The 121896-nt window shown below is 40.8% G+C and overlaps 3 protein-coding genes and 1 pseudogene across 3 annotated transcripts; 1 reads left to right on the top strand and 3 right to left on the bottom strand.

Moving 5' to 3' along the window:
• Positions 1-12988: 12988 nt before the first annotated feature.
• On the bottom strand, positions 12989-64959 carry C7BH4orf51 (chromosome 7b C4orf51 homolog). The gene is made up of 6 exons (XM_030815215.1): positions 64727-64959; positions 44611-44684; positions 18657-18715; positions 16517-16577; positions 15793-15866; positions 12989-13320 (listed from the first exon to the last, which is right to left on the bottom strand). The coding sequence occupies exons 1-6, from the start codon at positions 64957-64959 to the stop codon at positions 13213-13215; spliced, it is 609 nt and encodes a 202-aa protein (XP_030671075.1). The 3' UTR covers positions 12989-13212.
• Positions 64960-76208: 11249 nt separating this feature from the next.
• LOC115836030 (ubiquitin-like protein 5) lies at positions 76209-76626 on the bottom strand. The gene has a single exon (XM_030816200.1). It carries the CDS (start codon positions 76554-76556, stop codon positions 76335-76337), a length of 222 nt encoding a protein of 73 aa, XP_030672060.1. The 5' UTR covers positions 76557-76626; the 3' UTR covers positions 76209-76334.
• Positions 76627-90056: 13430 nt separating this feature from the next.
• On the bottom strand, positions 90057-106506 carry MMAA (metabolism of cobalamin associated A). The gene is made up of 6 exons (XM_030816199.1): positions 106007-106506; positions 103116-103238; positions 99471-99641; positions 94446-94531; positions 91443-91592; positions 90057-90404 (listed from the first exon to the last, which is right to left on the bottom strand). The coding sequence occupies exons 1-6, from the start codon at positions 106449-106451 to the stop codon at positions 90117-90119; spliced, it is 1263 nt and encodes a 420-aa protein (XP_030672059.1). The 5' UTR covers positions 106452-106506; the 3' UTR covers positions 90057-90116.
• Positions 106507-119593: 13087 nt separating this feature from the next.
• Positions 119594-121471, top strand: LOC100607419 (annotated as a pseudogene).
• The last annotated feature ends 425 nt before the right edge of the window (positions 121472-121896 follow it).

Genomic DNA, 121896 nt, shown 5'->3' with positions numbered 1-121896 from the left:
ATATTTGTGGGATCTAAAAGTTAAAACAATTGAACTCATGGAGATGGAGAGTAGAAGAATGATTACTAGAGTCTGGGAAGGGTTATAGGGGGTTAGGGGGAAGTGGGAATGGCTACTGGGTGCAAAAAAAAAAGAATGAATGAATAAGACCTAATATTTGATACCAAAACAGTGTGTCTTATAGTCAATGATAATCTAACTGTACATTTTATAATAACTAAAAGAGAATAATTAGATTGTTTGTAACACAAAGGATACATGCTTTGGTGATGGATACCCCATTTACGCTGATGTGATTGTTATGCATTGCATGCTGCATCAAATTATCTCATCTAGCCCGTAAGTATATATACCTACTATGTACCCATCAAAATAAATAATTTTTTAAAGACAATATTTTTCATTTTTTCTTTGTTCTATTTAATATAAAAACAGATTGATGAAAATGTATGAAAAGAAAAACTAAGGGTCAAAGAAATCTTATTAATCAGAATGAATACCTCCTTGCCCACCTTTCCTACAATTAAATAAATGGGCATAGCAATAGATCATCACCATAGATCATCACCATACTATTAGTCAAGGTCGCATCTCTGTTTTTTTTTGTTTTGTTTTTTATTTTCGTTTTTTTGAGACAGAGTTTCTCTCTGTTGCCCAGGCTGGAGTACAGTGACACGATCTCGGCTCACTGCAAGCTCCGCCCACTGGGTTCACACCATTCTCCTGCCTCAGCCTCCCGAGTAGCTGGGAATACAGGTGCCCGCCACTACACCTGGCTAATTTTTTGTATATTTAGTAGAGACGGGGTTTCACCGTGTTAGCCAGGATGGTCTCGATCTCCTGACCTCGTGATGTGCCTGCCTTGGCCTCCCAAAGTGCTGGGATTACAGGCGTGAGCCACGGCGCCCAGCCAAGGTCCCATCTCTTTATGGCATCAGACAATATACATAGTAGCAGCAGTAGTGAAATATTCAAGAGTTGAAGTTACAATTAAATGGGCGGAGTAATAATTTCCTGCTGAAGGACTTTACAATTTGGTTATCTGTCTGTGGATAAGAAGCTAAATGTGTACACGAATGATTTTGTATCACAGGATCCTGTGTTTAAATATAAGCCCTTCACATTACCCATAATCCATTGCCACCCTCATCATTATTCCCTATCCCTTTTCTTCAGAGCCCAAAGTTTCCATCCCAGTTGAACATATTCTAAAGCAAGTCCCAGCCTACCTTACCAACCATTTCTCCCCGCAAGATTCCCCTTCCACGCTAACCAAGATCAATGTTTCCCTCTCCTTTTCATTTATTAATGAGCAACAAATATATGGAAAATCATGTGTTGGCAGCTGATAAGGAATGGAAATAAATAAGATACATTTCCCAGCTTTAAGGAGTTTACCAACCAATAGAAGAAATGCGCGTCTGAGCATATGCATGATAATACAAGGAAAAATACACATAAATTGCTGTGAAAATATTGAATAAAGAATGACAGATTCTAACTGTGGTGGGAGGAGGCTTTATGGAGGATGTAGCATGCAAGCTGCAATCTAAAGAATGAGTGGGATTTCCATACACAGAAAAATTGGGGAGGGCATTCCAGATTGAGAGAACAGCTTGAGCAAAGGCAAGAAGGTGAGAAATTGCTTGGTGGATTCTGTTGTGCTAGAAGATTACAATGAAACCAAACAAAGACAGCTTGTGTAGGGCTTCAAATCCCTGTCAAGGAGACTGAATGCCTAAACTACTCTGTAGTTAGTAAGAGCTAACAAAAAATTTTGAGGCGAATGGCATGAATTAGATCTGCACTTTAGGAAGATAATACTAGCAGCACTAAGAAAGTTCTACGGTTTGAATCTCCCAAAGTTCATGTGTTGAAAACTTAATCCCTAATGTAGCCGTGTTGAGAGATAGTACCTTGAAGAGGTGATTAGCTCATGTGGTGTCTGCCCTCAGAAATGGATTAATGCCATTATCACAGGCATGGCTTTGTTATCTCAGGAGCAAGATCTTCATAAAAAGATGAGTTGAGCCCGCTTCCCCTTCTCTCTCTCATGTGTTCTCTTGCCCTCCCACCTTCTGCCATGGGATGATGCAGCAAGAAAGCCTTCACAAGATGCTGGCCCCTTGATCTTAGACTTTCCCACCTTTAGAATCATGAGCCAAATAAATTTCTGTTTATTATAAATGATATAGTCTTGGGTATTTTGTTACAGCAACACAAAACAGACTAAGACAGAAAGGAAGACTCAAAAGGCAAAAAGGACAGAGATGAGGTATGTTCTGAATGTCCTAAACTGAAGTCATCATCTTCTCCCTTAAATCTAACCCTTACCATGTATTTATTACTCCAGTAAGGGCACACCTATCCTCCAACTTACCTAACCTATAAAACTTGGGGTCAGCTTTGTCCCCTTCTAGCTCCCCTACTTCTTTTTCTTCCTCTTGCTCTTTGGATAGTTAATCCATCAAAGAGCTCTGTTTATTTTATTTGCCAAATATTTTTATGACTCTCTCCTGTCTTTTCCACTCTTAATATCCTTGTGCAGGTTCTTAGCATCCTCACCAGGTGGATCACAATAGTTTCCTATCTAGAAGAAAATGCTCTGGCTGGGCACGGTGGCTCACGCCTATAATTCCAGCACTTTGGGAGGCCGAGGCGGGTGGATCACGAGGTCAGGGGTTCGAGACCAGCCTAACCAACATGGTGAAACCCCGTCTCTACTAAAAATACAAAAAAATTAGCTGGGCGTGGTGGCGGGCGCCTGTAATCTCAGCTACTCAGGAGGCTGAGGCAGGAGAATTGCTTGAACCCGGGAGGTGGAGGTTGCAGTGAGCCAAGATTGCACCACTGCACTCCAGCCTGGGCAACAGAGCAAGACTCTGTCTCAAAAAAAAAAAAAAAAAAAAAGAAAAAGAAAAAGAAAATGCTCTTGTGTAGAAGACTGAAAATGTATTCCAAAGCTCAGAAGAAAGTTCATGATGAGACTTGTTGGAACAAAGATGACATTTGAAGACAGTGGAGAGGGTGGTAACACCATGGAAGCAACAGCAGCAGCAACAACAGCAACAACAAAGGCACCAATGACAGAACCTTAGGAGATGGCTTTAATAGAGAGACTTTAACAGAGGAGAAGAAAGAGGAGGAGTTGTCAACACACGAGAATGAGAAGAAATAGAGAAGTCAGAGACAAGCACAACATTGCTAGAGAACCCAACGGTAGAGAGACTTTTATGTGAAATCGTACAGAAGGATGAGTAGAGTGAGGCTGAATCTCATAGCCTGTATCAATTTGATGGCCACTGGTGATCTTTAAGGATGCAGATTCAATGACAGGTTAGGAGTGGAAGCTAAATTCCAGTAGGTTAAAGAATGAGTAGATGGTGAGATGCTGGCAACAAAGAGAAAAGTCTACCCTTGTATTGAGTTTAGTACTGAAAGAAATAAAGTTAATGCAGCCAGGCGTGGTGGCTCATGTCTGTAATCTCAGCACTTTGGGAGGCCGAGGCAGGCATATCACTTGAAGTCAGGAGTTTGAGACCACCCTGGCCAATATGGTGAAACCCAGTCTCTACTAACAACAACAACAAAAATTAGTTGGGCATGGTGGCAGGCGCCTGTAATCCCAGCTACTCAGGAGGCTAGGCAGGAGAATCACTTGAGCCTGGGAGGCAGAGGTTGCAGGGAGCTGAGATTGAGCCACTGCACGCCAGCCTGGGCGACAGAGTGAGACTTTGTCTTAAAAAAAAAAAAAAAAAGGGCTGGGCGCGTGGCTCACGCTTGTAATCCCAGCACTTGGGAGGCCGAGGCGGGCGGATCACGAGGTCAGCAGATCGAGACCACGGTGAAACCTCGTCTCTACTAAAAATACAAAAAATTAGCCGAGCGTGGTGGCGGACGCCTGTAGTCCCAGCTACTTGGAGAGGCTGAGGCAGGAGAATGGCGTGAACCCGGGAGGCGGAGCTTGCAGTGAGCCGAGATTGCGCCACTGCACTCCAGCCTGGGCGACAGACCAAGACTCCGTCTCAAAAAAAAAAAAAAAAAAAAAAAAAAAGACAATAAAAAAAGAAAGTTAATGCATCTTAGCTCTCGCCAAAAGATCCCAAATCTTTCCTTCTCTCTCAGGGAAATCTAACCTTTTCCCACTCCCTACTTCACATTCCTTTGAAGAAGAGTAAACTAGTGGCATTATAATCTCCAGCCACACTCCAAACTAATTTTCCATATCTTTTTTTATCAAGTCATCCTCTGAAGTGTAGGCCATCCATCTTCATACCATCCCTACTATTGCTGCCCGCCAGGACCAGTTTCTGTTAGCCAAACATCCACAGGAAAAGAGGGCTACACAGATAAAATTTAGTACCTCTTCTCCTAAATACAAAGAGTCCAAAAAAGTTTTAAAATAAAAAAAAGGTCAAAGGATGAAAAGTCACCCTACCCCTCACCCCTCTGCTGTGGCAAGAGTTATAAAATAAGTATTCCAGTCTGGAAAAATGAAGGATTAGAAGGGAATATGATCAGCCTCTAAGAAAACATGATGGATATGGCCAGAGAGCCCCAGACTCAGCCACCAAATTCCAGAATATTATAGCTAAAAGGTAAACCTTGAAGTTTCAAAGAGATTGTTTATGTTGGAGCCCTGGTCTCTGTTACCCTGACAAACTATCCTTTTCGGATGCATTGCAAGCCTGACCTTTGTGAGGAGGAGGGGATCTCAAATTCTAGGCTGGACACAGCTTCAGCCGTGGAGACAGCTGCAGCTCCATAATCCTCCCCGCGCTCACTGCCACCTCACCAATGGGAAAAAAAAATCACCCTCATCAGATAGAATGGGAGGAAAGGTACTGGGTTTTATGAGCTAGAAATGAAATAATCTGTTTTTTATTAACTATCATGAGAAAAGTATTAGTTCATGCCAGAATCACAGATATAAACATTATCATATTGAAAGCATTTACTCTGAAGGAGACCATCTGGCAGAGCCTTGCAGACCACACTTTGAGAGGCAGAGCATGTGTCGCCATTGCGGGCTCTTCCGTTAAAGCGGCCAATCCAGAAGAAGTGAAAATTTAAGGGTTTTGAGGGGAGTACTCTGCGGTAATGACATCTGCTAGATACTTGTCACATGTTCTCTAGAGGTGGACCTGCTTTTACAAATGCTGTTTTATGAAAATCTGTGTTTTCAAAACAAGGGGTGGTTATTATTCAGAATCCCTCTCTTTAAAAATGGGTTTTTCCTTGAGCACTGAATTTCAGAAGGGTGTTTATATAATTTGTAGAGCATTAACTGTTTAACATAAAGGTCGGAGGAAAGATGAAGGGGACTGTAGGAAACTCAATGAGTTAGGAGCCACAATTAATTACAGATTAACCAAAAATGGAAAATATAGCATTTGAAATTATAAAGTAAATGCATAGTTCTTTTTTTGTAAAATGCAGTTTTGAAAACCTCACATTGTCACTTTTTTTTTTTTTTGCAGAAAGGGAGAGATAGCTATAATTTGGAAAGCATTTCACCCTCTCTGGATACAGATAGAGCCCTAGTTACATACAAAGTGAAGGAAACTTTACATTCCAGAAAAGAAGAAATGCTGATGGCAACTCGAAGAAACACCCGACTCCCTTGAAGATCCACGTGAATGGTTTTCACCTGGCTGGCTTCCAATGTCAGCGGACTCTGAATTAACGTTTGTTTGCATCTTCTGCCTTCATTTGCTCAGATATGCTATTGCTGGTTGAATATCAGTCCCACGTTGAGCCTTTCCCAGATCTCCCTCCTCTAGGTCACACTGCATCCCCACTTACTCAGGCAGACACTATGCATATCTCAAAATCTAGTGAGAGTAGCAGCATTTAACAACTAGGAGCTCAATAGTTGTCACGGGTTTTGGGCCGCAACGACTCAATCTCTACCTTTTAGTCAGGAGAGTAATTCAGATTATACAGGCTGCATATGTTTACTGTCTCATCATATCAAACACTTTAGTGTGGATATCAGAAGTAGAGGAAAAAGCTCTCAAGTAATTCAAATCTCCTGGGAGAATTTGGACTCTCAATAATTATTCTATTGTCCTTATACTTTTAAAAGTTTAACAACTGTTTTTAGTGCTTTCTGAAAGGTAATACATGCACATGATAAAATAAAAGCCAATTCAATGATTATGTTTCAAGAAGAAAGTGAAAAGTCATAATATGATTTTGTTTGTATCTCCTGCCTTCATTTGTTCAGAGATGCTATTGTTGGTTGAATATCAGTTTGTGTTTGAGCCTTTCCCAAATCTTGCCCCTCTGTGCCACACATTAACTTCTATGGGTGGACCAAGACAATCTATGGGATGAATTCCTCAGTCTGGAGTAGTAAACTTCTGGGGAGGTAAGCAGAGCTTTGCATTCTGGATCTTAAGCTAAGAGTCCTAAATTGCTATACTTTTGGTCACTGTACAATCTTTTCTGACCGAATCTATACATGACAACTCATCTGATGAGAAATTAGATTACTAAATGAGTGGACAAAGTATTTGTGTATGCTTCTTATAAGCTATTAGCCATAAAAGAAAGTGTTTAGGTAGGTAGATGACAAGTGACTAAGAGAAAGAGAGTTACAGAAAAACAGCAAGACTTCAGAGCATCTAACTCCATCTCATTCTGTAAAAGAATCTTTCATTATTTAAAAAGAAACTGTAGCCTAGACAGTGTGAGGGAAGGGAAGGCACAAGGACAGAATGAAAGAAAGGTATTTTCCTAATCATTAAAAAAATAATAATTGCTGGCCAGGTGCAGTGTGGCTCATGCCAGTAATCCCAGGACTTTGGGAGGCCAAGGCGGACAGATTGCTTGAGCCCAAAAGTTTGAGACCAGCCTGGGCAACATGGTAAAACCCCATCTCTACCAAAAATACAAAAAATTAGTCAGGCGTTGTGGTGCACACCTGTGGTTCCAGCTACTCGGGAGGCTGAGATGGGAGGGTCACTTAAGCCCAGGAGACAAAGGTTGCAGTGAGCTGAGATCATATCACTGCACTCCAGCCTGAGTGACAGAGCAAGACCCTATCTCAAAATAATAATAATAATAATTGATTATGTAATTCATATTAATTTAAAGTAGTCTTATGGTTCAGTCTTGTGGTTTAGTATCAAATCGCAGATACAACAGTCCCACAGAAAAAAAATATAATTAACACCAATTTAAGTCTTAGTTTCTTCATAAAACACCAAAGAAGGGAGTGTGTGTGTGTGTGTATATATATATATATATTATATTATATATATTATATCTATATATATATATTTATTTTATTTATATTTTTTTTTTTTGAGATAGAGTCTTGCTCTGTCACCCAGGCTGGAGTGCAGTGGCGTGATCTCGGCTCACTGCAACTTCCACCTCCCAGGTTCAAGCAATCCTCCTGCCTCAGCCTCCCAAATAGCTGGGATTACAGGTGCCTGCCACCACGCCTGGGTAATTTTTGTGTTTTTAGTAGAGATGGGGTTTCGCCATATTGGTCAGGCTGGTCTTGAACTCCTGACCTCAGGTGATCCACCTGCCTAGGCCTACCAAAGTGCTGGGATTACAGGCGTGAGCCACTGTGCCCTGCTGGGAGTATATTTTTAATATGCACCCAAAGAGCTTAAAAATCTTCTTTACACATTTTTCTCTATCAAGGATGTGCTCCAGTAGGAACCAACTAACAATGAATCTCTCCAAGCCTTACTCTCTCACTCTCTCTATAACCCCTTAAAATTCCTCCTAACACTCAAGCCACACAGTTTCTTTCCTTTCTTCCTCAGCATTTCACCATATAGATGAATTTAACCTGTCTGGTTTCCGCCCCATATCTTAGAACCTGAACACTCAGATTGAAAGAGCCTATCATTATCAAGCAGGATAAACTTTAAAAATAAATTCATACATAGTGATATCAAAACAAAACTCCAGAGCATTGAGGTGAAAAAGGCAATCCTAAAAGGTACAAGAGGATACAGAGGATTACCTACAAAGGAGTGAGAGTCAGATCAAAAGGGTACTACTCATCAACCAAAGCAGTCTCAAGAAAATAGTGGAATAGCTTAGAAATGCTCAGGAAAAATCAATTTGAACTTAGAGTTCTATAACAAGCCAAGCTAACATGTAGAGAGAGAGCGCAAAATACCTTCTCAGACATACAAGCACTTAGAAAAATGTATTACCCACTCTGATGGAGAAGGGAGGAAAAGCAAAAGAAAATCTACCAAAGATGTGCTCCAGCAGGAAGAAAAATGAATCCAAAAGGTAATGATGGGCTATAAGCAGTAAAGAAGAACGTATTCATGTTTTATTTTTGTAATTAGAAAGTAATCATTTTTCGAAGGTTGGGGAGAAAAGATAACGATAATTCTTTATTTATATTCCATTTTACCTTTGCATGATATGTCACTATAGTTTGCAAAATGCTTTCCTATAAATTGTCAGAAGCTAGAATCACAGGACCTACAAAAATATGTTTTAAGAGGGCTATGTTAGGACAAATATTAATTCCAATAAAACTTGGAAATGTGATCCCTGAATCTAGTAAGATATTTCTTGCCGTGTACACTGGCTGGCTTCTACAATCATTATGATGACAATGTCATTGGGTCTAAGAAGGGTTGATGAACATGAAATTTAGCAGACTTTTTTTTTTTTTAACTCTGCCTACCAAGTTGAACCAGATTATGGACTGGTAGATAGGAGATGAATGGAGGTAAGAACTATAATAGTTCAGATCGGCTGATGCATTCAAAAGGGACTCACAAGACGTTCAGGCTCTGAGGTTTATGGACTAGAGAGGACTCTCGCTGCCAGGGTGTGACAGGGAGGCCACTATTCTGCCCAGGAGGCCTTCTAATGACAGATCCTAGGTTCCCCAAAGGCACCTATTGAGAGGCTCATGGTGCTATTGCCTGTGTCATAGGCCATGAATTTAGGGCTTGGAATCTCTCACTTGAACTTTTTTACACCATCCCTGATGTGTGCCAGAAAAAGAGCAGCTGCCAAAAAGCAGACATTTTCCTGTCTCTAAAAATAAGACACTGGCAACGCTTCAGGCTCCTGTGCCAAGACCTGGCCCTTCCCAGGATAAACAATAGATGGCCAAGCCAATCGGAGAGCAAATATTGAGTCCTGAAGCATGTCTAAGTCCAGCCTGAAATGCCTAGGTCAGGGCATGTGCACTCGAAAGCCAGGAAGCCAGAGAAGGCCCTCCCTCCTCCGCAGCTGATGGAGGGCAGCTGTTGCGCCCAGCCACGGACCAGGTGTGGCTGAGAGGAGGCCTCAGGTTACACCCAGACCTTGACCCAGCTGAGGTCACAGAGTCCCTATCAGGTCCTGCCTCTAGAGCCCTGGGGTGCGTGGTGACAGATCTGAGGGCCTGTGAAATCCTGTCCAGAGAGAGCTCCCTGGGAAGGAAGGAGTTTCAAAAGCATCCTTCTGCATTAGTCACTCAGGGCTGTGCTCGTCACCTGTCAAAACTCCTCATGCCTAGCTGAGAGCCCTCACCTGCTAGATACAGGACCAGCAAAACCTCCTGAATACAGGAATGCTATAATAACAGCGTTCCCACTCTAATTGCCTCCCAATTCGTCAAATCCTTCTACAGCACATGTTCAAGCCCCTGTGCCTTGTCATTAGGGTTCAAACCTTCCAGACCATAGCTTGGCTTTTTGCTGGTTTGGGACTTAAGAAGTCTAAGAGGGGGTTAGGGGAGGAGAGGGCCTAAATATAGCAAATATTTGCAGGCATAATCACTCCATAAACATGCTTCAGTGGAACAGAGTGTAGGGCTGACCCAGATGACGGATGTCACTCACCCAAGTGTCACATCATAAATAAAATTGAATGAGCCCATTCTCTCGCAGAACCAGAGTGACGCCTGTTCCCACTATAAATATTTATGAAGTCATCGTCCTTAAAAGACTTTATTTTTCCAGGTAAGTAGACTTTAAGGAACAGGTTAAGCAGAGCTTTGCCCGCAATTATGGAATAGTCACCATAGCTTTTCAATGAGTATTCCATGGAAAGGAAAAGAAAAAGAGAAAGAAGGTAAGGAAAAACAAGTCCCTGTTCCATGGGGCTGCTGCACGAAGACCTCATTTATGCCAGTCAAAGTTCATTCTCATTCAAAAAGTGACAGCCTTCTCTGGGAAGAAGAAACCAGAAGCAGAAACCAGAAGAAGCCCTATCAGTCCCATTCCACTCAGGCCTGTGTATTGAAGGCGGCACAAACAGATCCTTGTCACCCAAATTCCAACCCCTCCCACCACCTCTGCTAGGAGAGACATTCTCCTTTGCATTCTCACTCTCCTAGTCTGTCTCTTAGTAACAGAAAAAATGTACACCTCATCCCATTACTATGCTCATTTGAAAAGAATTCTCAGAATGTGAGGATGTGTGCCTGGGTGGCTCTCTGGGTGTTTATGCAAAGTCTACTACTTTTGCCCATAGTTACTCTTCCTGATTGCATGAGGAATGGCACCTCAGAAACCCTACTGGCATCTGACAATCTTTCTGCACTCAGGAGGAGCAAACACCTCCTCCAGGCTTAGGAGCACTCCAACAGTCCCCTTCTCCAAGGCACTGTGGCAGTCCCCGACCTGGAACTCTCAAGCCATTGTCTCCACTACAATGTATGCTAATTTTCACGTCACGTTGCAAGTTCCATGTTATTCATCTCCTCACTGCACCAAAGCCCTTGCCCAAGTCCATCAAGCCTGTTTCTTTCCCAGGGATGGCCTTGTGCCTGGACTCTCTTCCCCTCCAAACTCCGGGGTGGCCCCTGCTTTTTATCAGACTGAACTGGCTCTAAGGAGAAACGTTGACGATCATCTTGCTCTAGCCTCCAGGAAGTCTTGCTCCACAAAGAACAAGAGTCTCTGGTTTTGTGAAATGAGTCACAGGCTGCCTTGACCATGCCTATCTGGGGAGGCCGGGGCTGCCATGTATGGTCTGTGCTCCGTGCCACCCACCTCTCGCTGTCAGTCCAAGCTCTTTGCCAGGACAGCCTGAGTCATAAAACTCAGCACATTCCTCAGGCGTTGGATAGTCTTTCCTTGTTATTACTTTGCTTTTGTTTTATGCAGCACCTGGTTTCATTTTTAAAACCCAAATAAAAATCACACGGTCAGGGCGGGAGTGGGGAAATAGGAAGAAAAGCAAAGGGCTCTAACTCCGCAAACAGGGAGGCACAGAGCAGGACAGAGATGGGGCTGCGGCTGAGGGACTGGGGAGAGCCAGGATGTGCCACTAATGAATTGGTTTGACCACAATCTTCCTTGCTGTATATGATGAAGCTCTTGATGCCCAGGTCTCTTCCCCGGCCTCCCATCCCCAAATTAGGCCGCAGTACTTACTCATCAGCCATGTGACCTTCCCGAAGCCCCTCCACTTTCTGAGTGTCCTCAATCAATGGACATACATCTCGGATGAATCCTAAGGAACATTCTAGTTACAAGACTCTATGAACCTGCCGGTTCCCTTTTTCTTGGACACAAGCCCTAACCCACGTGAGGGAGTATGTTTCCACAAGCAAACATTTGTTCTTTGCCTTTTGGGGGTTAAGGAATGGTGGACAGACAGGCGAGAAGGTGTAGACCCCACCATACCAGTGTTGCTGGTCAAACTGAACTTCTGTGGCCAGGTTACTGTTGCAACCCATCTGTAAAGCTGTTAGCCTTCATTTTCAGAATTAAAACAGAATTCTAATCAGCTATCCTCTGCGTATAGTAAAAAACAAATGATGAATTAATGATAACCATTACCTTGGAGAACTGTATTTTCTCGGATTAGGAAAAGCCAAGAGATTAGAGATTAAAACCAGGATCATGAGGTACTAGACTCGGAACCTAAACAGAGGCCTTTCTCTCCTGCCTGGGATGTCTACCGGGGCTGGCCAGGGCAAAACTCCGGAAGCTCCTAAGTGGCTACAGCGCTGCCTTTTCAATGCATGCTTTTGGAGAGCTTAATGGAAACCATACGAAGGTTGCCGGGAATCAGACCAGATGGCTCCCGGGGAATGTATTTAACCCAACTTAGGGCTAAGAGACAAAAATAATCGCTAGGAGTTTGTGGGGCGGGAGGCAGGGGTGGTGCTGCGACTTTCAATTTTCTATTCAATTGTATAGAATAGAATTCAATTGGTGTTGTATTTTCTATTCAACAGAAATCCTAAGAGAAGGACGGTCTTGGTAACTAGGAGTAAATGGAAGGGGTGGGGAGCAGAGAGCGGGACTGGGGAGGAAGAGTGGGTAAGAGGCGGCTACTTTAGTAAACCAAACACCGTTCTGCTTTTCCTCAGAAGTCGGCGGCTGCCGGGCCCTTCGCGGGCCTAGACGGCAGCGGGCTCCTTCCCGCGTCCCGGGTCACTGCGCAGCCCCTTGCCGCTCGCGGTCCCTCCCTCCTGCGCGCTCCGCGGGGGCGACGAGGCCGGCGGTGGTGGTGGGGAATCAGCAGGAGGAGGGTCGCGAAGGGAGGAGGAGGGTCGTAGGCGGCCTGTGGACTCTAGGGGAGGAGGATCGTCGGGGAGAGGAGGTGGGACGTGGAGGGAGGAGGAGGCGGCCGCTCGGGCGGGCCGGGAGGAGCGGGAAGAGGCGGACCGGGGAAGGGAGGGGCAGGCGGCGGGTGGGCGGGCCGTGGGCGCGGCTTTGGGGGCGCGGGCAGCCTACCGAGGGGGCCGGGACGGGAGGGCCACGACCCCGCCCCTGAGCTCGCGCGCCCGCCGCGTCTCAGGCCGCCCCCGCCCCTCGACGGTCGGAGCCAATTCGCTTCCCGGCGGCGCCTTGCGCGGAGGAAAACCTGGCGGTGGAAGGCTCCGGCTCTGCTGGGTGACCGCTCTGAATACAAAGAGCCTTTCTCACGCCCCTGCGCCTTCCCCGGGGCTCCCAGATACAAGGGACAGGCTCTGTGACGCCGGAGCCCCCGACCGTTGGGGCCGCATCACCATTTCTGTGGTTCTAGCAGAGAAATGTGGTCCCAAGTATTTATTTAAAAAGGAAAATTTAATAAAGATTATAAAAACTTTTGTCTCTCTGCACCAATTCAAAAGGGAAAAAATTGAGAAATGAAGCCCATGGAATTGTCCCAGAAAGCCAGCCTGCCAGGGTCCAGACGTTCCTGGGCGGGGGTTGTTGGGAGGGCCCCATACCTCAAAGTTGTTTCTTAAGCAAACTCCACGCCTCCAGCATTGTGGCTTCATTTTCCAACTCAGTTAAATGGCGATGAGGGTCTTCCCCAGCCATAATCGGAGTATCGATCAGCTTCTGAATCCTCAGATGAGCCAACCTTGCTTTCAGAATCGCACCGTCCATGAAGCTGGAGAAAAATGGCCTGGTTGTCAACACTCGCTCATCCGCAAAGGTCACTTTTCCACAGAATTGGGAATTAAATGGTCTCTTCCAAACCAGACATCATTCATGAGCAGGAGATGGGATTGATCCTGCATTTTCTTCCATCTCTCTTAACCTTCCTGTTTAATGTATTGTGTCTCTGTTAGGAAGGCCAGATTAATAAAGTGGGAGAGAAAAAGGGCAGGAACTTTTGCAATCCCTAACTGGCCCCCACTGCTTCTCTGGTAAGATTCTTTCCAGGTTTCCCTAATTCCTTTAGTCCCCACATTCCTGGATGTGAATGCTCTACTTTCCAGTTTCCATCAGGAACTTCTTCAAGATAGGACACAGGAATATAAATATTTAGAGAATGATTACCAAAAGCACTACCCAGCAAGCAAATACTTTCGAAACTAAGAATAATGTTAATGATCGTTGAAAATTTCATTCAATCTCTACTTATTGCTTTGATGCAGGAAATTGGGCATTTATATATCTCAGTGCTTGTTCTCCTCCAAACTATATATATTTAAAAATATTAAGATTTGCCTTGTCTTGGCCGGGCATGGTGGCTCACGCCTGTAATCCCAGCAGTTTGGGAGGCCGAGGTGGGCGGATCACCTGAGGTCAGGAGTTCGAGACCAGCCTGGCCAACACAGTGAAACCCTGTCTCTACTAAAAATACAAAAATTAGTTGGGTGTGGTGGCACACACCTGTAATCCCAGTTACTCGGGAGGTTGAGGCAGGAGAATTGCTTGAACCCAGGAGGCAGAGGTTGCAGTGAGCCAAGATCACGCCATTGCACTCCAGCCTGGGCAACAAGAGTGAAACTCTGTCTCAAAAAAAAAAAAAACAGATTTGCCTTGTCTCATAAATAAAAAGTCATGATTTATTTTTTTGGTCAGGAGTCTAGGTCCAAGGTTTTCCAAATATGTGCCCCATATTAATTGTGTGGTGTGTGTGTGTGCACGTGCATGTACTTTTAGTCTGTTATTGCACCACAAAAACAAGAGCAGGATTAATGTCATTTATTTGTTGGGAATGGTTGACTCAAAAGCGGCTACTTTGAGTACAGAGAATTCCCTTTCTGGGAGGGGTTGGGGAAGCACCTTACAGAGAGAAGCAGCTGTTCCCCAGAACAGCTGCAGACACTGATTGGCAATGGAATTGCTTGGCACCAGTACAACTCCATGTAGGCAAGAGGGATTTATTTATTTAACAATAGTTAATGATTCTCCCAAGCAACTCCCAAGAGGCCAGCTTTCAGTAAATGTACTTTCAGGAAATCATCTACCCTTCCTAGAAGCAGGCATCAACCCTACAGTGAAGGGGTGTCCCTGGTTGACCACACAATATAACTTTCAGGGGACCACACGGCTACAAATGCCCCCAAACAACTCCCTCCACAGTCTGCCACCGCACTGGCTTCCCATGTTTGAAAGGCTCCCTGGGAACATTATCAGGTCCTAAGTAGAAAAGTTGAGAAAAACTGCACCGTTTCTGGAAGACCAACATTAAAATAGACTAGTTGCCTGGGAACCAGCGTGGTTCATCCAACCCTCTCCCATTAGCGAAATGTATCATATCTGCTAGTTAATGTCCAAAGACCAGCATTTCCAAGTGAAAGTGAAATGTATGTATAACTGGTGGTTCTTGTGATACTGTTAGGTAGTATTTGTATAACATTTTTTATTTTAATGGTCAGGGTTTTTTTTTTTAACACACATAATGAGCATATCAAACCCATGGTATAATAAACACAATTACTTAGGATGAGTCTGAGTTTTTTTTAAGTTAAAGAGAAATCTTAATAAAGTAATAGAATAGCAAAAATAGTTGTAACTTCTATGCAAAAACCAGTTTTTATATTTTCTTTCAACTTACTCTCTAAGAGTGTCTGCCAGAACTTTAAGACGTAAAAAGAACCCCATTTTAACAATCTGTTTAAAAGCCCTGGGGTTTGAGAAAGTCTAATCAAGAAGGAGAGAATCCCTGGTCTGGAGGGTCATATCGGGGAAGCAGGGACCATAGATGCTGGGTGGCAGGATGGGCACATGAGGAGGGAAACTCCAGCCACTGGGCAACCAGGGTGGATATGCGGCAGGGCGGGACTATCTGAGAGCTCCCTTTTTCACAACAGGCAGAACCCAGCAACTCACCGATGAAAATTTGGACAGTACAATAGAAATTCCAACTGCTGTAAACCTCTTAGGGCCTTGTTTCCAAAACAGCTGCGGAGAGATCCACCCAAGAAACTATTCATGATGCTTTAAGACAGACTTTATCTTATCAGAACAGCTCTGCTTTTTGCCTGATTGTAACTTAGGGAATACTTTTATACCAACTCTAAATATTCACAGGCCGCCACCCCTGCTGCCATGTAGAGACACTCAGAACCCCGCTTCCTGACTGTCCCCCACAGATCCACTGTTGCATGGCAAGTAAAAAGATTCTTACATGCTTTAGGACACCTTTCCCTCGTCGACTGTAGTTTATCAGGGCCTCCTGTGCTGGCTTTTTAGGTCTCATACCTAGGGTGAAGAGATGGCCAATGTGTGAGTGTTTGCGATAGAGTCTACCATAAATGAAATTTCCTGACATTCCCAAACCTTGTTTTAAATCAATAGATGCAAACCTTCACATACACAGCCCCCGCCTCTGCCACCAGCATGAGTGGCAAATGCCTCTTGCATTTCTTCCTCCTGTTATTTCTGCATCCTACCTTTTGTATTGTTAGGAGAGATAAAATGATGTAACAATGTGGGTGCCAGGAGGAAGGAAGCAGAAATGCAAAAGGTATGAAAATATCACATGAAAGGGCCGGGCGCGGTGGCTCACGCCTGTAATCCCAACACTTTGGGAGGCTGAGGCGGGAGGATCACAAGGTCAGAAGATCGAGACCATGCTGGCTAACATGGTGAAACCCTGTCTCTATTAAAAATACAAAAAATTAGCCGGGTGTGGTGGCGGGTTCCTGTAGTCCCAGCTACTCGGGAGGCTGAGGCAGGAGAATGGCGTGAACCTGAGAGGCGGAGCTTGCAGTGAGCCGAGAATGCGCCACTGCACTTCAGCCTGGGTGAGAGTGCGAGACTCCGTCTCAAAAAAAAAAATCACATGAAGACCACGATTAAAATAAAGGCCAGAAAATGGATATAAAGTAGTAGTTTAGGATGGGACTTACAGTATTTTCCATAATTTGGAGGTGTTGGAAAACAATCACCAAAATCCCAAATTTGATGTGCCTATAAAAAGGAAAGATAGAAATAAATACCAACCACTTTCATAATAATAGAAATCTAATAAAATTCATTTTCCCAACGTTGTTCCTCCCCACCCCTGCATTCAGAAAGCACTGATACTGCTGTCAAAAGCCACCACTGTGAGTGCAGTGCAGTCTCAGCCACTCGGGAGGCTGAGGCAGGAGATTGTTTAAGCCCAGGAGTTCAAGGCCTGCCTGGGCAACATAGCAAGACCCTGTCTCAAAAAAAAAAAAAAGCCCCCACTGTTATAACAAACAATAACAGTAAAATATAGACAAAAGAGTACAATCCTAATACGAAAATACCATATACAAATCAATAAGAAAAAGCTAAACACCCTAGTAGGAAAATGGACAAAGGAAATATACTATCATTATCATTCAAATATAATTATTCATGAATCTATATTTGCAAATTCACCTACTTGCTAAAATTTATTTGTAAATTAATTAAGCTCCATTCTGGCATTAGTTATAGTGCTGTTAGCCATGAGTTCATATATTAAATTAAGTGTCTTTAAACAGAAACATACATAAAAACAAAATTATATATTGATCAGTCGACAAAGATGTTATGACTGGAGGCTCCCAGGAATCTAACTTTATATTTTCTTTAGGAACAATGGTTCAGTATTCCTTAATTCAATATTCATGGTGATTTTACAAAATGTAACCGCAAATAATGAGAATCAATTACAATTCATGAAAGAACTATGAATGATGAATAAACATAGGAGAAGATGCTTGACTTCACTAATAATCAAAGAAATGAAATTAAAAGAAAATTGAACTATCTTCATCTATCAAGTTGGAAAACATAAAGATTATATTTTAAAGCTAATGTTAGAGAGGATATAGGAAAACAGGCACTCTCACACACTACTGGGGCACGAGGCCAATTTTCGGGAAGGCAGTTTGGCCGTTTGTAAAATAAGTGTACTTTTGACCCAAGAATTCTTCTTATGGGAACGTACCCTGAAGAGATGATTTTACACCTACAAAAACGTATATTCAAATTGATCACAGCATTGGTTACAGTAGTTATAAATTAGAAAACCTTAAATGCCTCCTTATATGGCGCGCGTGTGTGTGTGTGTGTGTGTGTGTGTGTGTGTGTGTGTATATATATATTTTTTTTTTTTTTTTGTAGGTGGAGTTTCACTCTTGTTGCCCAGGCTGCAGTGCAGTGGCACGATCTCAGCTCACTGCAACATCCACCTCCCGGGTTCAAGCAACTCTCCTGCCTCAGACTCCCAAGCCTCTGGTATTACAGGCACGCACAATCATGCCCGGCTAATTTTGTATTTTTTTTTTTTTAGTAGAGATGGGGTTTCACTATGTTGGTGAGGCTGGTCTCAAACTCCTGACCTCAGGTGATCCACCTGTCTCGGCCTCCCAAAGTGCTGGGATTACAGGCATGAGCCACCGTGCCTGGCCCATGGCATATTTTAAAATTGTAATGGAGTCAGTTAATAAAATATTATGTATCCATTAAAAATGATAACAAATAATTATGTTGCTTAACATTGAAAGATGTCCATGAAAATATTGAGGGATAAAAGCAGGTTACAGAGGACAGTGTCCAGTATGGTCTCATCAATATACTGTGTGTATGCATGTATCCTTATGTATACATAAATATAGAGAGACATTTATAAGGATGTTCACTGAAATGAAAATGGTGATTGTCCCTGGGGGAAGGGAAAGGATTTCAGATAATCTTTACTTTGTTACTCTGTATTATTTGAATGTTTACAGTCAGAAAAGTTAGTTTTAACTGCCAGTATATTATATACAATTTTTCCTCTGCAAGGAAAAGAGGAAAAGTTGGTGATGATAATAAAAATACAGTATCATCAGTTGTTCACAATTTGTAACCTTGGTTATTGTTGTGTTCCTATCACCTAATAGAAAGCCACACACAAAATAAGCACTCAGGAATAAATGGTGAATATTGTTTTTTAAAATTTTAACCCCTTTTGTTTTTTTAATGAATAATATGCAATGTACAGTAATTTAAGCTCTCTACAGGTAAGTGATCACTGAGAAATGTTGGGCTTACCACTCCATGCTTGACATCAAATGACTTTTTAAAGGGCCTGGTTATATCAGGGAATAGTCCTGCATGCACATGAAGAAGGACAATCAGGATTAAATGCAGTGTTAGAATAAAATTCCTTACACTTCCAATTAGGCTATTACCACAAATTGTACACACATCAATTGTTTCCCTTTAGCATCTGACCAAAAATTACAGCTACATAAGAGGAATAAGTTTTATTGTTCTGTAACACTGTAGAGGCAGTACAGTTAACAGTAATTTATGGCCAGACACAGTGGCTCATGGCTGTAATCCCAGCACTTTGGCAGGTCAAGGCAGGAGAATCACTTGAGGCCAGGAGTTTGAGACCAGCATTGGCAACATAGGGAGACCCCCGTCTCTACAAATAATAATTTTTAAAAATGAGCTGGGTGTGATGGTGGCACCTGGGGTTCCAGCTACCAGGGAGGCTAAGGCAGGAGGATTGCCTGAGCCTGGAAAGTGGAGGATGCAGTGAGCCATGATTGCACATTGCACTGTAGGCTGGGCAACAGAGCAAGACCCTGTCTCAAAAAAAAGCCCAATAATTTATTGTGTATTTTCTTTTTTATTTGAAATATCTCTGGAAAATTGCATATTTTCGAATAGCTACAAGAAAGGATTTTGAATGTTCCCAATACAAATAAATCATAAATGTTTGAGGTGATGGATATGCCAGTTACCCTGACTCACTCATTACACATTGTATACATGTGTTAAAATACCACACTGTTCTCCAGAAATATATACAATTATTATGTGTCAATGAAGAATAATATATTTTTAAAAGTAAGCATCAAACAGGTAAGACAAAACTGTAGAAGTTAAATTCATAGTAATTCTTCTGGAGCTTTTGGGACAGGTAAACATTTTTGTGTCTGAAATGTTCTCCTATGATACACAACTTACACTCTTAGAATTAGAGAGAGGAAAGACTGCTGAAATTCCAAGGCTGTAAATTTTTATTAAGGTCTTGAGAAGCTCAGGTGTATTTTTCTAAACAATTTTATTGATATATAACTTATAAACCTTGAAATTGATAAAATTTAAGTACACAGTTCAGTGAATTAAGTAAACTTATCAGGTTTTGCAATCATCACCATAATCTAGTTTTAGAGTATTTTCATCATCCCAATAAGATTCCTTTTGCTCATTTATAGTTAATCCCATTTCTTACCGCCAGCACTGGAAAACCACTCATCTACTTTCTCTATAGATTTGCCTTTACTGGACATTTCATATAAATGGAATCATACACTATGTGATCTTGTATGTCTGACTTCTTTAACTCAATACAATGTTTTGAGGTTCATCCATGTTGTAGCTGTTTTAGTATGTTGTTCTTTTTTTTTAATTGCTGAATAGTATTCCATTGTACGAATATACTAGATTTTGTTACTCATTCACCAGGTAACAGACTTTAGGGTTTCCAATTTTGGCTGCTGTGGATAATGCTGTGATGAGCATTCACATGCAAGTCTGTGTAGACACGTGTTTTCATTTCTAGTGGGTAAAAACCTATATGTAGCATCGCTGGGTTCTGCTATTAATTTTTGTTTAACTTTTAAAGAAACTGCCAAGGTGTTTTCCAGAGTGGCTGTATTCTTTTATATTCCCACCAGCAATGAATGAAGGTACCTATTTCTCTACATCATCTCCAACATTTGTTATTGTCTTTGTGATTATAGCCATTCTAATGGATGTGAAGTAGTAACTCATTACGGTTTTTTTCTTTTAATTTATTTATTTAAACTTCTCTGATTTTTTTATTTCAATAGGTTTTTTGGGAACAGGAGGTGTTTGGTTACATGAGTAAGTTCTTTAGTGGTGATTTCTGAGATTTTGGTGCACCCATCACCCAAGCAGTGTACACTGTACCCAAGTGTAGTCTTTTATTCCTCATCCCCCTCCCACCCTTTCCCCCGAGTCCACAAAGTCTATTGTATTATTCTTATACCTTTGCAATCCTCATAGCTTAGCTCCCACTTACGAGTGAGAACATACGATGTCATTGTGCTTTTTCACTTGCTCTTTTCTTTCTTTTTTTTTTTTTTTTTTTTTTTTTTTTGAAACAGTCTTGCTCTGCCACCCAGGCTGGAGTGCAGTGCATGATCATGGCTCACTGCAACCTCCAACTTCCAGGCTCAAGTGATCCTCCTGCCTCAGCCTCTCAAGTAGCTGGGACTACAGGCACGTGCCACCATACTCAGTTAATTTTTAAACATTTTTCATAGAGATGAGTTCTCACTCTATTACCTAGGCTGGTCTCGAACTCCTGAGCTCAAGGAATCCTCCTACTTCAGCCTCCCGAAGTGCTGGGATTACAGGCATGAGCCATGGTGCCCAGATTGATTTTCTAATGACGAATTATACTGAGTTATCTTTGTGATTTTATTAAAAATCAGGGGAAAATGCTGAAAGGGTGTCTTGCTTGACGTAATATGATGGGACCTGGTCATTAGAAATAAGTCAAGAGAGAGGACTAGCCTGTGGCAAATGTTCATTGCTGTGTGTGCTATTTTATGCTGATAAACTTTTTTTTTAAAACAAGGTATCTTAAACAAGAGTCAAAGAGCTTAACAATTACTTAGCTAAATTCAAGAAAAACCCACTTTTTCATAGCCACAGTGAAAGCAGACGGATAAGAAGTTTATCCTTCACAATTAGTGCTGATTGTTCCATGCTCTGTGAATTCTTAGCCTTTCAAAGCTCTGTAAGACTTTTATAAATCCCACAGGCCTCCCAGAGGCTTAACTAGCTTTTCGTTACCCTTTCTTTCAAGAATTATACTAATCATTAATTAGTAAGTGATATGATTCTATAATATTAAAGTTTTATAGAAAGTAATTTTGAGGGCATTTGGTGCATTATGGGGAAAAAAACCAGACATTAGAATTTGTGCTAGACCGTAGCATTAGGTATTTTTACATTTGTGTTTATCTTTCAGCCAGCTTGGTCATTTTTCTCACTGAACTAGAAATGTCTCTCATTTTCTTTAGCGGTATATGGAGAGGAACCAGTGTTCCTCTTCACCAGTGTTAAGCTCACATATGTTGGAGTACGGTTAGCTAATGACTTTTCTTTGCGAGGTCACAGTTCACAAAATAGAGCCCATGGTAAAGTTTGACCTTGGCAGCTTCAGCTGGCCTTTTAAGGACATTTAATGTTACCCTAATTTGCTAGTATGTATCTACCTTCCTGCTCCCACTTCCCAGTCTTAGAACTGTAACTGAATTGGGCAATTTGCTGATAAAACTAAATATCTTTGTAATTACCAACAAATTCTATCTTTAGGTATTAGGTCCTTAAATGTTGTGCCAACCCTGATGGAAATACCTGTATTTCCCGTAATTCCAGGTTACAGGTATTTAGTTTTTAAAAGCAAATTATCAAGAAAGCAAGTGTAGGCTGGCAGAAGCAGAGAAGCTCAAGTTTGGAAGTATACCTCCAGGTCTTCTAATCATTTAGTCCACCTACTGGGTGTCTGTCATAGTACAACTGTCAGCCTTATCTGTTTCTTTTTTCCTTTAATATGTTGGGGATACTTTGATCTCCCACCTGCCTGTCGTTTGAAATGAAGGTTCATGAACACAAAACATAATGTTGGAAGGTGAAGACAAACCATTCTCCATCCTTTTTGAGTACTGCAGCCTTAAGTTGTATGTACACAAAGGACGAGAATTTAGATTAAATGTGAACACTACAACCTAGAAGCAGCCAAGATGTATGCGTTGTTGGCCAGTATAAGTGTCTTTATGCAGCAGTCCCTAACCTTTTTGGCACCAGGAACCAGTGTCAGGGAAGACAATGGAAACATGGAAACATGGAAGGTGGGTGGGCAGGGGCAGGGGTGATGGTTCAGGATGATTCAAGCGCATTATATTTATTGAGCACTTTATTTCTATTATTCTTACATTGAAATAGATAATAAAATAATTATACAACTCACCATAATGTAGAATCAGTGGGGGCCCTAGCTTGTTTTCCTGTAATTAGATGGTGTCATCTAGGGGGATGGGAGACAGTGACAGATCATCAGGCATTAGATTCTCATAAGGAGCATGCAGCCCAGATCCTTTGCATGCTCAGTTCACAAAAGGGTTTGCACTCCTATGAGAATCTCATGCTACCACTGACCTGACAGGAGGCGGAGCTCAGGAAGTAATGCCAACCATGGGGAGTGGCCATAAATGCAGATGAAGGTTTGCTTGCTCCCCACTGTACACCCCCTGCTGTACGGCCCACTTCCTAACAGGCCACGGACTGGTACAGTCTTTATGGATATTTTTCTGAAGATAGGTCCTAGAGCTTTCATCAGATTTTTCAAAGTGTCTCAAAAATATAATGTATCATTGTCTTAAAGAGAGATGTGTTAACCATTGGGATAGATTAGAGAGCAAACCTCTTTCCTGACAGATTTTTTTTTTTTTTTTTTTTTTTTTTTTTGAGACGGAGTCTTTCTCTGTCCCCCAGGCTGGAGTGCAGTGGCGCGATCTCGGCTCACCGCAACCACCACCTCCTGGGTTCACGCCATTCTCCTGCCTCAGCCTCCCGAGTAGCTGGGACTACAGGCGCCCGCCAATATGCCCGGCTAATTTTTTGTATTTTTAGTAGAGACGGGGTTTCACCATGTTAGCCAGGATGGTCTCGATCTCCTGACCTCGTGATCCGCCTGCCTCGGCCTCCCAAAGTGCTGGTATTACAGGCTTGAGCCACCGCACCCAGCCTGACAGATTTTTAAGAATAAGTCATTCAATGGTCTATGTATTAGATAAAAATTATTCTAGCAATGTTAAATTTCTTTTTTTTCTGATCAGCTGACTTTAAGAAATGTCAGACTTTTTTTGAGCATGATAACAATGTTGTGGTAATGTAAGAGAACATTCTTATCCTTAGGAGACACATGCAGAAGTATTTAGGATATACTGTTATGATATTTTAATTTTACTCTCAACATTCCAGCAAATAAGTATATATAGGTATCAGTATAGAGAGATTTAGATAAAGCAAATGTTAGGAAATGTGGCAAAATATTAACAATTGATGAATCTAGGAGAGGGCAGGTGGGTATTGACTGTGCCATTTTAACTTTCTTGTGGATTTTAGAAATTCTTTAAAAGAATTTTTCATTCTTTTATTCTTTGGGAACAAAAGAATAAGGCAGTTCATTTATCTGTCTTTTTATTTGTGCCCTCCCCCATTTATCTGCCTTAACTTGGTAATTATAAAGAAGGCAGTTCTATTATATTTTGTAAACGGCTAAAACCAAGCACAAAAAAAAAAAAAAGGAAAATCACCAAGGAGCATCCCAAATTACATTTGAGCTATAACCAAGGACAGAACTAAAACTAATGCTTCACCTTTTCCCTATTTTCTCCCCACGTAACTCCCGCCCATCTCATGGGCAGACACATGGTTTGTTCATATAAGTCTACTAAAATCACTATGGTGTCCACCATAGCTGTATCTTTTAAGTTCACATGCAAAATCAATTGCAGCCACCTCCTAGTTGATGTTATGCTTGAACAGTAAAGTGCAAGCAGTAACAGATGGCATCTTGTGACCTTCTTAATAACAGGCTTGGCTGCCAATGTTCCCTTGTGCCCAGTCTCTGCAGGGAATTTGGAAACTGTTGCCTTACACTTGAATATTTTCCGGCAAACACATTTAACTATTTCTTAGTCTGTTTTCTAATTTAAAATAGAGAGAGCAAAACAAAACAAAATTCCCACCACCTGGAAGGGACATTGATATTTTCTGAGTCCACAGGCCCATCCTGGGATTCAATGGGGTGTGCTGGCAGTCACACAGCATAGCTGTCATGTTTAGTGTGGTGAGGCCCTCAATTCCAGGCAAAGTGTTTATCACTCTACCTAGACATATTGGTGGCCAGTGTGATCTTTTTTTTTTTTTTTTTTTTTGAGACAGAGTCTCACTCTGTCACCCAGGCTGGAGTACAGTGGTGTGATCTCAGCTCACTGCAACCTCCACCTCCCAGGTTCAAGCAATTCTCCGGCCTCAGCCTTCTGAGTAGTTGGAACTACAGGCACCCGCCACCACACCTGGCTAATTTTTGTATTTTTAGTAGAGACAGGGTTTCACCATATTGGCCAGGCTGGTTTCGAACTCCTGACCCTGTGATCCACCCATCTCGGCCTCCCAAAGTGCTGGGATTACAGGCGTGAGCCACCACACCTGGACATCTTTTTTTCTTCCTGTAGTTTAAAAGAAATGTATTCACTTCTCACAGCAAGGCATACAAATTAGCCAAAAAACAGTCTAAGTCATGAAGTTAAAAGGTCCCTCTGCCATAACAGCTCACACCGTGGTGAGTGAGGCTTGTTTTCGGTCACCTAGTTCCCTTTGTTGCAAACCTTGGGCAGCTGTGGCTATCAAGGTCCATAGAGAAATGGGGAAGGAGGGTAAGGGCAGTGATTAGGTGAGGGAGCAGCCTGCCTGTCTGACCCCTGACCCCTCCACTGTCCCACAGGGGCATCTTTCCTTTGTTGAAAAAGGAAGGCAAATAAGGGTGACCCTAGGGCAAAACAATGAAGACAATCACACCAAAGCCCTTCGGAGTCCTTTTCTCCCATCAGCAGAATGACCTGTAAGGCCTTGTACCAGGAAGGAAGTTCTAAACATCAGTCTCTGCTAGGCAATCAGTGTGGGGAGATGGGTGGAGGAAGAGCAAGAAGAACACTCCCGGGGAATATGTGGTGGGGTAAAAAGTGCAGCACCTCAGCTAGCAACAGCTCAGCTGACAGGTGGAATATTGTGTGGAGTCACTCACAGAAGGAGAGTCTTAATCACAGTAAGACCTAGGGCTCCTTTGGGGGAGTGTAGGTGGGTGGGTTTCACTCCTGGGTATCTCCCTGTATAGCTGAGGAGAAGTGAGAAGTGAGAGTCTTCCTGTTGGCCCCATTTCTGGACTTCAGAACAAGAGGAGGCCTTGGAGACGGAAGTTTCCTCTGCTGGGAAAAGCTGGCCTGGGTGTGAGGAAGCCTTGGCTGGGGAGCTGTGAGTCTCTCCCAGGAAAGCTGGGCGAGGTGCCCATTGCTCCTTTATGTTCGCATCCCAGAGCCAGCGTAGAGTCCCTTTCTTAGACAGACCAGAAGACCCATGGAAAAAGCCTCCCTCTATTGAGGCATGCCCTAACCCACCTGTTTCCACCTTCATTCTGGGGCCCCAACCTCCAGGATCAATAAGCTTTGGAAATGATCCAACCACAGAACAAGGGAGCACACCTCTGAGGCATGATCAAAACAAAACCAACCAAGCTTGGAAGTCACCAGATACTCACATTGCTAAGAAATGGGAGGTCCTTCCCCAGCCTCAGGCTCCAACTCTCCCACAGCCACCAGCCAGTCACCTGCCCTCTCTCCTCTTTTCCTCTCCCCCCAAATCACATTTGCCATCCCTTATTTATATTCCTTATGCATAAGTTTCAGATTTGGGGTTTGCCTGGCCGTATCTCCTTTAGCGCATCACAGAACCTTGATAGGGGATGGAGAAGTGAATATAACTAAAATCATTTTTGTGTGCAACAGTGCCATGCACTAGTCATTCACTTCATTTTTAAAGTATTGCAATTCTAGGGGCTTCTACATAGGATTCTAAAGGCTGTCATTGGAAACACAGTTTTTCAAATGTTGCTTCTGTACACTACATTTTAATTTTTAAAAGTCATGTATAAGTTTCCTTTTGGAAGACAAATTATAAACAAAGATCTGCCCCTATGAAGAAGTACGTTGTGGGAAGGAAAAAGCCAACCATGGAAGGACCGTAAAAACCATCGTTCAACAAATAATGACAAACAATCTGCTTTGTGTGATGCCCTGTGCCAAGTGCTGGGAATACAAAGACAAGACAGACAAGTTCCTCCCTCATAAAGGTTATGTTCTAGTAGGAGAAAGAGATAATAAGCAAGTAAACAAATACCATAATACACAGAAAGCAAAGCAGGCATCAAGATAGAGATGAAGAGGGTGAGAATGTGAAAAACTTAATTTAAACACGGTAGCCAGGAAAGGCCTCTCTGAAGAGGTGACATTTAAGTTCAGAATTGAAGGACCTGAAGGATACAGCTCAGCAGAACTGGGATAATTGTGTTCCAGCAAAGATTCAGCACATGTAAAGGTCCTGATGTGGGAAATAGCTTAGCAGTTTCAAGTTGCTAAAAGAATACAATATAAGTGGAACAGGATGAGCAAAGGTGGGAGAAGGTGTGAAATGAGACTGGAAAGATAGGCAAGGTCACATTCGTGCAAGACCTTCCAGGCCATGGTAGAAAATTAGGATTTTGTTGTAAGTGCAATAGGAAACAGAAGTGAGATTATTTTGTTTATGCATTAAGATGTCCCTCTGTGGAGAATAGATTGGGTTGGCAAGACATGGGGTGGTCCAGTGAGTTCTTACTGCTTTTTGAAGTTTTTCAAGGCTTGGAAAGGCTTTACAGAAGAATAAAAGTGGGATTGAAAGATTTGGTGAGAAAGGATGTTAAAAATGGACACAAATACTCTTGAAATTACGTTGCAACTCACACGCATTTTGCCCTCATAGAATATTATTTGGTTCTTGTCAATATTCTCCTAGGCACTGCCGTCCTTGTTAAATGTCTTATCCCATAAAAGCATTTCCAGGTAGCTGATTCGGAGACTTGAAGTTTGCTGTCTGTGTTTAGGAAATATCCCAAGGATATCTTACACATTTTCATATCTGGACTTTACTGTGGTCTTAACCACATAACACCTCCTCCTAGTGCATGTTACATCTCCTGGAACAGCAAGAATAAAAGAGACAAGTGCACTCTTTTGCAAGGTTCAGCTGAGCTCTCCCTAGAGCAGTACAGGTGTGGGGCACAGATACGGAGCTTAGGACAGAGAAAGGAAAGGGAAAGCCTGTGAGTGTTGGCCCAGCTGTATCATGGTTTGCATTCTACATGCTCTTCATAAAGCTGCTTCTGCTAGACAGAAGTTTAATAAAACAAAACATATTAGAATCTGTATTAGCATAGTACAATGGAGAGAAAGTTGAATTAAAATTTTGTTGTATTGCAGCTTTATAATACTGGATTTTTATTAGCTATTGCTTTGTTCTACTTTGAATATAAGAGCTGAGCATATGATATAGAAGGGAATCAGGTCAGAAAAGCTGCAACCAAATCAAACCCTTGGAAAGAAAATTAATATTAATGCAAAAGGAAAAGCACTTTAATGTAGGCAGAAATACAACTGAACTCTTTGAAAGGCAGATGTGAAAAGGAATTTGAGAACTTTTCTCCTGTGATGATCATGAATCACACTTAAGAACAGCCCATGCAATTTTTCTATTTATGAATGGATGTTACAAAGGAACAACTAGTCGACCAAACTCCACTAGTGACAAGCAAATTTATATAATTGGCTTGCCCTGACAATTTGATCCTTGGCTTCAAGCAAAATTAATGTTGATAATCCAAAATTTGACATGGAAATGGAAAAGAAGCACAAGGAGAAATTATCATTTGGGTAAATTAAATAGTTCTGCTTTGATGTACTGTTACCTCTTAATGAAGAGAGGCAGCATCAGTTATATGAAAATGACCACTTGCGAAGAATGAAAAAGGCAATATGGGTAAATTGATAAGCAGTCATTATGAGTATATTCACTGATGCCATTTCTACCTTTCATTCTCCCAGTGCTTTACTATAATAACTGGAGAGGAGATAGGAATGCAAAGTAATACCTGCTGTAGAGTAGTAGATTATTGCTTTCACTACTCATGTTTCCACCCCTCAAATGCCCCCACCCACCTAACTTCAGGACTGCTCAGCAGGTCTAGCAGGCCACAGGTGATTAGCAAAGCTAATCAGAATTCTGAAAGGCACAAAAAACAATATGAATGTAATAGAATTGTACTTTGTGCTACTCAGATCAGATGTGCTGTCACCTTAACTTACTATGAATGACGTGTTCAGGCTGTTTAATTTCCCAAACACAGGCTCAGACTTGTCTTCAAGCTACATAGTGTGTTTCAATTTTATGTTCTTTACTGCAAAAGGAAGAAAGAAAGTCTCCTGATTTTAACAATAGCACACATGGTCAGCTGTCCTCTCCTCTTGCCTCAACAAACCACAGAGGAACACATAAAACCCTCCTCAGATGTACTATGCTCATGAAGTCAAATTTTACCAGGAAAGCTAACAGAATAGTGATCATCCAAGGCAACCATCAAAAACCTTTATCTCCATTATTTAAGAAAACCCAGTAAGGCTTCAGGATAACTTTTTCCACCATGCGCAGCCCCTACCACACACATAGACACATCCCACCACAAAAGGGCATTACCTGAATATTTTATAAATTGCTACAAATCCTAATTTGATATTAAAATCATTAGTCTTGTTAAACCTTCAAAGATTCAACCCTGAGAGATGGAAATTATATGGAAAATAATCTATTGTGTTCTCTTCTCAAAATCAGTGTGTGGCAGAATGGCTAGCTGTTCCCTTCCATAGTGTGCAGTTGTTGCTAGGAAGTGGCTTCCCAGCCAAGGAATCCATTTCTGAGCTCTCTGGCATCACATTGGAATGTGAGCATAAGTGATGCAAGTCACTTCCAGGCTGAAGTGGAGAAAGAGCACGTGTGTCTCCCCTCCCCTTCACCCCCACCTGCCAGATGGAGACAAAGGGCTCTAGGGCTTCGGGTATTGGTGGAAGCCCAAGAGAAAGGAAGTCTGTGTCCCAGGTCACCATGAGAAAGGTCTACCTGCAGAACAGCCAACTTTGCCTTTGGATAAAGAAAAAAAAAATTTATTGTGTTAAGCAACTGGAATTTGGAAGTTTATCTATCAACCCCCTAATTAATAGATAATTTTGATAATAGAAAATAGATAATTTGGGGGGGTTATCTATAACAACTAGTGTTAACCTAATTTAACTGAAACAGGGTGGAGGTGGCTATAGATTAGTAAATATAGTTTACAGTTGATAGTTGATAGTTTTGGTTTATCTTCTTAGTTCCTTGGTGTACTCAGTAAAGCTCAGATTATATCACCTAGAGCTCCAAGCTCTGGTGGAAGTTACATTTTGGGACTAATATGAAAGAGAAAAATGCTTGCTTTGGAAGAATCGTCACTTTTAAGAGCAACTGTTCCAGCGTGTAACATGGTCATTTTCCTGCTAAAGACCACCATCCCTTTAGTAGGCAAATGGAAGCCATTGGGGCTACCATCAAGAATCTACAAGTAGAGGAGAGTGATGTCAGTAAAATGGCAGAATAGGAGTTTTCTACCATCATTTCCCCCTGGACGGATTGATTTTGACAACCACCCATGGATGACAGTACTATAGTGGGAGCCTGGGTGGCCAGTGGAGAAATTCCAGCACATTAGTGGGGTAAAAACTCCAAGAATAGATGAATTGAAGAGGGTAAGAAGAACAGTTTCCCTTTACCTGTGACACCTCTCCTGCAAGGTAGCACAACTCGGTGTCAAGAGAGAGCTCCTCAGCCCACGATTCTTCCCACAGGAAGTGAGAGAATAGTGAGTGAGCGCCTGGCTCCTCCAGCTGTGCGAGACACTGCCCAAGAGGCCCACTTCTTTCTCACCCCACAGAAAATACTGAGGTGATTATCACAGCTGAGTGGTGAGGGAGGCTGCAAACAGGGAAGAAAGGCAAAGACTCACAGCCACCAGGGCTCGGAACTCAACAAAAGGCCATGGATCCCAATTACTGCTTCGGGCAGTCCATCAGAAACCCACTCATGAGCTGCTTGGGATGCCTCACCTGCAGACCACCCCAGCTGGCCCATGGGTACACCCAATGCCCCACGTGCATCACTACTCCTTCCCCTGTAGCCTGTTCTCCATATGTGTCCCTGGAGACACCAAGTGCAAGCCTCTGCAGATGGCATGTGCAGACAGCCCACCCAACTCCATGAGACTGGGAGAAAGCACACAAATGTGAGCATTTTAGGGCACTGCTCTAGGGAAGACAAACAAGAGCCTCTCAGTGTCTGGTCTTGCTCTGCAGGATTGACAGAAGCCATACAATCTTAAGAATTCCCTCCAAAGAGGGAGTAAGAGGGGTGGAATGGGCGCATCCATAGAAAAGGCCTGAGAGAGCCATCAAATACCCAGCTGAGCTGACTGGTGAATGTGTTTCTCCCCTGAAGCCGGTCAGTGAAGACTGGAGGATGTGACTATATCTCCAAAGGCAAAGACAGTACCTCAAGACTTTGAGCAATAAGAAAAATCAAGGAAACATGTCACCACCCAAGAAACACTGTATTTTTCCAGTTACCAACCCCCCAAAATGGAGCTCTACAAATTTCCTGACAAATTTAAAATAACTGTTATGAAAAAGCACAGTGAGCCACAAAGAGAACACAGATAACTTAATGAAATCAGGAAAACAGCACATGAACCAAATGAGAAGTTCAACAAACAGAAATAAAAAACAAACAGAATAGGTAGGTCAGAAGATACAAACTGGCAGATACGTAGGAAGAACGAGTCTAGAGATCTAATGAACACGTGAGGATTGTAGGTAATAAAACTGTACTAGATCCTGGATTCATGCTATTAATCAATGAGTAGATTTTAGCTGCTCTTGCCATAAGAAAGGGTAATTATGTGAGATGATGGATATTTAATTTGCTTCATTATGGTAACCTGTTTACTATATATGTACTCTATAGCATCATATTGTATACAAGCGTACTTTAGAGACAGTGTGGGTTCAGTTCCAGTCCATTTCAAGAAAGAAAACATCACAATAAAGTGGGTCACATGAACTTTTTGTTTCCTAGTGCATATAGAAGTTATGTTTACCCTATGCTGTAGTCTATTAAGTGTGCAATAGCATTATGCCTAAAAATAAAATGAGCCAGGTGCAGTAGCTCACACCTGTAATCCCAGCACTTTGGGAGGCCAAGGTGGGCACATTATGTGAGGTCAGGAGTTCAAGACCAGCCTAGCCAACATAGTGAAACTCCGTCTCTACTAAAAATACAAAAATTGGCCAGGCATGGTGGCAGGTGCCTATAATCCCAGCTACTCGGAAGGCTGAGCCAGGAGAATCGTTTGAACCCAGGAGGCGGAGCTTGCAGTGAGCCGAGATTGCACCACTGCACTCCAGCCTGGGCAACAGAGTGAGACTCCATCTCAAAAATAAAAACAATAAAATAAAAAGAAATAAAATGGACATACCTTAATTTAAAAATACTTTCAAAGTTGGAATCAATCATCTTAAACCCTGTTGCTGCGTTATCAATTCAGTTTATTTAATATTGTAAATTCTTTGTTGTCATTAAAATAATGTTCATGGCATCTTCACCAGGAGTAGATTCCATTTCAAGGAATCAGTTTCTTTGCTCATCCATAAGAAGCGACTCCTCATCTATTAAAGTTGTATTATGAGATGGCAGCAATTCAGTTACATCCTTAGGCTCCACCTCTAATTCTAGTTCTCTTGCTACTTCTATCCCATCTTACACATACTTACTCCACTGAAGTCTTAAACCCCTCAGAGTCATCCACAGGGGATGGAATCAACTTCTTCCAAACTCCCGTTAATTTTCATATTCTGACCTCCTTCTATTAATGAAAAATATTCTTAATGGCATCTAGATTGGAGAATCCTTTCCAGAAGATTTTCAATTTACTTTGCTCAGATTCATTAAAGGAATCATTATCTATGGTGGCCATAGCCTTATGAAACATATTTCTTAAATAATAAAACTTGAAAGTCGAAATTTCCTCCTAATCCATAGGCTACAGAATGGATGTTGTGTTAGCAGGCATGGAACCAACATTAAACTCCTTGTACATCTCCATCAGAGTTCTTGAGTGACCAGGTGCATTGTCAGTGGGCAGTAATATTTTGAAAGGAACCTTTTTTCCCAAGTGGTAAGTCTCAAGAGTGGGCTTATATATTCAGGAAGTCATGCCATAAACAGAAGTGCTGTCATTCAGGCTTTGTTGTCCCATTGATACAGCACAGGTAGACTGGATTTAGCATAATTCTTACGGGCCCTAGGACTTTCAAAATAGTAAATAGCTTTGGCTTCAACTTAAAGTCACCAGCTGCATTAGCCCCTAACAAGAGAGTCAGCCTGTCCTTTGAAGTTTTGAAGCCAGGCTTTGATTTCTTCTCTCTAGCTATGAAAGTTCTCGATGGCATCTTCTTCCAACAGAAGACTGTTTTGTCTACATGGAAAATATATTGTTTAGTACAGCCACCTTCATTAATTACCTTAGCTATGTCTTCTGGACAACTTGTTGCAGCTTCTACATCAGCACTTGCTGCTTCACCTTGCACTTTTATGTAATGGAGATTGCTTGTTTCTTTACATGAACCAACAACAACTGCTAGCTTCAAATTTTTCTTCTGCACCTTCTTTGCCTCTCTCATTCTTCCTAGAATGAAGAGAGTTAGGGCCTTTCTCTGGATTAGGCTTTGGCTTAAGAAAATGTTGTGGCTGCTTTGATCTTTTATTCAGACAACTAAAACTTTCCCCATATTAGCAATAAGGCTGTTTTGCTTTCTTATCATTTGTGCGTTCACTGTAGTAGCACCGTTTATTTCCTTCAAGAACTTTTTCTTTGTATTCACAACTTGGCTAAATGTTTGGTGTAAGAGGCTGAGCTTTTCATCTGTCTTGGCTTGCAATATGCCCTCCTTACTAAGCTAAACCGTTTTAGCTTTTAATTTAAAGTGAGAAATATGTGATTCTTCCTTTCACTCAAACAATTAGAGGCCATTGTAGGGTTATTAATTGGCCTAATTTCAATATTGTTGTGTCTTAGGGAAGTGGGAGGCCCAAGGAGAGGAGAGAAATGGGGAAATGGCTGGTTGGCAAAGCAGTCAAAGTTTATCAATTAAGTTTGCTGTCTTATATGAGTGTGGTTTGTGGTGTCTCAAAACAATTACAATAATAATATCAAACATCACTAATTGCAGATTACCATGACAGACACAATAATAATGAAAATTTTAAAATATTGTGAGAATTATCAAAATGTGACACAGAGACAAGAAGTGAATACATGCTGTTGGAAAAATGGCAGCAATAGATTTGCTTGATGCAAGGTTGCCACAAACTTTCAATTTGTGAAGCACAACAGAGCAAAATGTAATAAAACAAAGTGTTCCCGTACCTTAAGCAAGCACAATAAAATTTATTTTAAAAAATTCTGGAGCTGAATAATGCAATAAATGAAATAAAAAATGCAATGGAGAGCATCAGCAGCTAACTTGATCAAGCAAAAGAAAGAATCTATGAACTCAAAGCAGATCATTTGAAACTACCCAGTCAGAGGAGAAAGAAGAAAAAAATGAATGAAAAGAAATGAGGAAGGCCGGGCGCGGTGGCTCACGCTTGTAATCCCAGCACTTTGGGAGGCTGAGGCGGGCAGATCACAAGGTCAGGAGATCGAGACCGTGGTGAAACCTTGTATCTACTAAAAATACAAAAATTTAGCCGGGTGTGGTGGCAGGCGCCTGTAGTCCCAGCTACTCGGAGAGGCTGAGGCAGGATAAGGGCATGAACCCGGGAGGCAGAGATTGCAGTGAGCCGAGATTGCACCACTGCACTCCAGCCTGGGTGACAGAATGAGGCTCCATCTCAAAAAAAAAAAAAAAAAAAGAAAAGAAATGAGGAAAGGCTATGGGATTTGTGGAACACTATCAAGAGAACTAATATACATATACAGACTATGGTAGTACCAGAAGGAAAAGAGAAAGAAAGTACCAGAAGGGAGAAAGAAGTGGAAAACTTATTTAAAGAACAAAAACTCCCCAAATCTGGAGAGAGATATGGACAGCCAGGTACATGAAGATCAAAAATTCCCAAACAGATTCAACCCAAAGGTGAATTTTCCATTGTTGGGCGAGGTGTTAGAGCCCCAGCAATGGAAAGTGATCAGCTTGCAGGTAGCAGGGTAGTAAGAATAATTTACCAACAACAGTATAGGTTTGAAAAGTAGTTTTATTAGAACACTGGAGAAAAGTGCAGTGGGGCACCTCAACAATAGAGGACTGAGTGCATTGTGGTGGATTTTTCCTTAGGGGTATTTATGGACCTTAAAGCAGAAGCTTTAAGGGTAATTTGGACCATATTAGCCATGTAGGTTATGGTAAATGATTACATTTGTAGACATTTTGGTGCCTTGATGTAAGCAAGGGTTGCACAATGAGTTTTGATATGCATCCATTCTGGAGATGTATAAAAATTCTAGTTACTTATAAATTTGGGGGAAAGAAGACTGGTACCACATGCCAGCTTTAGATAATAGGAAAATCTAATTACTTCTAAATTCTTCAGGTAAGTTTTGCCTCTGGATGGTCATCAAGTGATCTTTGCTTTCTTCAGCCATGACACATTAAATCAAACTGTCACAGTAGGTAGCTAATCAGACATGAGCAGAACAGGAGAGGGCTCCCCACCCCTACCCCACACCCCCCACCACACATACACACCAGGAATGTCATGCAACCATCAGAGAGACAGGCTTAACTGTCTTTCTAAAGAAATAATTGGCCACAACCAATGCCAGGGAAAGACAGTCTCTCAACAAACCAAAACACCTGAAACTGGTAATCAGCAGCTTCCTGATAAGATTTCAGGAGATGGGTAAGTGGGCTCAAGTGTGCACATTAAGAGGCAAAATGGCAGAGTTTAACTAGTATATGACCTTCTAGGGACATTTGACTGGTAAGGGAAGGGTGCCTCAAGTGAGCATGTGTACAATCCAGTACACACACTGTGCATGCTCCCCTCCCAAGTGTTAGCAGGCCACTGCACATGCAGACAGCCCACCCCAAGGGAAGAATCAGGAGAGAAGGAACACAATACCCCAGAAGCAGACCAACATATAAAACCCCAAGTCAAAATGTCAAGCTGCACATCTGATCTCTCAAGTCACCTGCTTGGCCCTCTTCCAAGGATACTTTACCTCTTTTCATTCCTGCTCTAAAGTCTTTTACCAAACTTTCACTACTGCTCTAAAACTTGCCTCTGTTTCTCCTTCTGCCTTATACCCCTGAGTTGAATTCTTTCTTTTGAGAAGGCAAGAGCTGAGACTGCTGCAGATCTGTATGGATTCGCTGCTGGTAACATACTTTGGTGCTATGATTCAAATACATTCTGCTGTTAACATACTTTGGTGCTGTGACTCAGCTACGTTCCACTGCTAACATACTTTGGTGCTACATGACTCAGATATGTTCCCTAGTGGTAAGAGACTTCTACACCTTGCCTTCTTCAGCTGGAGGCATTCAACCTCTGTACATGGTTTTCTTCTCCCCTTTTACTCTCTTGCTTACTAACCAACCCCCAGAATGATTCCTCTCAGCTGCAAATGGCTCTGCTCCTCCTGGCTGATCTCTCAGCTCACCCTGGCAGGTGGCTTGTAGGGGTCAGAAAGACCTTGGGGCCCACATCAAGTAGAACTGAGGTACTAATGGCCCTCCTAAACAGGGAGCCCATGAGAATGGTAGGACTAAAGCCTAAACCCATGCAATGCTTGGGGTTTCTTCTGCTTTTTCAACTAAAATTACCTCTTTCCCCAAAAAACTGACACTGCCTATTCTCCTGTTTTCTGAAACGGCCTTGCACACCTGCCAGACTGTCTGCCTCAGGGGCAAGTCCACCTCTTTGTTTTCGCTTTTGCATGCCACGTGACTTCTTAAACACAAACTCCCTGTAATTCATGTTCCTGCAGCTCTTGATGCATTTGCATGGCAACAAAGACATGGGCTTCCTTGCAGGTATCCCCTGAGATTTATACTTGTTTTTACCCTACCAACTTGGATGACTTCCAACCCTTCCCCTGTCTCTTGGCACATTGTGGGGACAGACACTAATTGGAACCCTGGCTCTGCCAGCAACTTATGACTTGCCATATGCTTTTTGTTCCTGTTACGCTCTAGGGGTAAGTTTTTCAGTGGCTTTTGAAGCAGTTTGTCCACCTGCATAGGGCCTCACTCTGTGGCCCTTTAAAAGCCCCACATACTTGCTTTTTTTGAGTTAGAACCCCTCGGGAAGGAGGCAAAGTTGTTCCTTTGCCATTTGTGAGTTCTTACTCCAAGCCCCAAGTTCTCTGGGGGTTACTACTTTATGTCAAGAGGGCAAATAAATGCTTCCCTCTAGAATCCAAGGGTTGCTGTTTTTGCGAGCATATGAAGGCTTCCCATGAGTATTCCTCTCACATCCTCCCACTTCTTCCTGTAGCCTCCATTTCTCTAATCACTTCCATGCCCTTCTCAACATGCATCAAGACCTTCAAGGTCATATTCAAAGGAAGGGAAGTCCAGTCCCCTTGAGGCAGTTAGCTGAAAAGCAGGCCTCTTTTCTACTTAAAAAACATGGAAAATGGGAATCTGAGAAAAGATAATGGTTTTGTTGCTAAAATGCTCCAAGTGAGAGTCACTATGAGGTCATGGAGACAAGGATATTGGCCAGCCCAAGATCGTAGGCACAAGAGACCCACAGGACAGAGATAAAGCTTGGTCCCAGACTAACAGATTACCATTAGAAAAGAGATGAAGGCAAGGTTAGGGGTATATGGTAAGACTGGTTCATTCTGGAACCCCAAGGATAAACAAGGAGCCCACTGCTCACTCCAGTATCTCCTCTGTTCTCAAGTGCATAATTGTGATGAGATGGGACCAAGGTAAAGGGTACATGGTAAGACCGGTTCATTCTGGAACCCTAAGGATGAATAGGGGATGCCCCATATAAGATAACAGGAAAGTAAGAGGGGACACCTTGTTTTTACTTTTTTCTCCTCTGTTATCTCTTCACAGACAGGTAATCTTGTCTCAATACCACAGGACATGCCCCTTGGATGTATCACCCAAAACAGAAAGATCTCCCCAAACCTTGAAACAAGAAACTAGTTTTCCTTTGTAATACAATTTGGCTTAAAAATGAAAGGGGAGGAAATTACAAAAGTCAGCCTTGGAACCTAGTGCCACTGTGCAGGAGGTCCTCAGATTAGCCTCTTCAGTCTTTCATAACTGAGAGCAGAAAAATGAGGACAGGGCTAAGGAAAAGGAGAAACAAAGGGAAAGGAGGTGAGCTCAACTATTGGCTGCTCTGCGAGCCCACTAGCCCCCTCCAGGTTGCCCTAAGGACACTTCTCCAGGTAACTACCATTGGTGCAGGAAGCCAGGGCACTGGAAGGCACTGCCCCAATGGGATAAAAGCTATGTGCATGGCTTGCCTCTTCTGCCAGAAGGTCGGCCACCGGAAATGAGACTGCTCCGAGGGCCAAGCCACCCCTGGGACAGAATCCCAACTCCTGATGGCCTTGAGCTGAAGGGGCTGTCTGCTCTGACTGGCTTCCAAATCAGACACTGTCATCAACAGGACAAAGTTGAGGGCAATTCTGGAGGTGGCAAGTAAACTTATAAATTTCCCTTTTGGGTTCAAGAGCTGCCTACTCTGTGCTAATCTCCTTCTGTGAGCAACTTTCCTCCAAATCCTGTCAGGTAATGGGGAAATGGCACCCCCTCCCTCCAAAAGAAAAAATTCACATCCCTTTATATTACTTAAGGGACCAGTCCCTGGTGATGTCTAAATACCCAACACCTCTTTAGGGCAAAAATATATTTTCCAAGATGGGTGCTTGCTTAATATTTACTTGACCTCTGAATTCATCTTTCTAATAGCTCTATTTCTCCTAGGAAACCTACCTAAATCTTTAACCAATAACTTCAACCTAGACAGTCCTACCCAGTGGTATAGAAATAGCCCACACTTATTCAGACAAGCATTAGCAAAAGTCTAACTGAGCAATCTCTTGGGGTGGGATAACTTCTCCAGTACAGTATGTAAATAACCTCCTCATTTTTTCGCCCTTTACAGAACTTGCAAAGCAACATGCAGTACAAATCTTAACTTTCTAATGGAAGGAAAATGATTTTTGTTGAATTCAAAGATTCTAAAGGCACGAAGGTTATAAAGAAGAGATTTTATATAAAAAAGTATCTTGTATGGGCCGGGCGCGGTGGCTCATGCCTATAATCCCAACACTTTGGGAGGCTGAGGCGAGTGGATCATGAGGTCAGGAGACCGAGATCATCCTGGCTAACACAGTTAAACTCTGTCTCTACTAAAAAAATACAAAAAATTGGCTCACGCCTGGTGGCCCAGCACTTTGGGAGGCCAAGGTGGGCTGGATCACCTGAGGTCAGGAGTTCAAGACCAGCCTGCCCAACATGGTGAAACCCCGTCTCTACTAAAAATCCAAAAATAAATTAGCCAGGCGTGGTAGTGGGCACCTGTAATCCCAGCTACTCGAGAGGCTGAGGCAGGAGAATCGCTTGAACCCGGGAGGTGGAGGTTGCAGTGAGCCAAGATCCCACCACTGCACTCTAGCCTGGGCGACAAGAGTGAAACTCTGTCTCAAAAAAAAAAAAAAAAAAAAAATTAGCTGGGCATGGTGGCAGGCCCTTGTAGTCCCAGCTACTGCGGAGGCTGAGGCAGGAGAATGGCATGAACCCAAGAGGCAGAACTTGCAGTGAGCCGAGATTGCGCCACTGCACTCCAGCCTGGGTGACAAAGCTAGACTCTGTCTCAAAAAAAAAAAAAAGAAGAGAATCTGTTTTCTTTTGTAACAGGACACAATTGGAGTAACTGGTTATTTTACCAAGGCTTTGACTGGAATGGCATGCTTTTCTTTAAGGAATCAAAATGGAATTATGAAGCCAATAAAAGCTCCTTCGGAAAACTGCCCTCATACCTTGGCTACACAGTCCCTATACAGGGTTCCTGGCCTGTGGTGAGTAAAGAATATCACTTTATAACAGGTCTAGAAGCCCCAAGTTATCTTGAGATCACAAGAGGAGAGAAATTTACCCATGTCATACGGGTATATGATGGTGCCAACCTAAGGCTTTAAAAAAGTTTTATCTGAAATTCCTTATGGAACACAGTTTTATTAAAGCCAATTTTAAAAGGAGTCTATATGGTAGATAATTATTCTCACTGTGCTTTATGCAAATAACCACACCAAGTATAATAAGACTAAAGCTTATATTGTGAACCAGTCAGTTCTACCATGATTTGTCTTTAATAAAACTGAGGACCGGAGAGAAAAAAATTCTGTTTCAAAAACTATGGTACACCTATTATTAGATTCTAGTCTCATCAGTTTTTGAGTTTTTGTCTGCAATTTAGACTAACCCTGCTTATTCCTGTGAATCAACCAGTGATCTCTGGCTGCAGCTCAGAAGAAACAAGATGGATGGGTAATGTAAAAATCTGGATCAATATTCTAATTCTGGGCACATGTTGGAATCAGCTAGCAACCCCATGCACCCAAGTCTCAGCAGGCATAACTATAGCCACCAGCTACCTGAGGATATTGACAGTCTCAATTTTTTGGAGCTATCATCACCCCCTTATTTTGGCTTGGCATTCTTCTAATTCTAATAATCCTATTTGTTGCCTCTCACCTTCAGGCCATCAAGCTCCAGATGATCGTCATTGAGGGATACTGTCCTCTCAATATTCAAGAGCCACCCATCTACAAAGGACCCCTAGACTGCTCATCACCGGGACACGACAGAGGCAAAATCCTGTCCCTGTCTCTCTTGGACCTGGTTGGATACTGCTTTCACCAACCCATGGAACCAGCTCTGCCATGACAGCTAGCAAGAGGCCAAGACCTGCAGAACAATCACTACCACCCCTCTCTGTCAGCAGGAATCAGTTACAGAAGACTGACCTTCATCCATTTTCCCCAAAGAATTGGGGTACTGGACTCTTGAGGGGGAAAATGTTAAAGTAGGTAGCTAGCCAGGCACAAGCAGGGCAGGAGACGGCCTAGCCTCCAACCTTGCCACACATACACACCAGAAATGTCAGGCAACCACCAGGTTATGGTCAGGTGATTGCTAACTGTCTCTTTAAAATAATAATCGGTCACAGCCAATGCTAGGGAAAGGCAGTCTCCCAATAAATAGAAACACCTGAAACTGGTGATCAGCAGCGTCCCGATAAGATCTCAGGAGTTTGATGAATGGGCTCAAGCTTGCACATTAAGAGGCAAAATTGTGGAGTTTAACTAGTATATGGCTTTCTAGAGACATTTGACTGGTAAGGGAAGAATGCCTCAAATGAGCATGTATGCAACTCCAGTAAACACACTGTGCATGCTCTCAAGTGTTAGCAGGCGACTGCAAGTGCAGACAGCCCACCCAAGGGAAGAAACGGGGAGAAGGGATGGAAGGCCTTGGAAGTATGCTAACGTATGAAACCCCAACCCAAAGGTCAAACTGCGCACTTGATCTCTCAAGTTGCCCGCTTTAGCCTCTTCCAAGGTAATCTCTCAAGTCACCTGCTTCACCCTCTTCCAAGTGTGCTTTACTTTCTCTCATTCCTGCTCTAAAGCTTTTCAATAAACTTTCACTCCTGCTCTGAAACGTGCTTTGGTCTCTCCTTCTGCTTATGCCCTTCAGTCAAATTCTTTCTTCTGAGGAGGCAAGAATTGCGATTGCTGCAGACCTGTATGGATTTGCCACCAGTAACAAAACTTTCAAAAATCAAAGACAGAGAGAATTTTGGAAGCAGCAAGAAAAAACATTTGTCCTAATTTCAAATTATATTAGAAAACTGTAGCAATCAAAAGAGCATGGCACTGGCATAAAAACAGACACACAGGCCAATGAAAAAGAATAGAGAATCCAGAAATAAACCCACGCATATACAGTTAACTAATCTTCAACAAAAGCACCAAGAATACACAATAGGGAAAGAATAGTGAAGGAAATTAAAATATTTTATCCAAAAATATATTTCTTTGACATATTTTTAAATAGCTGCTACTTGGCCAGCAGACAGAAGTGGCCTTGTGAAGCTATTCTTTTTTTTTTTGAGACGGAGTCTCACTCTGTCACCCAGGTTGGAGTGCAGTGGCGCGATCTTGGCTCACTGCAAGCTCCGCCTCCCAGGTTCATGCCATTCTCCTGCCTGAGCCTCTCCCGGTAGCTGGGACTACAGGCGCCCGCCACCACGCCCGGCTAATTTTTTGTATTGCTAGTAGAGACAGGGTTTCACCGCGGTCTCGATCTCCTGACCTCGTGATCCGCCTGCCTCGGCCTCCCGAAGTGCTGGGATTACAAGCGTGAGCCACCGCGCCCGGCCATGAAGCTATTCTAAGTGGGGGAAATTTGCATCTGTAGAGAATCTCCATTAATGAAGCCATGCCCCCTCCCCTTTCTATGCCTCCCCCCAGATCCAGGAGAGGTTGAGAGTCTGACACCTTTATTATTTATTTATTTAAAACTTTTCCCTCCAATACTGGCAGATGAACTGACACCTTTAAAAATCTGAAAAGAAACATTTGCCATCTATTCTCTCTGAGGGAGGCTTCATTAACATAAAAAAGCCATCTTTGCCAGCCAAGACTCCTCATTTCTCTCTCTCTAAACCTGCCTTGCCACTAAGCCTGATTTACCTGTTTCTGGACATGCTCTGAGTCTGCATTCTTTACTGTGGCCTCAGGATAATATACCTTTCTGTAACTCACTGGGAAGTTGGGCTTTTATTCTGAAGGCTCCCGTGGATGCATGTTAAATAAATTTTTATGCCTTTTCTTTTATTAATCAATCTGCCTCATGTCAGTGATTTTTTACCAAAGCTTTAGAGATCCAAGAGCCTATGGCTCCCACAGTAGTCTCGTCAATAATTAGGCTGAGAAAACTGGACATCGACATATAAAAGAAGGAAATTATACTCTTATCTTACACTATACACAAAAATCAACTCAAAATAGATTAAAGAATTAAATATAAGACCTGAAAACAAGAAACTCCTAGACAACATAGGGAGAAAGCTTTCTGACATTGGTCTTGGTAGTGAATTTTGGATATAACATCAATAGCAAAGTTTACTAAAGCAAAAATAAACAAATGGAACGATATTAAACAAAAACTTTCTACACAGGAAAGGAAACTGTCAGGCCCCTGAGTCCAAGCCAAGCCATCGCATCCCCTGTGACTTGCACGTATACATCCAGATGGCCTGAAGTAACTGAAGATCCACAAAAGAAGTAAAAACAGCCTTAACTGATGACATTCCACCATTGTGATTTGTTCCTGCCCCACCCTAACTGATCAATGTATTTTGTAATCTCCCCCACCCTTAAGAAGGTACTTTGTAATCTCCCCCACCCTTAAGAAGGTTCTTTGTAATTCTCCCTACCCCAGCGAATGTACTTTGAGAGATCCACCCCCTGCCCCCCAAAACATTGCTCCTAACTTCACCGCCTATCCCAAAACCTATAAGAACTAATGATAATTCACCACCCTTTGCTGACTCTCTTTTCAGACTCAGCCCGCCTGCACCCAGGTGAAATAAACAGCCATGTTACTCACACAAAGCCTGTTTGGTGGTCTCTTCACATGGACGCGCATGAAAGAAACTATCAACGAAATGAAAAGAAAACTCACAGAATAAGGGGAAATATTTGCAAACCATATCTCAGATAAGGAGTTAATATCCAAAATATATAATGAACTTGTAAACCAAAAATAAAATTCTAGGCCGGGTGCAGTGGCTCAAGCCTGTAATCCCAGCACTTTGGGAGGCCGAGGCGGGCGGATCACGAGGTCAGGAGGTCGAGACCATCTTGGCTAACACGGTGAAACCCCGTCTCTACTAAAAATACAAAAAAATAAGCCGGGCGTGGTGGCGGGCGCCTGTAGTCCCAGCTACTTAGAGAGGCTGAGGCAGGAGAATGGCGTGAACCCGGGAGGTGGAGCTTGCAGTGAGCCGAGATTGCGCCACTGCACTCCAGCCTGGGCGACAGAGTGAGACTCCGTCTCAAAAAAAAAAAAAAAAAAAAGATATAAATACAACTTATGTGCCTATCAATAAAGAATGGATAAAGAAAATGTGGTATGTACATACAATGGAAAATTATTCAGCCTTAAAGAGTTAAAGAGAAGGACATCTTGGTTTATGTGACAACATGGATGCACCTGGAGGACCTTATGCTAAGTGAAATTACTCAGCCACAGAAAGACAAAAACTACATGATTTCACTCATATGTGTAATCTAAAAAGTCAAAGTTACAGAAGCATAGTAGAACAGTGGTTACCAGGAGGTGTGAGGTAAGATAAATGGGGAATTTTTGGTCAAAGAGTACAAACTTTCAGTTATAAGAGAATACGTAAGGAGACCTTATGCACAGTATGGTGACTGGTTAATTAAAATGTATACTTAAAATTTGCTAAGACAGCCTGGCATGGTGGCTTACGCTTGTAATCTCAGCACTCTGGGAGACCAAGTTGGACAGATCACAAGGTCAGGAGTTTGAGACTAGCCTGGCCAACATGGTGAAATCACGTCTCTACTAAAAACACAAAAATTAGTCAGGCATGGTGGCAGGAGCCTGTAATCCCAGCTACTTGGGAGGCTGAGGCACGAGAATCACTTGAACCTGGGAGACAAAGGTTGCAGTGAGCCGAGATCAAACCACTGCACTCCAGCCTGGGTGACACAGTGAGACCCTGTCTCAAAAAAAAAAAAAAAAAAAAAAAAAAAAAATATATATATATATATATATATATATATATATAGCTAAGAGAGTAGGTCTGTTTTTGTTTGTTTGTTTGGTTGGTTGGTTTTGTGCTGTTTTTTTAGACCGAATCCTGCTCTGTCACAGGCATGCTCCACCACACCCAGCTAATATTGTTTTTGTATTTTTAGTAGAGATGGGTTTCACCATGTTGGCCAGGCTGGTCTCGAACTCATGACGTCAAGTGATCCGCCTGCCTTGGCCTCCCAAAGTACCGGGATTACAGGTGTAAGCCACAGTGCTGGGCCTACAATTTTTATTTGTCAATCATATCTCAGTAAAGTGAGAGAAAAAAAAGAACCTGAAAGAAACACAGCAACCCTGGCAAAAGGGCTGGGCCCAGAAACTGATCATGTTTCACTTACCTTTGACATCTGTAGTCTCTTGGGTACCAGCCCAGCAGAGAAGATGACAGGCAGAACTGTTTGGCAATGACATCCTAAGGAAAGCAAGTAGAAGAAACAAGTTACAAATTTATGGATTTGTAAGTCATATGAAGTCTATGGACTTACAGGGATTTCCATTCATCTTTTTTTAAACTTTCATTTTAGGTTTGGGGGTACATGTGAAGGTTTGTTATTTAGATAAACTCGTGTAATGGGGGTTTGTTGCACAGATTACTTCATCACCCACGTATTAAGTCTAATACCTGGTAGCAATTTTGTTCTCCTCCTCTCCCTCCTCCCACCTTCCACCATCCAGTAGACCCCAGTGTCTGTTGTTCCATTCTTTTTTTGAGAGGGAGTCTCACGCTGTCACCAGGCTGGAGTGCAGTGGTGTGATCTTGACTCATTGCAACCTCCTCTTCCCTAGTTCAAGTGATTCTCCTGCCTCAGCATCCTTAGTAGCTAGGACTACAGGCACACACCACCAAGCCCAGTTAATTTTTGTATTTTTAGTAGAAACAGGGTTTCACCATGTTGGCCAGGATGATCTGGATCTCTTCACCTGGCGATTTGCCCACCTCGATCTCCCAAAATGCTGGGATTACAGGCATGAGCCACTGCACCCAGGCATGTTGTTCGCTTCTTTGTGTCCATGTGTTCTCATCATTTAACTCTCACTTATAAATGAGAACATGCGGTATTTAGTTTTCTGTTCCTGCGTTAGTTTGCTAAGGATAATGGCCACCAGCTCCATCCATGCTTCTGCAAAAGACATGATCTTGTTCTTTTTTGTGACTGCATAGTATTTCATGATGTATATGTACCCCATTTTCTTTTTACAACCTGTCATTGATTGGCATTTAGGTTGATTCTATGTCTTTGCTGTTGTGAATAATGCTCCAGTGAACATTCGCATGCATGTGTCTTTATGGTGGAATGATTTATATTCCAGAAAGATTTTATGACATAGATGCCAAAAGCAATCACAACAAAAGCCAGAGTTGACAAAGGGGATCTGGTTAAACTTAAGAGCTTCTGCACAGCAAAGGAAACTATCAACAGGTAAACAGACAACCATAGAAGAGGATAAAATATTTGCAGACTATGCATCTGACAAAGGTCTAATATCCAGCATCTAAAAGAACTTAAACAAATTTGCAAGAAAAAAACAAACAATCCCATTAAAAAGTGGGCAAGGAACATAAACAGACACTTTTCAAACAAAGACCTGTGGCCAAAAAGCATATGAAAAAAAGCTCATTATCACTGATCATTAGAGAAATACAAATTAAAACCACAATGAGATACCATCTTACACCAATCAGAATGGCTATTATTAAAAAAGTCAAAAATAACAGATGCTGGCAAGGTTGCAGAGAAAAGAGAACACTTGTACACTGTATTGTGGAAAGCAGTATGACAATTCCTGAAAAAGCTAAAAACAGAACTACCATTCTACCCAGCGATCCCATTACTGGGTATTTACTCAGAGGAATATAAATCATTCATCTTTTTATTTGGTTTCTTAAACATTTGTTTGTTTTCTTCCACCCTTTCCATACTCCCAACTGTAATCACACAATCCCATTAAATAAACTACAGTTGGACTTTCTTATCATCTTCCGTGATTTGTTTGTTCTCTAATCTGTCATAAAAGGGTAATATTTTCAACTTCTGTGCACGAAAAGCTCAAACATTAAGTTCATAATTATTTCAAAGGGATTTATGAGTGTTTCTCTAGGGAGCTGTTTTCAAAATAAGATAAGTGCTATGAATGGGATAAGAAAGATTACAGTAATTATGTTGGTTTCTGAAAAAACTAAAAACTTAATATCAGCGGAATAACTTGGGGACTCACAGATGCAGTGTGTATCCTTTGAAACACATCTGTATCCCAGTTTCCTTGAATCCAAATATGACACCCTAAGCAAGCAGGGACTGGGTGGGAAACGCAGGTTATTTTGTATGGAATGAACAAAGTCATCAATTTCTAGATTACACATGGTAGATTACCAATTACACATGGTGGCAATTATTTTAGGGCCTCTGATTGAGGGAGGAGGGTCCTCATGCTTCAGGAACCTGTAACTCTGTGAGGCAGGAGTAGAGTAGAATAGATTTCAGCCTAACGAGCCCTAAAATATTCCTACACATGTATTCAGCACACAAACCAGCCCTAATTATTCCTGAGACAGGGGCTGGTGGCCTACCCTGCATCTTTCTTCTCCTACTGACAGCATCAGTTGAATCAGCTGGGTGTATGAATTTTAAAGTGCAGATTTTTTAGCTCAATCCCCAGTAATTATTCTTCAGTAGATTTGGGGCAGATGGTCTGATACAGGTGGTCACTGGGCCAATTCCCTGACTTCTACAGGAACCACTTCTTTGCTTCTCTTAATATATTTTATCACTAAACACCATAGTTTGGGCTTGTTTTTTTGAATTTTATATAAACAGAATTATACAGCACGTCACCTGGTCCAAAATGCCCAACATTATGTTTGTGAGATTATTGAGTGGAACCATAGTTTTTTCTTATTCATTACTACACAGTATTCCATTGTATGACTACACCGCTGTTGACTCTTCTGCCAATGAATAGTACTTATTCTACATTTTGCTTCTTTTAGTTTTTTTTGGCTATTATGAAAAGTACTGCTAAGAACATTATTGTACATGTCTCTCGACGTACATGTGAAAGTGCATTTCAGTTGGAGTAGAATTGCTAAGTCTACAATGTCCATAGAATCAACTGTAGACAGTAAAACCAAACTTTTGCCAAAGAGCAATATCAACGTACATTCCCATCAGCTGTATATGAGAGATCTTATTGTTTGGAATTCTTACCAACACTTAGTAGGTTTTTTTTTTAGACTCAAGGGCTACATGTGCAGGTATGTTACATGAATATATTGTGTGATGCTGAAGTTTAGGCTTATATTGAACCTGTCACCCAAATAGTGAACTTAGTACCCAATAGGTAGATTTTTTTGTTGTTGTTGTTTTCTTTTTTTTTTTTTTGTGAGCAACATGGCTGTTTATTTCACCTGGGTGCAGGTGGGCTGAGTCCGAAAAGAGAGTCAGCAAAGGGAGATAAGGGTGGGGCCGTTTTATAGGATTTGGGTAGGTAAAGGAAAATTACAGTCAAAGGGGGTTTGTTCTCTGGTGGGCAGGAGTGAGGGTCGCAAGGTGCTCAGTGGAGGTGCTTTTTGAGCCAGGATGAGCCAGGAAAAGGACTTTCACAAGGTAACGTCATCGCTTAAGGCAAGGACCGTCCATTTACACTTCTTTTGTGGTGGAATGTCATCAGTTAAGGTGGGACAGGGCATAATTACTTCTTTTGTGATTCTTCAGTTACTTCAGGCCATCTGGGCGTATACTTGCAAGTCACAGGGAATGTGATGGCTTGGCTTGGGCTCAGAGGCTTGACATTCCTGCCTTCTTGTATTAATAAGAAAAATAAAACAAAACAGTGTTGAAGTGTTGGGGCGGCGAAAATTTTTGGGGGGGTAGTATGGAGAGAGAGAATGGGTGTTTCTCAGGGCTGCTTCAAGCGGGATTAGGGGCGGCGTGGGAACCTAGAGTGGGAGAGATTAAGCTGAAGGAAGATTTTGTGGTAAGCGGTGATATTGTGGGGTTGTTAGAAGAAACATTTGTCGTGTTGAATTATTGGTGATGGCCTGGATATGGTTTTGTATGAATTGAAAAACTAAATGGAATAAGAGAAGGAGAAAAACAGGTATAAAATGTCTAAGAATTGGGAGGACCCAGGACCTCTGATTAGAGAGTGCCTAAGGAGATTCAGCATAGTCCTGCCAGCAAAGATTATTTATTTACCTCAAGAGCTAAGAGTGGCAGTTTGGGGATAGCACGAGGAGGTAAACTGGCAGTGTAAACAAGAGCAGGGCATGTATGAGTAGTTAAGAACGGTGAATAGGAGTATGACTAGACAGAAAATAGTAGGGATGACAAGTTTTTTTGGGGGCACAGTCTAAGTTGGTCTGGTGTCTGGAATGAGACTGGGGCCTAATACAAAGGAGCATCTATACAGGAGCTCAAATTGGCTGTACCTTGTAGCATTCTGAGGACAGGTCTGACTTCTGAGAAGCGAAAGTGATAAAAGTATTGTCCAGTCCTTTTTAAGTTGGTGGCTGAGCTTGGTGAGGTGTGTTTTTAAAAGACCTTTAGTCTGTCACTGAATACTAAGAGCCTGAAAAAATGCTTGGCTGATTTGACTAATAAAGGCTGATCTGTTATCAGACTGTATAGAGGTGGGAAGGCTAAACTGAGGAATTATGTCTGACAGAAGGGAATGACAAGGCTAAACTGAAGAATTATGTCTGACAGAAGGGAAGAAATGACTGTGGTGGCCTTCTCAGACCCTGTAGGAAAGGACTCTACTTATCCAGTGAAAGTGTCTACCTAGACTAAGAGGTATTTTAGTTATCTTACTCGGGGCATGTTGAGTAAAGCTAATTTGCCAGTCGTGGGTGGGGGCAAATCCTTGAGCTTGATGTGTAGGGAAGGGAGGGGGCCTGAATAATCCATGAGGAGTAGTAGAATAGCAGATGGAACACTGAGAAGTTATTTCTTTGAGGATAGATTTCCACGATGGAAAGGAAAAGAGAGGTTCCAAGAGGCGGGCTAGTGGCTTGTACTATAGCCTAGCCTGCCTTTACTGGTGTGTGGCAATTAGGCCTGGTGGAACTGCCATCAATAAACTAAGTGTGATCAGGGTGAGAACCAGGGAAGAAGGAAATGTGGGGAAATGGGGTGAATGTCAGGTGGATCAGAGAGATGCACTCATGAGGGTCAGGTGTGGTATCTGGAATAATGTGGGAGGCCAGATTGAAGTCTGGGGCAGGAACAATGGTAATTGTGGAGACTTAACAAAGAGTGAGTGTAGCTGAAGGAGCCAGGGAACAGAAAGTATATGCATCAGGTGTGAATAAGAAAATAGATTTTGGAAATTATGAGAGCTGTAGAGAGTGAGTTGAGCATAGTTTGTGAGTTTTAGGGCCTCTAAAAGTATTAAAGCAGCAGCAGCCACTGCACGCAGACATGAGGGCTAGGCTAAAACAGTAAGGTCAAGTTGTTTGGACAGAAAGGCTACAGGGTGCGGTCCTGGCTCTTGTGTAAGAATTCTGACCGCACTAACCATGCCTAGGAAGGAAAGGAGTTGTTGTTTTGTAACGGATTGAGGTTTGGGAGATTAATTGGACGTGATCAGCAGGGAGAGCACGTGTGTTTTTATGAGAATTATGCTGAGATAGGTAACAGATGAGGATGAAATTTGGGCTTGACTGAAGTAATGGGAGCTGTCTGTGAAGCCTTGCAGCAGTACAGCCCTGTTAATTTGCTGAGCCTAATGGATGTCAGGATCAGTCTAAGTGAAAGCAAAGAGAGGCTGGGATGAGGGGTGCAGGGGAATAGTGAAAAAAGCATCTCTAATATCGAGAACGGAACAGTGAGTTGTGGAGGAAGGTATTGAGGACAAAAGAGTGTACGGCTTGGGCACCACAGGATGGATAGGCAAAACAATTTGGTTGATAAGGCACAGATCCTGAACTAATCTGTAAGACTTGTCCGGTTTTTGGACAGGTAAAATGGGGGAATTGTAAGGAGAGTTATAGGTTTTAGAAGCCCATGCTGCAGCAGGCGAGTGATAACAGGCTTTAATCCTTTTAAAGTGTGCTGTGGGATGGGATGGTGGCATTGAGCAAGGTGAGGGTGATTAGGTTTTAATGGGATGGTAACGGGCATCTGATCAGTTGCCAGGGAAGCAGTAGAGATGTCCCATACTTGTGGGTTAAGGTGGGGGGATACGAGAGGAAGACACGAAGGAGGCTTTGGGTTGGGGAGAAGGGCGGCAATGAGATGCAGCTGCACTCCAGGAATAGTCAGGGAAGCAGATAATTTGGTTAAAATATCTCGGCCTAATAAGGGAACTGGGCAGGTGGGGATAACTAAAAAAGAGTGCATAAAAGAGTGTTGTCCAGGCCAGGCACGGTGGTTCACGCCTGCAATCCCAGCACTTTGGGAGGCCGAGGAAGGCGGATCACGAGGTCAGGAGATCGAGACCATCTTGGCTAACATGGTGAAACCCTGGCTCTACTAAAAATACAAAAAATTAGCCGGGCGCCGTGGCGGGCACCTGTAGTCCTAGCTACTCGGGGGGCTGAGGCAGGAGAATGGCGTGAACCCTGGAGGTGGAGCTTGCAGTGAGCTGAGACTGTGCCACTGCATTCCAGCCTGGGCTACAGAGCAAGACTCCATCTCAAAAAAAAAAAAAAAAAAAGTGTTGTCCAAGTTGGCACCAGAGTGGGGGAGTTTTCAGTGGTTTAGAAGCCTGGCTGTCAATACCCACAACAGTTATGGAGGCAAGGGAAACGGGCCCTTGAAAAGAAGATAATGTGGAGTGGGTAGCCTCCGTATTGACTAAGGGGACGGACTTACCTTCCACTGTGAGAGTTACCCGAAGCTCGGCGTCCGTGTTGGTCTACGGGGCTTCCGAGGTGATCGGGCAGCGTCAGTCTTCAGCTGCTAAGCCAAGAAGGAGTCAGTCAGAGGGCCCTGGGCCAGAGTTCCAGGGGCTCTGGGAGTGGCTGCCAGGTGAGTTGAACAGTTTGATTTCCAGTGGGATCCCGCACAGATGGGACACAGCTTAGGAGGAATCCTGGGCCACAGGCATTCCTTGGCCTGGTGGTCAGATTTCTGGCACTTGTAGCAAGTTTCTGGGGGGAGGAGGTTCTGGAGGAACGCCTGGCTGCTGTGGTTCAGGCATTTGGAAGTTCTTGTGTGTTGGAGATGTGGCTGGGGTTTGTCTCACAGTGGAGGCAAGGAATCGTAACTTTTTTCTATTATTGCACACCTTGAAGGTGAGGTTAATTAAATCCTGTTGTGGGGTTTGAGGGCCGGAATTTAGTTTTTGGAGTTTTATTTAATGTCGGGAGCAGATTGGGTAATAAAATGTATTTTGAGAATAAGATGGCCTTTCGACCTTTTAGGGTCTAGGGCTGTAAAGTGTCTCAGGGTTGATGCCAAAAGAGTCATGAACTGGGCTGGATTTTTATATTTGATGAAAAAGAGCCTAAACGCTATCTGATTTGGGATAAAGAAAAAAGAGCATTAACCTTGACTTATGCCTTTAGCTCTAGCCACCTTTTTAGGAGTAAATTGCTGGGCAGGTGGGGGAGGGCTAGTCACGGAACAAAACTGTAAGCCGGACCCAGTGTGAGGAGGGGAGGTGATAAAAGGATTATAGGGTGGAGGAATGGAGGCTGAGGAAGAATTCAGACCTAGCTCGGCCTGGCGAGGAGCAGCTTGGGGAGGAGGGGAGAGGTCAGATGGGTCTATAGAAAAGGAAGAGTAGAAAGACTCAGTGACACTTGGGGTTGGGATTGAGGGGACAGGCAGGAGGGAAAGAAGGAAGATTTGGTACGACTTGCATTGGGCACAGAGACTAGGAAGGGACTGCTGTGTAAAAGAATGCCTGGACATCAGGCACCTCAGACCGTTTGCCCATTTTACGACAAGAATTTAGATCTTGTAGGATGGAAAAATTGAAAGTGCCATTTTCCGGCTATTTGGAACTACTGCCGAGTTTGTATTGGGGTCAAGCGGCATTGCAGAATAAGATGCTTAGATTTTAGGTCAGGTGAGAGTTGAAGAGGTTTTAAGTTCTTAACACAGGCTAAGGGAGAAGAAGGAGGAATGGAAGGTGGAAGCTTGCCCATAGCAAAGGAGGCAAGCCCAGAGAAAAGAGTAGAGACACGGAGAAGGGGTGGGGGGTTCTTGCCCTCCAGAAAAGCAGAGAAGGGGTTGGGGCACAGAGATATAAGAGGTTGGGGCACGGAAATAAGGGATCGGGGCACAGAGATATAAGAAGTTGGGGCGTGGAAATAAGGGATCGGGGTGCAGAGATACGAGGTTGGGGTACTTTCTCCTCCTCCAGAAAAGCGGGACTTGCTGCTAACAGTGAAGGAGAAGGGGTTGAGGGGTTCTTGCCCCTGCCCCAGAAAATCAGAGAAGGGGTAGAGACATGGAGAGAAGGGGTTGAGGTATGTGCCCCTCCCCCAAAAAAGCAGGACTTGCCGCTAAGGGTGAAGGACCAAGGCAGGTGTCCCTGTGTGGTCTGATACCTTTGAAACATGGGCGAATAATCAGAGAGGTGTCCCTGCAATGATTAAACACCAAGGGAAGGCTGCCTTCCCAGTCCGTGACCGGCGCCGGGGTTCTGGGTCCACGGATAAAATGTGTCTCCTTTGTCTCTACCAGAAAATGAAAGGAATTGAAATTAAGAGAAGGGAGAGATTGAAGCATGGTGCCAAGATTGAAAGGAGAAAGAGGTTGAGGGATAGTGAGGGAAGTTGGAGAAGAGAGTAAAAAGAGGCCGCTTACCGGATTTGAAATTGGTGAGATGTTTCTTGGGCTGGTCAGTCTGAGGACCTGAGGTCGTAGGTGGATCTTTCTCACAGAGCAAAGAGCAGGAGGACAGGGGATTGATCTCCCAAGGGAGGTCCCCCAATCCGAGTCACAGCACCAAATTTCATGCGCGTCCGTGTGAAGGGACCACCAAACAGGCTTTGTATGAGCAAAATGGCTGTTTATTTCACCTGGGTGCAGGTGGGCTGAGTCCGAAAAGAGAGCCCCCAGTAGGTAGTTTTTCAACCCTTGCTCCCTTCCCTTTCTGCCCTCAGTGTTTACTGTTCCATTTTTATGTCCATGTGTACCCACTGTTTAGCTCCCACTTATAAGTGAGAACATGCTGCGTTTGATTTTCTGTTTCTGCATTAATTCACTCACCAGCTGCATCCAGGTTGATACAAAGGACATTATTTCATTCTTTTTCATGGCTGTGTAGTATTCCATGGTGTATACATACCACATTTTCTTTATCCAATCCACCACTGATGAGGACCTAAGTTGATTCCATGTCTTTGCTATGGTGAATAGTGCTGCAATGAACATACGAGCACATGTGTCTTTTTGGTGAAATGATATACTTTCCTTGGGATATATACCCAGTAATAGGATTGCTGGGTCAATGGTAGTTCTATATTTAGTTCTTTGAGAGATCTCCAAACTACTTTCCACAGGAGCTGAGCTAATTTACGTTCCCACCAACAGTGTATAAATGTTCCCTTTTCTGTTCAACTTCATCAACATCTGTTATTTTTTGACTTTTTATTAGTAGCCATTCTGATTGGTGTGAGATGGTACCTCATTGTGGTTTTGGTTTGCATTTCTCTGATGATCAGTGATGCTGAGCATTTTCTTCATGTTTGTTGGCCACTTGTTGTGTTTTCTCTTGAGAAGTGTCTATTCATGTCCTTTGTGCAATTTTTTTTTTGAGACAAGGTCTCACTCTGTCACCCAGGCTAGAGTGCAGTGGCATGATCATAGCTCGCTACAGCTTCGACCTACCAGGCTCAATGAATACTCCCACCTCAGCCTCCTGAGTAGCTGGGACCACAGACACATGCCACCACATCTGGCTAATTCTTTTTTTGTGAGGTGGGGGAGTGGGGAGATGGGGTCGCCCTATGTTCCCAGGCTGGTCTCAGATTCCTGGGACAAGCAATCCTCTTCCTGCCTCGGCCTTTCAGAATGCTGGGATTACAGGTGTGAGCCACCACACCTGGCCCTTTGTGCCCTTTTTGATGGGTTTGTTGGGTTTTGCTTGTTGATTTAAGTACCTTATGGATTCTGGATAGTAATCCTTTTTTGGATGCATAGATTAAAAATATTTTCTCTCATTCCATGGGTTGTCTCTTTACTCTGTTGATAGTTTCTTTGGCTATGCAGAAGCTCTGTGGTTTAATGAGGTCCCAATTGTCAGTTTTTGTTTTTGTTGTGTTTGCTTTTGATGACTTAGTCATGAATTCTTTGCCTATGGCAATGTCCAGAAGAGTGTTACGTAGGTGTTATCTTCTAGGATTATTATTATTATTATTACATTATTATTATTTTGAGATGGAGTCTCGTTCTGTCGCCCAGGCTGGAGTGCAGTGGCACGATCTCGCTCACTGCAAGCTCTGCCTCCCGGGTTCATGCCATTCTCCTGCCTCAGCCTCCCGAGTAGCTGGGACTACAGGTGCCCGCCACCACGCCCAGCTAATTTTTTGTATTTTTAGTAGAGACGAGGTTTCACTACATTAGCCAGGATAGTCTTGATCTCCCGACCTCATGATCCGCCTGCCTTGGCCTTGCAAAGTGCTGGGATTACAGACGTTAGCCACCACGCCTGGCCTATTTTATTTATTTTATTTTTTTACGGAGGTTTGCTCTTGTTTCCCAAGCTGGGGTGCAATGGTGAGATCTCAGCTCACTGCAACCTCCACCTCCCGGGTTCAAGTGATTCTCCTGCCTCCGCCTCCCGAGTAGCTGGGATTACAGGTGCCTGTTACCACGCCCAGCCAGTTTTTTTGTGTTTTTAGTAGAAAGGGGGTTTCACCATGTTAGCAAGGCTGGTCTTGAACTCCTGACCTCAGATGATTCGCCCACCTAGGCCTCCCAAAGTGCTGGGATTACAGGCATGAGCCACCGCACCCAGCCTCTTCTAGGATTTTTATAGTTTGAAGTCTTACATTTAAGTCTTTAATCCATCTTGAGTTAATTTTTTTTACATGGTGAAAGGTAGGGGTCCAGTTTTCTTCTTCTGCATATGGTTAGCCAGTTTTCCTAGCACCATTTAATGAATAGTGTGTCCTTTCTCCTTTTTTATTTTTGTTGACTTTTTCAAAGATCAGTTGGCTGTAGGTGTGTGGCTTAATTTCTGGGTTCTTTATTCTGTGCCATTGGTCTATGTTGACACTTAATATTAATGGTCTTTTAAATTTTAACTTTTCTGGAGGGTATTTAGCATAAGCTCTTTGTGGTTTTAATTTGCGTTTTATGATTGCTAACGTGGTTGAGCACCTTTGGTATGTTTGTCGGTTATTTGGATATCTTGGTTTATTGATTTAATTTTGAAGTCTCCTATTTTTCTAGTGGGTTGTGTTTTTTTGGTGTTAATTTGTAAGAGTTTTTACAAATTCATATGTATACACATATATGTATATAGGTACATATATGTCTCATAGGTGCAAGCCTTTTATCAGTCACTAAGTTGAAAATATATTGTTCTCTGTGGCTTGCCTTTTTGTATGCCCTTAATATTGTATTTGGTTGAATAGAACTACTTAATTTTAAGGTAATTCAAAATTTATCTAACTTTTTCCTTGTGGTTAGTGCTTTCTGTGTTTTGTTTAAGAAATCTTTGCCAACCTTGAAATCATCAAGATATTCTCCATATTGTCATCTAATGGTTTCATTGATTTGCCTTTTACACTTTGATATTTAATTCATCTGAATTAATTTATTTGGAATTGAAAACATCGCCTTTCTTTGCGCTCTGCTGTCTTTTTTTATGAATCAAGTACTTGTATACGCATGGGTCTGTTTCTGGCTCTTGATTCTGCTCCACTGGTCTTTGTTTATTCTTGTTTCATAAAAGCACCCTGCCTTAATTACTGAAGCTTTATAATATGTTTGTTGTTGGTAGAACAAGACCCTCACCTTTTTGTTGTTGTTGTTGTTTTTGTTTGTTTGTTTTGAGAGTATCTCAGCTATTGCCTGGCTCTTTGTAGTTCCACATAAATTTTAGAATCATTGTGTCAAGTTCTACAGAAACGCCTATTGGAACTGTATAAAATCTATAAATCAATTTGGGAAGAACTGACATTTTTACAATATCCTTGTATTAGTCCATTTTCACACTGCTATAAAGATACTGAGACTGGGTAATTTATAAACAAAAGAGGTTTAATTGACTCACAGTTCCACATGGCTGGAGAGACCTCAGGAAACTTACAATCATGGCAGAAGACAAAGGGTAAGCAAGGCACATCTTACGTGGTGGCAGGAGAGAGACAGCATGCAGGGGAAACTACCACTTTTAAACTATCAGATATCAGGAGAACCCTTTCACTACCACAAAAGCAGCATGGGGGAACTGCCCCCATGATCCAATCACCTCCTACCAGGACCTTCCCTTGACATGTGAAAATTACAATTGGATATGAGATTTGGGTGGGACACAAAGCCAAACCACATCAATCATCTTTCAATTCATGAACATGGTTTGTATCTCCTTTTAAATTGCCTCTATTTTCTCTAATGTCTTCTAGTTTTCTGAGTGGAGATCTTGCACATCTTTGATTACATTTCTTCCTAGAGCTGTGACTTATTTTAGCCATGTTGTAGGTGCCTTTTTTTTTTTTTTTTGAGGTAGGGTCTCACTCTGTCACCCAGGCTGGAGTGCAGTGGTACAATCATGGCTCACTTCAGCCTCCATCTCCCAGGCTTAAGTAATCTTTCCACCTCAGCCTCCCAAGTAGCTGGAACCACAGACATGTGTCACCACCATCCGGCTATTTTTTTGATTTTTGCAGAGATGAAGTCTCACTATGTTCCCCAGGCTGGTATGTGGCATTTTTTACATCATTTTTAACTGTTACTGGTAAGTACTAACTTTTTAATTTCCTCTTTTAATTTAAATATTTATTAAAATTTTATATCATGCTATGTTTTCCTTTATTATAAAAATCATATATGCTTTTTCTGTACTTAAAAATGTTTCTGCTCTCCCTCCCACGTGTGTTACTTTTGTATTGCTGCTGTAACAAACTAGTGCTCCCTATTTGTCCTGTGGCTTTCCATGAGCCCTGGCACAGTGCTACTTCATTTGAGAAGCATAATCTGACATGCTGCTGCTTTTTCACTCCGGGGTTTGTTTCTATAACTGCCAATTCAGAAAGGAAAACCAGTGCTTTTCAAACAATTTTGGACTATTCTGAAAGGCTCAGTCACAGTTATCACAACTTTTTCTCTTTTCTGGGTTTGTGTTCCCCCTAAGCAACAATGAGGTTAATTGAAGGAGTCCAAGACTGACATAGAAAAGTAAATTTTGTCTTCTAGTGAAAAGGAGATGTGAACTCTGAAAATTTGAGATATGTCTCAGTTAATTTAGAAAGTTTATTTTGCCAAGGTTAAGGATGTGTGCCTATGACACAGCCTCAGGAAGTCCTGAGGACATGTGCCCAAGGTGGTCAGGGCACAGCTTAGTTTTATACATTTTAGGAAAACATGAGACATCAATCAATATATGTAAGAAGTACATTGGTTTGGTCTGGAAAGGCAGGACAACTTGAAGCAAAGGCAGGAAGACTCAAAGAGGGGAGGGAGCTTCCAGGTCACAGATAGGTAAGAGATGAAGAGTTACATTCTTTTGAGTTTCTGATTAGCCTTTCCAAAGGAGGCAATCAGATACCCATCTATCTCATTGAGCAGAGGTGTGACTTTGAATAGAATGGGAGGCAGGGTGGCCCTAAGCAGCTACCAGCTTGACTTTTCCCTTTAGTTTAGTGATTTGGGGGCCCCAAGATTTATTTTTCTTTCAAAGGGGGTAGAAGGAAACCCCTGCACAGAATCCAATGTCTTCTGAAAGAGTGACTCCTCAGAAGCCCCTTAAGTGACATCAAGTTTGGTGTCAGGATGCCATGTGGCTAGAATAGATTTTTCACCCTCTTCCAAACAGCATTTCCCATTGTTTTCTGATCATATAAGATCCATCTGGCTGGGCGCGGTGGCTCAAGCTTGTAATCCCAGCACTTTGGGAGGCCGAGGCGGGCGGATCACAAGGTCAGGAGATCGAGACCACGGAGAAACCCCGTCTGTACTAAAAATACAAAAAAAAAAAAAGATCCATCTGGAGCACTTATTAAACATACATTCATCAGTGCTTCATTATGATAATTTCTAAGGAGAGTGACTTGAGAACTTTTATTTTTAAAAAGAACTTATCATTTTCATAATCAAACAAATGTAGTAACCAGCATTGCTCTCAAGGACTATCAAGGGGGTGGGAGTGATTAAGTTACAAGGTGCAAACCTCATTGTTGTTTCCAGGGTTTTTTAGTTTTCTTTGAGTATACACTCCTCAGATTGTTGCAAACCTTTGGTTAATTTTTAGAGTTTTGAAAAAGTTGACTTTGACAATTTGTGCAAGCAGTGAACATACAGAATATACATCCCTCTGTATATGCAGTTATATACAGAGGGATGGATATACAGGGGGCCCCTCTCTGCATTCTACAAGTTCTGTCCTTCACAAGTTTTCATTGTTATTATGATTATTGTAAAATGCACACAAGAGAAAATTTATTATTTTAGTTATTTTTAAGTGTACATTTAGTGAAAGTAAGAACATTCACAATGTTGTGCAATGATCACTGCTATCCATCTCTAGAACTTTTTAGTCAACCCAAACAAAAACTCTATATTCATTAAACAATAACTCCCCATTTCCCCCTCTTCCTAGCCTCTGGTAACATGTATTCTACTTTTTGTCTGTATGATTTGCCTAGCCTAGGTATGTCATACAAAATTTGTCTTTTTATGTCTGACTTCATTCCCTTAGCATAAAGCTTTCAAGGTGCATCCATGTTGTAGCATGTGTCAGAATTGCATTCCTTTTTAAAGCCGAATAATATTCCATGGTATGTATGTACCACATTTTGTTTATTTCTTTATTGATGTATATTTGGGTTGTTTTCACCTTTTGGCTATGGCTTTCACAAGTCTTTTATTTATCACACTTATGTATTATTCAATTCAAAGATTGTTTTCTAATTTTCGTTGTGATTTCATTTTTACTCATGGGTTATATGAGTGTATTGTTAAATTTCTATATATTTAGATATTTTCTAGTTTTGTTTTCGTCATTGATTTCCAGCTTAATAACACTTGTCATAAGGGAGGAGACCACCCCTCATATTGTCTTATGCCCAATTTCTGCCTCCAAAGAAAGAAAAAGTAAAAACTAAAAGGCAGAAATCAAATCCACAAGCAGACGGCCCGGCGCCACACCCTGGACCTGGTAGTTAAAGATGACCCCTTACCTAATCAGTTATATTATCTATAGATTACAGACATTGTATAGAAAAGCACTGTGAAAATCCCTATCCTGTTTTGTTCCGATCTAATTACCGGTGCATGCAGCCCTCTGTCACGTTACCCCTGCTTGCTCAATTGAGCACGACCCTCTCATGCACACCCCCTTATAGCTGTGAGCCCTTAAAAAGGACAGGAATTGCTCACTCGGGGAGCTCGGCTCTTGAGACAGGAGTCTTGCCGATGCCCCTGGCCGAATAAACCCCTTCCTTCTTTAACTCGGTGTCTGAGGAGTTTTGTCTGTGGCTTGTCCTGCTACAGTCAGAAAACATACTCTGTATGATTTGAATTATTTGAAAATTGTTGCTTTTTGATGGCCTAAAATATGGTCTTTATAGCAGTGTGAAAATGGACTAATACAAGGATATTGTAAAAATGTCAGTTCTTACCAAATTGATTTATAGATTTTATACAGTTCCAATAGGTGTTTTGGTAGAACTTGACACAATGGTCAAACACATGTATATTCTGTGCTTGATAGGTTCAATACTATAGCTATGTCAATTAGGACAAGTATCTTAATCAAGTTCTTCAAATTTGGTTTGCCTTTATTATTTGCTTTTTTCCATCAGTTACTCAGAGAGGTATGTTAAAATGTTCAACTATGCTTGTGTATTTACTTATTTCTCCTTTTGGCTCTTTCAGTTTTACCTAATAAGCTTAGAGACTATGTTACTAGATGCAGACAAATTTAAGATTGCTATATCCTCCTATTTAGTTGCTAGAAAATGTCTCTCCTTAACCCTAATAGTACTTCCTGCCTTCTGACCATCCCATTTAAAGCCAGCCCTCCTCTCCACTCCCCAGCTTCCCCTGCCTCAATTTTTAAAGACTTTTTTTCTAAGAGCAGTTTTTCAGTCACAGCAAAATTAAGATGAACATACAGAGATTTCCCATAAGCCTCCTGTCCCTACAAATTCATAGCCTCCCCACTATCAACATCCCCCACCAGAGTGGTACATTTGTTACAACTGATGAACCTACACAGACACATCAATTATCAGCCCAAGCCCATAGTTTACCTTAGGGGTTCACTCTTGATAGGTGTGTAATGTTATCTCATTATTTTAATTTGCATTTCCCTGATGACATATGTTGTAGTGGGACATCTTTTTTATTTTTATTTTTTGAGACAGTCTCGCTCTGTCACCCAGGCTGGAGTGCAGTGGCATGATCTTGGCTCACTGCAGGCTCCACCTCCTGGGTTCATGCCATTCTCCTGCCTCAGCCTCCCGAGTAGCTGGGACTACAGGCACCTGCCACCAAGCCCAGCTAATTTTTTGTATTTTTAGTAGAGACAGGGTTTCACCATGTTAGCCAGGTTGGTCTCAATCTCCTGACCTCGTGATCCGCCTGCCTCAGCCTCCCAAACTGCTGGGATTACAGGTGTGAGCCACCATGCCCGGCTAGTGGGACATCTTTTTACATGCTTATTTGCCAACTGTATATCCCTTTGGTGAGGTGTTTTTTAAAGTCTTTGGCCCATTTTTTAATTGGATTGTTTGTTAATTTAATTTTAAGAGTTCTTTGTATATTTTGGATAACAGTTCTTTTTCAAATGTGTCCTTTGCAAATATTTCCTTCCAGTCTGCAGTTTGTTTTCTCAATCTCTTGACATTGTCTTACTCAGAACACATATTTTTAATTTTAATGAAATTCAACTTACCAATTATTTCTTCGATGGATCATACCTTTGGTGTTGTATCTAAAATATCATTGCCGTTGCCATGCCCAAAGTCATTTAAGGTTTCTCCTGTTATCTTCTAGGAGCTTTATAGTTTTGCATTTTACATTTAGGTTTATGATCCATTTTGAGTTAATTTTTGTGAATGGTATAAGGTCTGTGTCTTAGTTAATTTTTTGACATGTGGATGTCTAGTTGTTCCAGCAGCATTTGTTGAAAAGAACAATATTTGCTCCATTGTATTGCCTTTGCTTCTTTGTCAAAGACCAGTTGACTATATTTATGTGTACCTATTTCTGGGCTCTCTATTCTACTTCATTGATCTATTCTCTCACCAATACTATACTATCTTGATTACTTTGGCTTTATAGTGAGCACTAAAGTTGGGTAGTGTCAGTCCTCCAACTCTTTGTTCTTCTTCAATATCGTGTTGGTTATTCTTGGTCTTTTGCCTCTCCGTATAAACTTTAGAATTAGTTTGTTGATATTCAGAAATTAAGCTGCTAGGATTTTGATTGGAATTGCATTTAATCTATAGACGAGTTTGGGAAGAGCTGACAAATTGATAATATTCAGTCTTCCTATCCATGGACATGGAAAAATCCCTCCATTTATTTAGTTCTTTTTTTTATTTCTTTCACTGGAATTTTTTAGTTTTCCTTATATAGACCTTGTACATATTTTGTTAGATTTATACCTAAGTGTTTAACTTTTGGAGATGCTAATGTATATGGTATTACGTTTTTTATTTAAAATTCCACTTGCTTATTGCTCATACATAGGAAAATAATTGATTTTTGTATGTTAACCTTGTATTCTGCAATCTTGCTATAATAGCTTATTAGTTCCAGGATTTTTTTTTTTTTTGCTGATTCAGATTTTCTATGTAGATGATAATGTCATCTGTGAACAAAGACAGTTTTCTTCCCAATTTGTATGCCATTTCATTCCTTGTCTTGAATACAGAAAGAATCAAGACTTAATAATTTATACTTGAGCCACATTCCTGTCTTAGGAATTCCAAAATGTGACCCTTCCCTTATTTTAACCTTGGCAGACAACTGGGATTGACACTAATATTTCATAATAGCTTAAGGTCTGTATCACACTAATCTCCATTCTCCAAATTCAGAATCCTTTTGATTATGTTTATAAATTTACATATCTGCGGTTAAAACTGGTTCAGAACCAAATGATCAAGACTTTTACCAAGTTTCTTCTATCTCACACAATATGAATATTCAATGTATGAGGTGAATAAATATGATGAATAAAAAGTGTAATGTGAAATGTTTTGTGTATTTTAATACTTTCCTGACTTAACCCACTTTAAATGATCAGTCATTTTATGTTTTGTCGCAATAATTCTCCTTGGAACATTCTGATTTTATAGCAATGTAAAATGTCTCTCTATAGCCTTATGGAATTTTAATCAAATAGCTTTTGCTCAGAACTTAAAAAGACATTTGTCCTTGGGGCTAAAATCAGCCATGAAAAAGATTAAAAACAAAGCAAATTTAGAATATAATCAGTAATTTCAAAATGAGCTCGAGTTGTGCTTCATCTTCATTTATAACACTTGCTTCTTCTTAGCTTCTAATAGAATAAAGAATAGTTGTGCAAAGAATATATTTACATTTCTGAGGTTCCAAAAACAGATGAACCTCACAAGCTCATGCTCTTTTGTGTTTGGAATGTCACAGGCCGCTTTGGTTGGAATGATTCACGTAATGATCACTCTCTGAATAGGAAAAAATTCCAAATTCTATACATTTTCACCAGATGTCCTATTCCTGCATTTTTTTCAGAGTTATTAAATATAGTACCTTTTTTCCTACTCTGGTAAATGGATCTGTTTGGATACCACCTTTCTTTCAAACACTATTTTCAGACAGGACCTCAGCAGTGCTTAAAGACTCCTCTTATGGTTTGAGTGTGTCACTCAAAAGTTCCTGTGTTAGAAATTTAATCCCCAATGCAATAGTTTTGGGAGGTAAGGACTAATAAGAGGTGACTAGGTCATAAGTGTGGAACCTTCACAAATAGATTAATCATATGAGCAGGTTAGTTATCTCAAGAGGAGGCTGTTATAAACCAAGTTCAGTTTCTGGTATCTCTCTCTGTCTCAAGTGCTCTCTTCCACCTTTCACCCTCTGCGATAAGATGATCCTCACCAGATGCTGGCACCATGTTCTTGGACTTCTCATCCTTCAATAACCCTGAGGCAAATAAACTTCTATTATTCATAATTTACCCAGTCTATGGTATTGTGTTATAGAAGCAGAAAATGGACTAAGACAACTCCACTACCTGGCCAAGATGAACCTCAAGTATCACAGAATTAGCAAAGGGATGTCCAAGGCTAATTAAGTGTCAATATACTTGAGAGCTATTTTTAAAATGCAGAAATTATACTTTGTTGGACTAAACCAGATAATGCACCCAGTTGGGAAGTACTTCTGAGACATTTTAGCTTTAAGTGCTTGTTTTGATGATTTGGAAAGGTCTGGATGGAAATATAACTAATATTTATCAGGGTATTATGTGGGTTATTGCTCTTATCTGAAGTTGAGGTTAATAATTCAACTGATTATAAAATATGTTCCAAGAATTTGGATAAAATATTTACCAATTAATATATACAGATGGATAGATTTCATAACAAGTCCTGAAATTTTTCCACATCCCCACTTATACTTTCTCAAATGTACTTAGCTCCTTGCAGCTCCTTGATAGTGCTTGGGGCTAAATGGTTCTTTCTCCATGCAGTGTGCTTTTCCATTCCCCACCTCGCCTGCCTTTCAAACCAGCTTGGAGGAAACCTATTTTACTGAGCTCTCTTCAGACACTCAACACTCCCTCCCTCACCAGACACCCACAAAATCTGCTTACTTTGTGCTGATTACTTATTTCCATAGTTCTGTCACTTTATAAGCTGAAATTAATTTTTTTGATTATGGGCTTATCACAGGGCCTGGCTTACAGAAAACACTCAGAAAATGCAATAACCACAGGTAGGGAATAGGGAAGGATTTCATCAATTTCTTCATCCTCTGAAGGAAGTTTTAAGCTCCTGAAAGCCAGAAAACCAAACAAGAAACAAAGCGAAATTCTCAGGAGCACCTTTTTGCTGAAAAGAGAACCCCAAATACCCAAAATTTAGTCAAATATTCATATCCATATCCTTTCAGGACTAGGTAGTTATATGTAATTTTAGGAATACTAAATAGAGAATAGGATCATAATTTCAGCTGGTCACTGACATTTAAGTTCTTCTTCCTGCTGACATTTACAAAAGAAAATATAGAGGGTTAAAGTCTATGAAGTCTCTCAGGGTCTACAATACCTCTTTCTTCTAAGAGCACTCTTGTCTATTTATAGTGATATATCCAGGTGCAAATTACAAAGAAATCTTACTGTTTACACTCAGGCTCATGTTGTCCTGCTCTAAAAGAAAATTGGCTGCACATGGACTTGTCCAGTTGTTTTTTCCGGTAACTGCCTGTGTATGTTGTCACGGAAGAATCTGACCATCGTGTTTCATCCTGCCAAGATGCTCCAGCCTTGCGTCTGATCAGATCAAACTCTTGAGAAGTAAGAGGGCTAAAGGGCAGAAGAATTTGTGGAGTCAAGTAGAAGAAGTGTGACATAACTACTAATGGCCTCTCTGGATGACAACTTGTCAAGTCCTCTGCATAATGAAGAATTAATTTCCTTCTAGTAGCAGGAAGCAATTGATTGGGCTCACCAAACTTTGTGACTCAACAGTTCACAGAGTGCAGAAGCTTAACTGTTTTAGATATAGTTGCCAAGCAACAGATCACAAAATTCCACAAATGCTACCCCCTTGCATCCCAAGGGAGGTAAATTTTAACTAACAAATTTATAAGTTATATAACTTTCTGGACTTTGCTTTAAGAAATATGAAATATGCTGCTTCATAATTATGGCAAGAAAGCAGGTGGCAAAATTATTTGTATTTTACTGCTATCATGAATAAAGCAGTAATTCCTAATGATGGTGGTTCAAGAAGTGGAAACGAGATGAAAGAACAGTGCCAAGCATTCACTTCTCCTAAAGACCTCCAAGTGTCTGGAAGAGAACATGAACTGCTTGTAATGTCAACAATAGCAGGTGACTCAACAGCTTCTCATATGTCACAGAGTAGTGGTGCTCTGGTTGGCTGCACACTAGAGTCACCCTGGAAGCTGTTAAAATAAGCAGGAGTCCAGGCCCCCACCACAGAGATTCTGATTTAGTTGATGTGGAGTAGGGCCCAGGCATCACTATTTATTTAAAGCTTAATCCTGGAGGATTCTAAAGAGCAGCCAGGGTTAAGTATTAAGGTCATGGACACGGAAAAAACATTTGACAAAATCCAGCATCCCTTTAGGATTAAAACTTGAGGCAAAATTGGCATAGAAGGGACATACCTCAAAATACTAAAAGCCATCTATGTAAAACCCACAGCCAACATTATACTGAATGGGGAAGAGTTGAAAGCATTCCTCCCGAGAACTGGAAAAAGACAAGGATGTCTACTTTCACTACTTCTATTCAACAGAGTACTGGAAGTCCTAGCCAGAGCAATCAGACAGGAGAAAGAAATAAAGGACATCCAAATCAGTAAAGAGGAAGTCAAACAGTTGCTGTTCACCGATGATATGACCATATACCTAGAAAATCCTAAAGACTCATCCAAAAAGCTTCTAGATCTGATAAATGAATTCAGTAAAGTTTCAGGATACAAAATCAATGTACACAAATCAGCACTGTTATACACCAACAGCGACCAAGTTGAGAATCAAGAACTCAACCCCTTTTATAACAGTTACAAAATAAATAAATAAATAAAATACTTAGGAATACACCTTACAAAGGAGATGGAAGATCTCTATAAGGAGGCTGGGCACGGTGGTTCACGCCTGTAATCCCAGCACTTTGGGAGGCCGAGGCGGGCGGATCACGAGGTCAGTAGATCGAGACCATCCTGGCTAACACGGTGAAAACCCATCTCTACTAAAAATACAAAAAATTAGCCGGGCATGGTGGCGGACGCCTGTGGTCTCAGCTACTCAGGAGGCTGAGGCAGGAGAATGGCATGAATCCAGAGGTGGAGCTTGCAGAGATGCTAAGATTGTGCCACTGCACTCCAGCCTGGGCGACAGAGCGAGACTCTGTCTCAAACAAAAATAAAATAAAAAAAGATCTCTACAAGGAGGCCGGGCATGGTGGCTCACGTCTGTAATCCCAGAACTTTGGGAGGCCGAGGCAGGTGGATCACGAGGTCAGGAGATCGAGATCATCCTGGCTAACATGGTGAAACCCTGTCTCTACTAAAAAATAAAAAAATTAGCCAGGTGTGGTAGCGGGTGCCTGCAGTCCCAGCTACTCGGGAGGCTGAGGCAGGAGAATGGTGTGAACCCAGGAGGTGGAGCTTGCAGTGAGCGGAGATTGCACCACTGCACTCTAGCCTGGGTGACAGAGCAAGACTCCATCTCAAAGAAAAAAAAAAAAAAAAGATCTCTACAAGGGAAACTACAAAACACCGTTGAAAGAAGTCATAGATGACACAAACAAACGGAAAAACATCACCTTGCTCATGGATGGGTGGAATTAATATTGTGAAAATGACCATATTGACAAAAACAATCTATAAATTCAATGCAATTTCCATCAAAATACCATCATCGTTCTTCACCGAACTAGAAAAAACAATCCTAAAATTCACATGGAATAAAAAAAAAAGTGTGTAACCAAAGCAAGACTAAGCAAAAAGAACAAATCTGGAAGCATCATCACATTGCCCATCTTCAAACTATACTACAAGGCTGTACTTACTAAAACAGCATGGTACTGGTATAAAAATAGCCATATAGACCAATGGAACATAATAGAGAACCCAGAAATAAATCCAAATACTTACAGCCAATTGATCTTCAACAAAGCAAACAAAAACATAAAGTGAGGAAAGGACACCCTATTCAACAAATGGTGCTGGGTAATTGGCAAGCCACATGTAGAAGAATGAAACTGGATCTTCATCTCTCACCTTATAAAAAATCGAGTCAAGATGGATCAAAGACTTAAAGACCTGAAACCATAACAATTCTAGAAGATAACACAGGAAAAACTCTTCTAGACATTGGCTTAGGCAAAGACCTCATGACCAAGAACTCAAAAGCAAATGCAACAAAAACAAAGATAAGAAGATGGGACCTAATTAAACTAAAAAGCTGCACAGCAAAAGATATGATCAGCAGAGTAAACAGACAACCCACAGAGTGGGAGAAAATATTTGCAAACCATGCAAAGTTTGCAACAAAGTTCTTTGTTCTAGACAAAGGACTAATATCCAGAATTGACAAGGAACTCAATTCAGCAAGAAAAAAAATAATCCCAGCAAAAAGTAGACTAAGAATACGAATATACAGTTCTCAAAAGAAGATACACAAATGGTCAACAAACGTGAAAAAATGCTCAACATCACTAATTATCAGGGAAATGCAAATCAAAACGAGATATCACCTTACTCTTGCAAGAATGGCCATAACTTAAAAAAAAAATAGATGTTGGCATGGATGTGGTGAAAAGGGAACACTTTTATACTGCTGGTGGGAACGTAAAGTAGTACAACCACTTTGGAAAACAGTATGGAGATTCCTTAACTAAAAGTAGAACTACCATTTGATCCAGAAATCCTACTATTGGGTATCTACCCAGAGGAAAAGAAGTCATTATATATGAAAACGACACATGCACATGCATGTTTATAGAAGCACAATTTGCAATTGCAAAAATATGGAAGCAGCCTACATGCCCATCAACCAATGAGTGGATAAAGAAAATGTGGTGTATATAGATACCATGGAATAGTACCCAGCCATAAAAAAAAGTGAAGTAATGGCATTTACAGCAACCTGGATGGAGTTGGAGGCCATTATTCTAACTGAAGTAACTAAGGAATGGAAAACCAAACATCGTATGTTCTCACTCATAAGTGGGAACTAAGCTATGAGGACGCAAAAACATAAGAACTATATAATGGACTTTGGGGACTCTGGGGCAATGGTGGAAGGCAGGTGAGGGATAAAAGATGATACATTGGGTACAGTGTATACTGCTCAGGTGATGGGTGCACCAAAATCTTAGAAATCACCAGTAAAGAACTTATCCACGTAACTAAAACCCACCTGCTCCCCCAAAAACTATTGAAATGTTTAAAAAGCACATTTCCTCTTTAAAAAGAGAGAGAGAGAAAGAGAGAGAATTAAGGTCATGGAAATGCCACCGTGAACTTTTTTATGTTGAGAAGTCATAGCATTTGATCTTCTATTCACTTGAATCCCTCTATCCTTCACTAATAATTACTGTAAATCTGATTATTATGTTTGCCCATCCTCATTTGTCCAGATTAAAAAGCAATTCATTGGCAAATCAAAATGAAATAAATCTTTCAACGTTTGTTCGTTTTTTTTTTTTTTTTGAGGCAGTTTCTCTCTGTCGCCCAGGCTAGAGTACAGTGGAACAATCTCGGCTCACTGCAAGCTCCACCTCCCGGGTTCACACCATTCTCCTGCCTCAGCCTCCTGAGTAGCTGGGACTACAGGCGCCCACCACTGTGCCTGGCTAATTTTTTGTATTTTCAGTGGAGACGGGGTTTCACCGTGTTAGCCATGATGGTCTCGATCTCCTGACCTCATAATCCGCCTGCTTCGGCCTCCCAAAGTGCTGGGATTACAGGCATCAGCCACCGTGCCCAGCGTTTGTTCTTTTTTTTATTAACTGTTGGGGCAGTAGTTCTCAACCCCCAGTGCTCGTTCAAGTAACCCTCTGAATTCTTTATAAACACAGATGCCATGTACCTTTCCCGCTTCACCCCAATCAGAAGTACCGATCAGCAACTCTGCAAGTGGAGCTATCATTAAGTGCTGAAAAAAAGAATTTTGATAGATGATTTGATCAGCACCAATAGGGCCCATTAAACTGGCAGAACTCTCAGCTCTACCTTCAGAGACTGCAGGTCTGAGGTAAAGCCCAGGGATCTGCATTTTTATATTGTTACATGCTTCTGCTGCAATTGGTCTTTGAATACAAGTGACGCTGCTCCAGGGATTGAATTTAAAGTCTTTTCAAGTCAGGCTGACACACTATACGGTATGTTTCTCTGAGAATGAGATTATTTGCAAATACTTGTTAGTATGTTTCCTTATGGTTTCTTCCTTAAAATGTTGAAATTTGGAACATAAGCACCTTTGCCCTAGAAAAAGAATTAGGCAGATGTTGGCAGACTTAGCTGCTTTTTATCACGGATTTGAAGATTTTTTGGAGAAATCCAGATGAGATAAAAAGATGACAGAAGCCAGGGGTGGTGGCACACACCTGTAGTCCCAGTTACTTAAAAGGCTGAGACGGGAGGATCACCTGAGCCTAAGAGTTCGAGTCCAGCCTGGGCAACAGAGTAAGACCCTATCTCTATTTTTTTAAAAAAGATGATGAAGATAAGGAGTGAAGGAGAGAAAGGAACACTGGGCTGTCCAGGTCTTTTTAGCCCATTCATTATCAGGTAGTGGCTGCTTGAGGAAAACTCTGCTAGCAATATGTATTGTTTTGAGACAGGAAAATAAATAGACAAACTTGTGAAAGATTATTGGTAAAAAACGTTTTAAAATTTTCTTCTCAAAGTATGTGTTAGTATATAAATGAACATGGAATAAAATAAGGTCTTTTAAAAATACATTATAGTATCAGTGTGCTTTGTTATCACTTTCCTGTCTTCTCTAATATTTTACTTTTCCCATAATCAGTTATGATATCATTTTAACAATTATAACCTCAAAAACCAAAAGTAGTGAAACTTAAGGGAAAATATCTACTCTTGGGTTTAGACGGAATTATGACTTAGTTCAGCAGTCCACTCGATGTTGAACAAGTCTGTTAAAAATAAATTGGACTGGCTGGTCGCAGTGGCTCACGCCTGTAATCCTAGCACTTTGGGAGGCCAAGGCGGGCAGATTACCTGAGCTCAGGAGTTCATGACCAGCCTGGGCAACATGGTGAAACCTCGTCTCTACTAAAATACAAAAAATTAGCCGGGCGTGGCGGTGTGCACCTGTAATCCCAACTACTCGGGAGGCTGAGGCAGGAGAATCACTTGAACCTGGGAGGCGGAGGTTGCAGTATTGTGCCTCTGCACTCCAGCCTGGGCGACAGAGCGATACTCTGTCTCAAAAAATAAAACTAAATTAAATTAAAATAAAATAATAAATTAGATTTCCAATTAGAGAATAAGTGAACAGACTAATTGAATTTATTATCATAAGTGTTTAACCTATAATAATTCTAGAGGACCTCATGCTCATTCTTTGTTCTGACATTTTATCAGATACTTTCCTTCTCATGGACACTGACTTGTATGGTCTGACTTCCAGGTTGGAAAATCCGCACTAAAAACTTCCCTTTTGTAACTGATTTATGGCAAGTTGTATTGTTTATTCATCAGTGTGTTAAGTATGACAAAAAAAATCGAGAGCGCTGTGAGAACAAACTCTGGGTTGTGAGCATGATTTTGTGAAAATAAGAGCTTACTGAGTGACCTCATACCAAATAAAACCAGCAGGGGGTGTTCATTTCACCTGGTGCATGGGAGCCTTTGGTGACCTAGCACTGACTAGGCTTCTCTCTGAACATAAGCTGATTATTCTAATGAGATGTCAATAGGTATTAATTAAAAGGGTTTCATGGTAAGTAAGTTTAGAACAATTTGGGATAAACATGTTTTTTTTGTTGTAAGACTTCTCAGAGCCTTTAATGTCTGTTTGCATTGTGCGTCTTGCAAAGTGGCCTAGATTGTGCAGCATTTCTTAAACTTATTTGACCACAAAACTCCTTTTGTCACAAGCATCTCTGAGGGTTCCTATTCTATAGAAGAACCCAGGAAAAGGAAAGGCCAGAGGTCTCTCTACAGCTGACACAATGGCTGGTCTGCAGTTTCTGAAAGTTACTAGATCTTGACTAGATCACCAGCTTAAAGTACTGATAGCCTGCCAAAAGGGTGGATCAAGCCGTATTTTGTTAAAAAAAAATTTAGAGATAACGTCAAACAGTAAAGTACACACATATATTTTACATTTGTCCTTACCCGTGTAACTATGACCCACATTCAGCATGCTAAATGTTGTTCTGTGTCCCTTTCCAGTCAAAACAACACACACACACACACGCATGCGCACACATGCACAAAACAAAACATCTGGTAACCACTAATTCAATTTCTATCACCACAGACTAGGTACGTCAGGCTATATCCTGTGAAGGCAGAAGCTTATTGATACCATCACAAGATGAAACCTAGGAAGATACCAGATAAAGACCAGAGAAGGCCAGGTGTGGTGGCTCACGCCTGTAATCCCAGCACTTTGGGAGGCTGAGGTGGGCGGATCACGAGGTTAGGAGATCGAGACCATCCTGGCTAACATGGTGAAACCCTGTCTCTACTAAAAAATACAACAAAAATTAGCCAGGCGTGGTGGTAGTCGCTTATAGTCCCAGCTACTCGGGAGGCTGAGGCAGGAGATGGCGTGAACCCGGGAGGCGGAGCTTGCAGTGAGCTGAGATCATGCCACTGCACTCCAGCCTGGGCGACAGAGCCAGACTCCATCTCAAAAAAAAAAAAAAAAAAAAGACCAGAGAAAGCAGAATGCCCTTGAGAAAAAACCCCATATGAAGCTGCAATTTCCATCTCAGCCTGAATCCGTCTCTTCCCCATAAGGTGCTAAGTTCTGATATTTGGATGAGTGTGGCTACACACCTTAATGAGTACACAAATTGTGTTACAGTTAATAACTGTTTGAGTCTGTCAGTTACAATAGTATTAATTATTAGTCCTTGATCTTGGAATAGTTTCTTCATACTTACCAACCAATTGTGTGATTTGGAAATTTTTAGTAACTTATCAAAAACTGAGTAGCAGATGGCCTAAAAGACACGGGATACAAGGAACCAGTTATAATAAGACTTGATGGAAATAAAAGAAGGGGAAACTGCAAAGGAACAGGAAAAGGAAATTGATAAAATTAGTGAGGAAAAGACCAAAAGGAAGGATCTTTTTTCATTGCTTTCCTGAAATTTATTTTTGGTTCTGTTTACCATTCGAAAACTGAAACTGATTGTCAACAGTGTATACGTTGTGATCCCAATTTCGCTTAATAAAAAGTGTGTGTGCGTGTGTGTGTGTGTGTGTGTATTTTAGAAGAAAAGGTCTAGAAGGTTATATATACATGTTAATACTTATTTTAGCTGAGTGGAAAAATACACATGATTTTTACATCATATATTCTTTTATTTTTTAAAAGAAATTTACAATGAATATATGTAACTTATAATCAGAGTCAAAATGTTATGTTATTTTACAAAAGTTAAAGCAAATTGAATATATCAACATATAATCTGTATTAGGCTATTTTATGTTGCTATAAAGGAATACCTGAGGCTGAGTAATTTATAAAGAAAAGAGATTTAATTGGCTCATGGTTCTGCAGACTGCACAAGAAGCATAGTGCTGGCATCTGCTTCTGGTGAGGCTTCATGAAGCTTCACTCATGGAAGTGGAAGGGAGAGCAAGCACATCACACGACGAGACAAGGAGCAAGAGAAAGAAGCGGGGGTAGGTCCCAGACTCTTCAACAACCAGACAGCCTGTGAACTGATTATGGCAGGGCAGGCCCTAAGCCATTCATGAGGGATCTGCCCCTGTGACCCAAACACCACCCAGGATGCCTGACCTCCAACTTTGGGGATCACATTTCAACATGAGATTTGGAGGGGACAAATATTGAAGCCATATTATAATCAATCACTCACATCTTGCAAGAAATCTCTTGCGTTTGCATTTACTTTTCCACTTCCTTCTAGAGTCTAGGCCTTAAGAAAAAAAACCTCTAAGGCACAGAGATTGGAACCAATTCAATCAAATATGATACTTCTTAAACTTTCTTTCCTTTTAGTTCTGGGTCCAGTAATCAGAGGTAGGAGAAAATAAGGTATACAGCTCTTTAGTGAGTGAGTGTGTGTGTGTGTGTAATGGGTGGGGAACAGAGAATAGGAAAATAGGGTGGAAAGTATATGAATCCACTGAGGAAAAGACCAAGGTATACATGTGAGGAAACTTGAATGGTTGTTCTTTTTCAAGGAAACCCTGTCTATTCATAAATACCTATGATGAAATAGTCCACAAATTGTGCCCCACACACTCAGGCGAATAAGCCAAAAGGCTCATAATAATTGAAGCTAAAAAATAATTGAAGCCGAACACGGCTCATGCCTGTAATCCCAGCACTTTGGGAGGCTGAGGTGGGCGGATCACTTGAGCCCGGAAGTTGGAGACCAGCCTGGGCAACATGGTGAAGCCCCCTCTCTACAAAAAAATACAAAAATTAGCCGGGCATGGTGGCACATGCCTGTAGTCCCAGCTACTCGGGGGACTGAGGTGGGAGGATCACCTGAGCCTGGGAGCTCGAGGCTGCAGAGAGCTGAGATCAGGCCACTGCACTCCAGTCTGGGTGACAGAGTGAGACCCTGTCTCAAAAAAAAAAAAAAGATTCATAATAATGGTCAAGGCTTCATGGATTTTCTAGTGGTAACCCTGGGATAAACAGCACATAGTAATAGCTGATTTTGTCAGGTCACCCCTGGAGGGAGTGGGGGAAGTTGACTCACAAGTGGAGCTGACCCATCTTTCCTGTACTATAAAAGTAAGCCAGTCCTATACAATTCTGCTTGTACACCAATCTCAGTCTCTTATATGCAAAACATTATTAGGAAAAGCAAAAGTCATTTAGGAGGATGTCTTAAAAGATATTTCAAAGTATTCTTGTTTAACCTGAGTCTCATGTATATTATAATAATAATTGATATAGAAGCAAATTACTTACACTTGCCAGGCACATTTCTTAGACTTTAACATTCATTTAATCCTCACAGCAACCCTATGAGAAAGGCACCATTATTGCCCTCATTTTGCAGAGGAAGAAACTGATCCATAAAAAGTTTACCCAAAGTCACATTGCTAGGAAGCAGTAGAACTGGGGTTGAAACTCAGGCAACATGGCTGCAGAGTCTGTACTCTTGCCTAGTGAATACTCCATCTGTCTCTCACCCTCCACCTATCTCTGCCCTGGCTTTCTCTGGTCCCACACTTGCTGACTATTCCCCTTCTTCTTAGAACAGTCCAAAAGCAACTCTGACAACCCGTATATGACTGGATTTCATATTCAAAGAAGCTCCTAATCATGACCTAACAAATAAGTCCTGCAGAGAAAGACCAAAGAATGACATTATTTATTTTTAATGCAAATTGCCTTGTGTTCCCACTTGTTTACAGGAAAGAAGTGTACAGTCTCTTGTTACATGCATCATTGAAATACTTTGAAGATTCTGAAACCAAGTTTAGGAACCACACATCAAATATTATCAATTAAATATTAACAAGCAAAACCCTCACAACCCCAGAAATTATTCAAACTCAGAGGAAATATTCTAGAAGGCTATCACCCATGGCATATTTGCTAACTGAAGTCCAAAAAAGTTCTCTGTTAAAGAGGAATTAATCCTAGTGAATTATAATTTCTTAATGCTTGAAGACAAATAATAGATAGATGAACTCCTCATGGCTTTAAATAAGTTGAATCCTACCCAGAACCTCATGGTAGAGGGTGGAGAAAGCCATGAAATAAAGTTGCTAAAATAGGTATTCTGTGAATGTTGGTAAACAGAGACCACAGGATAAATCTTCTTGGAGTTTAACAAACAGACCCTTCATTCCCTCCCTATTTACCAAGGAAGCTTATTTGCCTATGTTGGTGGCTTAGTCAAATACATATCCAAGTTTGACTCTCCTTATCTCTTTTCTCACTATGTGCTAATTTGGGATCCAAAAGTTTAAGGATGCACAGAAAGAATGTGCCAGGACCTGGGACAGACAATCCTAGAATGACCAAGGTTAATACTTCACTCCATATCCTTTGGACATTTAGTCTGCGTGGTGGCAGATTTATAATGTGCACTGGTATTTACCTACCTGTTTCCGAATTTTCAGAGGTACACTGAGAGATGCTTTGAGCTAAGACATGCAATGTTTTCTACAAAAATGTGAGTATCCTGACGAATGCCATTTTAGGGTATTTGGAAAATTGTATTAATTCAATATATTACTGCCCTTTGATTTGTCACTCTGTGAAGGGACTGTTTAATCTATGGCTTTGTCTCTTTGTCTCTGTGTCTACATATTAACTTTGCTCAGAATTTGTTCATTCATCCATTCATTCAATAAATATTTATTATGCATTTACCTTGGGCCACTGAACAGCACCATTTATTATTTCCTGCCATGCTGATCTACTTTCTCTTTTTTTGAGATGGAGTCTCACTCTGTTGCTCAGGCCAGAGTACGGTGGCACGATCTCCACTCACTGCAACCTCTGCCTCCCAGGTTCAAGTAACTTTCCTGCCTCAGCCTCCTGAGTACCTGGGATTACAGATGCCTGCCATCATGCCTGGCTAATTTTTGTATTTTTAGTAGAGACAGGGTTTCACCATGTTGGCCAGGCTGGTCTCGAACTTCTGACCTCAGGTGATCTGCCCACCTCGGCCTCTCAAAGTGCTGGGATTACAGGCGTGAGCCACAGCGCCTGGCCTGGTCTTCTTTCTACAAATACATTTGAATAATATACACTATACCCATGGCATTTCCTCCTGCCACCCTGCTTAGGATTAATTCACTAATCAAGAGCCATTTAAGTAGAAAACTGTGTAAAAAGGCAGCATAAACAGCATACAAATTTCACTGGGTATACTTTCTTGATGTTGGAAAGTAGGTATATTATGTGTCGTGAAGTATCTGTTTTTTTTTTTTTTTTTTTTAACATCTAAGTGTTTATTAAGGTGAGTTTTTACAAACAAGCATCTATCCCAGTGTGGGGGATGAGGATGGGAGAGCAAAGCGGGGCAGGAAGATGAGGATTCTCATCTATTGATAATAAAGCTCCAGGTTCATCCCATCGTGGATTTCATAGTCCCCCAGAGACACGTGGTCCTTAAAAATCGTGTACCACTTCTTCAGGACAATCTTGTTCCAACGGGTGCCAGTTTGGGCTGCAATCAGCTTCTTAAGGTCCCCGATGGTATCATCCGTGTTGCATTTAACGCGGACCTTCTTCCCCAGACGGTCGTTGCAAACAACCTCGATCATCCTAGCTGGACCTCGAATCGCCTGGAACCTGCCAGCGCCACCAGCTCCTCACCCGAGCGCTGAACCCCGGTCGTATCTGTTGTTTTGAGACACCAATACGTAGTACAATTTTTGAGCAAATTATGAAGATATTATTTTGAGCTAAAAATTTGTAATGTAAATGCCATAAGATAGAGTTTGATGCTAGAGAAGGTGAATGCGTGTTATAAAAAGTTGAATGGAACGGAAATGCGTTTTATAATAGCAGAACACTTTATATACTATGCCTTTCCCCACCCTCTGCTGAGTGTCAGACCTTGTCTCCTCAAGGCAGAATAGCTTGAGTGGCCAAACATTTCATAATGGCTTTTCTGTTGCTCATCACTAATTTTTTTTAGAACGTCTCTAAAATTTTCTGAGTCCCTCTTATAAGGGAAATCAACCTCTCAGACTTGTGAACTTTAGGTATTTGGAATATTCAAAGCCCAATACTGAATTTAAGGCCAAGATGTGGTATGAATCGTGGGATATAAAAGGAAGCAAAGTACCCGGATAAGACAAATACCAGGAATCTCATGTGTTCCTTTCATTTTATGGGTTTCCAAGGTGCTCAGGGAAGCAGAATTGGGAGGTGAAAGAATATATTCTTATTTGGGCAGTGGGGATTGGCAGGGGTAGTTATAAAATCTTTGTAGACGTTTCTCTCTCTGAGGCAGTGTCAGATAGTTTGACAGCTGTATTAGTTCCCCAGGGTTCCAGTTTCTTCACATCCTTACCAACACTTTCTGTAACTGTTACCATTACTTTCTGTTTTGGTAGTGGCTATCCCAAAGGGTGTGAGGTGGTATCTCAATATCTCACTGTGGCTTTGACTTATATTTTTCTGATGATTAGTAATGTTGAACATCTTTTTGTATGCTTACTGGCCATTTGTAGATCTTCTTTGGAAAAATGTCTATTTAAGAATTTGGAATATTCAAAGCCCAATACTGAATTTAAGGCCAAGACATGGTATAAATTGTGGAATATAAACAGAAGCAAAAAGGCTGCCATTAAAATGTACCACAAACTAGATGGCATAAAACAACAAATTTATTATCTCTCAGTTGTGGAGGCTGAAAGTCTGAAACCAAGGTGCTGGCCGGGCCATGCTCCCTCTGAAACCTGTAGGGGAATCCTCCTTTGCCTCTTCCTAGTTTCTGATGTTTGCTGCAACCTTTGGTGTTCTTTGTCTGGCAGCTGGCTGCATCACTCCAATCTCTGCCTTCATCATCACATGACATTTTCCCTGTGTGTCTTTGCCACGTGTTGCCTTCTTACAAGGACACCAGTCCTATTGGATTAGAGGCCCACCCTACTCTAGCATGATTGCATCTTAACTAATTACATCTGCAACAACCTTATTCCCAAATAAGATCATACTCTGAGGTACTGGAGATTAGAATTCAACATATTTTTTGGGAGGAGGGACACAAGCAAGCCATAACAACAGTAATAATACGTGACAGGCAATAAAATGTTCTGAGAGTCATTGAGAAAAAATGGTTTTTGTGTCCTCTATTATTTTAAGAGCCCCAAGTGACTGGAGCTAGTAGGAAGAAAGTTTCTGGCACCAGTAACACCACTGGTTTTGCAAAAGAGGTGGTGTGATTTCTCAGATTCTTGATTTGAAATAAAGATGTAGTATGTGTAGCAAATCTCTAGGAAGCAATGACATTTCTAGAATTAAATAGACTGATAACTTTATAAGGGAAGAGCAGGAATAATAATAGTAATTTAAAGGTCTATGTGCAAACCATATATCTGATAAGCGGTTAATATTCAGAATATATAAAGAACTTCTACAACTTTATAACAAAAAAAGATAACTTGATTAATAAATGAGCAAAGGAATTAAATAGACATTTATCCAAAGAAGATATACAAATGGGCATTAAGCATATAAAAACATGCACAACATTACTAATCATCAGGGAAATGTAAATCAAAGCCAACACCTCACACCCTTTAGGATAGCCACTACCAAAACAGAAAGTAACGGTAAGAGTTACAGAAAGTGGGCTAGGTGCGGTGGCTCAGGCCTGTAATTCCAGCACTTTGGGAGGCCAAGGCAGGTAGATCACCTGAGGTCAGGAATTCGAGACCAGCCTGACCAACATGGAGAAACCCCAACTCCATGAAAAATACAAAATTAGCTGGATGTGGTGGCCCATGTCTATAATCCCAGCTACCCGGGAGGCTGAGGCAGGAGAACCGCTTGAACCCAGGAGGCAGAGGTTGCAGTGAGCCGGGATCGTGCCACTGCACTCCAGCCTGGGCAACAAGAGCAAAACTCCATCTCAAAAAAAAAAAAAAAAAAGGGTTACAGAAACTGTTGGTGAGGATGTGAGGAAATTGGAACCCTGGTACACTGTTGGGAATGTAAAATGATGCAGCCGTTATGCAAAACAGTATGGAGGTTCCTCAAAAATTAAAAATAGAACTACCATATTGATCCAGTGACATGGTTTGACTGTGTCCCCTCTCAAATCTCATTTTGAATTGTAGTTCCCATAATCCCCACATGTTGTGGGAGGGACCTGGTAGGAGGTAACTGAATCATGGGCGTGGTTACCCCCATGCTGCTGATCTTGTGATAGTGAGTGAGTTCTCACAAGATCTGACCGTTTTATAAGGGGCTTTTCCCTCTTTGCCTGGCACTTCTCCTTGCTGCCATCATGTGAAGAGGGATGTGTTTGGTTTCCCTTCTGCCACGATTGTAAGTTTCCTGAGGCCTCCCCAGCCATGTGAAACTGCGAGTCAACTAAACCTCTTTCCTTTATAAATTAGCCAGTCTTGGGCAGATCTTTATAGCAGCGTGAGAACAAGTAATACATCCAGCAATTCCACTTCTAGGTATATATCCAAAAGAGTTAAAGATAAGGTTTCAAAGAGGTATTTGCACACCCAGCACTATTCACATTTGTAGCACCATTCATGACAGTCAAGAGGGGAAAGCAACCTGTTTATTGACAGATAAAGGGATAAAGAAAATGTGGTATGGACAAACAATGAAATATTATTCAGCCTTAAAAAATGAAATCCTGTCATAGGTTACAACATGGATGAACCTAGAGGATGTTATGCTAAGTGAAATAAGCCAGTCAGAAAAGACAAATACTGCATGATTCCACTTATATGAGGTGGCTAAAATAGTCAAACTCATAGAAATAGAAAATAGAATGGTGGTTGCCAAGGGCTGGGGGAAGAAACAGTGGGAAGTTTGTTCAGTGGCTATAGCATTTCAGTCATGCAGGGTGGGGGTGGTTCTGGGCATCTGTTGCACAGCAATATGCGTGTGGTTGATGGTCTTGTATACTTGGAAATTGAAAGGGTGAATTTTATGTTGTTTGTGTGTTTGTTTTCTAGAGACAGTCTTGCTTTGTTGTCCAGGTTGTAGTGTAGTCCAGAGATCATATTTCACTGCAGAATTGAACTCCTGGGCTCAAGCCATCCTCCCCACTTCATCCTCCCAAGTAGCTGGGACTACAGGCATGAGCCACCACACCCGGACTAAATTTTACTTTATCTTGTGTAGAGATGGGCTCTTGCCATGTTGCCCAGGCTGGTCCTGAACTGTGGCCTCAAGTGATTCTCCCACCTTTGCCTCCCAAATTGCCAAGATTACAGGTGTGAGCCACTGCACCCTGCCTATGTTGTGTCTTTTTTCCACAATTGAAAATAAAGGCCAGGCACGGTGGCTCATGCCTGTGATACTAGGACTTTGGGAGGCCAAGGCAGGTAGATTGCTTGAGTATAGGATTTCAAGACCAACATGGCCAACATGGCAAAATCCTGTCTCTACTAAAGATACAAAAATTTAGCCAGGCGTGGTGGCATGCACTTGTAATCCCAGCTACTCAGAAGGTTGAGGTAGGAGGATTGCTTGAGCCCAGGAGGTTGAGGCTGCAATGAGCTGTGATGGTGCCATTGCACTTCAACAGAGCAAGATCCTGTCTCAAAAAACAAAAGGCCAAATATTTTTCTTAACAAGTCGTTTCTAAGCCATGTCACAGTGAGATCACTGAGTAAATGCTAGTTAGGATAGGTAGGTTTGACTGTAAGTCATACTGGCTGCTTAAATCAGTTAGTTCACTCCTCTGGAACTCACTGATCTACCTATTATTCTGTGGTGGAAGTATACATCACGGCCTGTTTTACCCATCGACTCCAAGAAAAAGTGCCTTCCAAACGGTTCTTGATAAATAAGCAGGAACCATATTTATGCTTTATTATCCCACCTCCTGAAACACAGATTGAGGTGAGCACCTGATTCTGGGAAACCTACCCATAGATTCCTCAGTGACCCCTGTTGCCACCAGAAGATTTCTGTCAGGAATCCAAAATTTGGAACCAATAAACTGTAAAGTGCTAAAGTAAACTAAAGCTCTAAAGTAATGAGATAAAATTTAAGCTAGAAAGGCCTTGATAGTCCATATAAAAAACAGTTATGAAAGAGTTAAAATCTAGAATGGTGCAGGAACAAGACGGAGAGAAGTGCATGACTGAGACTTTCTGGTTCACGTGAGAATGGCCTGCATTCTTTTTGTCTGGTTTTCTGCAGTTCAAATATATGGTTATGTGTGGATTTGATGTTGTTGTTTATTTATCCTGTTTAGTGTTCACTGAGTTTTCTGGATATGTGGTTTGGTGTCTGTCATTAATTTTGGATAGTTTTCAGGCATCATTACTTCAAACATTTCTTCTTTTTTCTCCTTTTAGTATTCCATAATTGTGTATCTTTGGGAATTTTCCAACAGTTTTTGAATGTTCTGTTCCATGCTTTTATTCTTTTTTATCTTGCATTTGAGTTTGTGAATTTCTAATGGCTTGTTTTAAGCTCACTGATCTTTTTCCTTGGCCATGTCGAGTCCACTGAGGAGCTCATTGAAGGCTTTTTTCATTTTTGCTAGTTTCAGAAATTCCTAGCATTTCCTTTTGATTTCTTCATAGAGTCTCCATCTCCCTGTTTACATTACCGATCAGTTGTTGCATGTTGTCTATTTTTCCATTAGATCTCTTAGTATATTAATCAGTTATTTTAAATTCCCTGTTTGATAATTCCAACATCTATGCCATATCTGAGTCTTGTTCTGATTATTGCTTTGTCTCTTCATATTATGTCTTTTCTTGCTTCTTGGCATACCTTGTAATTTTATTGAAATGTATACATGTTATTGGGTAACAGAAACTGAAATAAACAGGCTTTTAGTGTGAGGATGCATATTAGTCTGGCTAGGAGTTGAGCTGTATTTAATATTTGGAGTAGGCACAGGTACTAGAGGCTTCAAATTCCTCATGTCCTTGTTTTTGTCTTTCCTCTTGACTTGAGGCTTCCTTAAGTACTCCTCCTCAGAGAGAGAGTCTGTGTCTGGCATCTCTTATAACTGTAATCCACTGTTACAATATTAAAGCCCTGGTGGTATGATGGCAAGGTTTAATGGGGGAGGGTCCTATAATCTTAAAATTAAATATCAGTCTTTTAATTGGTCCTGTGTTTCTGGGCTGTGACTTCACAAGTGTTTTTCCAGTGATATAGATTTCCCCTACTCCCACTCCCTTGTGCATTCACTGGCTACTGAGTTTTTAATCTAGTTGCCCCAAGCCCTGACTCCTATTGACTATGTTCCCCTCCCTCTTTTAGGTGAGAAAAAAAAGCATCAGCTGGGAATGGAGTGGAAGGAATGCCATTATCCCAGCTGGGAAAAAGCTCAGACAGTCTTTTCCCCTGGAGAGTAGGCCTATGAGAAGGCTCTGGGCTTATTACATAATGATTTCTCTTTTCCGCCTTCTGCCAGAGCCATGAGAGGACTTTTTTTTTTTTTTTTGGTTGAATCTCCACTGTGACAACACTGTTCTTGGAAGTACAGTCCGTGAAACTGTGGGGATTCCCCTAAGACTGCAACGTCAAGGAGTTTCTCACTTTTGCACTAGTCCAAACTCAGCCTCCAGCAATTCTTCAAAATAATCACTTAATTTTTCAAAACAATCTAATAGTTCATGGCTCCAGTGGTTTCTGCTCTAGATAAGCAGATCTTGGCTGCGACTGTCCGGGTGCACCTGTCTCTAGATTTCGGTGTGGTGCTTCCCTATGGGTCCAAAAGTCCTTGATTTTCAGTTTTGCCAGCATTTTCTTGTGGTAAGGATGAAGTGGTGATTTTCAAGTTCTTTATATGTCAGTTTAAAATGGAATCCTTATTGCCTCCATTCTTAGAGGCTAAATTTTGATTCCTGTCCTTGGATTTTCATGAGATTCTCTAAAATAAACCATTTTTTTCTCTAGAGTTGGCTTGAGTAGGTCAACCACACAATCAAAAGACCTGTGTCTAAAACTTATTGCCTGCCATGCATCATAGCTTCTTCAACTGTTCAAAGGGGCTGGTTAGGCTAAAATAACTCTAAAATCCCCTATTAATCAGCTAGACATAAAATAAATAATACAAAAAAGATATCATGCTTTAACCAGTCCCCTTGAAGCTACTGATCCTTTGTTTGCAGATGCATCTTCACTGTTAGGAAGGGGAAATAGTAATTTACTATGGGGGCGATCAAAGAAAAATATTTTACTTGTAAAACTGGATCAGGGAAGGATATTTCTAATAAATAACGGTATTATTGCCACAAAAGTTCAACTATATGACAGCTGACAATATGAACCTCACTTGTGTGTGTTTCAGTGGGTATAGAGTTGACCCTTGAACAACATGGAGGTTGGGGTGCCAAAACCCCACACAGTCAAAAATCCATGTATAACTTTTGACTCTGCAAAAAGTTTACTAATAGCTTACTGTTGATCAGAGGCCTTACTGATGAAGTCAACAGTTGATTAACATATATTTTGTATGTTATGTGTATTATGTACTGTATTGTTATAAAAAAGTTAGAGGAAAGAAAATGTTAAGAAAATCATAAGAGAAAATATATTTATCACTCATTAAGTGGTAGTGGATCATCATGAAGGTCTTCATCCTTGTCATCTTCATGCTGAGTAGGCTGAAGGAGGAAAAAGAGGGGTGGCTGGTCTTGCTGTCCCAGGGGTGGCAGATGTGGAAGAAAATCAGCATGTAAATAGACCCACACCATTCAAATTCATATTGTTCAAGGGTCAACTGTATTACCAATAATTAGGTAATTAAACCTTTTCATGAAGATTGAATCTTTTAATATAAGACACCAATCAATAATACTTATGTCTCACTTTATTCCAAAACAGATTAAAGTATCTGTAATAGATCTCTTTTTTGTCTGTCTGGCATCCTATTTGATTCTGTGACTATCAAACCTCTTCTTTTGGGGAAATGATCTTTCCTCAACTCCAATCAGTCATAGAACCCACATCCCTGGCCATGGAGATGGACCTATGACCTGTCAGGCAGACCAGTGAGAATGCTCCCCTGAGACTTTCAGAATTAGGTTGATGGAGATAGGGGAAATCCTTCCTGTGGACCTAAGTGCTGCTGTTGCCATATTTCCAGCTATGTGGAGGAACCCAGGAGAATGAAGTCAATACACAGAGGAGAAAAGGCAGGGAGAATCCCCAGCATCATTTGTGTCTGTGAAGTTTACTGTACTCCTACACTTCTCCTTGTATGATTAGATGATCCAGTATATTACTCTCTTTCCGAAGCTAATATATTTCTGTCATTTCTAGCCAAAAGTTGGGTGAATACAGAAGCTGATATTAAGGGTTTCTGTTTGGTTTGGTCTGAATGTCTAAAATATTATCCTTAAACATAAGCAAAAAACTCTACTGGAAAAAAAAATAGCTTGAGGTGTGTTCTCCACAAAAGCAAAATCAAGGATATTAGGTTATAGAAGAAAGGCCTTAAAGTTAAAACACTGAGCAGGATCTTACCATCTGAGTTATGTACAGATTCCTTAATTACTCTGTATCACAGAGGTATCTATAATTGACGATAACATCTGTCACTGAACTGTCTTATAGAAAGAATGAGGTTCATAGAGTGCTTTGAGCAACTTGGAAAATAGTAATGTTTGAATCTAATGTATATAATGCATCACATTTAGAAATGGTGAACTTTGATTAATTTCCTAGTAACCCTGATGCTCAATTTCTTTTTCTGTAAAATGGGGGCGATATCTTTTTTGAGGGGTTGACAGAATTAGCGATCATATCTACATGTGAAGCTGGGAGGTCACGATTCAGCCAAAGGTGATACTACCAGAAAAGGAAGGCCAGCCAACTACTCAGGCATCCTTTGCAGGAGTTGATTTGCATTTTGAAAAGTGGGCTTGTGTGGGGAAAGCTTTCTGCAGAGGTGTGTACTTAGGTGCTGGGGGAAAAGACAGGAGACCTGAGGACAGTAAGAGATGGTAGTAGTTGGTTCCTATCTCAGAACAATGCACTGGCCCCTATGGGAAGAGAGGCAAAGAAGCTGTACCCTGGAAACACAGCACTATCTTGGCAACCTAAGTGTTTCACAGTTTGGGAACATCTAAGCAAGGCAGCATTCTCCTACAGGAACAGCAGCAGTAGAAATAGTGGAGGCCCAACAGAAGCCTGGCACGAGTAGGCTGCACCCAAGAGTGTGAACTTGTTTGTGAATCAGTGAGGAAACCCCTGAGACTTCCAAAAATACTTGGGGAGAGGACTTTTCAGGGGACTGAGATCTTGCATGCGATGGAATTCTGAGTCAGCAAAATCTGGGTGTAAATGCTAATGTGACTTTATAAGAGAACATTGATCCTTGAAATAGCTGGGTTCCATATATAACAAGATTTGGCATTTAAGTATGAGCCCTATAAATGGCTATACTGTCATGCTAAGATTAACACCATGCAACAACATGGATAAACCTGGAGGACATTATGTTTAGGAAAGTAAGCCAGACACAGAAAAACAAATACTGCATGATCCCACTCATATGGAAGATAAAAAGTTTTGTCTCATAGGGAACAGAACAGTGGTTACCAGAGACTGGAGAGGGAAGAGCAGAAGGAAGGGAAGGGGGGTCAATGGGTACAAAGTTACAACTAGACAGGAGGAAGAAGTTCTGGTGTTCTATTGCACAGTAGGGTGACTATGGTTCGCAACAGTAAGGTAGTGTATATTACAAAATAGCTAGAAAACAGGATTTTTAAATGTTCTCACCACAAAGAAATGATAAATGCATGAGATGACAGATATGCTAAGTACTCTGATTTGATCATTACATAACATATACATGTATTGAAACATCAAAGTGTGCCCCCATGAACATGCACAGCTTCAATGTGTCAAAAATTATTGTGAAAATTGAAAAAAGAAAAAAAAGAATTCTATCCACATCTCAAGACTGGCCAGGTGGATGTTACGAGCTTTGAGAATGAGGTCACATGATTTCTTCTGTGTTAGTTAAAAGCATAATTAATTTAGATTAAACCTTTGACCTTACTAACAGAATAGTTTACTGACTTACATATGCCCTCACCTCATTCTATCAAGAAGCTGAGGGGGCTAAGCAAAATAAACTGCCCCAAGATTACCTTTATACACAAATTTTCAGGTAAGTATTAATGAACTTTGACTCACATCATCTACATTTTCTAGTACAGAGTGAAATTTTCTCTAAAACAAAAGCATTCAATATCACTGCTTTTGTGCCACTAATATTTTTGTTATCAAACATACCACAAATGACAAAGCAAATCCACAGAAGCTTCATGGGACAGGGACTATCACTAAGTATTCATCTCAAGTGGGATAAAAACGTTCATAAATTTAGTAAATTTTAAAATATAGAAAATTTTAATTAAAATACTATGGAAAGAAAAACATTTGTTAAAGAGTTTTTCTGATTGTTCCTTTTAAAGGAAAGTTTTGACATGTTCATCATTGTTGTAGTCTTACCTGAATAATGCTAATGTTGAAAACATCTACTGCTGGTGCCAGCCACCACTCTGACACTCTACCTGAATTACAATGGCACCTTAACATATGTCCACTTGGATAAGAATTCAACTTTAGGAGGAGTTTTTCATAAAGTCTGGCATAGGCAGCATTTGCATTAACGAAGCCACATTTGCATTTCTCAGGCTTTAGGAGCGGCAAAGCTCCACCATCTGCACAAACATATAGATCACAGGAGTTACTTCTGTCTTCACAGTTTACTGGTAGTTTACTAGTTTTTAGCAGTAGCATTATAACTTCTATGATGGCAGTCTACCTACCTAGTGAGCACAATGTTTGAATGATTTTCACTCATTTTTCCTGTTTTTTTTTTTTTTTTTTTTGCATTAGAGGTTCAACTACATAAATTATCATACATATGTTGTTCGTTAGCTGTTGTCTTCAGTGTACACTGGGCAATAGCTATAAAAGCTTAGGGAAATGGCCATATGATCGAGTGATTCTGAAGAGAAAATGCCTTGTTAGGTTGTATTGGGATAGCTAATGTCAACTATTGAAATAACTGTCATCATTGTAATGAGATTTGATATTGTTTTAGCAAAATGTCTGTCAGTTTTGGAGCTCAGCACATTTTTTACCTATCTACAGAAGTTAATGGTAATCATATTCTTGACAAGGCAAAGTGAACCTATGAGATTTTTTTCAGAATTATCTTTTTAAGATGGACACTGTAACTCGTTTAATCCTCATAACAGTTCTAAGAGATAACTACCATTTATTGTCAGATATGTATTTAGCACTTGTATTAGGCTGTTCTTTCTATAAATACCTGCGACTGGGTAATTTATAAATTTATAAAGAAAAGATGTTTAATTGGCTTATGGTTCTATAGACTACAGGAAGCATGGTGCTGGCATCTGCTCAGCTTCTAGGGAGGCCTCAGGAAGCTTACAATCATAGCAGAAGGTGAAAGGGGAGCAGGCATGTCATATGACGAAAGTAGGAGCAAGTGATAGAGTGGGGGATGGGGAGATGCCACACACTTTTACATGACCAGGTCTAGATCTCGTGTGAACTCGGAGCGAGAGCTCACTTACCACCCAAAGGATGGACCAAGTCATTCATGAGAGATCTGATCTAATCCATATACCTCCCACCAGGCTCCACCTCCAAGATTGGGGATTACATTTCAACATGAGATTTGGGTAGGGACAAATATCCAAACTTCATCAGCATTTATATCCAAGGATTATATGTAATACTAAAATAGTCCTGCTCTGGGTGGACACTATTGTCATCCCCATTTAATAGTGAGGAAACTGAGGCACAGAGAAATTAAGTAGCTTGGCCAATCTGAAATTAATATTAGTCTGTTTTGTAGAGCAAAGAACTGTCACAAATATCTATGTAAAATATTTACACCACCATCTACCAATTATTGAGTGCTAAGCACTGTACAATTTCTAAATTCTTCCAACCCTGTAAAATAGCTATTATCTTAATTTTACAGAAAAAGAAACTAGTGCACATAGAGAAAAAACTTGCCAAATATCATATAGCTAGTTAGTGATAGAGCTGAGATCTGCCCCCACATGTATCTAAGTCAAAACCTATGCTTTTGACCAAGTCAGATGTCCAGTACAATATAATCACAGATGGGGAGAGGGAATAGGATTTTGGAGTTGAAAAAAAAGGCTATATTTCATTATTATTATATTACCTCCAGTATAGCAAATAACAGAAACAGAGGTGAAAAATCTCTTAGAAATTGGTCTCTATACAATACCCAGTGGTACAATGACAACATAAGGAGAAGTGAGTTTTCTAATGATTTGTATGATGACATTTATAATATTTAAAAGTAGTTCAAACTGAGAAGAAATGCCTTTAGCCTTAAAATTAAAGCTAACAAAAGTCCCCCCCACCTTTCCTACCTTCTTTACAATGCAGTATGTGTGCTCCAGCATTACTTACACTGTACCACATGTGGCAGGAGATTTGTTATTCCCTGTAACAGCTTACTCAGGGAAATTACAAAATTCCTTCTCTCAGGTTTCTAAAAACCATTTTTTTTTGTCTGATAAGGTGGTTTAATAGTAGTCCTTTCTCAAATCAGAAAAGTCTAGTAGGTAACCTTTCAAAGTTTCTCCTAATCCTTGTATGAAATAGCTATGCCAATGGAGTACTAAAAATCTTTCCAAAAAATGTAAAGGGATGTTTGTTAAAATAATGCTCAAGGGGTTTGATTCTACATAGGAATCAGTACAGTAAGTAACAATGCAAGCTGCTATACTACATAAAATATTCTACAGGGTTCAGAATAGAATATGTTAGAAACTTCTATAAAGGCTTTTTGTGCAATGGAGAAATTTTATGGTTAGAAATTTTATTCAAATGTACATAGTTACAACTACCATCAAATAAGTATAAAATATATTCAAAGAATTAACTAGAAAGGGTTCTTCAAAGATAATCCTAAAATATCCTAAAATATCAAGAGTATGATGGTAGTAACAAGACCATGAGAGAAAACTGAAATTATACATCAGGTTTGTACAGTTTCAGGTACCCACAACTTTAATGCAATAATGATAGTAAGCAGCCTTTGAGTATTTCCTATACACCATCATGACAGTTAAATAATTCTCCTATGTTATTTCACTTAATCTTCACTAACCTTAGAAAGTTATTTGCCAATTTCATTTTACCAGGGAGGAAATGGAAGCTTAAAGAGATTAACTCATATAGCTAATATATGATTGATCTGGGTTTAAAGTTTAAACCCACATAGTCCAACTACAGAGCCCAAGCTCTTAATCACTGTGCTATGCTTCCTCCATAGCATAGGACAAAACTTGTTCACCATCAAGAAAAAAGATTTTTAAAATACTAAAATGAAGTGAAATGGCCAAGGAAGAAAAGCAAAAGCCTTTGGTAGTCTTCAAACTGAATAATCCTTGAATCATTCTGACCTCACTTCGTCTTTTAGGGGTTTACTCCAATCAGCTACAAATATAATGGGTCCAAGAATTGGGGATTAGTCACCCATTTTATTTGTAGCTGATTTTCCCAGTTCCCTTTTGCTCTCTTACCTATCATGTTGGGGGGTGGGGGAAGGGTACCTGCAAATCCAGACAAGCGGACTTTAAAATTGTGTTCACATCATCACATTATTCCAGTTGTTTCATTACTCATGTACATGGTGATTTCAGAAATTCTTAGAATAATCTGGTACACTAAATGTGAATTATGATTTTCAGCTCTTAGCAACCCACTGTGTGTTGTTCTGGCTTCAAGAAGGACTCCAAAAACATGGTCACTCTTGTTTACATCTTCTCTGGAAATTCAGATAATACGGAATCAAAGTAAGCATTTTAAAGTGCAAGATATTTTCTACTCTCCTCAGCTTTCTCTGTTCTTGACTAATAAGAAGAAACTACCCTACAGGCCACCATGCCAGGGTATAAGAAGAGAAGGAAACAGAAATCAGTAACATACAACAGGTACCTTATAAATACTGCCTAACTTTTGCTATTCATATCTAACTTCCTTCAAGTTTTCAAGCATGGGTCACAAACAAAGAAGACAAGTGCATCATACAATAATTACTGAAAATATAAGCATACAAGTGATTTTTCTATTAAAATACTTTATGAAATGATATGTAAAATTATTACACAGGATGAATTTTATTAGTCTCTGCTTTTAAAAGCTTTTAACAAGAAGTCTGCTGCAAGTCCTGGGGACAGGGCCCCAGTGAGAACCTTTTGTTCCAGAAGTGGAATCTGTTCCCGGACTGTGGGATGGGTCCTGAAATGCTCTAACACACTTTCCTGAATGAGATTCCACATCCAAACTTTCTGTTGCTTCCGTCGTTTGGCAGTCAGCTCCCCACTGGCAAGCATGAGGTCCTGGAAATCTTTCATTTTATCCCACATTTCAGAGATCCCCTCTCCACTTCTGGCAGAAATACGAATTACCTATTGAAAAGGGAAGAACCAGACCATTTTACTTAAAATGATAGAAAAAATTTTTATGGGGACGCTGATACCTGCCAGTTAATTCTTACGGTCTACAGAAATAGGCAATTGACAAGAATGAGATTTTATTGCTGTGTCAAAGTAAATATACCAATATATATTCTGAGGTAATAGATCTAGGATTACTAAGTGCATAGCAGAAATAAAACACTGATTCAAGATCAAATTTTAAGCTCAGAGATTTATTTTAATTTATTTTATTTTAATTGCTCAGATGGTCAGGGGCAGCATAGAGGACTTGTGACAAGGGCAATGCCAGGTAGGTTCCCCTGAGGCCTGAGTGCCAGAAAATGAAGCTAGGTTGAGAAATAGCCTAATCCCCTCTGTCAAATTTGCCTGATTTAGCAACTGGAAGAGCTGGGTATCTGACATCTGCATGTATATATAAGGTGGCTCCAGACTCAGTACAGACAACATGATTGGGAAAAACTGGGATGTGACAGTAAGATAAGTCATCATTGTTCTCATTATAATGATTACAGCTTATTCTTTAATAACATAGTGTCTGTCTACAGATAAAGATGCCCACATCAATATTACTGCATCACTTATTACAGGATTAAAATTTTTTTCCTTACTGAAAATGGCACCCAACAAACATAATGGGAATGGAGGTATCACATCACAAGGCTTTTCTCTCTTACTCAAATTCCAATATAGATAATCAAATCATTAACTGTTCCATAATCTTAAGGATGGTTCCTTTCAGAATGGATTTGCTATCACTTCCAAATGGCTCAAATCATGTATTACAATCACATCTATCATCTCTGATCTAGTTTTTGACATCTAGTGGTTAAAGGATTATATTTAAAATCATGACTACACACTCTGGCTTTGTCATGATTTTTAAAACTATCATCTTCACATAGAAGCAAGATTGATTATATGTTTAGTTTGGGACTTACATCCTGTCTTTTAATGTACACAATCCATTCAGAGTGAAAGATACAGAATGCAAGACGTAAGCAAGCTTACCTTTGGTTTCCAGACTTGTGAACGTTTGCGGAGTAATTTCAGTGCACTCACATACTCCGCTTGTATCCTTCGAGCTGGCACAATCAAGTCTCCATCAGATTTAGTTACAGCTACCAGATCTGCCATCTCGATTATACCCCTTTTGATACCCTAAAGAGATCAGAAACATTTAATGACAACCAACATAAAAATGGGAAAACTAGTCAATGCTAAGATTTTGAAAGTCATACATTTCATTAACTTTTCATCTGTATCCTCCTAAGCCCTGGATGCCAAGAATCACCATTACTTGACAGAAATTACTCAAAAGCATTGGCTGTTGGAATTATAGAAGTCATCTGTAATATCTCTTCCAAATTTAGAGACTAACATGTTGAAATACATTCAGAATTAGGGTAGATACATCAAGTCACAACATAATTGAGTGGCAGGACAGTTCACATTGTCTCGTGATGGAATCTGCTTCTCCTGAGCTAACACTGCAGGATGCAAAACCATCCATCATTAAGGTGCTTAAAAAGAAAACACCTATCCTTAACATCTGCATTTCCAGAAAAAAGTCTTTGAAATTCTCCTTAAACATATATAGCATTTTATTTCCAATTTGCATTTGAGGAAAAATAACCTGATGTCTAAAAATACGTCAATCTCTTTTTTTTATTATTATTTATTTTTATACTTCGTATTTTTCTTCTCTCAGCTTTGCGTGGACAAACCTCAATCTCTTAATTCAAACTATGTCACATAAAAATATTAGAAATAAAGGATGAAATCCAAAAACCAAACCTTATTTAGTAAATACAGATTTTTCTACATAAGATTAAAATTTCTTTTCAAATATTTTTAAACAAAACATTCAATTATGAAATATTAATAGTTAATGTTTCTAAATAAGCAGCCATAGTCTGCAATCACTATGTTTTAGAATTACAAAATTGAAACAGAAGCATTGTATAACAAATAGTTTGTCTGGGCTAGGTGTGGTGGCTCACACCAGTTAATCCCAGCACTTAAGGAGGCTGAGGCAGAAGGATCGCCTGAGGTCAAGAGTTCAAGACCAACTCGGGCAACAAAGCAAGACTTCATCTGTAGAAAAAAAAAAATTAAAAAATTAGCCGAGAGTGGTTGCACATGGCTGTAGTCCCAGCTACTTGGGAGGCTGAGGCAGGAGGGTAGCTTGAGCCCAGGAGTTCAAGGTTACAGTGAGCTATGATCATGCCACTGCACTCCAGCCTGGGAAACAGAGTGAGACCCTGTCTCTGAATAAAAAAAAAAAAGGCAAAAATCTGTCTGGTCTTTGGGTTTCTGGGAGGTAATCTTTTAAGTTCTAAATTCCCAGAATTTCCTGAGTAACAGGAGTGTCTGTTATTCATGGGAGGTGTCTGGGGCTATACCTGAATTTTTTTTTTTTTTTTTTTTTTTTTGAGACAGAGTCTCACTCTGTCGCCTAGGCTGGAGTGCAGTGGTGCGATCTTGGCTCGCTGCAAACTCTGCCTCCCGGGTTCAAGCCATTCTCCTGCCTCAGCCTCCCGAGTAGCTGGGACTACAGGCACCTGCCACCATGCCCGGCTAATTTTTTTTGTATTTTTAGTAGAGACGGGGTTTCACCATGTTAGCCAGGATGGTCTCTATCTCCTGACCTCGTGATACGCCCACCTCGGCCTCCCAAAGTGCTGGGATTACATGTGTGAGCCACCGCGCCCGGCCTATACCTGAGTTTATGCAATGAGATCACTCAGGATGGGAGACTGACCATGGCAGAAAGACCTATCATGTGATTAGAGGGCTGGGGTTTTATGACATGTGATATCAACCCAACTGCCAGGGAGGGGACAGGGGCTAGAGATCAAGTTCAATTATTCAACCAATCATGCCTACATAATGAAACCCTAAGAAAAACTTGGGACACTAAAGCTCAGGGGAGCCTTCTGGTTGGTGATACACATCAATATGCCAGGACAGAAATGTGTCTTGAGGACATAGAAGCTTTGCATTTGGGCCCTCCCAGACTTCTTATGTGTCTCTTCATTTGGATGGTCCTGATTTGTCTCCTTTATAAGCACGCTGCAATTGTAATATAGTGCTTTCCTGAGTTCTCTGAGTCAGTCCAGTGCAAGGGTCCCCAACCCCCAGGCCACGGAGGAACTGGGCCTCACAGCAGGTGGGCAGCAGGGGGGCGAGCATTACTGCCTGAGCTCTGCCCCGTTAGATCAGCAACAACATTTGATTCTCATAGGAGCGCAAACTCTATTGTGAATTACGCATGCTAGGCATCTAGGTTGTGCACCCCTTATGAGAATCTAATTGATGCCTGATGATCTGAGGTGGAACAGTTTCATCCTGAAACCATCCCCCCTTACCCCCAGTCTGTGGAAAACTGTCTTCCATGAAACCAGTTCCTGGTGCCAAAAAGGTTGGGGACCACTGCTCTCGTGAATTACTAAACCTAAGGGATAATGGGAACCCTCAAATTTATAGCCAGTTGGTCAGAGGTATGGGTGGCCTGGGAACCCTGAAGCTTGCAGCTAGTAGTGTCTGAAGTGAGAGGCGGCTTGTGGAGGACTCTGCCCTCACCCTATGAAGTCTGCACTAACTTTGGGTAGTTGGGCCAGAACTGCAGTGTAGGAGGAGAGTAAGAATCCCATTGTACAACATATAAACTATGATAGTGGGATCCCACTCTCCCCAGAACTTTTGAATCAAGTATACTAACAACATCTATGCAACAATGGTCTCTTTTGGCTGGAGCGATCCATGTATTTCAGTCATATTGCAGATGGAAAAATTTATGTTGCATAATTTTACATTCTCAAGGATATATTCTATTCCTGTAAGTTAGGAAAAAATATAGAGAATCTGCCTTTGATTCAGGTACTTTAGCCAACATGAATGATGTTTCATTTTCTAAACCATTATCAACTTAGTTTACAAAAACACAACATTGGAAATTTTTATTTTCAGAGATATACATTTTATATTTTTGGGGAAAAAAATAAAAATTACCTGCAACTCATCTCCTCCTGCTGGTGGCAGTAGTAAAACAAACATGTCAACCATGTCAGCAACAGCAAACTCCGACTGACCCACACCTGAAATTTTAAATCACAACTATATCCTAAAATACTCACCATTATTAGACTTTCTCAACTACATTGACCATTTTCATTCTACTTCATTCACTCATACTCATGGTCACACAGTCAACCTGGTCACTCCTTTAAACATCTCACTTCTGAAGAATGTATTAAATGTCATATCTTACCCTCTAAGCAAACCAGTTATCCTTCCTAGCTCTCCCACTCCGTTCTTGGATTGAATGGAGAACCTAAAGGCTTCCATCCTCTCCTCACTCTCACAGCTCTTTCTTGGCTTCCCTTTCATCAGCGAGCAGCTTGAACACTGTGACTCTAATCTTGAATCATGCCTGCAAATACTTTCATCTTTTTTGTCTTCTTGTCCTCACACTTGCCTGCAAACGCCCAATTATGTATGGATCAATCCAACTATGTGTGTTCTCTCCTCCATAGGCACGTGAGAGAAATCACTCAACTCTGTGGACAAGAGCCACGACAGGCAGCCTCTGCTACATCTTCCTTAGGGCCTGGCAAAAGCAATCTCCCTAAACGCCCTCAGTTGGTTTCCGTTCCATTTCCCACAGCAGCTATTATGAACATTCACTGTCCCATAATCTCCACGCTTGATGGGGACCACAGCACCTACTTCACAGAGGAAATAAAAGCAAGAACTTCCTAGGCTTCTCCCTCTCCCGTCCTCCACAGGTAACAAGACACAAATATAAACTCAGCCTTACTGGCTCCTCTTCAGTCTCAGTGTAATAAGAACTATTTGACTGAAAAGGAATCTCTCATTCCTTCCACTTCCTCTGGGTCCTTGCTGATTTTTATCTTTAACCTCTCATTTATCTACAGGCTCTTGTCCCCCAGCACAATACATAAATTGTGCTCAAACCTTTCTCATCTTAAAACCACATAAAACGAAAACAACAACAACAAAATAACAAGACAAAAACAAACTCCTCCAACTATCACCATGTTTCTCCCTTTTTAAAAAATACTCGTTTCTGGAAAAAGGTAATTTATGCTGACTCCTTCCACTTCACTTCATGTTCATCTCGCCCCACTTAAAACCGCCTTCCAGCCTGGGTGATGTGCTGAGACCCTGTCTCTATAAAAAATACAAAAATTCGCTGGGCATGTTGGTGTACCTGTAGTCCCAGCTACTTGGGAAGCTGAGGTGGAAGGACAGCTTGAACCTGAGCCTGGGAGGTCGAGGCTGCAGTGAGCTGTGATTGTACTGCTGTGCTCCCACCTGGGCAACATGGTGATACCCCATCTCAAAAAAAAAAATCTTCTTCCACCAAAACTCTGGAAACCCGCTCCCTTTCTCAGTGTGATGGACTTCTAGTTGCCTATTTAATATTTATTCTTCCCTATTTTCTTATCCCAATGTTATTAGGAATATCAATGTATCAGATCAAAGACCACATTCACAAGATCCCCTTTCAGCTAAATATGATGAATGAGTCAAAGCAACAGTCATTAGATAGGGTTTCCAGAAAAGTTTTTTAAAGATGGCTAATCCAGCTATACCTCTTATGCCACCCCGCTCTGCTTCCTTATTTCCCTTTCCTTCTTCAATCTATGTGGAATATGGAAGTGTCAGTCAGAGCTTCATCAGCCATCTTTTAACCATGAGCAAACTGGAGGATGGAAACTGAGTGCTAAGAATGGTAAGCAGGCAGACAAAAAGAAACCTGTGACACCGAGGGCACTGTCAAAGCACCATACCTGCTCTGGACTGCCTGCCTCCGGCTCCTTTTTATTTTAAAGAGAGACTGGGTCTTGCTCTGTTGCCCAGGCTAGAGAGCAATGGCATGATCATGGCTCACTGCAGCCTTGAACTCCTGGGCTCAAGCCATCCTTTCACCTCAGCCTGCTGAGTAGATGGAACTACAGGTGTGTAACACAATGCCTGGCTAATTTTTTTTTTTTTTTTTTTTTTTTTGGTAGAACCAAGGTCTTGCTATGTTGCCCAGGCTGGTCTCAAACTCCTGGGCTCAAGCAATCCTTCCGCCTTGGCCTCCTGAACTGCTGGGACTACAGGTGTAAGCCACCATGCCTGGTCTCACGGTTCTTTCATTTTTTGAGAGAGTCTCACTCTGTCACCCCGGCTGGAGTGCAGTGGTGCCATCACAGCTCACCGCAGCCTCAAACTCCCCAGGCTCAGGTGATCCTCCCACCTCAGCCTGCCAAGTAGCTAGGACTACAGGTGCGTGCCACCATGCCCAGCTAATTTTTTTATTTTTCTGTAGAGATGAGGTTTTACCATCTTGCCCAGGGAGGTTTGGAACTCCTGGGTTCAAGCAGTCTGCCTGCCTTGGACTCCCAAAGTGCTGGGATTATAGGCTGGGGCCACATCGCCCGCTCTAGGTCTCTTTTATATAGAAAACAACCTCTTTCTTGTTTGAGTCACTGTTATTTTGAGTTTCTGGGAAAGGTAGCTAAATACAATTTCCAGGTAATATATTTGGTTTTTAAGGTGCTCTTCTTCTTTGATTTTCCTACTACCACTCAGGCAACTAACTCTTCATTCATCTACTTTTTAATGGTGGAGTTTCTAAAGCCCCGTCATGGCTATTGTTATAAACTAAGTTGTGTTCCCCTCATCTAGAAACATTCCTATGTTAGGCCGGGTGCGGTGGCTCATGCCTGTAATCCCAACACTTTGGCAGGCCGAGGCGGGCGGATCACAAGGTCAGGCATTAGAGACCAGCCTGGCCAATATGGTGAAACCCCGTCTCTACTAAAAATACAAAAATTAGCTGGGTGTGGTGGCGTGCACCTGTATTCCCAGCTACTCGGGGGGCTGAGGCAGGAGAATCATTTGAACCCAGGAGGCGGAGGTTGCAGTGAGCCAAGATTGCACCACTGCACTCCAGCCTGGACCACAGAGCGAGACTCTGTCTTTAAAAAAAAAAAAAAAAAAAAAAAAAAAAAAAAAAAGACCAGGCGTGGTGGCTCATGCCTGTAATCCCAGCACTTTGGGAGGCTGAGGCGGGCGGATCACGAGGTCAGGAGTTTGAGACCATCCTGGCTAACACAGTGAAACCCTGTCTCTACTAAAAATAAAAAAATAAAAAAACAGCCGGGCGTGGTTGCAGGCGCCTGTAGTCCCAGCTACTGGGGAGGCTGAGGCAGGAGAATGGCATGAACCCGGGAGGCAGAGATTGCAGTGAGCCGAGACGGCACAACTGCACTCCAGCCTGGGAGACAGAGCACGACTCTGTCTCAAAAAACAAACAAACAAACAAAAAAAACAAAACCACATTCCTATATTAAAGTTTTAAACCTCAAGGTGACTTTATCTGGAGATAGGGCCTTGAAAGAAGCAATTAAATGAGGTCATAAGGGTAGGGCCTTAATCCAATAGGACTAGCGTCCTCAAAAGGACAGGAAGAGAAACTAGGAGAGTGAAGTGAACAGGAAGAGACAAGGGAGAGTGAAGATGCAGCAAGAAGGCAGCCATCTACCTACAAGACAAAGGTAGGTGTCTTAGGAAAAACCAACCCCATGGGCACCTTGATGTTGAACTTCCAGTCTCCAGAACTGTGAGAAAATACATTTCTGTTGTTTAAGCCACCCAGTCTATGGTATTTTGTTATGGCAGCCCTAGCAGATTAATATAAATATCTTCCATTTTTGTCCCATATTTTCCCCAGTTGATCTGAACCAAATTCTTAAACTATGAAACTATGAACCATGCTGGTAACTATTAAATCTGTATTTCTCATTCAGTCCTTTTCTCTTGAGATACACAGTCACTCGGATACCTAATAAGCATTTAACACTTAATATATTCACAACTGAACTCATTGTTTTCCTCTCTGCAAATCTACTTTTCCCACAGTATTCTCTATTATCTGCAATTCCCCTTCCTTCCTTATCTCACATCTTATCATGGATAAAATCCTGCCCATTTATCTTCAATGTTTTGTTGATCTATCTCATCTCCATTCTCACTTCCTTTGCTTGGTTCAGACCTCTACCATCTCCTTCTGGGATTAGTACAGTAGTCTCCTGATTCTATTCTAGCCCTCCTTCTAATCATTCTGTACTCTGCTGCCAGGGATCTCTCCAAAATACATATCTGGTTTTCTCACTCTCTTGCTTATCCAGCAGCATCTTCCCACTCCTTTCAGGGCAAAATCCAGAAGACTGCTTGGCATGGCATGTAAGGTCCCTGACAATCTGGCCATGGCCTACTGCTCCAACTGACCTCCCTTCATTCCCTGCCTTCACACTCTGTGCTCTAAGTATCCTGAGCAAACTGCACTTCTCTGGATGGGCCATGTTTTCTGACTCCTGTGTATCTTTGCAGATGCCCTTTATCGCATACTTTGTTTAACTCCAATTCTTCCTTCAAAACTGAGTTCAGCTGTCACCTCCTCTAGGAGGTCTTCACTGGACCTCCACATCTGAATTAGGCTGTATCACAAACATTTATCCCACAGTAATATAATAGACTGTCTCTCCACAAGAAAGAATTTATTAGGGTTTTCATTTCAGTGTCTTTATCACATGTAACTGTATGCTAAGGATATAAAACAATGAAATAAAACATATCTGCATTTTCAAAAGGCACCCAACTACATTAATTTTCTTGGTGAACACAGTAGACATATGAAATGTACTTAAACAAAATAGGTGTCGTGCTAAAGCATCATTTACACAGATCATCCTAATGCTTACAGTTCTCCTCTGGCATGTATAATATACCACCTGTATAACAGTTATCCAGATAGATGGCTTATTTTTACTCTTTAAAATAAGATCTTGGAGGGTAAAGATTATAACCTATCCATTCATATCTTCTAGGGAGTATGGGATATCTTGTATTTCATTATACATTTAGCAAATATCTGCTGAATGAACAAAAATAAGTTGTCACTCATCTTTATATAGCATTCATAAAATAGTATATTGTTATGAAATAGAATATCACACTCACCAACGGTTTCAATAAGAATTATGTCATATCCCGCTCCTTCACACAACAGAATAGCTTCATTTGTGGTCCTTGTCACGCCTCCTAAAGTTCCTCTAGTAGGAGATGGCCTGATGTATGCATTCATATCTCTTGATAACTCAGTCATTCGGGTTTTATCACCTAAGAGTGATCCTAAAACATACAGTTACATTTTATAATCGTGGAACAGTTTTATGGGTCAATTATCAGCCAGTTCCTAGAGGGAAGTGCTTTATGCCATTTCTCCCTAAATCTCAAACTGCATTTCATATTACTGAGCTTCTCTCCAACTCATTGTATACAATGATGTCAGATTAATCTTAACATTTCAAGCCCCTAAAAATCTATATAGCTTCCCCCTGACCAAAGATTCCAATCTAGATTCTTCAGCCGCACCTTACCTGTCCAACTCTGGCTTCTACTAGTCCCCACACCAATCCTCTGTTCCAACCAGGGTGGTTACTTTACTGTCATCTTAACATCACTGTGTTTGCTTCGTCCCATCTTTTGTTTGTGCTCTCATGCCAGAAGCATCTCTCCTGTTTCCTCACTGCTGAGTTACAATGTGTCAAGCCCAGGGTCTGTATTCTGGTTCCACCATTTCACACTATTCAATTTTGAGAGGTCACTTTACCTTCCTGAACCCTCTTTCCTCAGCTACATCACAAGGGTAATATGCTACTGGGAGAAGCAAATGTAATTATATACAGGAAGGTGCTTCAAAAACCGTTAATAACAAAAACACAGAACTTATCCACCTTATAAAGATCAGTAAAAGTCCTTGCTCCTTCATATAGTCTGCCTGGAACCTTTTCAGCCCATGCCCATCTCTGTGATTTTCTAAGGTACAACAGCTCTGCAATGTATGCCAGCATGCTGGAGGGCATAAGAGAACTTTAGTGTCCCTCCCCTTTCTATTATCTCCATGAGCACCCTCCACTCCTCATTCTTTTATTTTTGCAAATGACATTTTCTCAACCTTACGTAAATGCTACACAAATATATCTTCAAGCTGCCCCTTCTGCCCAGTCTGTTGCTTCTAATCGCCTACTACTTAGAAAATTTGGAGCTCTCACTGAATGCAATGTAAGCTGAGTTAATGGATGGAAAACTATTCATACAACACATTTTTTGGTTTCATATTTTTAATTCTTATCTCTTTCACACAGTGGTTCTCAACTGGGGGCAATTTGGCAATGTTTAGAGACATATTTACTTGTCACAAGTGAGGGGTAGGGTGCTACTGGCATCTACTGGGTAGAGGCCAGATATGCTGCTAAGTAAGCATCCTTCAATGCACAGGACAGCCACCCACAACAAAGAATGATTTGACATAAAATGTCACTACCGCCAAACTTGAGAAACCGTGCTTTAAATAAGTCTTTGCCTACAGGACCATGTCTTATATAGGTTGTACACTAAATGCTTAACAAAGTGTTAAGAGTAGGCACTCAATAACTGTGGAATGAAACTGGTTACGTTTTTGTTTTCATGGTAGTATAATATTTTGACAAACATCAATACTTACAAATTCTAGAAGACTGAAAGTCCTGGGACTATTATGTTTTACTACTTTGCTTTAGTCATATATCAACATTTGTAGGTGTACTGCTGTTCTAATCTGAATATTCATTTTCCCTCTTTTTAAGAGCTACTTTTTCCACATAATGGAAAGATTGAAAAGTTTCTTAAAGATATGCTCTTTTACCACTAAATGCCAGTTCAGAGTCTTCTCATAGGTTCTAATTCTAGACCACACATGTACCCCATACATCAACTTCCTTATTTACTTCACATACAACCTTTTCTTAAGGTAATTTTCTGCATGAAATAATCTCTGTGTAAGTAAACAATCTGCCAAAGCTATACTTTAAACTACTATCCTATAGATCCCATCACACTGAGGTAAACATTAGGAAATTACTCTCCCATGTCTTAGCCAGCGATTCCAAATCTGTTAATTGAAGACTCTCACGAAGATCTCAAAGCTATCACAGGGAGTCTGTGAATTCAAAGCACAAAAAAGATGGACTATAGACCAAAAAACTAATGCTTCTCAAACTTTAATGTAATGCTGTTTTTCAAGTGTATGTACTGATGCAATAAGGTAGAAATTTATATTTATAGTGTTTTGTCTGTCCTTGTAATCAAAGTGTATATAATTTTTTTGCCTGAGAAAGCGATCACCATTTTTTGAGAAAGGTTAGGAACCACATAGCTATGTAACTTTAATCACAGGCTATTTTATGACATTATTTTTGTCTATTATTATCTCAAGCTATTATTTTTTTTCTATTGTTAAGTATTCCAGAATATTGTGAAAATGGGGGAATAGCCTTCTCACCTATATATAAATGAGGGCCACTTACTAAAAAATCCTTCATTAAGTACTTACTTTTAACAAAGTTCTAATACTGTAAATGAGACAACATATTGACATGGATTTAATTTTGAACCTTGTGAGCAAAAATTTTATTTTAGTTAACTTTTTTTATTATAGTGACTCAAAAATTTTGAGTGTTCTGAGCTAGATTTCTCAATGGGGTGATAATAGGAATGGGGTGATAATAGGAATTGTCCACGTCTATATTAACCTAAGTCCCTAAAATATGATTACATCATCATTCTGAATACTTAGTATTAAACCCACATTATAACGCAGTACACAAAAACCAAATACTTCCATAAAGCATCTTGCATTTACCCCTTCACAACACACATTGTATTGTAATGGCCTGCGTTTGTGTTTCCTGCATAAGATGTAAACCTTGCTAAAGCCAGGACTGTATCTTGTTCACCATTATATAACACAGTTTAAGAACCTTCCATGTACAATGCCTCACCTATAGTAGGCACTCAAATACTTCCTAAGTGAGTAACTTTAATATGAAAAGCTTAAATCATAAAGAGGGGTAAGGGAAGAAAAAACCTTTCCTGTTTATATGGTATGCTTTCTGTTTTCTTTAAACGATCCTTTGGGGAACTAAGTTTATATTCATTTTATCTCTGATGAGCTGCAAATTAAACTTTGAGTGACTTCATGACCTCAAATCAGAAAGTAATTGCTTAACATTCTGTGCAACGTACAATGTACTATGCTAAATGCCGTAAGGGGAATGGCAGTATATTACAGTGCCCCTCTAAGAGCTTTCTGTTTAACTGAACATATTATATAAACAGTTGACAATTATAAACAGCAGTAAGGTTTTTCTAAAGCTTAAGAGATGTTAAAACATTATGAGGAAAATGACGCATGAGTAAGGACCTATTTTCTGAATTGCACAGGTGCTAATGCAGCCAGGAAACACAACAGGAGCAAAGAGGGGCCTGGCCTTATGCATGGGAGCTGAAGGACCAAAATTTGCATTTGATCATCTTCAACTTCTGGCACCTGTTGTCACAGTTTTCTGAGTGCCCACTGAGCTATCCACAAGCTGGCCGCCTCTGAAGAGTACAACACTCCCAAACTACTTCCCTCAGCTTCCACCTAACTCTGCAGAACTCCCTTCCTTTAGCGAGACCAAACTTAGCTAGCAGTTAGAGGTCACCCAACTGTGCCAATTCCTACTAAATTGTAACAGAAAGCCCCCAGAGCTCTGCAATTTAAAAAGAATCAGCCATACTTACCACCACTAGTACAAGAAGAAGGGTCCACAGCTAGCACAGATAATTTGTGCCCTCTCTCAGTAAGCATTTTTCCAAAATATTCTATAAATGTTGATTTTCCAGCACCAGGGGGCCCAGACAATCCTATGGTGGAAAGAGATCTTCTAGTTCAATGAAACAAATGAAATCAGAACTACGATCAGTTTTACTGAGCAAAATATTAGACTACCTTCTATTTCCCCTAATGTATTAAAACCACAATTAATATATTTCAACATGTCCTAAAATGGCAAATAAAAATCTGTTTCTTTAATTCCTGAGTAACGGGGCTATAGGAAGGAAACACTCTGGGTTCCACATGTTCACAAAATTCACTTTTAAAAACTGCAAAACATGCTTTGCCTTTGTACTATAAAGTAGATCTTTCTGGACAGACTTCATTGTCTCCATTGTTAATGTGCTCAGTTTCTACATCTGCCCACTTCTCATCATGATCAAATTATTTTACCTACCTCAGTTCTGTATACTTCTTCCCACTGGAAAAACAACTCATTATTCTAGAAATTCCCAGTGATTGAGAAAGCAGTTTTCTATTTATAAGGGATCATCTTTTTTCTTCATCTCACTCATAACTCAAAGAATATAAACTGAATTCTGAAAAAAAAATTTATGTTAAGAAAAGCAGAAAACTCCCCCACTTGGAGAGTTGGCAGTGCACGGCCGGTAAGAGCACAAACCCTGAAGCCACGCAGCCAGTTCTCATTCTAGCTCTGCCTCCCACGAGCTGTGTGATCTTGGGTAAATTACTTAACCTCTTTCTATGCCTCAGTGTCCACTGCAATAAAATAGATATAGTAATAGTACCTCTCTCTTCAGGTTGTTTTAAGAATTAGATGAGTTAATGTCTGTAATATGTTTAGAACAGCGCATGGCATAAGAGATATATAAGTGTATGTTAAATGAAATATATAAAACATAGGCATTTAACTACACTCGAAGTATGTATAGTGTATGGGATGCCTGACTCCTTACCACGATTCTTGGGGCAGATCCAATACTATCTTAAACACCCTTTTAGGTGCTGAATAAACATTTGTTGCTTTTACTTATGGTGGTGAAAAAAATAACTGCAATAAAGACAGGTTTATCTGGCCTCATAAGATCAAGATGGAAGAACCGGAATAGCACTACAAAGTTATCTGTGAACTGCTAGTTAATTCCACACATTTCTGAGACATTTTTTCAAGGATTCTCTAAAATCTTAGTAAGTAGGCACTTTGTCATAACTAGAATTTCTCTGTGGGAGTTTGCTATTATCTTTGTTTACCATACATAAAGATTATTAACATCCAATGTAGTACTCTCAAAATGAGAATCCCTCAGTAAGGGCAGAAGATTAAGAAGTCTGAAAAATGGGGACCAGTATAAATATTGGTTGGCGAGCTATTTTGAAATTATCTTAAAGCATCCATGCCCATTACCCTAAAAACTAGGAGGCTTTAGTGTCTGCATTGCCAATAAACTGTGAGACAAAGGTGTAATGTAACATGAAATTTTAAAAGTATTTACTCATTCTCCACAAAATTTTTGCACTTTAACCACCAAGACAAGTTGTTTTTAGCAGGAGGGTTGGTTCAAATCACCTAGTTCACTACCGTGGGACATTCTCATTCCACCTAAACTGGCTTGTTTAATTCCTGCTGGTCAAACATATCTAAATTGTTTTACAATGTACAATTTCAAAAACAATTTCAGAACCAAGTCAAATTGTTCAAGAAATCAAATGAACATCTAATATACAGACAACACATAAATATGATCTCTTTCTTAAAGTACATTTTGATAGGCTGGGCATGGTAGCCCGTGCCTGTAGTCCCAGCACTTTGGTAGGCCAAGGTGGGAGGACTGCTTGAGCCCAGGAGTTCAAGACCAGCCTGGGCAACATAATGAGACCCCATCTCTACAAAAAACTTCTAAAAAAAAATTAGCCAAGGATGATGTTGGAGGCATGATATTGGAGCCAAGCATGATGTTGGAGCTATGATCACCACTGCATTCCAGCCTGGGTAACAGAGTGAGACTAAAAATAAAATAGCTGGGCACAGTGGTTCGTGCCTGTAATCCCAGCACTTTGGGAGACCAAGACGGGTGGATCACTTGAGGTCAGGAGTTCAAGACCAGCCTGGCCGACATGGTGAAACCCCATCTCTACTAAAAATACAAAAATTAGCTGGGCATGGTAGTGCACGCCTGTAATCCTAGCTACTCGGGAGGCTGAGGCAGGAGAACTGCATGAACCCAGGAGGCAGAGGTTGCAGTGAGCCGAGATCACGCCACTGCACTCCAGCCTGGGCAACAGAGCAAGACTGTCTCAAAAAATAAAATAAATAAAAAATAAAAATAAAATTTTGGTATTGAGATGGCTGCATTTACAGTCACTCCCAGAAACTCAATAAAAAGTACCTGAAGGAAGTGAGACTTGCCTATACAAAGACTAATGAAATACTTAAGAGGCAGAATTTTGAAATGTGATAATTATAGTTGATACGACAACAAAACAGGGAATTCACTTTAAACTATTTAAGCAGAAGGACTACTAAAAGAAAAAGGAGTAAACTTGCTAGTAGTTCTTCCTACGACTATTTCTATCCTGGGATCCAGAGCAAGATTCTTGCCAAAGTAAAAATCTTATATTATTTTCTTAAAATACATAGCCTTGGTTCAAATGTCATGGCAATTTTTTCAACTTAACAAAACTAATATTTGCCATGAAAACTCATTTAAAATTCATCCAAATATTGAGAAAAAAGTCCCCATTCGATTGCAAACTATTTAGACTTTTTTTTTTCTTAAACCAGAATACAGAGAATTTGTAAAAATATTTACTGAGAAAACACACAAAAAAGACTGACCTACTCGAAATGCTAGTGGTTTTCCTTTATTTGATTGTTCTTGTTCTCTGTGGTAAAGTAATACTTTCTGAAGAAGCACCTGGGCTAACTCCTTTTTCCTGCTGTGAGTTGATTCTACAAGAGTTATGGCCTCTGCTAAACAGGCCCTTTGCCCTTGGATTAAACCAGTATAAAGTTTATCCACAAATCTTTGCTCTTTATCAGAAAGTCCTTCTGTGTGGTCCTTTAAGGTTGTTTGTACACATAATTTTCTCTTTAAACCATCTGACAGCAGCATCCACTTTGTACAATGGAATCCAAGAGAATTAAATGGCTGAGCACATGGGATTCCTGATCCAAGATGAGTACTTGAGTGAAAGATGAAGTGGTAACATCGGAAAGGTGCTCTTAAAAGGCCTTTTAGGAAATGCTGGTGAGGATGTGGTAGCAGCATGGACATATTCATTTTACTTGTAACTGAAGAAAACACTGGATGCGTTTTGGCTCAACGTGATTTGTGATCTCCCTAGAAGAAAGAAAAACATGTCAGCCAGTTCAATATATAACTAAAATACTGAAGTAGTAAAATTTGAAAGCCTAGTGTTTCCCCCACATTCTAAACCACACATAATCAGAGTTTTTGGTAGTACAAATGGGTGAAAGTTTTCTTACTAAATAAACTTAAAAGAGAAGACTCCCTCCATGGCCACAGTTAATATTCAGAGTAACCCAAATAATGGAACTACTACTCTACTGCGAAGTGTAATTTACATTAACATTTTCTTCTAATAAAAACAATATATAACATACCACTAGGGTAAAAACTTTATGTTATGCTTTCTCTTACATTCATCTTAACAATTTCCTCAGGTCAATACACCAGATTCTGAAGCTCATACAAACGGTTAAAAAAAAATGAATCTCTCTGATGCTGGCCTTGTATTCACTCTTTACAAAAAGAAATGTGATTACTAGGGTGGGCACTTCAGGTGTAAGTTTAGATACATGTTTGTATTCAATAGACTCATCCTTGAACACAGATGTATGCAAAGAGTAGCCTAACTTAAAGCACACAAACAAGCCGTAAGTGAACTGTAGGAGTTGTGTAGTAACCAGATCAGCGTATCTCAAAGTATAGTCAGAGCCACCTGGGTGCTTATTTAAAATGCACATTCCCAGCCCCACTAATCAGAATCCCTGTAGATTCATACTAAAGTTTGAACCACTACGAAATTAGGTAAGGATCGAGACGGAGTCTCGCTCTGTCACCCAGGCTGGAGTGCAGTGGCGTCATCTCGGCTCACTACAAGCTCCGCCTCCCAGGTTCACGCCATTCTCCTGCCTCAGCCTCCCGAGTAGCTGGGATTACAGGCGCCTGCTACCACGTCCAGCTAATTTTTTGTATTTTTAGTAGAGACCGGGTTTCACTGTGTTAGCCAGGACGGTCTCGATCTCCTGACCTCGTGATCCGCCCGCCTCGGCCTCCCAAAGTGCTGGGATTACAGGCGTGAGCCACCGCACCAGGCCATAAGGATCTTTTTTCTGATGATATACTGATATTCTCTACTTCAAATTGTATTAAAAAATGAAAGCTGACATGGGATGCCGAGTCAGGGCAGTGCAGAGGTTACGAGCCATGGTCACTGAATCTCTGCCACTTAAGCCAAAATAACCTTAGGCAAGTTACTTGACCATTCTGTGCCTCAGCTTCCTCTTGAGTAAAGAGAATAGGTAAGAAAGCAGAGTGGTTGTGAGAGCAAAATGACAATTCTTGTAAAAAGCTTAGAACAGTGTCTACTCTTACTCTACTGGAGTAAGAGCTCAATTAACCTTAGCTTTATTTGAATTACACCAAGTTATGAAACATTGGTAATAATTCTTCCAGTAGCAATCTAAAATTTACAGTTATATATAACTCACCCAGTTTGGGTTTACGAGTATTTGTAAATTTTGGTTGATTTTCAAGCACCTTGTGGCATGATGGAATAAATTATTGCTCCAAGGTATACCTCTAAATGGTACTTCAAGGCCGATGAACATGAAATTAGTTTTAGCTTCTTAACATTCTATTAGGGAAAAAAGAATAGTTTAAGATTTTTTAAACTGGTAGAACTATAAGTGCTCATCAGTTTTCCAAAAGCAACAACTTTTTCTCTATGGGGCGGCGGGGGGGGGTGAGGCATTATAATGTCTATTTGTACAAAATTAGCCTTATTCTAAAAGGACAATTAAAAATGTATAAAAGTTTTTCTAAAAAGCAATTTTAAAAGATGTAATGTCACCTTTCACACAAACACACAAAAAGACATTTAAAACAAAACTTTAAGACAGAGTCTACTTTGGAAGCTCTCTTTCAATACCACCTTTAAGCACAATTCTCATCAACACCACTACCATTACCAATAGACTGGAATCCCACAGGCAAGAACTGTATTTTTATTCAACCACATTTTCTAAGAACATACTACTTTTCAGGTCCCATGATAGGTGATAAGAGTAATGGTGACTATAGTAATGGTACTGATGGTGATGACAATAGTATTTGATTATGTTCCAGCCATTGTACCATAACCTTCTATTAATATATTAGTTCCCTAGGGCTGCTGTAACAAATTGCCATAATTACTGTAACAGAATTAGTTACTTAATTACATTGCAAAGACTCTTTTTCCAAATAGGGCCACATTCACAGGTTCCAGGGATTAGGATGTGGACATATCTTTTTGAAGGCCATCATTCAACCTGCTACACTTTCTTAGGTACAATGCCTCATTCATTATCTTATCTTAAATAACCTAATCCTAGCACTTCAAGAGCTCACAGAATAAAATACATCACATCAAAGAAAGAACAAAGTGCCATGGGAACAGACAAGATTACAGGAGCTCACCCTCCTTAGGGAATTCAAGTCATAGAGGAGTTGAAGTCAAGACCGACTCTGAAATAACAAAAATGTTGAAGAAGGTTGAGGCAGGCTTTCCAGTCTGAGGACTTAAATGTGCAAAATCAGAGTCGGGACTTGGTCTCTTCCCTGTCATGTCAGAGAAAATTAAGAAATTCAGTAAGGCAGAAGCCTAGGGTATATGGAAATACTGACAGGAGATGAGGCTGGACCAGAGGTAAACTGAGGTCAAGAATTTAAATTTTGTCTTGTGGGCAGAGGACAAATGACAGAGACCTTTATGGAAGTGACATAATCAACTTTGCTTTTGAAAAGATAACTCTAGAAGCAGTGACATGAAGGCAAGAGTGATGAGACTTTTAAACAGAGCCCAGTTCAGGAAGCCTAGCAAGGAACCAAAGGAGATGATGAGGACCTAGACTGAGGCAAGGTATTAAGGAATGGCAAAGAAAAGGCTGCTTTAAGACCTTCTTGAGCTATCCCATCTTATTAGAATCCTCAGAGTTTGACATGGAGCCTGGCACACTGCAATTGCTTAAATAAAAAGAAAAAAGGGCTGCTGCTGATCTGAACTTATTTCATTCCCCAAATGCCTGGCACATTAGAGTCTACAAGCCACTTTCAGATATTTTATTTCATTTTATTCTCCAGTTAATTCCATGAAGGCAGTACAACAGTTATTATTTTCATTTAACAGAAGGGGGAAAGAACACTGAGAGAGCTGAGTAATCACAGTCATAGCCAGTGGCAGGCCCAAGATTCAAACCCACGTTGTTTGACTCTCTATGGCAGGCATTACTTAATAAATTATATTAAAATAACAAAGAAGTCCTTTGGCTAAAAGGGAAGTAGATATTAGTAACTGCCCAGCTTCTAAAGTGAGTAAGAAGTCTTTTCAGTTGCAGTGACGCTAGTGGCATGAGGAGGAGCCAAAGAACAGAGAGAGGAAATCTGCAGGATAGAAAACATTCTCATTACCAAATCTAGTCCTGTGGTCCATAGGGAAGATGTTGTCATATGTAGTCTAACAGCAAATTAGAACTATTTAAAATATGCTCCTTAATTAACAAGTCTTACCATGACTACCTCCTATTACCAAACAAGCTGTGTTCAAAAAAAGAGTGACAGAGGTGGTCAGGGTCGGAGGAGGATAGCAGAATACAAGGCTTCACCAATCATTTTCTACCTGGTTTTAGCTTCATATCACTCAAAGAGGCACTGAAGAGGTAGGAAAAACCGTTTTGAATCCCCAACACCACCCCTCTCCCATTCCCTGGCAGCAGTGGCATGATGCAGAGAGCATTTCTGTGCGCTGGGGAGAGGGAGAACATAGCAATTTTGAGGCGCTAACTCAGTGCCGCCCTGTTATAGCAGAAAGCAAAATCAGCTGGCACCACACACAGAAGGAACTATTAACCATTAAACCAGCCAGAGAGGAATGGCTGTTCCCAGAGCTTGAAACTTGAGTTTCCGGAGCTCACAGAAGCCTAGCCACTGTGGGTTAAAGTGCTCTAGTGTCTCAATTAAACTTTAATGGCAGTCCAGGCCACAAGGACTGCAACTCCTAGGCAAGTTCTAGTGTTGAACTGAGCCCAGAGCCAGTGGACTAGGGGGTTTCGGGGAGGGGGAACACAACCCAGTGAGACACCAGCTGGAGCAGCAAAAGGAGTGTTGGCATCACTCCTTCCCTAATCCCAGGCTGCATGGCTCATGGCTACAAAAGAGACACCTTCCTTCTGCTTGAGGAAAGGAAAGAGCGGTGAGGACTTTATCTTGCATCTTGGATATCCTCAGTCACAGCAGGATGGGGCACCAGTTAGAGTCATGAGGTCCCCCTTCCAGGCCCTAGCTCCTGAACGACATTTCTAGACACACCCTGGGCCAGAAGGGAACTTGCTGCGTTGAATAAATGGAGCCAGTCCTGGCAGGATTCATCATCTGCTGACTGAAGAGCCCTTGGGCCCAGCAGCAATACCAAAGTACTACATAGAGGGCCTTGGGTGAGACTCTGAAACTTGCTGGCTTCAGGTAAGACTCAGCACATTCCCAGCTGCAGTAGGTACAGGGCAAGACTCCTGCTTGAGAAAAGCAAAGGGAAAAGTAAAAAGGAATTTGTCTGGCATGTTAGGTACCAGCTTGGCCACAGTGGGGTAGAGAAACAAATGGGCTCTTGGGGTCCCCAATTCCAGGACTTGGCTCTTGGATGGCATTTCTGGACCTGCCCTGGGCCAGAGGGGAGCCCACTGTCCTGAAGGGTAAGTCCCTGATCAGCCAGCATCACCACAAGCTGACCAAAGAGCCCCTGGACCTTAAGGGAGCATTGGCAGTAGTCTGGTAGCACTCTTCATGGGCCTGTGGCAGTGGCAGTCATGGGGTAAGGCTCCTCTGTCTTTGGAAAAGGGAGGAAAGAATGGGAAGGATGACGTCTTGTGGTCTGAACACCAGCTTAGCCACAGTAGAACACAGCATCACGTAGATTTCTAGTTTTTGACTCAGCTTTTACTCCTGGATGGCATCTCTGGACTTACCTGGAGCCTGGGGGAACTAACCACCCTCAAAGGAAGGACATAAGCCTGTCTGGCTTTGCCACTTGCTGACTGTACAGCCCTAGGAATCTGAGTGAACATAAGTGATAGTCAGGTAGTAGCTACAGTGGGCCTTTGGTGAAACCCAGTGCTGTGTTGGACTCAGGTCTGACCCAGTACAGTTACTGTGGTGGTGACCACAGGGTTGCTTGTATAACCCTATCCCCAGCTCCAGGTGGCTTAAAACAGACAGAGACTCTGGGAGAAAGTATGGGAAGAGAACAAGAGTCTCTGCCTGGTAATCCAGAGAATTCTTCAGGATCTTATCCAAGATCACCAAGGTAGTACCTCTATGAATCTGTAAGGACCATAGTGTTACTGGGCTTGGGGTGCCCCAAAATGCAGATATGGCTTAGATCAGAACACCCAAGCCCTTTCAAATATTTGGAAAGCATTCCCAAGAAGGACAGGTACAAACAAGCCCAGACTACAAAGACTCCAATAAATACCTAACTCCTTAATGTCCAGATACAGACAAACATCTATAAGTATCAAGTCCACCCAGGAAAACATGACCTCACCAAATAAACTAAATAAGGCACCAGGGACCAATCCTGAAGAAACAGAGATATGTGATCTTTCAGACAGAGAATTCAAAATAGCTGTTTTGAGGAAACTCAAAAGAAATTCAAGACACGACTGAGTGTGGTAGCTCACACATGTAATCCCAGCACTTTGGGAGGCCGAGCTGGGCAGATCACTTGAGGTCAGGAGTTCGAGACCAGCCTGGCCAACATGGTGAAACCCCGTCTCTACTAAAAATACGAAAATTAGCCAGGTGTGGTGGTGGGTGCTGTAATCCCAGCTACTTGAGAGGCTGATACAAGAGAATCACTTGAACCTGGGAGGCAGAGGTTGCAGTGAGCCGAGATCGTACCACTGCACTCCAGCCTGGGTGACAGAACAAACTCCATCTCAAAAAAAAAAAAAAAAATTCAAGATATCACAAGAAAGGATTCAGAATTCTATCAAATAAATTTAACAAGGAGATTAAATGCAACTGGCATACTAAAGAATGCATCAGAGTCTCTTAAGACAGAATTGATCAAGCAGAAGAAAGAATTAGTGAGCTTGGGCCAGGCATGGTGGCTCGTACCTGTAATCTCAGCACTTTGGGAGGCCAAGGCATACAGATCCTTTGAACCCAGTTCAAGACCAGCTGGGCAACATGGCAAAACCCCATCTCTACAAAAGATACAAAAATTAGCTGGGTGTGGTGGCTGTAGTCCCAGTTACTCAGGAGGCTGAGGTGACAGGATTGCTTGAGCTTGGGAGGTAGGGGCTGCAGCAAGTCCTGATCACACCACTACACTCCAGCCTGGGTGACAGAGCAAGACCCCTGTCTCAAAAAAAAAAAAAAGAAAAAAGAATTAGTGAGCTGAAGACAGGCTATTTGAAAATACACAGTGAGGGAAGACAAAAGAGAAAAGAATAAAAAACAATGAAGCATGCCTCCAAGATCTAGAAAACAGCCTCAAAAGGGCAAATCTAAGAGCTATTGGCCTTAAAGAGGAAAAGAGGAAGTAGAGAAAGAGATGGGTAAAAAGTTTATTCAAAGGGATAACAGAGAACTTCCCAAACCTAGGGAAAGATATCAATAGTCAAGTACAAGAAGGTTACAGATCACCAAGCATATTTAATCCAAAGACTACCTCAAGGCACTTAATAATCAAACTCCCAAAGGTCAAGGATAAAGAATGAATCCTAAAAGCAGCATGAGAAAAAGAAACAAACAACATATAATGGAGCTCCAATATGACTGGAAGCAGGCTTTTCAGTGGAAACTTTATAGGCTAGGAGAGAATGGCATAACCTACTTAAAGTGCTGAAGGGAAAAAAACAAATGTACACTAGAATAGTATAGCCAGTGAAAATATCCTCCAAACATGAAGGAGAAATACTTTCCCAGACAAACAAAAGCAGAGAAATTTTATCAACACTAAACCTTTCCTACAAGAAATGCTAAAGAGAACACTTCAGTGAGAAAGAAAAGGACATTAGTGAGCAGTAAGAAATCATCTGAAGGTACAAACTCACTGGTAATAGAAAGTAAACAAAGAATATTGTACCTGTGGTGTATAAAGTACTGTTAAGTATAAAGACTAAACAATGATCCAATCAAAAATAATAACTACAATAACTTTTCAAGACAGTAATATATGAACAGAAACAACAAAAAATTAAAAAGCCAGGGATTAAGGTAAGGCAGAGTCTTTATTAGTTTTCTATTCACTTGTTTACGTAAACAGTGTTGTTATCAGCTTAAAATAATGGGTGATAAGATAGTAAGATAAAATAGCAAGTCTTACAGTAATCTCAAACCAAAAAACATACAACAGATACACAAAAAATAAAAAGCAAGAAACTAAATCATATCAGCAGAGAAAATCACCTTCACTAAAATGAAGACAGGAAAGAAAGAAGGGAAGACCAGAAAACAAATAAAAAAATGGCAAGAATAAGTGTTTACTTATTAATAATAGCATTCAATGTAAATGGACTAAACTCTCCAGTCAAAAAACATAGAGTGGTGGAATGGATAAAAAAAATAAAAGACCCAATGATCTGTTGCCTATAGGAAGCCCACTTCACTCATAAAGACAAACACAGACTGAAAATAAAGGGATGGAAAAAGTTATTCCATGCCAATGAAAACCAAAAAAGAACAGGAGTAGTTACAATTGTATCAGACAAATAGATTTCAAGACAAAAACTGTAAGAAGAGACAAGGAAGGTCACTAGATAGTGATAAAGGGGTCAATACAGCAAGAGGATATAACAATTTTAAATCTACATGCACCCAACCTTGGAGCACCCAGATATACAAAGCAAATATTATCAGAGATAAAGACAGAGACAGACCCCAATACAATAATAGCTGGAGACTTCAACACCACACTTTCAGTATTGGACATATCTTCCAGACAAAAAATTAATAACAAAACACTGGACTTAATCTGCACTACAGACCAAATGGACCTAATAGGTATTTACAGAACATTTCATCCAATGGCTGCAGAAAACACATTCTTCTCTTTGGTACACGGATCATTCTCAAGAATAGACCAAATGTTAGCTCACAAAACAAGTCTCGAAACATTCAAAAAACTGAAATAAGATCAGACATCTTCTCTAACCACATTGGAATAAAACTAGAAATCAATAAGAAGAGGTACTGTGTAAACAATACAAATATATGGAAATTAAACAATATGTTCCTGAATGAACAGTGGGTCAATGAAGAAATTAAGGACACTGAAAAATGTCTTGAAACAAATAATAATGGAAACACATCATACCAAAACCTGTGGGATACAGCAAAAGCAGTACTAAGAGGGAAGTTTATAGCTATACATGCCTACATTAAAAAAGAATAAAAACTTCAAATAAACAATGCATCTTTTTTTTTTTTTTTTTTGAGAAGGAGTTTTGCTCTTGTTGCCCAGGCTGGAGTGCAATGGTGCAATCTCGGCTCATCACAAATTCCACCTCCCAGGTTCAAGCGATTCTCCTGCCTCAGCCTCCCAAGTAGCTGGGATTCCAGGCATGTGCCGCCACGCCTGGCTAATTTTGTGTTTTTAGTAGAGATGGGGTTTCACCATGTTGGCCAGTCTGGTGTCGAACTCCTGACCTCAGGTGATCCACCCGCCTCAGCCTCCCAAAGTGCTGGGATTACAGGTGTTAGCCACCGCACCCAGCTTAAACAATGCATCTTAAAGAACTAGAAAATCAAGAGCAAGCTAAACTAAGGAAAGCAGAGAGATGATCCAAATAAATACAAGCAGAGATGAAAAAGGAGACATTACAACTGACACCGCAGAAATCCAAAGTCTCCTTAGTGCTTATTATGAGCAAGTATATGCCAATAAACTGAAAACATCTAGAAGAAATGGATAAATTACTAGACATATATAACCTACCAACATTGAACAATGAAGAAATCTAAAACCTGAACATACCAATAACAAGTAAGGAAATTGAAGCTGTAATAAAAAGTCTGATAGAGAAAAGCCTGGGATCTGATGGCTTCACTGCTGAATTCTATCATTTAAAGAATACCAATCTTACTGAAACTATTCTGAAAAACAGAGGAAAAGGGAATATTTCCAAATTCATTCTATGAGGCCAGTATTACTCTGATACCCAAACCAAAGACATTCCAAAAAAAAGTACCTAGAGGCTTGATATGGTGTGGTTCTGTGTCCCCACCCAAATCTCACCTTGTAGCTCCCATAATTCCCACATATTATGGGAGGCACCCAGTGAGAAATGACTGAATTATGAGGGTGGGTCTTTCCTGTGCCATTCTCCTGATAGTGAATGAGTCTCACAAGATCTGATGGTTTTAAAAACAGGAGTCTCCCTGCACAAGTTCTCTTTCTGCCTGCCGCCATCCATGTAAGATGTGACTTGCTCCTTCTTGCCTTCTGCCATGACTCTGAGGCCTCCCCAGCCGGGTGGAAATGTAAGTCCAATTAAACCTCTTTCTTTTTTAAATTGCTCAGTCGCAGGTATGTCTTTATAAGCAACATGAAAACGAACTAATACAAGGCTAGTATTCTTTTGAATACTAAATAAAAAAGAATACTATGCTTTTGAATACTATTGAATACTAGCCTCTAGTATTCTTTTTTTTTTTTTGGTATGTCATTGGTTTTGGTATCAGAATAATACTGGCCTTATAGAATGAATTTTGATGACTATTGAGGCTAAAGTCCTCAATAAAATACTAGCAAACTGAATTCAACCATACATTAAAAAGATCATTAATCATGACCAAGTGGGATTTATCCCTGGGGTACAAGGGTGGTTCAACATATACAAATCCCATCCCAGCTAACAAGGTGAAACCCCGTCTCTACTAAAAATACAAAAAATTAGCCAGGCATGGTGGCGGGCGCCTGTAGTCCCAGCTACTCGGGAGGCTGACACAGGAGAATGGTGTGAACCTGGGAGGCAGAGCTTGCAGTGAGGTGAGATCGTGCCACTGCACTCCAGCCTGGGCAACAGTGAGATTCTGTCTCAAAAAAAACAAAAGAAAATATACAAATCAATCAATGCGATACATCATATCAACAGAATGGAAGGCAAAAACCATATAAGCATTTCAATTGATGCTGAAAAAGCATCTGATAAAATTCAACATTCCTTCGATGTTTATATGTCACTTAAATCTACGAGACCAGATTACTAAAAAAAGGATTCAAGATTAAGAGGAAGTGTGACACCTTTTTCAAAAATGTTAAACACACATTGACACCCTCCCTATACACACACACACACAGAATAACTACATATATCGATGTGTATATAATTGCATCTACAGAGGAGTGGTATTATGGTGCTTTTATGTTGTTTTTTGGCTGACCATATATTTCTGTTTTTTTAAAAACAGCATATGTTACTATGATAGGCAGAATAATGGCCTCCCAAACACGTCCACGTCCGAATCCCTGGAACCTATGAATATGTTATGTTATATGGCAAATAGGGAATTAAAGTTGCACATGGAACTAAAGTTGCTAATCAGCTGACAAGGTAAAAAGATTATCTTAGATTATCCAGGTGGACCCAATGTAATCACCAATGTCCTTTAATATGAAAGTGGGAGGTAGAAATGAATAGCAGAGTGACATCATGTGAGGATTCAATCCACTCTTCAGGTCTTTCAAGATGAAGTAAAAGGGCCATGAACCAAGGAATGAGGACAACCTACAGAAGATGGTAAAGGCAAGGAAACTGATTCTCTTCTAGATCCTCCAGGATGGAACAAAGATCTACTGACACCTTGATTTTACCCCAGTGAGACCCGTGTCAGACTTCTGACCAATAGAACTATAAGATAATAAATTTGTGTTAAGACACTAAGTTTGTGATAATCTGTTACCGAAGCCATAGGAAACTAATACAGTTCTATTATAAGAAAAAGTAACCAAAAAAAATCTTTTTTAAAAGATAAAATTCAGAATTTTTAAAATTTAATAAGAAATGCCTAATAACTACTCATGATTTAATTATTGTCTTTATAACCTGTAACTTGCTTCCATTTGCATTTAGATTTCTTCCTAACATCACAGTCAAATTTGATGAATCCTTAATTTTACCAGTTATTGTGACTATCAGTGTTACACTCAATGCATTTATATGTCAGTTTCTAAATTAGACATAAAGCCAGCATATATACTAAAAAAATTTAGTAAAAAGAATTATGTGCAAGGTGAAATAAGCAATAATCACATTTTACTGTTTCTTCCATGCACAGATATTTTATCAGAATTATGTTAAATTTGAAGTTCAAAAGTAGTCTGAAATAACATGATATATATGAGATGGTAACCATTTTTGAGCATGGTAGATTTTTTTAAACTATATATATATGCTATAATAAAAATTAGGTGTCTGTAGTGCATATCCTTCACATTTTTGCTGACAAATGCCTACTCAGTTCAAATAGCACCTCCTCAGAGATATATCTTCCCCCACCTTCTCCAGGCAGTTAAGTGTTCTATTCAATGCTCCACAGTCTTTTGTTCCCATCTCAAAAATAGTATTTGTCTTTTTGTTTTCTAATTTATCTATTTATAGACTGCTCCTTACCAATTCTCATTGCTCAACTCAACTGATTCTCCCAGAAAAAGGGCATATTTCCTCAGAAACTAGCACAGTGCCTGGCACACAGTAACCTTCCAATTTTTTTTTTAGGTTCATGAATATATACTCCATCTACTCTATGTTAATCTACTAAACTATAAAGAAAAATTTGGGTAACAATCTTAACTTGTGTGACTGAAGGACCTTTACTAAAACATTTTGCCTTCTAAGTTTCCTGTTTTGAATCAAGGCACCTTTGACATGTAATCAACCTTCCAAACAGAAAAATGGTAAGATAAGTTTGCAAGGAATCAAAACTCAGTAACAAAAGGTTTACTACATGAAACTATGTCCATTTATAATAATGTAAGCAAATATTCTCTAAATAAATATTCTAGATTGCTTTAACATTTAAAGTAGTGGTTTCATACCACTACCATTGCAATCTTTCTCAGAAAATCCACACCAACTGTCTGATAAGCTTATGATTTATACTGCAGGTTTTATCACAATTGGGATTGCAGTTCTCTGCCTTCTGATGCCAATACAAATCTTAAAAGGACTTTAAATGAAAAGAAAGAACAAGAAAAAGGATGATACCATCTTACTCCAGTTCTTTTGCCAAAACCAAAAAGCTATCCAGATATATGTAATTCTGGATTTGACATCCTCAAACTTCTTCCCAGGGGACTAATTTTCTTGATTCCCACCAACTCTCTGGAGCATCTGAATGGCAAGCAGCAGCTGCTACCTTCTACTGAGTGTTTATCATGTGTGAGGCATCGTGCATGTATTTTTTCAGCTAATCCTCACAACAATCCTACAATGGATGACATCCTGTTTTAAAGGTGAGGCTCAACAGCATAAGGCTGATTGACCAAGGCCTCAGAATTAGTGGCAGAACTTGGAAAAAACTATAGATTTCACAAATCCAGATTTATATGGTGTCAACTCTAGAGAAAATAAAATAATCCTGTATATCTGAGTATGCCTGATTATGGCCGGCTATTTATCTTTTTATTTATTTATTTTTTGCTTAGACCAAAATGAAAACTTAGTTTCTATTTCCTGTGCTAAGTTTTTATCAGTAGGAGATCTCGATGTGTTAGGTGACAGAACAGACCACATTTTAAAATGTTTTTTGCTCCACAGACAATAATTCACTCCTGATAACTAAGTTCATAATATATTTAACCCTATGAATTTATCCAATCAACCAGATTTTAAAGCAGCCCAAGAATTTTTTAAGAGTCAATATAACTCAGCCTTGTATGAGCAGCTTTCTACCTTTACATACTGTCACAGGCAGAACAGACTAATTCCACTAAAATGGCAAAATTATGTAAGTAGAGAGAAGGATTTCCTACCTGCTCATGTAACTCAGCATCTTTTCCTGCTTTCTCATGGGAAGAAATCAAAGAACTAGATCAATAATCGAATCAGCTTTGGGCCCTAGGTTTGTGTGGGGCCGTGTCTCAGTCCACACAAGGTCCCCTCAGATTTCCCAGAGAGGCACTCGGACCTGGAGCTGTGAGCAGAATGAATACCTTCCAAGACCAGAGTGGCAGCTCCAGTAACAGAGAACCCCTTTTGAGGGGTAGTGATGCACGGAGGGACTTGGAGCTTGCTATTGGTGGAGTTCTCCAGGTTGAACAGCAAATTAAAGATAACTTGCAAGAGGTCAAAGCTCAGATTCACAGTTGCATAAGCCGTCACCTGGAACGTCTTAGAAGCCATGAGGTGTGACTACATGAACAGGTGGACCTCATCTATCAGCTTAAAGAGGAGACACTTCAACAGCAGGCTCAGCAGCTCTACTGGTTATCAGCCCAGTTCAATTGTCTTATTCATCAACTGGAGTGTACCCAAAACAAAGATCTAGCCAATCAAGTCTCTGTGTGCCTGGAGAGAACAGGCAGTTTGACCCTTAAGCATGAAGATTCAAATGTCCTACTCTTTGAAACTGACACAACTGCTCTGTGCCAGACCATCACCACATTTAGGTCTCTCAAAACAATTCAAATTCCTGAGCACTTGATGGCTTATGCTAGTTCATCAAATATTGGGCCTTTCCTGGAGGAGAAGCTATATCCCAATGCCAGAGCAGAAGTCAGCATCCAGAATTGCAGCTATCCCTCTCAGCAAATGGCTCCTTGGAAGCAAACCTGCCAGTGGTCATTAGGCTCCTTACATACCCAGCACCAACCCCCAGGACTGGCTCACCAAAAAGCAGACCCTGGAGAATAGTCAGACTTCTTCCAGAGCCTGCAATTTCTTTAGTAATGTCTGGGGAAACCTAAAGGGCTTAGAAAACTTGCTCCTCAAGAATCAGCAACAGGAAGTTCCTGAAAAACCAAGTTATCAAAAGTGTAACAGCCATTCCACTACTAGTTCTCCATTGAAATGGAAAAGGTTGAAGATCTAGAGCTTCCTGATCAAGATGAGATGAACCTATCAGATTGGCTAGTGACTCCCCAGGAATCTCATAAGCTGGGGAAGCCCGAGAATGGCAGTCATGAAACCAGTGAGAAGTTTAAGCTCTTGTTCCAGTCCTATAATGTGAATGATTGGCTTGTCAAGACTGACTCCTGTTACCAACTGTCAGGGAAACCAGCCCAAAGGTATGGAGTTGGAAAACGTGGGCAATCTGAAGTGCCTGCATGACCACTTGGAGGCCAAGAAACCACTGTACACCCCCAGCATGGTTACAGAGGATTGGCTGGTTCAGAACAATCAGGACCCATGTAAGGTAGAGGAGGTGTGCAGAGCCAATGAGCCCTGCACAAGCTTTGCAGAGTGCGTGTATGATGAGAATTGTGAGAAGGCTCTGTATAAGTGGCTTCTGAACAAAGAAGGAAAGGATAAAAATGGGATGCCCATGGAACCCAAACCTGAGCCTGAGAAACATAAAGATTCCCTGAATATGTGGCTCTGTCCTTCTAGTAAAGAATAGAACTAAAGCACCAAAGTCAATGGTTCCTCCTAGAATTGCTGGTTCCTTCTAGAATTGCTGATTCCTTCCAAGTCATAAAGAACAGCACCTTGTCAGAGTGGCTTATCAGGCCCCCATACAAAGAAGGAAGTCCTAAGAAAGTGCCTAATACTGAAGACAAAGCTGGCAAACAAAAGCTAAAAAGCCCCATGAGCACTTCCTGGTGTTCCTTTAACACAGCTGACTGGGTCCTGCCAGGAAAGAAGATGGGCAACCTCAGCCAGCTATCCTCTGGAGAAGACAAGTGGATGCTTCAAAAGAAGGCCCAGGAAGTATTACTTAATTCACCTCTACGGGAGGAACTTAACTTCCCCCCAGACCATTAGGGCCTCCCTGCAGTTTGTGATCTCTTTGCCAGTATGCAGCTTAAAGTTGATAAAAACAAGTGGATATATCGAACTCCTCTACGGATGTGAAGGAATGGACAAGAGTTGAGCAGCCTTTCTGCTGATTGTCACACATCATGAGCTGAGTGACTGTGGCTTGCCAAATCATTGTGTTTCTGAGTCTGACCAGTTAGCTTAGTTCTTCTCCTGCCTAATTTTGAACTAGTAAAGCGAAGTGAGTCATCAGATTATGAGTTACTGTTTAAAAGAAAAATGTTGTTTACTGATGCTGAGCTGATTCAGTTCCTTCCTTCTTACAGAAGTGTTAATTCACTCCAACACCAGAATTGCAGCATCTTTGTGGACATGTCTTTTTCACAAGCCTCCAAGTCTCCTTAGATAGGGTCGTTACTAAAAGTACATTAAAACACTCTAGTTTTAAAAATGAAATATTTCTGTAATCAAAGTGTATTGATGTATTCTAAAGCTAGTAAACTTCCCTAATGTTTAATTGC

The sequence above is a fragment of the Nomascus leucogenys genome, chromosome 7b, assembly GCF_006542625.1.
Source record: "Nomascus leucogenys isolate Asia chromosome 7b, Asia_NLE_v1, whole genome shotgun sequence".
Lineage (NCBI taxonomy): Eukaryota > Metazoa > Chordata > Mammalia > Primates > Hylobatidae > Nomascus > Nomascus leucogenys.
The sequence above is the reverse complement of the archived record's forward strand: the minus strand, read 5'-3'. Positions and strand labels throughout refer to the sequence as shown.

Excerpts from the sequence above, each read along its gene's own strand:
- LOC115836030 (XM_030816200.1), bottom strand. The coding sequence starts at position 76,556 with ATGATCGAGGTTGTTTGCAACGACCGTCTGGGGAAGAAGGTCCGCGTT.
- MMAA (XM_030816199.1), bottom strand. The coding sequence starts at position 106,451 with ATGAATATGTCCATGCTGCTACCACATCCTCACCAGCATTTCCTAAAA. Across the intron at positions 103,239-106,006 it reads ACCACTAGCATTTCGAGTAG|GATTGTCTGGGCCCCCTGGT; the intron begins GTCAGTCTTTTT and ends TTTCCACCATAG. Across the intron at positions 90,405-91,442 it reads CACAAGTCTGGAAACCAAAG|GTAATTCGTATTTCTGCCAG; the intron begins GTAAGCTTGCTT and ends CCTTTTCAATAG.
- C7BH4orf51 (XM_030815215.1), bottom strand. The coding sequence starts at position 64,959 with ATGTCACACTTCTTCTACTTGACTCCACAAATTCTTCTGCCCTTTAGC. Across the intron at positions 18,716-44,610 it reads AGAGACTACAGATGTCAAAG|GACTATTCCCTGATATAACC; the intron begins GTAAGTGAAACA and ends ATGTGCATGCAG. Across the intron at positions 16,578-18,656 it reads TTGATGTCAAGCATGGAGTG|GCACATCAAATTTGGGATTT; the intron begins GTAAGCCCAACA and ends TCCTTTTTATAG.